Source organism: Cheilinus undulatus, linkage group 10 (assembly GCF_018320785.1).
Source record: "Cheilinus undulatus linkage group 10, ASM1832078v1, whole genome shotgun sequence".
Lineage (NCBI taxonomy): Eukaryota > Metazoa > Chordata > Actinopteri > Labriformes > Labridae > Cheilinus > Cheilinus undulatus.
Genome location: NC_054874.1, coordinates 21,836,678 through 21,976,622, shown reverse-complemented (window position 1 = coordinate 21,976,622; position 139,945 = coordinate 21,836,678). Strand labels below are relative to the sequence as shown.

At 39.2% G+C, this 139,945-nt stretch overlaps 3 protein-coding genes across 4 annotated transcripts; all 3 read left to right on the top strand.

Moving 5' to 3' along the window:
• Positions 1-6,104: 6,104 nt before the first annotated feature.
• On the top strand, positions 6,105-6,935 carry kctd16a (potassium channel tetramerization domain containing 16a). Its single transcript, XM_041798035.1, has one exon. The coding sequence runs from the start codon at positions 6,105-6,107 to the stop codon at positions 6,933-6,935; it is 831 nt and encodes a 276-aa protein (XP_041653969.1).
• A 50,024-nt stretch (positions 6,936-56,959) lies between these two features.
• sh3rf2 (SH3 domain containing ring finger 2) lies at positions 56,960-93,732 on the top strand. Its single transcript, XM_041797156.1, has 11 exons — positions 56,960-57,247; positions 57,565-57,997; positions 63,716-64,015; positions 67,089-67,184; positions 68,258-68,659; positions 89,542-89,663; positions 91,448-91,618; positions 91,805-92,079; positions 92,163-92,467; positions 92,550-92,854; positions 92,977-93,732. The coding sequence occupies exons 1-11, from the start codon at positions 57,210-57,212 to the stop codon at positions 93,155-93,157; spliced, it is 2,628 nt and encodes an 875-aa protein (XP_041653090.1). The 5' UTR covers positions 56,960-57,209; the 3' UTR covers positions 93,158-93,732.
• A 1,574-nt stretch (positions 93,733-95,306) lies between these two features.
• Positions 95,307-112,464, top strand: kif3a (kinesin family member 3A). Of its 2 annotated transcripts, XM_041797157.1 has the most exons (18): positions 95,307-95,456; positions 95,969-96,251; positions 96,527-96,671; positions 97,253-97,337; positions 97,510-97,615; positions 99,234-99,373; positions 99,500-99,697; positions 99,897-100,071; positions 100,483-100,581; positions 103,965-103,973; positions 104,580-104,736; positions 104,841-105,021; positions 105,964-106,074; positions 106,289-106,414; positions 107,790-107,843; positions 107,961-108,029; positions 108,133-108,263; positions 111,395-112,464. In XM_041797157.1, exons 1-18 carry the CDS (start codon positions 95,451-95,453, stop codon positions 111,441-111,443), a joined length of 2,124 nt encoding a protein of 707 aa, XP_041653091.1. In that variant the 5' UTR covers positions 95,307-95,450; the 3' UTR covers positions 111,444-112,464. The 2 variants fall into 2 exon arrangements, with proteins under 2 accessions (XP_041653091.1, XP_041653092.1); XM_041797158.1 differs by lacking the exon at positions 103,965-103,973.
• Positions 112,465-139,945: the final 27,481 nt, after the last annotated feature.

The following is a 139,945-nucleotide window of genomic DNA, read 5'->3' as shown; positions in this document are numbered from 1 at the left end:
GGGGGTCCCCACCCCCCACTTTGGGCACCACTGCTTTAGATCATTGCAGAGATGTTTCTGCTCCTTGATTGAAGTCCACCTTTGGTAAATTAAATTAATTGGAGATGATTTGGAAAGGCAGAAAGGCTTCAATTCTACATAGAAAGCCTCATAGCTGACAATGAATGTCAGAGCAAAAATCAAGCCATGAGGTCAAATGATTGTTACACGACACAGACTTACAAAAAATATTCTGCTGAGTTGAAGGTTCCTAAGAGCACAGTGGCCTCCATAATCCTCAAATGGAAGAAGTTAGGCACAACCAGGACTCTTCCAAGAGCTGGTCGCCTGGCCAAACCAAATAATCAAGGGAGAAAGACCTTAGTATGAGAGGTGGCCAAGAACCTCATGGTCACTTTGACTGAACTCCAGAGAACCTGTGCAGATGGGACAAAGTTTCAGAAGGACAAAAGGATAAGAAATAAGATTCCCTGGTCTGATGAAACCAAGATCAAACTGTTTGGCATCAATTCTAAACATTATGTCTAGAGGAAACCAGAAATCAACTGCCCAATACCAGCCCAGTAGTGAAGCTCAGTGGTGGCAGCATCATGCTGTGGGGGTGTTTTACAGCAGCAGGGACTGGGAGACTGGTCAGGGTTGAGGGAAAGCTGAATAAAGATAAGTACGGCGATATCCTCTATAAAAACCTGCTCTGCAGCACTCAGAACCTCAGACTGGGCTGAAGGTTCACCTAATAATATGGCACTGAGCTGAAACACACAGCTGAGACAACACAGGAGGGGCTCAGGGACAATGCTGTGAATGTTGGCCGTGGCCCAGCCTGAGTCTTGACTTGAACCCTATCAAACATCTCTGGAGATACCTGAAAATGACTGTCCACTGACAGTGTCCATCCAATCTGACTGAAATTGAGAGGATTTGCAAAGAAGAATGGCAGAAAATCCCTCAATCCATGTGTGCAAAGCTTGCCATGTCATATTCAAAAAGACTATAGGCTGTATTTGCTGCCAAAGTGCTTCAAGTAAGTCCTGAGAAAAGGGTCTGAATACTTAAATCATTTTGTTTTTTCATAAACTTGAAATCAGTTCTTAAGTTTTGTTTTCACTTTGTCATTATGGGGTACTGAGTGTAGAATAATGAGAGAAAAAATGAATGTAAATAATTGTAGCATCAGGCTGCACCATAAAAAAATGGAAATAAGTGAAGGGGCCTGAATGCGCTGTATTTAGGTCTAAAGTTGTTGCCTGAATTTGGGTAGGCCATGCATTTGTTAGTCTCTGTTGGCCCCTCAATGCGACTGGGTCCCAGAAACCAGGGTCTACCAGACAGCAGAGTATATAATGCAAGGGCAATCTGGTTCAAGTGTGAATAAGTAGCTAACAAATAGTGCTCATCAAGGCATCAGCAAATCAGCATTTGGCCCTTCTTACATGGATTTCCTTACAGCTGCCCAGTGTAGGGGCTCTTCTGTTTTGCAGCTGTTTATGGAGCCCTTGCCAGAGAGAGAGAGAGACTTCTGAGGCAGCGGAGGACGAACGGGAAAAATTATGTATCGACATTGTAATCATCGATAATGGAGTGCTAAATCTGGGGGCTTGTTTAGGAAGTGAGCTTCTTTCTTTAGCCACCTTGAAAAATGATAAAACAAACAAACAAATGGCCACAGGCGTGTAAATACATTAGACTACAATGCTCCAGAAAAATAAGACATTATGATAAAACTGGCATTTCAGCCACTGAATAAGGAGATTCAGTTTATAATTAGTTTGATGAAATGTCTACCACACAAATCAGTACATTCAAACATTTCTCTGTTGGTGTACTCACTGTTCTCCTTTGACAATTTGTTCTTTCCTTTTCAGTGTTGTCCTCCTGCAAATATACTCTCTCATTTTCATGCAGGCATCAGCTGTGTACATCACCTGGTTACATATATCTAGTGGCACTGCTCCACTCCCTCCTTGTTTGGCTTTTCCTTCCAATATTTCCTCAATCCCATTCTTCATTCTTTTGGCCTAAAACGACATCTTCATGTTATCAGCCTCACATGACATCATCAGCTATCACCACCACCACTGACTGGACTCCATGGGGGATAGATGCTGCTGCCGATGCCAGACACCCACACGGTTTCAATGTAAAGATCAAAAGCCAAAGATTAGTGATTATTCAGTATCACACCTGTGTAAAACAAATGTTTAGTTCAGTTCAAGATGCTTTATTGGCATGAATGGTAACAACCACACTTGACAATTAGAGGTCAGAAACAACTGAGAGTCAATTTATGAATAGTTAATCCAACACCCCTGCCTCTTTCATCTGTAAATATGAGAAGCTAAAAACAGAGAAGAAGCTTTTAGGCAGAAAAAAGCAGTTTTTACAAGCACAAGCGTTATAACTCAGCAGAAAAGTTTGTTTTTTTCTCTTTTGCTAAAAGGCTGAGGGGAATCTACTGGTGTTTTTTTTTAATCATAACTAAGAATAATGATAGACTGAAATCTAAATATATACGTTTTATAATAAAGGTTATATACAGTGCATTGAGAAAGTATTCAGACCCCCTTCACTTTTTAATGTTTTTCTTATGTTGCAGCCCGATGCCACAATCGTTTAAATTCAATTTTCTCTCATTATTCTACACTCTGTACCCACAAATGACAAAGTGAGAACAGAATTTTAGATTTTTATTTTATTATTTTTTGCTAATTTTACAAAAATAAAAAATAAACCCTAAAAGATCACACTGGCATAAGTATTCAGAAACTTTACCCAGGACTTACTTGAAGCACCTTTGGCAGCAATTACTGCCTCAAGCCTTCTCTGGATAATGCAGCAAGCTTTGTACACCTGGATTGAGGGATTTTCTGCCATTCTTCTTGGCAAATCTCTAGCTCAGTCAGATTGGATGGGTATTATCAGTGGATAGTGATTTTCAGGTCTCTCCAGAGATGTTTGATAGGGTTCAAGTCAAGGCTCAGGCTGGGCCACTCTAGGACATTCACAGAACTGTGTGCTTCAGTTCAGTGTCATATTGGAAGGTGATCCTTCAGACCAGTCTGAGGTCCTGAGCGCTGCAGAGCAGGTTTTCATTGAGGATATCGCTTTACTTTTCTCCATTAAGATTTCCCTCGACCCTGACAGGTCTCCCAGTCCATGCTACTGAAAAGCCCCCACAGCATGATGCTGCCGCCACCATGCTTCACTATTGGGATGGTACTGGGTAGGTGATGGGTGGTGCTTGGTTTCCTCCAGACATAATTTTAGAATTGAGGCCAAACAATTCTAGGTACTGAGGTACTGAGTTTAGATTAATTAGAATAAAAAATGATCTTTTGTAGAAACACAAAAAAATCCCAAAAGGTAAAGTTGGTCTGAATACTTTCTGAATGCATCGTGTTTAGGTTTAAAGTTGTAGCTTAGTCTTTTTAGGGCAAAAATTTAACATTTTAATGATTTATTTTATGTCACATTATACTAAATACAAGCTGATCTTCCTCAAGTGTCATAATTTCAGTTTTTTTTCTGCCCAGGTCCCTCTGCAAGCTGTAATACAAGACTCTACAAAACCTGAAAATAGTCAATTTAATGTCAGAACAAATCGAGATTTTCTTACTTCATGCTCAGCTGGGGCCCATATTGTTTTACATTATTCATGCTGCAGTTGCATGAAATTCAACCCCTTTTCTATAAGATAGAATCTAACCTGGGAGTAGCTTCAGCACACGAACAGGAAATAAAGAGAAGACAGGAGGCAGGGAAATTGTCTCTAATGGAATGATGAGTGAGATGAATAAGAAACAGGGTTTATAGCACATATGGGAAGAGACTCATCCCCAAGCAAGGTTCAGGGAAAGACTACTACTGTTATCCACCAGATAAAATCACATTTATCTATGAAACACATTTAAATAATCCAGATTGTCACCATTTTTAGAGTTGTGTGTGCCTCGATATAAAGGTCACACAATCCACAAAATAGCACAAAGTTTTGTATAATGTAAGCAGCATGAGAGGAAAGAGATCAGTGGGATGCTCAGTGTATTTCCAAATCCCCACTGTTTGAATCCCACTCATTCCCCCATGGCTGCTTAGCAACCCCTCTCCAGTACAATATACTCTGAATTAACAGGGTAAAAGCGTGACCGCTGCCTCCTCAAAACCACGAGTCAAGGGTGCTCTCCCATCATCAACGCCTTCTCTCTACACCGCAGCAATAAAGGCTTCTGATTTTTGTGCAGCACGGCTTCAAACAACACAGAAAACAAAGAAAAGCAAACAGGAGATAGAAAACAGTGTGAAACACAGATTAGCTGCTCGGGCTCCAAGTGATGTGGGCAGTGGAGATAAGGGACCTGACACCTCATATAAAAAACAAACAGGTTCATATAGTCTCTCAGATCCACCTTTAAATGCCTAATACCCACACATATTCTCTGGTACATACATCACTAGCTTCTGACCTACATACAACAGCATTTATTCAGAAGATGACATGCATTGTTAAGTCCAAATTTCTGCCTTACACCTCACATCATCCAAACTGGATTTTCCATCCTCCAGTTTTTGGCTCCTCTGTGGAGTGTACTGATGGCTCTATGACAAATTCACTGAGCAGGCCCTGAGCAATAACACACCAGTCCCAAACCTCTGTCCCCCTGCTGCTATAATCCAGAATGAAATGACTCAGTAATGAGTCCATAGGTTTTGATTGACCCCCTTACTTTTTTAAATTCACAAAACAGATCAAAATCATCCAGGTAAAACTCATTTTTATCATGGAACCTGAATAGTATGATCCCTCAGTATCAGAGTAAGTCAAATTAAAAGCATTCTTTTACCCTTTAAAGTCTACTTTTTCAGTTTTTTTCAAAAGGAGGGAAGTCAAGCAGCTGGGACTGAGATCTGTCCATGGTGCTGAATCGAGCCTTCACTCGGTCAAATCGATGAGGAAGGGATCAATTTTCATATTCAGTCACTGTGTTCCAGCTGAAAGATGTGATACATCTCTTGAGGCTTGATGAGTTTATTTCAGGTAGTGTTTGAGCCTTCGCTGGCATCTGGACGGACAGATAGTTAAACGCATTGAGTCGCCGTTCACGTGGAGTTGTCACTGCCGATGATTCTCTGAGCAAGTCTCTGCGTGGATGGGACCTAACCCCTCACCCTTCTCTCGGGATAAGCGCGTCAGCTAAAAGCGTTAAATGTAAATGCGAAAGCCTCTGTGAAGACTCAGAAGAAGGGATTAAAATCCGCAAACGCTGTGGTGTTTAAAAGCTGAATCCTCTCAGCCAGCTGCACAGCAGCGCCCGTGGCTAAATCAGAAATTCATGAAAAACTGCACAGATGCAGCCACATGAGCCCGCTTCATGACGATCGTCTGCAAATGTAATTTTCCTTTAAGATGATGTAAGACACTACTTCATGGGACCACTTTCTCCCCCCTCTCTCTCTTTCTCTCTCTCTCTCTCTTTCGCAGCCTGGAGCAACATTATCTTAAAGCTTCTGCCGGACCAAACGTTTCCGCACTCAGCAATTTGGAGAGATGGGTGCGCACCGGAGTCCCGCGTCCTTCCTCCTCTCTGAGAGCGACCTCGGAGCAGGTTTCAGCATCCCAGTTGTCACGGGGGACTCTCAGTAGCAGGACAACGGGATGCACGCACGTTTTTTGAAATTTATCTTAGAGATTTGAAGTTGCAGCCAGACGCAAGACGGCGAGTCTTTCCAAAGAGAACTGTTGTACTTTATTTAAAATGGAAAATGTCTGACTAAAGCGCGGATTACATCTCAGAAGTCACACTAATGACCCCTTGCTGTGGATGTGTGTAACATGATGCGCTCTCTGGTTATGATTGATTTTGCTCAAAAAGGATGCACACCGGGGAGGCACATTTACGCATGGGGTTAAAGGCTCTGTTGAAGGCGCACCTTGGAATAGTTTGTCATGAGACTCTGGATGCGAGAGCTGCAGCTTGAATCAGGACTATGCTTCGGGTCTGAGTGCATGAGCGCCATGCAGCTACAACCCACACCCTGAACTTCTGGGATTTTTTTTTTACGCTCCTAGACGAGAGTTAGATTTCGTGCACGATTTTGGGTGGAAAATGGCACTGAGTGAAAACTGCAAAACGCAACCTGCAAAAGAGCAAAGCTTAGTGCAAAGCCCTCCATCGGATGTGGTTGAGCTTAACGTGGGTGGACAGGTGTATTATACTCGTATTGCCACCTTGACAAGCTTTCCAAATTCCTTACTTGGGAAGCTTTTCTCAAACAAAAAGGGGTCTTCAAATGACCTGTCCCGGGACCTTAGAGGACGTTATTTTATTGACAGAGACGGCTTTCTGTTCCGGTATGTTTTGGATTACCTTAGAGACAAGCAAGTCGTCCTGCCTGATCACTTCCCCGAGAGAGGAAGGTTGAAACGAGAGGCGGAATACTTCCAGCTGCCAGATTTGGCCAAACTTTTGTCGTCCGAGGACTCTAAACTCCTCCCAGACGACTTATACTACAGTGATTATGATGATGTATCGCAGGGCAGCGACCAGAGGTTCTACCCCCCTTACTCTCTGGACAGGCGGTACGGCTACATCACGGTCGCCTTTAAAGGCGTTTGCGCCGGAGGAGGCAGAGAAAGTCAGATTGATGGCAAGACCAAAAAGTTGCCGAGGATCTTCATCAGCAGCAGGATCGGCTTGGCGAAAGAGGTGTTTGGAGACGCCCTGAATGAGAACAGGGACTTGGACAGACCGCCTGACCGTTACACCTGCAGGTTTTACCTCAAGTTCAGGCACCTGGAGAGGGCTTTTGACATGCTGTCTGAGAGCGGCTTTCACATTGTGGCCTGCAACTCGTCCCTGACTGCGTCCTCCATCGGCCATTACGCGGATGACAGGGTCTGGTCCAATTACGCACAGTACATCTTCTACCGTAAGTGAAGAACTAATCTGCGCTTTAAGGAAATATGTGAAGACAGGTGATGCCTTCAGCCTGTAGAGGCTATTAGAGTGCAAACAGCTGTTCATGTAAACTAAATAGTTGCCCCTCCCTCGCTAAATAGAGCCAAATCCAGGCTTTAAGCACATTTATTCGTGCGTAAATGCTTTTAAAAAGTTTATCCTCGTCTAGCTCTCTGAAAGAAACCCCCTTAATTGGCTCTAATAGTCCGGATACAGAGGCATTCGGCAGGAAGTGATGTGTGTTGGCTCACACCACCAGGAGGCACGGTCGGGTTACTTGAATCTCTGCATCCCTTGCAGTGGCTGACGTTAAACTTCTGTTTCGGATCCGAGATAAGAAGCAAACTTGCCCACAGGCCCCAGGCGAGTTGAGTCACAAATGCTGCTACACTTCAAGTACACATGCGTCACGTGGGCACACGGGCTACTGCTCAGATTGTGATGTCTTATGAATAATATAGCACCAGTGGGCAGCAAAAATTCACATGAATGCTGCTACATATTCTTGGACAAAGTTTGTTCAGCAGGAAATGCCTTAATTAGCAGCAAATATGGCTCACTCTAGTCTTTGCAGAAGGAGGAACAGGACCATATGGCCTATTAAAAAGCACTTTGTTCATTATTGTGAGTGGCCCCCTTTAGAGCAGGAGAAGAAAACCCAGTTGGAGGGTCAAGGTTGGAGGTGCAGAAAGAAGACATGACATATGGTTTGCTAATGATAACCAATATTGCTGTTAATTCAGGCTAATTATAACGGAGGGGGGGGGGGTCTGCTTCGACCCCCATGAACATCCAGCCAGGTAGGATTTTCCTGAGTCATTCAATCCAGCATATAGTAAAGGTGTTACCCCTTTTCCCCATAAACAGAGACCGCCTGAGGACAAAGACTTAGGACAGGAGAGGTAGGAGAGAAGAGACTGGGAAGTTTCTGCAATATGTAAAGCTAAAGAAAAAGATGCAGAGTAAGAAAAACAGAGAGGAGAGGAACAGGAAAGGGGAGGGGGGTTAAGGAAACAAGCTGAAGAAGAAAAAGAAAAGGGAGGCGAGCAGATGGAGGAGAGAGCGGTGGAGCAGGAGGGACGAGGGAGTAAAAGTTGCATGAGACCTGGCCATGGGGAGAAAGAAGTGAGGCAGAAAGAGGGAGGGAGCAAGAAGCAAAAAATAGATTAAAGTAAGTATCAGACAGAAAAGTTCACTGGGTCTGAGGGAGCGGAGAACAGAAGAAACATTTTGGGGGGTTTGTGTGGCGTGGAAGAAGAAAAGAGAAAACGTGGGGAAGGGTTGAAGGTAACAAAGATGCATAAACAAAAAAACTGTTAGGAGACGGAGGCTTAGTCGGGATGATGGATGGAAACATCAGTGGCAGACAGGCATGAGCGCCTTTGCATCCACTTTCTGAACTAGTACTCTAACCTGATTCTGAATGTGGGACACTGGCAGGCCCAGGGCAGGTTACCCTATGTTAGGAATGCATGTAGACAAGTGCACCTTTGGGGAGAGCACAAAACAGATGTGCTTTATTGTTGTTTTCACCAAAGCATCTCTGTTTTACCCTGCTCTCCTCCTATCCGCTCACAGGCTCATGTAGAGAGAAAACAGTGAGGCTGTTTTTGTTCTGACTGTATAATAAGTAATTCAGAGCAGTAAACAAATTGAGAGGTTTTCTTCCAGCCTGTCAGTTCCTGAGGCTCATCTATGTTGCTCTTCTTGTTAAATGCATGTCTTGTTTTCTACGAGCTCCGCTGACTCTCAGCATTAGTGTGGACTCTGTTTCAGTGTTTATTCATCATTTTACTGCCTGGAGTAATCTGTATAAACAGTAAGGGGAATCATAGCCTTATAAAGTTAAGACACTGTACTCTTTAGACTGTAACAAATGATTCATTGAGGAAAATGGACCCTGCTGTCTGAGCATTCAATCAAAAATAAGAGTCATGCACCTGATGGTCATGATGAAGAAGTTTGATTTGACAGGGTGGGCAGTCAACGGAGCAAAAAAAGAAATGTATCAAAACTGATCACCAGAGTTAAAGTTAAAGCAAACATGGTCGAGTGAAGAGGAAACATGTTGGTACAAAGTTTGGAGAAGATCCCTCAAGCATGAGGCACAGCAACCTTGACCTTTGACCTCCAAAATCTAATTAGTCTGGGTGGATTTTTGTGCAAATTTTGAAGGAAATCCCTCAAAGCGTTATTCAGGCATTGTGTTCACACGACTGTACATACAAACAGAGAACCCAAACACATGAAGCCTCCAGCCTCTGCCATAACCTATTTGGAGGCATAAAAAAGAGTTTGCTGCATGGCTATGTATTTACTTGGGGATGGATATGGAAGCCCTCAAAAACATTAGTTCAACATTGATCACTTTGTGATTAATGTCTATAATAAGTGCATTGATTTTTTTTAGTTGCATTACTCACATAATTTAATTGCCCCTCTAAAACACTCTTTGGTTAAACCACTGCAATGTCTTCCTGCAGTCACAGTGATGTGACCCCCAAAAGATCAGTGGACAAGTCTCAAAAGTCATCTGCACTCGGAGTAAATCGATTATCAGCCTGGTTAATCATTAAGGCCAATCATTTTCATTTGGTTGATTATAGGTTTTGGGAATTTATTTTAGAATGAAAATCAATTATCAATTCATCTATCCATCCATCTTCTTCAGCTTATCTGGGTCCAGGCCACAGGGGCAGCAGTCTCAGCAGGCAAGCCCAGACACTCCTCTCCCCGGTCACTTCCACCAGCTCCTCTGGGAGGATACCGAGGCGTTCCCAGGCCAGCCAAAGATGTAATCTCTTCATCGTGTCCTGGGTCTGCCCCGGGATCTCCTCCCAGATGGACATGCCCGAAACACCTCCCCAGGGAGACATCCAGGAGACATCCTTACAAGATGCCCAAACCACCTCATTTTGCTCCCCTCAATGCGAAGAAGCAGCGGCTCTACTTTGAGTCTCTACCTGATGTCTGAGCTCCTGACCCTATCTCTAAGGCTGAGCCCAGACACCCTGCAGAGAAAGCTAATTTCAGCCGCTTGTATTTGCAATCTTGTTCTTTCGGTCAGTATCCACAGCTCGTGACCATAGGTGAGGGTCGGAACGTAGATCGACCGGTAAATTGAGAGCTTTGCCTTCTGGCTTAGCTCTCTCTTCACAACCACAGACCTGTACAACGCCTTCATCACTGCAGACCCCAAACCGATCCATCAGTCTCCTGTTCCATCTCTCCCCCACTCGTGAACAAGACCCCGAGATACTTGAACTCCTCCACTTGGGGCAGAGACTCTCCTCCAACTCGGAGTGCGCAGTCCACCCTTTTCCGGCTGAGAACCATGGCCTCAGACTTAAAGGTGCTAATCCTCATCCTAACCACTTCACACTTGGATGCAAACTGTGCCAGAGTGAGCTGGAGGTCAGTGTTCGATGAGGCCAACAGGACCACATTGTCTGCAAAAAGCAGAGACGGAATCCTAAGGCTACCAAACCTGACACCCTCCACCACCTGACTGTGCCTACAAATTCTGTCCATAAAAGTTATGAACAGAACCGGTGACAAAGGGCAGCCTTGGTGGAGTCCAACCCTAACTGGGAATGCGTTCGACTTACTGCCGGTAATGCGAACCAGTGTCTCACTTCAACAATACAGAGATTGAATAGCCCGCCCCCACAACAGGCCATCAACCCCATATTCGTGGAGGAACCCCCACAAGATACCTTGGGGAATATGGTCATAAGCCTTTTCCAGATCCACAAAGCACATTTGAACTGGTTGGGCAAACTGCCATGCTCTCTCCAACACCCTCGCGAGGGTATAGAGTTGGTCCAGTGTTCCACGGCCAGGACAAAAACCGCATTGTTCCTCCTGAATCCGAGGTTCAACCAAAAGCTGGACTCTCCTCTCCAGCACCCTGGAGTAGACTTTACCAGGGAGGCTTTACCAGGAGTGTGATCCCCCTGTAGTTGCAGCACACCCTCTGGTCCCCCTTCCTGATCTGCCACTTCTGAGGCACTTCCCCCAATGTCCATGCAATGTTTCAGAGGCGTGTCAACCAGGACAGCCTTACAACATCCAGAGCCTTAAGGAACTCTGGGCAAATCTCATCCACCCCCGGGGCCCTGCTGCTGCGGAGCTGTTTAATTGCCTCAGTGACTTCAACCCCGGTGATAAGTGAGCCCACCCCTGAGTCCTCCGGCTCTGCTTCCTCCATGGCATGCATGGGATTGAGGAGATCCTCGAAGTATTCCTTCCACCGCCCAACTACACTCTCAGTCGAGGTCAGGAACTCCCAATCCCCACTGTAAACAGTGCAGACAGAGAGTTGCTTTCCCCTCCCGAGCCACCGGACAGTTTGCCAGAATTTCTTTGGGGCTGACTTAAAGTCTTGTTCCATGGCCTTACCAGACTTCTCCCACACCTGAGTTTTTGCCTCAGTGATTGCCGAAGCCGCATGGCGCTTTGTCTGCTGGTACTTGTCAGCTGCTCAGGAATCCCACAAGTCAACCATGCCCTGTAGGACTCCTTCAGCTTGACGGCACCCTTCACCCTTGGTGTCCACCAGCAGGTTCGAGGATTACTGCCACGACAAGCACCAGCAACCTTGCGCCTGCAACTTAAGACAGCCGCCTCAGCAATGGTGGCGCGAAACAGGGTCCCCTCAGACTCTGTCCCCCGCCACCCTCGGGATGTGGTCGAAGCTCTGCCAGAGATGAGAGTTGAAGACCATCCCGACAGGGTCCTCAGCCAGATGTTCCCAGCAAATCCTCACTGTTTGTTTAGGTCTACCAGGTCTGACTGGCATCTTCCCCTGTCACCTGATCCAACTCACCACCAGGTGGTGATCAGTTGACAGCTCTGCTCTTCTCTTCACCCGAGTGTCCAGAACATACAGCCGCAGATCAGCTAATACAACCACAAAGTCGATCATTGATCTGCAACCTAGGGTGTCCTGGTGCCAAGTGCTCTTATGAACACCCTTATGTTCAAACATTGTGTTAGTTATGGACAATCTGTGACTAGCACAGAAGTCCAATAACTGCACACTGCTCGGGTTCAGATCAGGCAGGCCATTCCTCCCAGTCACGCCCTTCCAGGTCATGCTGTGACTGCCCTCGTGAGTGTTGAAGTCCCTCAGCAGACCAATGGAGTCCCCAGTAGGGGTACCTTCCAGCACCCATCCCAAGGACTCCAAAAAGGGTAGGTACTCTGAACTACTGCACAAACAACAGTCAGGACCTGTTACTCGACCCAAAGGTGCAAGGAAGCAACCCTCTCTCAACCTCTTGCACCAGCTTAGGCTCCTTCCCCACCAGAGAGGTGACATTCCATGTTCCAAAAGCCATTTTCCATAACTGGGGATCGGACTGCCAAGGTCTCCCCCTTTGACCGCCGCCCAATCCACATTGCACTGGACTCCAGTGATTCCTCCTGCGGGTGGTGAGCCCACCGGAGGAATAATCAATTCAATCAAATTTAATCATTCAAAAAGAGTGCTAATTTGGTTCCACTGTGAGGTGTGTCCTCCCCTCTGGCTTTGCTTTCACTCTTCAAATTCTCAGCAAATGTCATGTCTACGACACTTATTGGCATGATGTCGCATAAGTACTAGCCAATCAACACATAAGCTAGGGTGCCACTGACACAGTCAGCATATTGCATCACTTACTGTTTACCTGTTTCTACTGCGCTGCTCTGGGCCATTTTTCATGCAGATACAGATAGATAGAAATTGTTTATTTACTTAATTTTTTTGATTTCGCAATTTTACTTTTCCCACATTCAGTATCTTTTTTATGCCATAACAAATGTAAATCACTTCTGAATATTGGTTATCAGTTTCATGAATTAGCTTACTACTCCTTATGTGCACTTTGTGTATTCAAACACAACAAATAGACTGTTTTATATGTCCATTGCATGTGATGTCACATCTATCTTGCAAACTTCCCTGAAGGGCAGAACCTTTAAAGAAATTTTTGGAGGGTGATTGGACAAACAGTCTATCGCTCATACAAATCCCATGTCTTGTGTGCATTTGCAGCCCTGGTAACTAAACTGCATAGCACGAGCTTAGGTAGGTGCTGTTGATGTTTACTATTGGTGGAGCCAGCTAATGAATCAAACTCATGCTGAAGTGGGTCTGGAGGAGAGAAAAACATTTTTTCTGCCTTGAAAAGCTTCCAGTGTTGTTTATTTTAGCTACTTCTAGCTTCACCAGCAGCTGCCATTGATTACCAGCTTGTATTACACCTAAACCCCACCAGCCTTGTTCACCTCAAATGATGTTGATTCGTTCAGTAATTTTTAGACCTGGCAAAAATGTTTCGGATTGTAGATTTGCTAGATGGATCTGTCTGATGACCGACTTGGAATCTGACCAATCCATCAGCTTTGCAAGGCTATTTCAGTCCATAACAAGTTCCCTTTTTTAAGGTGGAAGCTTTCACTATCAGAGAGCATTGGGCCCAGGTGCTTTTTTCTGTGATTAGGTAATGTCATAAGCTTTAAACTAGCCAAAGTTCCTTTATTTTTTTCAAAATAAAAGCAGGTTTAACAGGTTTTATTAAAAAAAAACAAAACAAAAAAAAACCCCAACAATTTCCCTAAATTCAAGACCACAAAAAAATCAAAAATGAAAAAGTTTTAAATGCGACAGTGGTGTTTCAAAATGAACCAAAATGAGATTTTTTACTATTGACTGGAAAATGTGGAGATTGACTGTGATTCAAGATTATAATAATTTGACGGCCCTTATTTAAATATTAACAAACAGTGATTAAAAAATACACACAAACTTCAAAACTTGAGGCTTAAAGTATGAGGAAGAATGGGACCTAAGTTAAAACTAAAGATGAATAATGTTTCTTCTCAGGTTATTGGATAGAGTCAAACTTATGCAAAAAATTATAATCTTTGGAAAGCTTTTAAAATTTATGGACAGTTGGTATATCTGAGGACTTAAATGTGACTTTCTGAATATTCATTTAGTAAAATTCTAACATTTTTTGATTCCCTCAAAGGTAATGGCAAAGGAATAAGACAGCAAAATTACACTTATTACATTGACTTATTTGTTATTCACAATCTGCAAAAGACATTACATGTGGAGAGTCAGTGATGTAAGTGAGGTTGTGTGTATTGCACATGTTTTAGGTGTAAAAGAAACTCCAAAGTATGCAAACATGGCACATGCAGGTTGTCTCAGAGCAGACAAAAACCTAGACATCAAGTTTCCTCAGTTGCTTCACCATGAGGCCTATGCCGTCATAAACACTGCATAATTGTGCTAGTGTCTGCAGAGCTCTACAATAGTATTTCCATGCAGGTTATCGCCTTTTCCTAGTTTTGCCACATTTTATGCTTGTCTGTGTACATAAAAATACGGCAACAAAAACCAAGCAGAGGGGGGCTGTGGCTTTTGTGCTTGTTTTCCCGCTGCAAGGCATGGATGAGGGAATGCACTTCTGATATTTTCAGATGTCCATATGTAGATTTGACAAATTGGTTTGTTGTCCACAGCAATTTATCTTACACTAGACTGCACACACAAAATATCTTTAGACGGGACTCAGATACTGGTGATGATACAGAATGGACCAATCACAGGGTTTGTTGTTTGTTGTTGTTAGAACAAGAGCAAAGAAGGTAAAAGCATCAAGTCCAACTCCCTCCAGGGTTGTTGCTCCCAGCTCTGTGTTCACAGAGATGAGACAGTGCTTCCTTTAGGTTATTTAGGGTCTAGTGCCATTGCAAGAATACTGAAGGTGGACCAACAAGCAGGTCAAACAAGAAAATATTTTCTTCAGTCTAAAAAAACAAAAAAGATGCACTCAAAATTGATGGCAGAATCTCATTTTTAAGCATCTTGTTTTCTCACCGGCACTTAATGGTGAAACAGGAAGGGAGGGGCAGGGGAGTAAAGGAGGCAGGAGGAGAGGAAAGGGTATGTCCAAAAAGAGCCTTGTTTTGTAAAAAAAAAAAAAAATCTCTGAAAGTCACATTTTAAGCCTTTGAATAAAGTGTAAAAATCAGGTAAAGTCTAAATGATAAAAAGTAACCTTCATTTGTTCAAGTCAAAACTGTCCAATTTAAACAAAAGGTCAGAACTACATCAAATCTGATTAAGTTAAACAGTGATTGGCTTTTCTCCCTTTCAGTTTCTGGCACAAGTATGCAGTCATATTTCCTGTCAGGTCATTCATCTTGCAGAAATGTAGGACATTAAACATGATAAGGACGTTCAGTTTATTAGATTGGCAGTGACAACAGTATTATTAACAACTCTAACCTCAGTTGCATGTGGGAGTGGTCTCCTCACAGCTAATTTCCTCTGGGGAGAGAGGCGACTGTTGGCTAATTAAAAAGCAATCTGTGCGCCCAAAATAATTCCTCATCTCCAGAAATTTGAAAGGGTGGAATGCAATTTATAAAGATGAACGCTTACCTAAAATCAAATGAAAGAATAATCCATATTCTAAAATAGGTACAGGTTATGTCAAAGCAAAAATGAAATACAGCCTTCCCTTTGGAAAAAATAACATGGTAACCTGCTTTGACATTAGCCTCACATCACGGCAGCAGAGCAAATCGGCACTGAACAGAAGGAGCGGCAACATCAGAGACAGTTTCATCTCTTCTGTTTGAAAAAGCTGTGCAGAAGTAACCCGTCAAAAAAAAAAAAAAGGCATGCCCGGAAGAGATGGGGAATGATTATTTTTGCCAGGTGTACTCTGTTAATATAACTGTGCACTCTTCATTAGGCCTGTGAATGAGATGACGTGTGGCCAGAATGGCTCCTGAACAATGGCGATGAGGCGGCAGGGAGACAGGAGCAGAGTAATCAATTGCTGGGGCGTAATGGAGGCAGAGATTGGGCCGTCCCTGAGCTCCATGAAAGGCCGGTCGTAGTCTGGATAGATTGGCATTGCCTGAAAGAGATGGATGTGGCTCCAGTGAACAACTCGTACACATCTTAAGAGCAAAGGGGCAGAGAAATGGTCAGAAGTGAGGCACAAGTGTGTGCAATACATCATTGCAAGTAGATAATCATGCTTGCCTTGGGAGTGAGTCTCAGATTACTAGAAAAACTACAGCAACGTTTAAGTTGCATGCATGTGATTTTAAGGAAAGTGTTGCAGGGTCCTCAAGTTATGATTGTTTACTAAACACTACTACAAGCTGATGGACCAAGTCTCAATGACATCACTCATTTGGTTACCAAAGAGGGATTTGAAGCCCATCAATGGCAGTTGCCATATCGGAAAGGATGTCTGGCCCTTCAGTCAAATAGGCAAAGAGCCAGAGCTACGTGAAAAAAGGACTATTTGTACAAAATTTGTTAATGAAACCAGGTTGTAAATATGTTTATTTCACCAGTAAAAACAAGTTTTTTTGAATGGATGTGTAGACTTCTAGGACTTCTGCAGCCGGCCTCAAGTGGGTTCGGGTTAGGAACTGCAGTGTCTTGCACTTCTGCATCGGCATCATCAATCAACACCAGAGGTTGTTACTCGCTTGCATTCACACAGTGTATGAGTTTTCTTATGGTAACAAGGATTTTCCAGTTCATCTCATCTTGGGATAACAAAGCTGTTTTCCTGTAATGATATTATTTTTGTGATCCAAAAAGAAACATTTTGTCTGTAATAGGTGACAACAAGATGCCATCCTGCTGTTACAAAGTATACTGAAGCATATATTTTGAGCTTGTCTAGTCCCAGTGTATAGACTAGGCTACCTCTCTAGTCTAGATATTTGTTGTGTGGAATCATTTTTTTGGTGCATTAATCTGCCTGTATTTTAATGTCCATCGTTTTTTTTTTTTTTTTTTTTAATCATGATTGGTATATTTTGGACTAAACCAGTCTATATCCAGTCTAATCCTCCCCTGCCCAGATTTAACCTTCTTGTTTTTTTTTTTTTTTTTATGAATAAGGTAACTGAGGGAATAAGATTCTGGATTTAGTATGGAGTAATAGCTAAAACAATAACAAATTTAGAATTTGGAGAAATATTAGGAAATTGTTGTCAGGAAGTCACCAGATTTGAAAAATTAAATATCCAAAATAGTAAACTTATGAAAAGTGATGACTGCGATAAGAAAGATTAGGAACTACATGGTGGTACAGGGGTTAGTGACAGGAAACATCCTGCCTCACAGCAAGGTGGTTCCTGGTTCAAATCCCTGTCAGACCGGGCCTCTGTTTGCATGTTCTCCCCGTGCATACATGGGCACTCTGGCTTCCTCCCGCTGACCAAAGACATGCTCATTAGGTTTATTGGCTTGTCTTGATGTGGTTAGTGTGCTTGTATATTTGTCTCTATATGTCAGCTCTGTTATTGACCAGTGAACAGTTCATGTTGTACCCTGCCACTTGCCTAGAGACAGCTGGGGTTGGCCCGCGACACTGAATGGGATAAACAGTGTAGATAATGGATGGATGATGTGATGAATAGTTTATCCAGACCACTGGGTTCAAAGCAGAGCTATAATCTGGCCTAGGGTGTATAAATAGCCTGTTTATACTATCCATCCATACATCAATCCATCCATCCATTCAGATTGGGTTCCAGTGGCAGCGGGCTTAGCAAGTCAACCCAGACATCTCTCTCCTCAGCAACATTTTCTAGCCCCTTCCTGGGGATTCCAAGGTGCGCCTTGGCCATATTGAATATACAGTATAATCCCTCCAGCAAGTTATCCCAGGATTTCCCCCAAAGTTGAACCTCCACAAGGAGGCACCAAGGTGGATCCAAATCAGACACCCTAACCAGCCTACCCAACTCCTTCCAATACAAAGGAGCAGCACCTCTACTCCAAGCTCCTCACCCAATTGCCAAGGTTGAGCCTAGCCACCCTCCTGAGGAATTTCACTTTGACCACATGTTTCCATGATGTCATTCTTTTTCCAAAGCTCATGATCACAGGTGAGGGTTAGACCGGTAAATTGAAAGCTTTGCCTCCCAGCTCAGCTCCTTTTTTTTTTTTTTAACCATGGTGATCCGATACATTGCCTGAAAAACTGCTGATGCTGCAACAATCTGAATCTCACGGTCCAGTCTACTTGGGAAGAAGACCTTGAGATACTTCCCTACTTAGGCAACTCACTTCCTGAAATCCTGGACTGGAGTATACCTGGAGTATAAAACAAGTCATCCCACTTGAACTCCAGGTATAGTCCTGGGAGGGTGTATGACACTGAACAAATGAGAAAAAGTTTGTTTTGTAGCAGCCATGGAGACACTATATGAATGAATTAAGATACAATGAATAAAAAGGAAAAGCCTGTTATCACAGGAAAACAGAGACATTAAAATGTATGGAGGCATGTCTGCGAGGAGTTCCCAGGATATTCGTTTGCAGCTTGTGAAGTATTTCAAATCAACCTGTGGAGGCATACAACATGCAAACTGCAGGCAACATTTTCAACGTTTCTGTTTGTTTTTTTTCTCAAGTTGTTGCCTAGAAACAGGGATTGGGAGGATTTTAAAACTCCCAGTTTGGGACTCACAGCACTCAATAATAATGTTTTTATACATGAAACTGGCTCCCTCAGACAAATTTCTCTCACACTATCTATTCATGCTTATTGATTATCAGATGGTTGGTTTTTCTTCTGTTCTGTGTCTGCTGACTCACAGATGTTGGGAGTGTCCTTGAGTGCACCAGCATAGAGTTTGCTACATAGACCTTGCTGTTAACTTCATTTCTAAGGTGAATGATAATGCAATTTTTACATAGACTTTGATGGATTACTCACCTGCCTCTTCAGATAGTTTTATTCTATACCATAATAGTTTTCAGACATAATAAGAAAATGTCTTTTATCGTCCCTTTCTCTTTTATTTTTGCACTCTGCTGTTGGAGATCTTTACTGTCTGACATCTTACACCTTAATGACCCCCCCAGAGACACTTAATGGATACTTGGATGGTGGATTTCAGTTTGTGGGCAGAGCAGAGAGTTTCCTGAAGACGGGGATCCCGTGTGTTGGTATGCAGGAGGTTACAGCTTTTTCTGAGGATGCAAGATAAGACTGTCTGCTTCAGAGGAAATGAAGACTTCAGGGTCTGCTATTTGTGGCCAAAAATGTTAGTGAAGTTAGCGTGATGGAGAAGTTCAGAGAGGATCCGGTGCTGGATCCTCGTGTCACACGCACTTTCTTCATATGTCACTCCCTGAAAATCACCTTCTTGACAGGGCGAGGGAGCAGAAATGCCCCTTGTGTTTCCTGCAGCCTCTTGAGGCATCATTTAGGTGATGACAGGAGCTCGGCGAATGCCCAGGACAGCTCCTCTCTTCCTCTGCGCCTCCTCTCAGCTTCATCGGTGCTTGTGCTGCACGTTGGAGAGGGGAGTGTGTCTCAGGGTCGGGGTGGGGAGGCCTACAGGGAGAGGCTGATATAGACGACTCAATCTGTCTGTGTTGTTTGTTCATCCTCCCCCTGCCAGGGAGACACTCAGCAGGCCGCCACCCTCTGACTCTGGGTGGAGGCGGCACCAGCTTGTCATTACCAATCAAGCAGTGAAGCTGTCACCTCCTCAGATAATTTGGACTGAGGCACTTATTGGTCTTTGTAAAAGTAAGCGTGTCCTTGAACATAAAGGTTGACAGGACTCCTTTGGCTTCCTTTTAGAGTTGTTCCAGCTTGGTGCAGATGATTAATAATGATAAATTTAATTGTGTGCAGATAAGAAAAGACATTATCATACCCCACTAAAGGTTAGCTGTAGCAATATGAGCCTGGATGCAAACTGCTGAAGTGATACTTTTGCAGCAGAGGGGCCTATCTCAGTGAAATGGATTTCCCTCACCCTGGAAGGACGGTCACTGCCATTGCAAGACAAGCCTTTTTTTTTTCTGCTGCAAGGACATGCTGGCCTCAATTGTGAGCTAACAAGCATGTAAACTACACTGTTCCTCAGGCGGAGGCTGAGTAAGAATATTATTTGTGTAGCTGGATATATGAGCTGAAGAAGAGTGTGCCAAGGATCAGAGCGTCTCTCCTCTTGTATGAGCTTAACTCCCAGACTCACTACATGAATATGCATACTCAGCCTGTCAGATGATATTAGCCCTACGACACGTAGCTTTTTTCATCAAGCTAATCAGGGCTGATTCTCATTTGTTCTCCCTATTTTATATCACGACAAAAATGTGGCCAGAGAGTGTAATTGTGTTGGAATTGAGCAGCAACTGAAGCATTTAAAGATGATTCACAGCCTTGCAGAGTTTGGGCAAAAAATGTTTACTTCATAAATTGAAGAAGTTAAGAGGGCTTTTTTTATATCCTGATAGCATGGATGTAAAGTGCTCTGTGTTGAAAACGTACTGTCATTTATTTAGATTGAGGGCACAGTTCACATCTCTGCAGAGATTCGAATTTGAAAAGCAGACAGCTTTGGGTCACTCGGGTATAAATCAGAAATAAATTGCATTAAGGCCTTCTGGTTAAGTGCAAAAACAACATAGAAATGCTGAGCGATAAGTCTTGTTCGCCTTTATTTATTTATTTCCCCTGCCTCTTGACTTTCAGGGTATGAAAGCGACTGTCAGATAAAATGACTGAAGCATGGGGCTGCTATGCCATTAAAGAAATAATCATCAGACACCCTTGATGAGTCAGTCTAAAGGCACAGATAAACACACACACACTTATGCACACACTGTCTGGCAAGAAACCCAATGACATTTGAGTTTGAGCTTGTCACAGCCCTCTGCCTTCAGTCCCCGTCATGGCCTACTTTCTGTCATTTAAAGCCTTTTAATGCGTAAAAATGTGTCGTTTTAATATAATATCCAGACAGTTGGATTTCCGTGAAGCTCTGATCTCTCTCTCTCTCTCAGGCATGAGGAAAAACATCGCTGCTTTCATTAGAGCTAGAGAGGAGTTTGAGGATACCCCGAGTGACACGCCTGCATCGCTCCGTGCAGAACTCCACTCCCTCTCATTGTGTTATTTATGAGAAGTGCACAGCCCGAGTCTGCTCTGAGGACCAGTCTTTTAATGCGGTTGGAACATGATCTCTTAGATGGGCTGAGAAAAACACATTGCAATCAATGGCTTCCCTGAAAAGATACCAAAGGGTATAATACACACCTACTTGTTAAAAATGATCAGAAATGGTCGTCTCCTTTGACCTGCTTGCTCTATTTTTGGCTCTGAATGATCACATCCTGATCCAGCTGATTTGTTTGTGATGCTCTTACACATAACATTTGTTTTTGTGTTAAGCTATTCGCCCACTTGAGACAAATTGTTGTCTAAAACAGCATGCAAAGCCAGGTGCTGCTCTATCTGTCAGTGGCTTTAATACAATTCATTCCTCCGCACTCTTTGAAAATTTTATGACGCTATTATTGGGTGTTGGCTAGTTTCCTAAACGAGTTGCCCCTCTGGACGACAGCATCCATCCATTTAGAAACAATGTTCAGCCTCCCCTCCTCTTCATCCTCCTCGCTAAAGCGCCTGCATCCATTTGCCGGGTGCTGCTTGTCTGCCGGATTCAGCTAGATTCATTTTCTGCGGGGGAAATTGGTGCGCTGATTGGCCTCTTTACTCATGGATTAGCCATTAAAAAGCTGTTAGTGACTCTCTCACTATCTGCTCAATGCAATCATCGCACCAGAGATAAGGTCATTATTACAGCCTGTGCAGAGAGGTTAAAATCCCCCTTGAACTCTGCTCGCTTTAAATTGGTGCATGCTCTGGAAGGAGGTAATGGACAAATTATTGCTCCCTCTGAGATATCATTGCTGTTGAGTCTGTATCATCACACTGGAAACAGCCATTAAGAGCTTTTTAAAGTCTGTGTACATTAGTTTGTTTCTCATACACTGTTGTTTATATTACAGCCATCACAGCAGTTTTCAGTCCATTTCTACCTCTTATTACTTCTAAACGAGACCATAGTTCAGGGATATTTGTCATCAAATACAGCTTTACTGTCTTTACTTGGACACATCTCAAGGTATTGTGCAGCAGAGCGCTGCATTTCTGGTTGATAATTAGCCGTGTAGGAGGAAGTGGGATGATGCAAGAAGCAGAGCCAGGAGGGAAAAGAAAGACTCTCAAAGTCCTCTGCTATTGGGCCGCCTCCTGGTTGCTTCCATCCAAACTTTCTGACAGGAGGTTAGGACACCTGCAGCTTCATTTATTCACTGCCCTGCTTCTGTGACAGCATAAGACGGATTATACTTTACCTGCTTTTTCTGGCTTGTCTCTCCCCTAAAGGAAGAACACACCTTGTTCTGACGGAGTGATCCAAAAAAAAAAAAACATAGCTATAATACACCACCTTTTTCATACAAGGCACTCAGGTATCCATTTTAATAAGAAACTGCCGCAGCAAAGCAGATTGCTTTGGTGCCCAGACAAGCTCTGCCTTGGGATATGGTTGAGGTCTTTTAGAGAGCAGCACTGGGCTCTAGGGTTCTCCTTATCAGAGGAAGCAATATGCACACCGCCCCTCAGCTCTTTGGGACTCAGCAATCATGTGTCAAAGCCAATAACGTGCACATTCTTACATCTGTAACCCCCCAAAATGCCCTCACGCACTCATGGGATGTTCGTTTAAAGGCGTTTGTGGGACATTGAAACTGCTGTGTAGGCATTTGTCAGCAAATGCTTGATCAGTGCAACTGTTTCTTTTGATTATGGCTTGAATCTGTCACGGCACACACAGCTGGGATGTTATTTTACAGTTTATTCTGCATGAAGGAGAGTCCTGCTGCAGAGGCAGTGTGTCCAAATAAAGGGGCAAACTTCAGGATTGGATAGAAAGGAAGTGAAAAAAAAAAATGCAGCCAACGAATTCCCATTAGGTCCTTTTTTGAAATTTATTAATCTGTTTCTAACACTATCCACTGTTCTTCTTTATAAATGATACACAAAAAGAAATAAACATGTTTGCTGCCTAGTTAAAAAATGGATCAACAGCCAATTTCTTTATTCATACATATTTATACTTTTATTTTATATCTGTCTCAATTTTATTGAGACTAAAACTTGATTTACAGTACTTAGGAATCTCTACTGTCTGCATAGCCTTGAACACTATGCAAAGGCCTATGCCTGTAACAGATGTGCACTTTCTCAGAAGGCATCAAAACGATGCTGATCACAAGCCCCGTGATTGGTCCTTTGGGTAGCCTCGGATGACTTCCACTTTTTGAGTAATATCTACAGGCATAAGTAACACAACTATTTAAATCAAATGGTCAATATAGAAAATATCAGATTTACATTTCCTCAACCATGTGCCTGTGGATAAAGGTCTCCTCTATTTTACGCCTTGCGGTAACTCAGTCTAATCAGTTGCAGCTCAATGTCTATCAGCTCCAGTTCCAACATTATCTGTTCAGTTTCAGTTCCCATTTTCACCTGTACACAAACAAGCAGGAGACATGGAGGCAGTACTGGGAACTGGCATAAAAGATTGCACTGCCAAGCATTGTTTGGACAGACAGGGCAACACAAAACTTTGTAGTTCTCATAATGGCATTGGAGGAGGCCAGAGTACCCATAATGAAATCTCCACCATGTTTCACTGTGGGTGCAATGCATCTGGTATCAAAACGTTCTCCAACTTTTCTGCAGACATAAACACGACAATGCTGACCTAAGAGTTCAGTCTTGCACTCGTCCGTCCAGAGTACCTTCTTCCAGTCATCAACAGTCCAGTGTTTGTGCTCCCTGGAAAATCTGAGGCGTTTCTGGATGTTTGAAGGCCTCAATAATGGCTTCTTAGCAGCTATTCCTCCCTTTAAGCCTTGTTCCGTCAGTCGTCTGCTTATGGTCATTCTGGAGACTTTCTCAGACTCTGATCTAGAAGCATTCATCTCTGCCTGAAGACCAGCAGTGGTCTTCCTTCTGTCTCTAGTACTTAAAATCTTGAGGTGTCTGACATCTGCTTCAGTTAACTTTGGCTTCCTGCCTCTTCTTTGGCGCTTTTTGTAAGTACCAGTCTTAGCAATTGACTCCAAAGCATACTTGACCACACTGTGAGAACACTTTATGTCTTTCCTTATTTGTCTCAGAGACCATCCAGCATCATGAAGTGCTTTAATGCGGACTCTTTCATTTTCAGGGAGCTCTCGACATTTTACCATTTTGAACAGGAATGAGGAATTTCAAACTAAATTCACCTTTTTATACCCAAATTTGAGCCGGCTCACTGGGCTTCTCTGAGAAGTCAGAAATGAATCAAGCAACCACTAAAACTCATTTTTTCTGTTCAGGAATGCAAGTAAATAACTATAATTTGACATATTAATCAAGAAATAGTAACGTGCTTTACTATTTTTTCAGTTTTTTGTAAATCAGTAAATTTGAAAATTCATGGATAACAATAATAATTATATTTTAGCATTAAAAATATCATTTAGGTTAAAGAGCTTCTACATATTGGTGTATTAACCATTGCAGAAATATAAAAAATGATTTTGGTAATCACCAATGCTGTTAATTTAGGGCAGCTGTGGCATAAACCTTACTTTGGGTGGTGGTCTGATAAATTTGTTAAGCACTATATATTTCAAGCAGATATACATATTAATTCTGCATGAATTAAAATTGACCTTAAATCCTGATAAAACCAAAATCTTGATGTTTTTCAAACTCAAAGAAAAAGGAGCTGAACCTGCCTTCTCTTACTATCTCCCAGGGTGATGTGATTGAGTCCGTATCGTATTATAAACAACTTGGATTATTGACTGATGAATCACTATCTTTTAAGCTTTATACTGGGCAACTTGTAAAGAAGTTAAAGTTTCTGCTGGGTTTTTATTTTAGGAAAAAGTCTTGTTTTTGTGTACTGCTAAGAAAAGACTTATTGATGCCACTTTTATGCCTCTGATTGATTATGATGTTGTATATATATGCATGCATCCAGACAAAATCATTGGCATTTCTTTTTTGATAAGCCTATGCTCAGCTTTCCTTATACTTCTGTGATTTTTTTGTGAAAAGTCCTGAGACCTACTGCAGGAAAATGTATGTCTGGGTGAGCTAGTCTCTTTTTTAAAAGTAGTAGTAAAAGACATTGGGGGAAGACGCATCAGGTTGTAGATGTTTGACTAATGAAATATTGCTCTGTGACCCCCATTTGATTGATCTGTGTTTGCAACTCTGTTGATTGTGCTGCAGCTGGTCTTAACCAAGATGCTCATGTAAATGTGACTCTTGATTTCAGTGAGGTTTTCCTGGTTAAATAAACATAAATGAATTAACTATCTGTTGCCAGCAAGCTCTGCTAAGTAGGGAAAGTGAAAGACAATAAAGGAAATATTCATGTCCAAAACTCCTGATGCCTTGTCACCTACCTCTTTCTTAATTGCCCATGTCAACTTGAGCGACAGAGGAAAATAGGAAAGATTTAATGTCTTAGTTATCTATACAGTTCTGTCAGAACACTACAATAGGAATCAATGTAATGAAGCAGATTTTGTTGTTGGCACTTACTTGGGTCATATGAAGTTAGGACATATTTTAGCTGCCAGGAAGCTAAAGGCCCACCTCAGCTCCCCCTCTTTGCCTGCTGCTTGATCGATCACACATTTCCAACATGACCATCAAAACACCTCTTCAGAAACAAATCATGGGCATCAATTAGAATATATTTCAGTCTTTGGTCCAATCAATCAGGAAATGTGTTTTTTGTGTGTTTTTTAGGTGGGCCCTCGAGGTGGATGTCCTCTCACTGTGACTGCTGCTGCAAGAGCCACAAAAGCGAACGTGAGGGAGAGAGCGGTACTTCCTTTAACGAGCTGTCTACTTCCTGTTCAGAGACCCAGTCTGAAGCCAGCTCTCCTCAAGGAACAGTAATCTGCGGCCCAGTGAGTCGCCAGTCCCGCATCCAGACGCTGGACCGTCCCATGCCAAAAGGCCCTGGTCACATGATGCAGCACGCAGAGATGCGGCGCAAGACAGACGTTCTCAGGGTGAGAACCTTCGGGGTCAGAGAACGAGAGGCCGCAAAGAGGAAAGCAAACAAGGAGAAGATGACTCCCCAACAGGAGCTGGAGAAATGCATCCAGGACTTTCAGCGCATTAGGATTCCTGATCACTTTCCAGAGAGGAAGTACATGTGGCAGTCAGAGCTCCTGAGAAAGTATCGCCTGTAAAAATGAGCGTGGAGAGAAAGAGAGATGGAAGCATCATGTCAGTAACAGTATTAACTGAAAGGCAATAGACTGCACCCTCTAAGACACACACTGTATCAAACAAATGGCCACTTTCCCGCCAGCATGAGTAGCTGAGCACACAAAGTACAAAGCAGTGTGAGTCCTTGATTTGTAGAGTATGCACAGTGTTGTGTGTGATATGCACATGTGTAAATCAGGTTACTCCTGTTGGGGCTTACATCACTAACGGTCTTCTTGCTCCAGAAAGCCGGGAGCCAGCCGCACTTAAGGCTACTATGTCACTAGTTAAAGCAACAAAGCAACCTCAGGGGCAACATCATGTCAATTCATCAGTCTCTCACTTACTGTTTGTGCTATTTCCCACAATAGCTGTTTTTAAAACATGGATGTACCCAGATGGTGCTGTGAGTTAGCGATTGAATATCACTTTACTCCACTAATAACACATAAACTTATAGTAGGCTTTGGTAAAGGCACTGCATGTCATTTCACCCTTAGCATAAATATGCAAAATCAAACAAACTTTCAATACACTCTTTTGTGTGATGGGTAAAAATGCTGTGTTATGACTGAGCGCTAATTAAATGAGGAAAGCACTGCCTAGATTTGTTTGCCATTGTAAAAAAAAATGTCCAATGTTGTTAATATGTGTTGGATAGATGATGTTGTGTAGGTAGAATATATAATGCCAATGGATATTTGACTAATCCTTGATTGTAAGTGTGCAAAAAAGCTAATAAATGGATTAGAATTGTATGTGTGTGTGTCGACATTCTTTTGACTATTAAGTTGCATTAAAATCTCTGTTTTTTACATGACTCTGAACACAAAAACACTCCTCTTAGAAGTGATTGCCTGATAGCGTAGCAGCCATGACTAAAACAGAGCAGCATGTAACGCTCCACATTTCTCCACATATTGAAGTGATTTGCACAGTGCTATAAAAAGAGCTACTTTGGAGGGTGGCGGTTTCTCAGTTTGTAGGATTTCCAAAGCCAAAAAGCAGAGGATCAAAGTAGCAAGAATTGGATTAAACATTGCGTTTATCCCAGTAAACATGAACTGCAATCACTGGCATGTCCGGCTAATGAGCTTCTTGTCAAACTTGCAAAGACTAGAGATGGCTTTCCTTATAACTAAGACATATTATCTCAAAGTTTTCATGTTAAATCAAAGAGTTCCTCAGCTGGAAACTTTAAAAAGCCAACCAGAGACAACAAATAAAAGGGAATATGTTGGCTTAATTAGCATGAGCTAATAAAATCAGCTGGTAACATCTGCTCATAAAATCAATGGTCTGGCTCTAAATGACTTCATGCACCTGCAGCAAAACAATGTGGGCAGGCAACATGAAACACTTGAAATACTTCCACATCAACTTAAGTTTGACCTAAGTCATTCTAAATGTTAACTTGACACACATGACAGACTTTCATATATCCATTGCATGGATATAGTACACATTTATCTGGGAAACCTCTCATACAAAGTGTTTGGGAAGGGCAGGACTTTTCAAAAAAATTCTCAGAAGGTGATAGGTCAAATCTTCAGTCACATTCATTATTGGCCACTCAGAGTGACAAGACAAAATGCAAAAAGGCAAAAACAACTTCCCAGCAAAGAAAAGCTTTCAGTGTGGCTCTTTGCTATTGCTTTAATAAAGAAAAATGGACTGGTTCTGATAAAACTGTTGCTGCTAATCTAAACAACAACTTGAAACAAGTTTGCATAAACCAAAATATTTACAAATGACAAAACAAATGTAGATTTTACAGTACAAATATACAACAAGTCTAATACAAAATAGTCTGAAACACAAAACTTGAAACTTTGGTCACTTCTGACTTTTCAAATATTCCCTTACCATAAAACACCTTTGTTTGTAAATTTATTTTAGATGTTATAAAAGTGTTCTTCAACTGGTTATTGTCTCAGTGAAAGCAAGTGTCTCATATTTTAGATTTTTTTATGTTAATTTTAAATTGTGCAATTTTACATTTATTTAACTAAATTTTTAAAAATGTTATGAAGTGTTTCACACTTTGTAATTTTGTATTGTTTTATTTTCGTAATTTTGTTGGGTTATTTTAAGTGTTTTGCTAATGTGAATTTGTTTTATGAAGTGTAAAATGTTTTGGTAACAGTAAATGTGTTTCAAGCTTTGTAAAAATGTTTTAGACTTTGTAGTTTTGTATTGCACTTCCAGGCCACCATATGCTCTTACCAAAAGACCTTTGTATCAAGTAACGCAATACTTCGTAAGTGCTTTATTGTGATTTAAGTTGATGTTGATTGTTGCAAATGTAATTTTGACTCCCTCAGAGTAGACAACCCCCCCAACAAGTTCTTTGCCGTCCCCTTTAGGGGCTCCTTGGACCAATGGGTTACAGAAAGGGCCTTTGAAGCCAGTCTGGGGTTGCTGCCATATTAAAAACTTTAACTAAAACTAACTTTTTGATGGCCTAAACAAGGTCAAACTGGCAGAGCTGCTACAGGCCTTAAGTTTTCAGACACAAAGCTAAAATGCGCTGTTTTACAGCCATTTTAGTCATGCCCCTAATTATCCAACCATCCATTGGCCTTACTGCTTATCCCCATTGGGGTTGCTGGGGGCTGGAGCCTATCCTAGCTACCATTGGCTGAGAGGCAGGGTACACCCTGGACTGGTCACCAGACAATCACAGGGCTGACATATGGAGACAAACAACCAGGCACGATCATGCTCACACCTACAGGCAATTCAGAGTTACCAATTAACCTAACAAGCTTGTTTTCTGTCTGTGCGAGGCAACAGTTCTAACCCCTGGGCCATCGTGCAGCACACCACCAATCACGCGTAACCTATATCAATCTTAAAACCAAAACAGGCGAGAATATATATATGTATAAAAAACATCCCTCTCTGGACAGCGTTTGCCTCTTAAGACTATTCATACCAAACGCATTTTTGTTCATGATTATTTTACACTAAGAATCATCATTTTAAAAAGTGTGACTCTGGAGCTTCTCAAATGGACATTCAAAGCACCCCTTACAACTGGTAAGATGTGCACTCATTGGGGAATTTTTCAATACACCTTAATCACAGTAATTTATGGTAACTGGTACAACCCGAGCTTCTGTAATGCATTTCTAGCTGGTGGACTACTAAAAGTGCTTCTTACACCAGGTCATATTTACCCACTCCCAACCATTCACACCTTGTGCTAGAGTGGGCAACAGTATCAACTAATCCCATTCATACACATCCATACACATTTACATTCATTGATGTATTAGGGAGTACTATGGGTTTAAGTGTCTTGTCCAAATGGGGCTGCAGTAGCTGGGGATCAAACCCCTGACTTTCTAATTGAGAGACAAGTGACTCTACTGTGAAAGCCACAGTGGTCCTGATGTCTGATTATTGTGTCAGACAGAGCAGAAAATAAGGTTTCAAAGATATGAAGTTTTCTTCAAGCCCCTGTATTATGCTTTAATGCACTCTTAATCTATGGTCTTAGCTGAGCGCATTTTCACAAAATATTTAAATAAAACAAATGAATATACAGTGGAACAATTTTAACAATGACAGAACATTGTGCCACAACTCATTCATTTATACATGCAGACGATAGTCTTGTGTCTGCCATTGCTGAAAAAAGAAAAAAAAAATTTCTATTGTCTAGATTTAGACAAGAATACCACCAAATAGGTGACAAATTTAATCCCTTTCCCACAGTCCCCTGTGGTTTAGGTCTGTGCTCTGCTTAGGTCAAAATTTAACATGGATTAGTTCCAGAGGAGGTTTTTGACCCTGTATAAACCTGATCTAAACAGCCTTTCTAGGAAATGTCTATTTTGCTGTGTACCTCTTTGAGTGCAAATGAAGCCCTCACGCCGCCCCTCTCTTCCATGGGATGCGCCGAACAAGTACAGCTTGGTGCCTAAGAGTAGAAGTCCAAGGTGAGATGCAGGTACAGTACCATTATTATTACAATGACTCAATTTTGATGTCACAGTGATCACAGATTCTGCACAGACCATGAGATTTCATGTTTTCAGACACAGGCAGACCGGGAACATGGAACTGGCTTGGCTTATTTCACATTTTGTAAACTAAGCACAAAAAGTAAGGAAATTTGTGTTTTGTAGAGCAAATAAAGCCTCTTTGAAGGCCTGTCTATTACCCTTTTAAATGGTGCCATATTTGTATAACACATGCATTTGTGGGATGAGCAGCAGAACCGAGTATCTGGGTTGCACCCATGAAATATTTGGCATATCTTCTCTGCCAATGCCAAACAGCTTATTTCGCTGTTGCAATTGACTCTTGTTTTCAGCTTCTGGTACCCGCCCCAGGTGCTGACAATCAGGTGCCTCATATGCCCTGTTATTTTCAGTGATGAGTCCAGATTCTGCCTATGGTAGTTGGATCATAGGGTCAAGGTGTGGAGAAGACACAGAAAACACTCTTCTGATTGCTGCACTGATGGTGTAACATCTTTTGGTGGAGGCAATGTAATGGTGTGGGGCGGTATTTCCATCACTGGAAAAACGAGGCTTGTCATCATTGGAGGTCATGTCAATGCAGAGAGATATCGAGATGAGATTCTGCAACCAGTGGCAATCCCAATATCTCCACAGTCTGGGACTGAACTCTATCCTCCAAGATGACAACACTCGCCCCCACAGAGCGGGGTTTATCAGAGACTACCTCCACAATTTGGAAGTGGAGAGGATGGAATGACCTGCTAGCAGTCCTGACCTCAAAACCCTATACTTGTGGGATCAGCTTGGGCATGCTGTTTGTGCCAGAGTGACCAACACAACCACACTGGCTGAGTTGCGCTAAATGCTGGTTGAAGAAGAATGGGATGTCATTCCACAGCAGTGTGTGACCAGGCTGGTGACCAGCTTGAGAAGGAGATGCCAGGCTGTAGTGGCCATGTATGGTATTTCTACACACATTGCCAATATGTCTTGTTTATGCAGACTTCAATTATCCAATCCAACAAACACCCCCAAACAAGAATCAATGGCAGTGCAACCCACGCACTCAGCTCTGCTGCTCATCCCACAAATGCATGTTAAAAATGTGGCAAGGGGAAATAAACAGGATTTCCAACAGTATAAGATTTATTGCGAAGAAACACACAAAGAAATAATTTATGAACCACAAATGTCCTTACTTTAGTGCTGGTTTATTGATTATATACATAATGTAGTTGTGTGTTTAAATGGCATTTATTTTTAATAATCCCTTCAAAATAATGAGTTAAGTATTTACGTAATTACTAATACAAACCAATGCTATACTATTGCTTAATATTGTATTGTGAGATCAGTCAAATGTCACAGTCATCTTGCTAAAGCTTTGCACTGCACTGCATGATTTTATATATTGTGTGGGAACCAGTTGCACAGATCTTTTTTACAATTCAATCCATCCACTGTGGGAAACTATGACTGCACTATCAAGGGTATAATGGTTGCTCAGTATTAGGACAACACTACAGAACTACTACTATAGTAATTTGTTGGTGATTTCAGACACATTCTGAATTTAAGAAACTAAGGGAATAACAATGAATCCAAAAATTTCTATAATGTGAGTGTTAATGTAAATCTGACAAGCTCTCACCATCAGTAACCAGCAAATCGATGAACATGTCACAAATCTGCAGTCATTTAAGACGTGTAACAGATCCCCTCGTGTGGCATTAATGTGTGCCTAATCCTCTTGAGAGGATCTCCAGGAAATGTGGAGAATCATAGCGGTGCATCACAAGCACCATTAAAGGAGAGCACTATTTATAGCTAACAGATTTCTGCAGTTTCGCCACATTGCATCCGTAAGGAGCCAGGCTTGGGGACCTTATTGCTGCGACCCAAAAAACAACCCGAGTGATGATAGATGAAGAACCATTCCCCCCTTTGGGACAGTGAGTGTCCTCCAACATGAGTTCAGAGGGAAAAAAAAGCTTTGTTAGGGCTTAGAGATACATTTTCTTCATATCCTGCAATAGTCTGAAAATAATCAGTTAGTATTTTGCTATATGACAAATAACTTTTTGCCTTTCCATTTAATTCAGCTCAGAAACTATTTCCATGGAAACCTTTAAGTCTAGTCTCAGGAAGGACTTCAGCCTTTCACCATATGTTTTTTTTTTTTTTTAACATAATCAAGAGGTTTTTTTTTTTGAGTCTTTATTAACCTCTTTTAGGCTGAGAAGAGATATGGTTCAGGATGTGAATGGATTTTCAGAAACTCATAAGAAAGAGCATTTGATTCTTAATACCCCAGCAGAGAATAAAATGGCTAAAACCTGAAGGGGGATTGTAACATAATGAATTTGTAAGGGATATATTGGCCAGCCCTTCTCTCCTTCACTCAGCTCCAGGACACATATCTCTTCCTCTCAGCCCCCTTTCAATATGAACACAGCGTGAAATCTCTCAGTTTGAAATCCAATGCCCCTTTCCCCATCTGTGAAAAACAGATCCGCTTTGGATTGCATTTCCTTTTGCACCTAACACAATCTGAATCCTAATAGGCCGATGAAAAATCAATGAATCTGTTTTTGCATATCAAATGAACACAGCTTCACAGGGGTTTCAAGGCCTGGCCTGCCCTGGCCCAGGTGACCTTGTTGGCCTATCCCACCAAAACCACCTGAGCATGGCCCCTGTTTCCTTTGCGGATCAATATCCTGAGATCCTGGCCTCTGCCTTACAGTCGGTCGATAATCAACATCCTCCTCTAGGATGCAAAGTAACATTAAATCTTCAGAAAAACACGCAACTGTTACCGCTAACCACCCTCATTTATCCAGCAGGGTTGCCTACAGGCCTTACATTTCCCACAACAGCTTTCTTTAGCACGAGACAGGTCTGATGGTGTAATTACAGCCCTTCTATTAGAAAATGACTGAAAAGTCTGGATACAAGAGTGGGAGACTAACCCTACTTATCAGATATTAAAGGAGCACAAATGACTGTTATTCACACAGAGAATAATGGAGATATGACGTTAAACCAGGCAAACAAGATTTTATGTTTTTGTACAATAAATATACACCAACCCTGCTTGTGTGTGCAATATCTCAAACATATTTTGAGGGGTGTCTGACTCAAGAATACCTTGATGGGATTTCCGGTAATGGTAATGGTCAACATCACCAGGCCCCACAATAATCCCTTGTATGTGAAAACAATACTACCAAGATACCAAGAATGCTTTGAGAGTAGTTTTCTCAAATTTTGCATGTGTCCATGTGGAATAAGAGGCAAACTCATGGTGTTGTAGAGCCCATCAATGGACTTTTATTTATAAGTGCACCCAGTAAATACAGAAAAATAATAAAAACTATTTAAATGATATGCACGACTACAATTTTTGCTAGATGCCAGAGCTCTGCACATCAAATCAACACAGAGCAGATCGAACAGGGCAGTAAGTTTCGCTGAAACCAAATTAAAATATCCAGTTAAATTTCAGAATAAATCACTCCGTGATAATGCCAAACAAATGTCAAATCATAACTTACTTTAATTAACAACAAAATGTCAAATTGGGTGTAGCCAAGCCTAGAGTTAACAGGTCAGGGGGACAAGAGGAAACGCATGTATTTACAAATAGGTTACTATCCAACGGCAGTAGGGATGCACGATATTATTGGCAGTATATCAGTATTGGCTGATAATAGCTTAAAAAGTTAATTATTGGTATCTGCCGATAATAAAATTTACGCCAATCTGTATGGCCAATAATGTGACGTCATAATTAAATGCACGCGATGACGCCGGAAGTGCGCCAACAACAAACTCAACACGTCAGCTGTGAGGGAGAAGTTTGAGGTGACAGCAAAGTAGCTGTGTGCATCGCTTGTAAAGTACATGTGATGTGAGGAGGACTCAACAACATGCCTTTATCACCACTATTTTAATTTTGCATCCAAAAAACCATCACCCTGATGACCACAAGGACTTACTTAAGACAAAGAATGACAAAACTTTGTGCCGGGGAAAACTGGTCAACAGCCACTACTTAAGTCAAAGCTAAAAAAATACAGCAGTGACCACTCAAAGGTTAGGAGCTGAACAGGAAAATCATTACATTTATAGCTCTTGATAATCAGCCTTTCAGCGTGGTAGAATATATGGGCTTCCACGGGATGATGATGCATTTAAAGCCCCGTTATGTTATACCTAGCAGGCGTTTATTGCCATACCTGAACTGCAAAACTTCATTTCCAGTCACATAGAGAAGCTCCACATTAAAGCTAAACATATTAGCTTCATCACGGATAAATGGACATCAAGTGTCCATCCTGTTAGCACGTTGAGCCTCACTGCCTCAATGGATAGATGAGATGCAATTGGTGTTTTTACAGTGGAAAAAATGTAATTAAATATCAGTATCGGCCAAAATGAGTTTTAAAATATTGGCATATCTGCAAAAATCTAATATCATGCATCCCTATATGGCAGGAGCAATAAAATCCACATGAAAGGACTAAAAGAGACAAATCCAAGCAAATCCACCTTTCTCCAACTCCTGCAGCTCAGGACACTGCTTTGTGTGTTTGTTATGTTTTTAAAGTGCTTCAGTCTTTCTTGCACGGCCTGGCATGATTCTGCAATTACCGCTGGATCTCCTCAGTCCTGTGGGTTGAGCAGAAAGAAAAGAAAAGAAATACATGCTTATACCCCGCACCTGCATTCAAAAAAGCTGAAATTATCAACTAAATATAACAATAATCACAATCAGTCCTAGAATAGTATTGTGTTTTGTGCTGTTGTTAGAACTTAATAGTTGAAAAAAGTATTTGGCCTGATACTGATTTCAGGTGTTTCAATCAGACTTGTTGCCACAGATGTATAAAATCAAACACCTAGCCTTGCAGTTTACATTTGCAAACATCTGTGATACAAAATGGGTCATTCTGAAGAGCTCAGTGACTTCAAGCGCGTTACCGTGACGGATGCCACCTTTGCATTAAGATGGTTTCTGAAATTTCATCCCTGCTGGATATTCCTTAGTTAACTGTTAGTGATATTATTAAAAAAATTTAAGCGTTTAGGAACAGCAACTCAGCCATAAGGCGCAGGACAACATAAAAACCACAGTGAGGTCAACATCTGCTAAAGCATGTGGTGTATGAATGTCGCCAACACTCTGTTGATCCCATAGCTGAAGCAGGGCTGTACAGTGAGACATATATGTCTCATGGGCTACCAGAAAATTGTGCTGTAGTATGAAGTTAATTTCATCTCCTACCGTTCAGAGTCAACTTGTATTCAAGGTTTAAGATTCATTCCCCTTCTTCATATTTTGTATTTGTGGCACATTATAAATTCAAGCTGAATGTCAATGTGAGTGCGAGCTGACAAGATGGCGAGGATGTCACCTGCTGCAGGGGGCTCAAAGCATACACTGTACAGGTAGGCATCCCATTTAGGAATCATGCAGTAACGTCACTCTGCCTGAAAGAAAAACCCCAAGTATTTAGGTATTACAGTGTCTGTTTGTTTGGTCAGATGGACAAGTCTTGGTTTGGCAGATTACCTGCCTGATGCCATTGTTCCACCTGTGAGGTTTGGTGGAGGAGGGATAATGGTATGGGGCAGTTTTTCAGGGTTTGGGCAAGCCCCCAAGTCTTAAAGGTCAATAAAGGTCAAGGAAATTTGGCCTCATGTGTATCCCTTGCTTGTGAATGCCGTATTTCAAGAATACTTTAAGGTATTTTCTTCAAACTTTACACTAGCATCCACCGCAACTCAGGGATGTCCTGATAGGATTTGTGAGGATAAGGGTTAACATCACTGAATCTTATGTTCATCCCTTGTTTGTGAATGGGATATCCTAAGAACATTTTCAGGGATTTTTTCTTAACTTTGCACAAATGTCCACTGCGAACTGAATAAACTATATCTTGCAGTGGCTTATAACATTCAGGCAGTCATTCTAGTTCCAAACGTTGCATATCTGAATTTAGCACAGCAGGCAAAGGATAATGTCTGCTAAGGTTTGCATCTGAAATAGAAACATTAAATATGCAATTTAAATCGTCCCTCTGGAAAGAGAGCCAAACACTTATGGAGAGATGAGTTGTTGCCTGCAGCCCGTCTCTTTAAATATCCAGCACCAACATGTTTTTCTGCTCACTCATCTAATTTTAGAAGACTGACGTCTCTGAGTTTCGTAGACGGTGGGGAAATGAATGGAAATGTGGCTGTGAGACTTAAGATCTTTCTGCCGTGGCCCACATCTTTGATTTTGAATATTAATTCATAGCGATTGAGAAAAAGGGTTTTCCCAGGGCTGGGCTGAGAAATACCGATAATGATCATGTGTACAGGCTCACCAGAAACTTTTTGCAGTGACTTAAATGGGATTGCCTGGTAGATTCTTTTGTACCTTTAAAAGGTAGCTGCACGAGCATCAAAGTTTTAGTGCCCATATTGCTTTATTTATTTATCTATCAGAAGCTATCTGATAGGAATACATGACAGGGTTGATTTCTTTATTTAGAGCCACATTTTGCTCTGAACTGAGTTTATATATTAAACTTACAAACTGTTGGCTCTTTCATGAGGAGCCTGCAGGGACCTAGTTAGAGAAACAGGAGCCAATTTGCAGCCTTGGAGCACATTTGGGGTCTCACTCTGGCCTGATTCTGCCAAGACCAACACAGTGAAGCACTCATGAAACAGAGCACAAATTAATCCAGGGGAGGAAGTGATAAAATCACAGGAAATGTCATTTTTAGGAGGTATTTTCAGCATAGCGGGACTCCTCTAAGCGCATATATAAAGTCTTTGATGATTCCTAACCTGTTTCCTTCTGTTTTCATCTGACCCAAACTTTACTTTTCAGCTCCCATTAAAATACTCAACTTTAGAAACTTGGAATAAGTATGCAAAGATGGAATAAAAAAAAAATCTTCTTAATCACTTAAAGAAATACACTACCTCTGGTTTTATAAAGACATGCTTGTGCTACATACATTGAAATGCACACCCAGTCACACTCACACACACACCCATGCACACACACACACACACACATACGCTGTAATGACAGGTGTCAGTCAATAGTGCTGAGTTCAGCAGGCATTGAGTCCACACTACGTCTACTTTCTCTCTCCTGTGGCGCCCTATCTGTGCTCTCAGCTCACCGCTCTGGCGCCAGCGCTAAGGTACAACACTGAAACACACGATCATTCCTCCCCATACACAGCCACTGCTGCATTACAGTTAGCTATCTGTATTATGTCTGCAGCTTTCCACAATCTCGGATATATTTCCAACCCCCTGTGGGATCCATTGAGCCTGCTGCTCTGCACAAAAACAATGTTCTGAATCCAGGTGCAAAGTCCTAATTGGGCAAAATATCCAGCAATCCTGAGCATGCAGAGGAGAGAGCGGGCTACCTGCACGCTCACCTGTGCTCCTCCTGGGACTGAGATCACTCATGGGTGCAGAAAGGTAGAAAAATGAGGGTGCAATAGAGAAGCAGCTTCCCTCCCTTGTTATGAGGTCAGTGAAGTGAACTTGAAGCTCTGCAGCATTTGTGCAGGTGTCCATAATGTTTTTTTTTTCTTAAGCGTTTTCACTCTGCAGCAAATTTACAGCCGAAGTGTCTTCTACTTGTCATTTTCCCCCTCATTACCTTATCCCTTTCTCAAGGACTACTCTGGAGAATATACAGGCTCAATTAAGCCGTTCTGACCGGAAATCCCATTGCTCATAAATCAGCACCGTGGACTACTGATCAGGACTGCTACACCGAGGTGTAAAAGTGGTGCGTGCTGCTCAGCAGGGCAGAGGCTGTTATAAATCAAAGGAAGAGTGCAGGGTACACTGCAGAGGATAAAATAATGTAGGACGGTGTATCATAAATCTGAAAATAATCACTGATTGTGTGATATTGGACAATGAATAGAGCAGGACAGGTAAACAGTTATGATGTTATGGATGGACAAGGACTTACTCGCCTTCCTTGATACAGCTAGGACACTAAAGTTATGGCAAAGACCTTTAATACCCCAAATCTCATAAAGGAGTTTGTCAGGATGTGATGCTGCCCAAGGAAACAAAGATTTCACTCCTCTAATAGAGCCTGTTTTTTTTCCCCAGTTAAAATGTGCTGCACTCAGCTAATGCGTCGGCCTGTTAAATAATCAGTAGGGGAACACTGTCTTAATTCCTCCCAACATTTTCCCAGCACTGTGCAATTAGAACTGCATCCCTGAAACTATACCTTGAGGTGCAGTTGCTTTATAAAACATCCTCAAATAGCTTCAGAGTACTCTTCTTTATGTGTAGCCCCTTTTTAGCATATGAGCAAGATAAAGACTTTGCTCACTGTTAATTTCTTCCATGCCTTTTAACAAGGGCCTTGGGAGACAGCCTGCTCTGAATGCATTACAGAGCTTTCCCTGTATAGGGAAATAATCGCTGTATTAAACTTGAGCATTCAATTTGACTCCACAGCACAGAGGGGGTTTAATGAAAACAAATCTTTTGCACGACTTTTGTGATGTAAGCTTAAAACTCCCTGATAGAAAAGAAAATGATTGTAGGGGGGTTGGACTTGACGGAGAAATCTGCTGAATTTTCTGTAAATTAAAATCGCTCTCATATTGGAGCAGATGACTGCTGAGAGGTGACTATCATGTGGCACACAAACGCAGCTTGAGGAATACTCTCTCTCCCTGTCTGTCTCAATTCTTTGAATGTAATCCAATCTATTTTCAGTGGTAATCTGTTGTTTTAAGAGAATGGGGGGTACAGAACCACAAAGAAGCTGCATATTAATGCCAAATTCATTTATTTCACAGCTACACTCATTAAACTGCATTCATTCCTCTGGAGAAATAATTACATCAGTATTTTCATTATCTTTCCACAACAGGACAGCTGGATGTATTTTATAAGGGCAGACATCAAGTGTTATGACAAATCCATGTGTATTATGCATGTAAGAAACCCCTTATATTTCCCATGTAGTTCTAGATTAATCCTTGCAGAGATTAAACGCTGGACCCAGATGGTGGGCATGTTGTATCCACATCAGCTGACCCGCTAACGTTGCTGTGATTATCAACACTGCACTAAACATATCGGCACAGATCACTTTAAAGCGTATCAAAAGAGGGAAAATGAAACTCTGGCAATAAACTATGCACATTTACATCCAAAGGGTGTTTTGTGATGACTTGAAATAGGAGCTATATACCTTATCAGGCCAGTCAGTTAGTAAAACAAGGGTAAGTGAGGGGAAAAAATGCTGATTCGTATTAATTTCTTTACTAGAAGAAAATAATCTTAAATTTTCATCAACATTACTCTGTGATTCCTGGAAGTGAAATACATCCAAGGTTTACTTAGGGTGAAATAAAGTGAACAATTGTGTTATTTTTTAAAAGGTGGAACAAAGCTTTCTCACAACTACATCTTGCAGTAACATGCTACCTCTTTATCCAGATGTGAAATCATGTGTACATTTTGGTTTGGAGCAGCAAAGCTAACACATTAGGTGTCAAGCTCAATCACAGCAGGGGCCAGATTCTTAATGCAGGTCTAACCTGAGAGTGAATAGGGTCAACATTTAACCATAAACTGTCAACCAGTAACAAATCATGGGGGAAAAAACTTAGCACTGATGATAAATGATGTTGAGATGAGAAGTTCAAAATGAAAAGTTAAAAGGCTCCAAAACTTTTAGTTCTAAAAGTCAGAACACAAAATTTGAAAAGGCAAATATATGCGATACAAAGGCAAAATCATGATTTTTAAAGGTCATAATTTGAGATAAAATTAGAAATCGTGACCTCAAAAGGTCAAATATGAGAGAATAGCCAAAATCATAAGTTTAAGGTTCAAGTTCAAAAGGTAAAAATATGAGATAAAATTATAATTTGAGTGTTAAATGTCAAAATATTGGATTTGAAGACAAAGTTACAAGTTTAAAATGTCAAAACATGAGAAAAAAAAGTAAAAGTAATGAGTTTAAGCCATAATTGTGTGATGCAAAATTGAAAATATGATATTTTAACACTTTTTCCACATTCCTGGCTTTTTATCCAGTTGATTTTACTCTTCATTTTTCCAACTTTCATGATTTAACAAGGATATTTAAAATTATCAAGGTAAAGTTTACATTTTTATACTAGGAAATCTGCTGACCTCAGTGGTTGGCCAGTTATAATAAAAACATCTTATTATATTGCGGGCCATGTGTAACTGTACCGTGGTTCAGATTAAAAGTCAGTTTTTTAATTAGATATTTGGTAAATACATTTCTTACCCAAATAAAATGTTTTCCAGTGTGTCTGATAAACACAAATAAAAGGTTTACATTCAACAGTTGTGGTATCAAGAACCTAAGTGGTGAAAACTGAAAATGATTACTTTTTACAATAGAAAGCTTGTTGGATTCTGAACTGATTCAAAGCATTTGTTTTCCACCTAAAGCACCACTTGGTGGGTAAACGGCCATGCCCACAATTCACCTATTTTTGGTGAAAATAAATTCTGGTGGTTGCATGTTTAAGTAGCTTTTAAGGTTTAGTTGAAAAAGTCCCTGTAAAGTGAAATCCAAACTTTGTGTCTTAACACACTAGAGATGTTGGAATAAGTTTGCTGTAAACATGTGAAAACAATGAGAACTATGTGTGACAGAATTTTTTATTTAGAATGTATGAAATTTGTTCACCTCTTTCCTGGCTTGGTTTTATTTGAGCAGGGCAAAAACTGGAGCCCATGACATCATCAGCCTTGATGGGGAGTTACCCCGGCTCTGTAATACTACAATGATATAAAATCACCGATTAGTTCATCTTAACACAGTCTGTGGTTAGGCGATGTTGCTACCTTCATTAAAAGTCAACAGCCAGCTACATGCCATGTTTTTGTTCACTGAGAGGTAATTTCCCCAAATCTATCAGCCACAGCAGCCCATTGGTCATTAAAAGTACCATAATAGAGAGATTTGTACCAGAAAACAGTAAATGTAATCCCCAACTAGGGCTGAGCAACTAATTAGAAAATGAGATTAAATCGCAATATGGCCTGCTGCAATTTTGAAATCGCAAAAGGTACAATATTTCTTCAATCTGAAATTTGTGACAAAATACCAGTTTAATAGTTTTTTTTTTCAGCAGAGATGTTATGCATCCTGTATCATACAATCATTTTAGTAGTATGTTTTTAGAATAGTGTACAAAAAATCCTATTTTCTTTATTTTTGTATGTTTTTCTTGTTAAATATGGGAATTATATTAAAATTATCACTCCCTTTAGATAGATAGATAGATAGATAGATAGATAGATAGATAGATAGATAGAATGGTATATTGGCAGGTGGAATTTAAAGAATCACATGAACGCCATGATTCCTTTAAGTCTTTGTCGGTGCCTGCCCCCAAAAAGCTTTAAACCTAGGGGAAACACTGCAACAGTTCATATTCTATTTGCAAAATTTTGTCGTGTTTGTTTTAGTTGCTCATGCTTTGTCTGTAATTGTGTGCTGTATGTCAAATCAACCAAATTGTGTGTCAGACTCTTATCATAAATGAATGCATACAACAAATTTGACAAAAGTTACTCTCAATAAATCTTGGGACATTGGGCCGAGAAGGATGCACCAGCTGGATTTTTTGTTGGACAGGGAAAAGAGGATGCATTTGTTGGCCCCATTTGAAGGAGTCTCCAAAATGGGACAGCCTTCAGTGTGCTCAGTGATGTAAACAGACTTCAAATGTGCAATGCAAAGGCTGCACTGATTGGTTACATGAAGTTTAAGCCTCATTCTCATGACACTATTTTGGTTAGTTCTGACAGGTTTTTTTTAAGATGAACCTAACATTTCTGTGGTGCAACCAAAAAAAAAAAGATACAATTTTTGGTTTTCTGTGGACTTTACAACAATAGACCAAAAATATATATAGCTGTTTATGTCTTGCCATTGTCATCATTAAATTTAGATTTGTGTTTGATAGCATACCAATAAATATCATTTGGTAAGAGAAAATGGGGATTTTTTTTTCTTTCATTAACAGATTACTTTTACAGAAAAGGTAACTAATAACTAATAACTAACAATTAAAGTGATACTTTAATTGTAAGACTAACGTGTTACATTATCCCTTATATCAACACATTAGCCCCAGCACTGCTAACAGGCTACATATTCCTCTGCCTCAGTGCAGATCAGCTGTTTGGATCTGTGTGCTTTTAAAGAGACAACTAGGAACAAACAGCGATTTTGACTTGGGTGATAATGACATAGATTTTACTGTGGATACAAGAGGATAGCTTTATGACCTGGAGTGAACAGAGTAAGAGCTTGTGCAGATGGAGACTAGTTGTTTTTCATACTTTACATATAATTTTCTGCTTTTACTTAACCACAAGCCCACTTTAATTTGTTAGATTGACATCTTACTTTATTTCTGAATGAAACAGCACTGCTATTTTTTGTAATGAACAGACTGAGGGAAACTGAGTTGACAGTGTCATTCAGTGCTGGTTGGAATCCAGTGTTGATTTCAGCGACAAAAACTATGACCAAAAATGTTCATCAACAGACCTTTTTTCCATGACAAAAACTAGACTAAGACTAACCCAAAACATATCTTTGATAACTAAAACTGACACAAAGTAAGTTTAGTTGTCATCAAGATGACTAAAACCAGACTAAAATGTAATATAAAAACTTGGCACAAAAAGTAAGGAAATATATGTTTGGTAGATTATTTCTTTGTTGTAAAAATGCTTCTTGGCAATGAATCTCATACCGTTGGAAAGCCTGTTTATCACCTTTTTAAATGGTGCCACATTTGTAAGGAACATGCATTTGTAGGATGAGCAGCAGAGCTGAGTATGTGGGTTACGCCCATGAAAACTTTGCCAAATCACCTCTGCCAATGCCAAACAGCTTTTTCTGCCATTGACTCTTTTTTGGTGTTTAGTGGATTGGATGATTGAAGTTTAAAGAAACAAGACATATTGTAAGTGTTTAATGGGGTTGATTTGTGTTTGTTTGCGTTTCTTGAGTTTTTGGTCTCAGTTCTGACACAAATGTCATGTGTGGGTGGGCTTTTCTGGGGCGTATCCCTATTGGCCAATGAGTTTTTGAGTGATGGCTCAGTCACTCCAGATGCTCCAGAAGTTGTTGTTCAGCTCAGAAACGCAAACAAAGGATCAGGCAGTGCTGTTAGCAATAAAATTCAATAATCAGCAGAAAAACAACTTTAGGGTCACAGAGATGCTGTACATTATGATTCTATTTGATGAGCCATGTTCTGAGTCAAATATGGGTCTGTAGTTATTTGCTAATCTGCACAGATTTTCCAGAAAGTTCTCACTTGTATCACCTTGTATCAGATCAGTACTCGGTATCAGCCAATACTCAACACCTTGGTATCATAATTGTATCAGGAAGGAAAATATGGTGTCGGAACATCCCTACTAAAAAGGGTAGAAATGACTAAAATATGACTAAAACTAAAAGACATATAATCAAAAGACTAAGACTAAAGTTAAAAATAGCTGCCCAGATTAACACTGTTGGAATCACGATGATCAGCCTAGTTGCTAATAAGCCTGGTTTCGTGTGTCGATGAAGACTGGTGTTACTGAAGTGCTTTACCTTCTCATAGCGTGCATGACTTTTGTCCAGCTCCTGACTTTTTTAAAGAAACCCAAAATAATCCATCATGTTTGCTTAGCGAGCTGGCTGAAGATAAACATTTTGACCCATGTTCCCGGTCAGAGAACCAGCTTGTTTTGTTCTGAGTGAGAGTGCGCAGATCTTCAACTGTTGCTGCCTACTGTCTTTTTTGTTCGTTGCATTTGTTAACTGGATGTATGTGGTAAAACTGCTGTCACAGCATTTATGGCCATAGTGATTCTGTAAAATCTGTATCGATACATTTATTGCAAAGTGCATGTGACATTATATTGCCATATCAATTTCTAAGCACTGGCCTAGTCCGAAGTACTGTAATACCTAGCTTCCTTGCCGGTTCCTTCAGTATGCTCTCTTTAAAAAGGCAACATAGACAGAAATCTTGTAGTTAATATGGTATTACCCAGTGCCCAGTTAAAAAAATCTCTTCTAGTAGATCTCCAAAGTTTTTAATCCTTGGGGAAAAAAACTAAACTTGTTGTTGGAAGAACAAGAGGCATTAATGCTCTGGAGACTATGTCTGTGTGAAATTTCCACCAAACTTCCAAACTCTGGACTCAGGCAACTTGAAGGGCTGAAAGAATTTTTTTTAATTCTGTAAATTAAGAAAAGGAGATGAGCATGTTTTAAAATCCTGGGTGCAGTGTCATGGGTGCTCTATTTATTCATGAAGACTTGTGTTGATGCTTATATGAAGCCAGTAAATAGTTGTTTGGGGGTGTAAAAGTGTAAACAGCACAGAGTCGAGCAGATGCTGTTTCTCCTGTAGCGCGGAAAGTGTTAAGACCCCTGCTCTCTCATTAATCTCTATTGGCCTGTGTCACCGCTCAGAAAGAAAGGCCAGATTGCTCCCATCCCTGGCCTCAGACTCTCATTTAGCCGCGTTCTTCCAGCCATTATTCAGCCATCATAGCAACGCCACAAAACAAATGGTATTTACCTCAAAGGCCATATTACCTCAGGCTGGAGGAAAAGGGAATGAGGAAGCCGAGAGTCGGGGGCAGAAACAAGAGTTTGAAACTCATCACGGAGCTGCCGTACTCTCACTTCCTTTGCTAGTGTGAGGCTGTCATCTGTCATCTGAGAACATGACAAATGGCTGAAATGAGCTGGAGAAGGATTTGACACAGATGTCTGACATCACCATCTAATCCTTCACTACACTCTTGAAACGCCGCCATGGGATGGACTGGATTGCCATGGCAACAAACTCAAAAATAATCCTGCAGACCCTGGAAGCCTGTGTGATTGGGTTTGATTATGATTGTGGTATAAAATGACGGCCTGCTTCTGCACCAAAGAATGACTGATTCTCCAAATTAGGGCGCTGATAATTAGTCACCCTCATGAGAGCCGATCAGAGGCCACAATCAGAGAGCTCTAACCTACAAGCTTCTTATGCAGCTAAACCAAAGCTTAGCCTTAAAAGTGACACTGATTAAATCTGCCACAGCCTGGTTTATCTTTTGTTTTAAGTCTTATTTTGCTGGGTGAAATATCAGCATCTGGACCTCACAGTTCTTTCAAAAGAGGTCATGTTGATGCAAGAGAAGTCAAGGTCAAAGAGGAAGATAAGAGGAGTGGGGATACCGAGCTGCCATGTTGAGAGTGTATGTGATAAATCCAGAGTTTGGGTAGCAGCCACAAGTCAGGGTGTGATTAACTTTAGATAAAGGAGACTACAGAGCCGGCCAAGCAGGATCAGAGCTCCTTGAGGAAATGGAGACGAGACTTTCATGCAGGATGAAGAACGCCTTGCTCTCCATGGGATCCTAATCTGTTACTCTTCAGGAAAACAACTCACATAGAGTGTTTGAAAAAAAAAAAAATCCACGTTTCTGTTTTTAAAGAAATACCAGAACTCTCTCAAACTATGACAGAAAGTGAGTATGACAAGACAGTATCTAGTTACTGCTGCTGTAAGTGTGTGTGTGTGAGAGAGAGAAGCAGAGAGCCTTGAGCAAAAGCAGAAACCCCTCCGAGGAACTGGTGACATTTCCCGGTTTGGTGAAGCATACAGATTATATCCACGGTTTAACAGGAGTCATGATCCGGCCTCTAGATGGCATTAAGTGTCACCTTAATCACTCCTGACACACTTTTAATCACTGCCATGACTCCCTCCACCATTTGCCACAGAAGGCCACGAGATAATGAAGAACTTTACCAGTATTTCAATATTTTTAACATGAAGTCAACCTTTCATTTATATTTACTTCCATCTTCTTGCATTCCTGGCCTCATATCTTGTAGGTACAACAGGTGATTTTACTGAACAATAACCTAATTAGAGTGCTGCATCATAGAATTGTGTGACTAGTGATGGGGCGGACAGAGAAAAGAAGAGGTTGCATAACCTAGTTTTGATGCTCAGTGTCTTTCTCCTAAATGGATACGGAGCAAACAGTGTGACACATGTATCTGCCAGCTGAACGGGAATTAGACGCACACAAAAGCACATCAAAGGGTGTGAGTGAGGGGGTTTGTTCCACCGGAGATGAGCGAAAGAAACTTGGCCAGTCGTTTCAGATGCGAATTACTTTCATCATCCGCACACATAAGGCAGCCCATAATAATCACGTTACCGGGTTTACTTTGGGAAAGAGAATTTCCTGCTCAGAGTGGTGAGGGAGGAAAACGAGGCAGCTTCTTTTCCTTTTCACAGGCCATGCGTAGTGTACGTGTGTTCAGGCCCGCGTAATTTTCGTCCTTCATGGAAAGTCTTTATCTGTAACACAGCCTCACCTTTGAATTGATGCTCTGCAGAATTACAGGCACAAAAGCCTTTTGGCACGCTGCTCTACCTAGAAGATTTCGCTGGCATTTACCTACATTTTTCTTACTGACAGCACACACTAAAAGATGACAAAAACCAACAATGTGTTAGTCCATCTCTCCTTTCTTTCTCTATATGTGGCTCCCAGCCCAAAAGGTATTTGTTCCTCCAAACAAAAGACTACAAATTAGGTCTCTAATGTGTAATTCAGTTTTTAGAAAAGGCCAAGCAGTTTCCTCAATCAGCTGGTTAAAGACGGCAATGTGTAACTTTTTTTTTTTTTACCTTTGGATAGCACTTTAAATGTCATTCTAACAATACAATCACTCTAACAAGGAGAATGGCATTCATTGCATTTCAACAGAGCACCCTCATCACCTGCTTTTAGCACTGTGTTACTTTAGCAGCTTGAAGTGGTTCACGCACCAGAGGTTAATTCAGCTTTACAGCACTGTATATCACACATCAGCCTTCGTCCCACCATGAGACAGAAGAGGATGGTGATGAATGAAAATAAGAGGAGAAAAAGAGAATGATGGAGAAAGTAGCTGGACAAAAAACAAAAACAACTGGACAACGTATATCCCTGATTGATTGATTGGTTGAACTTAAGAAAAATATCTAAAGAAGGGATAAAGGGCAGAGCCCTCTGGGGCCCATGGAGGCCAGGAAAACCATGGTCCACCATTAAGTTAATCTATACTAACCATATTCTTTATTTGACTGGATAATAATTGCTCTTACCAAACAAAAAAAAAAATCTTTTTGTTTATGCTGCAGCACAATATAGCTTTTTCTTTTAGAAAAAAATGGGGTATAACCTACATACCAGTATACCTGCACATCTGTACAGTCCCCTTTTGTACCTTTGTACATACCTTTTGATTACATTTGCCACTATATATTTTCTATAATAATCTGTTAAAGTCTAGCCCTTCAGTATTCTCACAAGCCTCATTATATTTCTATTCTTCTCTCTGTTATTTTTTTTGCACCAAACATCGTCAAATTTCTTGTATGTGAAAATGTACTTGTCAATAAACTTAATTCTGATTCAAAATGTAAACCTGTTTTCTTAAAACAGAATCATTTTTTGTTGGTAATCTAAATGTGGATGGGCACACTGACTTAACCATTTAGAAAGTACTGTCAGACTTCATAGCCATGCCATTATGTGCACAAATGTGAGGATACCAGAGAATAGACGAGAAGGAATTTAGATAATTTTTAGGGGAAAAAATTGATTGCAATATAAAAGCAAAAATGGGTTAAAGAATGGCAAAAATGGGCTAAAAGTAGCAAATAATAGGTTAAAAGAGGCAAAAATGGATAAAAGCTGCAAATGTGGGTTAAACAAGGTTAAAAATTGGGGCAAACATGGTTGGAGAATGGTGAAAAATGGTTAAAATGTGCCAAGATGGTTTAAAGATGGAAAAGTGGGTTTAAGGTTTAAAATAGGCAGAAACAGTGATGGAAGGGGTTAAAAAGTGGCACGAATATATAATTTGAACACCAGATCTCCATAATAGCATTTCAGCTTTCAGCTCCAAAATAAAGTAACTCTTAGATCGGACACAAGCACCAATTCTGATACACATGCAATAATATAATCAACAAATCACAACAGTTGAGTGGTCCATTCTCTGGGTTTTTCAGGGTCCCAACCAACTCTGTTGACAGGCCTAAGTGGGGATGTGCACTATTGGATTTTTGCTGATATTAGTTATTCTAATATTTACAAATTAATAAGCCAATACTGATATTGATATTTAAATGTAGTTCAGACCTAAAACTTCCGTCTTTAAAACTCACAGCTTAAAGTTTGATGATGAACGAATTAAATTCCTTAAAACACCCCTTAAAGTGTAATAAATGATGATAAATAAAGAAAAGGACTTGACGTAGGTCTGCTGGTCCGCCCCTCAGTGGGCACCAAAGTAAACCACACTCTTACATTTTACTGCTTTAAATCACATTGACTGCAATAGGTGACAATAGTGTATATGACGGGCACTCTTCTTCTGGAGATAATTTCACTTTTTTGCCAGGGCAGCCAATGATGGAAAGGCTTGGAGTACAACAGTAAATTCTCTTCACATTTTACAATGTTTTGAGGCAGCCTTTTGCTCTGACCTCATACCAAGGGAAGGGAGGTGGAGACACCTGGCCAGGGTGACTTTAGCTTTATTTATACCACCTTTGTTTGTGTATTCCAACAAGTGACATCCTCTAGGGATGATTCTGCACCTCAAGATTTACATCCAGAGCCAACATTCATATCTAAATTAGGAGGCATTATGACCTTGTATTGGGGGGTCAAAGAAAGGGGCCTGGATGTCAAGAGCCTGGATTAATTAGTATTGAGTTCAAACCCTTTTCTATCCTGTCACAGAACTGCAGCCAAGCCACATTTACTGTGTATACTTTCCCAAACTATCATCTTATTTAATTCAACCAAAGTATTTTAGTTGCAAACAATCACCACATTCTTGCCCCATATCCCTACTTATTATGCAGACTGTATTTTCTATGATAGAATCGTGAATTTAAAGAGCTGTTTTTGAATTAAGTCCAAAGGTTTATGGAGTCTTCCTCTGGTAATGACTGTATAGTAGGGACACCAAACCCTTAGAGCATCAATGCTTAATAGTTTGTGGAAAACAAAACACTGAGGCTGAAATGAATCAATAAAAGTAGTTGCATTAATTAGAGCTTGAGCCTGGAAGGTTGCATGGACCCCTTTGTAACTGCTGAAGGAATTCTCTCTCTGACCTTAAGGTGCCTAGATTTGGGGGCTTTAGCATGGCCTGAAACTCATGAATCTTGTGAGGCTGGAGGAAAGGCCTGACGCTATGTTCACAGTTCTTTGTAAAAAAAAAAAAAAAAAAAATTGAGCATAGTGTTCAGGGAAAAAACAGGGAGGAAATGGGGAATTACTTACTATTAGTAAATCTGAGACCAGCTAGAGACCAGTGAGATGAGAGAGAGACCTTGGGAGTGGAAGCTGGCTTACTGAGCTGAGATCTTATTAACTCACGTACGTACGGGTTACTAATGTCCTAACTAAATCTGCCTGCTGAGCAAGGAAGCTAAACCAACCAACACAAGGCAGGCAGAGAGGGAAGAATACACACCATTAAACGACGGGCAACGACATGACATGGCCTGACTTGTAGTTATCCATTAGTTAATGTTAAAAAAGGTATTGTTTCTATTAAACAAATGAGGAATAAATGAAAACTTAGTTAATTAGTCAAAATGGGAAAAATGTGATAGTAATTGGGAAGCAATCGAGGAACAAATGGGAACATAACTGCAAGTTTACCATTAATTAATGGGATACAGAAAACTCAGTTGAAATAAACACAAGAAACGTCTTTCCTACTGAGAGGATAAACACTCAGTGAAGAAAACCTTAATCCCAATCAAACCCCCATCATGCCAGACTGGTAGACTACTTAATCTACTATGAGGTCTACAGATGCCACTGCAACCAAAACAGCTTTAGCACCTTCACGAGACCAAGGCTCCATTTGTACAAGCTAGCCTGGCAGGCAGTTACCAGTAATACCCACCCTAACGTATGTCCCCTGCGTTTCCAATCCTTGCAGGCATTGTTGCAAAATAAGTCCGAGTATGAATATACAGACAACTTACTAGCCCTAAAAGTGAGTGTATAAGAGAAAAGAGAGGAAATGTTTTCATGACACCAGCTTGTTAAACTCACCTATACAGCGGTCAATTGGGCTGCCGGCCTCTGGCATTGCTGTGGGCAGTGAGTCCAGGCTTTGATGGACTTTAGTTTGTGTTTAGTTGGGTTTTAACAAAAGAATATTGACTACTTTTATTCAAGTTTGTGGGTTTGGGTTAGCTATCAGGTAGGGTAATGCGAGTTGGAGTCTTCTTTTTTTGAGTATGCCTCTTCTCCGCTCCTCACAGCCAGCTATGTGAGTATTGTAAAGCCATTTAAAGGTGACATACGGTGACCTTCACCTTGCAAAGCACATGGATATGCCTGTTTCTGTGTTTCTCACTGGTGAATCCATCTTGCAAAGCTCTCGTCTGAACAGTTTGGGCCTGGTTAGAAAGTGACAGGACCAATCAGCGACGAGAGGCAGTACCTACTGGCGCAGCGGAGTCTTGGCGTAAGCAAGCTGCAACAAGAAGCCGGTGCCGTTATGGTGGAAGAAATTAGCATGGATGCTGCTAAAGTGCCAGTTTTATCAGAACTTGACATTTCTTTGCTTAAAGAAGAAAGAACAGCAGTGGGTTGTTTTCTTTTCAAAAACGACCAAAGTCGTGTACTGACATGTTTATAGTTGCTATGGTTCGCATTATGCAGCTCTATATGGAGTTTATTCCTCGGTAGCTGCACACACGCAACTGTTTTGTTGCTCTGATTGGCCCCTAAAGATGTGACAAACAGAACGTTCATCCAATCACCCTCCGAGTTTTTTTCAAAGGCTCTGCCCTTTCCTAAATGCTGTCCATGGAAGGTTTTCCAGATGGATGTGTGGCATGCTGCATGCATTTTTAAGGTCTGATTTTGTCAGACCAACAAATTGATTAGGCTTTTTGCATGTAAATTAATAATGCTGTATGGCGTGTAAGGTATTGCAATGTGGCTTCGTAATGCCCCTGACAAAATTATTAAAACGTGCCCCTTGGTACAGTCTACCTAAAATTCTGACTTTTGATATATACCAAAAAGCCTCTTGGACACATGTCATAATTTCAGGGGTTGAACTTCAAAAAGCTTAGCCTGGGGCATTTTCTGATGCACTTGAGACTTGGTCAGTAAAGACCTAAAGGGAGAAAAGTTTTCAAAATCCTGTATAAAACTCAAAGAGCATGGCCATGATGGCTCTTCAAGCTTGATGTTTTACTCTGAATCAGTAAACTGCTTTAATTCAAAGGTACAGACTGTAAAAGTCTCCCACTGAGAACATACTGATATTGCAGTTTTTCTGTACCAATTGGTAACATACAAGCCTTGTGAAACAAACAAATGACACTTAATAAACCTTTTGACTGCTCTGTGCCTGATAAAGACAGTGGCTGGAGCTCACTCATGCACATGGTTGTGTGGGCCCATTTAGTGCTGCTTGCAGCCCTATTTTAATGCTGGTTTAGGAATATTTCCACTTCTAAAAAAACATTATAAAGTTTACAATACACAAGATTGCCACAATCTGATTCCTGGTGAGGCATTTGTCATTTTGAAATATAAAGAAGACTTTTTATAAATAAGCAGCAAAACAGTACAAAGACATGGCTCCAGCTCCACCAGTCATGCTTTATGTCCAGCCAGCCTTGGACTCCAGCAATGTTTGGCATTTTGCAGATACTTTTCAAACACAAATATCCTTTTCCCTTCATGATCTTCTATATTTGGGATGGGTATAAATTTCTGTTAAGTGTTCAAATGATTGGACGAGGACTCATTGGATAGAGATTTCACATGGTCAGTACTGTGCACAGTGTTCTACTTTCCTATCAGGGTGGATAATGGAGCATAGTGAGGGGGAGCGGTGTCCTGTTTCAGGTCTTTCATGCCAACACAGGACTGGCCGGAGACAAAAGGCTTGATTCAGGGACCAAGAAATGTAGGAAAACAGAGAAAGATTGGTACCACCAAGCACTTTCAGAGATGGAGAAGAGGAGGAGGACTGATAAACTAGAAAGGGGAGACGCGAAGGCGTTCCCAAAGGCAACAAAGAGGCAGCTGGCTCCGAGGTGTGTGCGCCCTATTTTTAGTTTTCCTCATGCACAGCTTCATCTCAGACAGCTGCTGGAGAATTTGCACACCAAAAGACTTTTGCAGTGATTTTTCTTATACGGACAAAAAAAAAAAAAAAAAAACATGCAACAGAAACTTTCTGTCTCAGGTGTTGCAGCAGTAATTGGCTCTGAGCTGAAGTCCCACCCTCAGCTCTACTTCACTTATTTTATTTAGGTTGAGCTACTTTTGGACACAAAGGTGAGGTGTAGCATGAAATCACATGACCCAGTGTGCTGCTGTGCTCACTGCCAGCAGTCTGACAAGCTGTAAACATTAAACATCTCATGGGACTAATGTATGGAGGGTTCCTAGCAGCTAAGAGGGATGTGCCATTTAAAAGGTTCACTGACACTGTGGTGTCTTCTGGAAATTAATGTGCATCCTTAGAAAAGAGTATTTCTACTTTTTCTTGAAGCAACACTGAGACACTATGACATGGCTAAGGCTAAAAAAATATCATGAAATGCTTCAGAAATGAAAAACAGGACACCTAATATTGAAAAAACACTTGCAGCCGAATAAATGCATCTTTTAAAAATAGACAAAACTCATTTAGGCAATGACAGATAGAGAGTCAGAGCAGCGATAATAAGCTCCTGCATGCGTAGGCAGGGGAGCAACTTAGGGCGCTACCCAGAAGTAAGAAAAGAGGTTGTTTCATTTATTTATCAAATATGAAATATTTATAGGATTCAATCTGCTGGCAGGGGAGGACTGGGCAGAGCAAACTGTGGGTGGAGGAACCTTAAAGTTGCTCCATGGATGGATGGATGTTAATGAAAGCATCTGGTGAAGGGCTGCATGCATATACTTTTTCTGGTCCTGTACATTCCCAGGCTCTTAGGCAGTCATGATGAACTCTGTTATTCCTGGATTGACAACACACTGCAGGCCATTAACAAAACACCCTGCTGTCAGCTTGACTTTACACGTCATATGATAGGAGTAGACAGCTCACCTGCACAAAGAGTGAGGTGTTTGCATATTCGTTGTCAAAAAACCACTGCAGCCGTTCTAGTTAAACCAGTTTGTCTGGGGCAGCATGTTTTTCCTCCAAACACTGACTTCAACCTCACCTCACATGTTAATCATGTGAAAGACAGCTGGCTCTAACTCAAGCTAGACAATGCATCTTAAAGAGAAGAAAAACAACAGCAAAAATGAGCCACATAACCTGCTTTGACACAGAGACTAAGTTTAGGGTGGAGGATTAGTTCCCTCTGAAAGGGAGAAGTCTGGCTTTGATGCACCTAAAGGGCTCTTCGATTTGTAGTTAATCCCCATCAAACTGCTGCACATGGATTAAACATTTTGACTGTCACCTTGTTCAAATTAAACCGCTGAAACACATCCTCATACAGGGTGAGGCACATCTGCACATACACCACAGTCAAATATCAAACAGAGCTGCAGAGACCCAAAAAAGTGGCAGTGCTGAGACAGATCACATTCAATGAGTTTGCAGCTCTCTCAGAGTAAGACAGCATTTTAAATAAAACATGAAAGCTGGAGAAGAAGGCCCTCCTCCTTATACAGAAACTTGTGACAAGCTATGATATTCTGAGAGACAGCACACCCAGCTCAGAGCCATCCCTGGGGAGACCCTTCCCTCTCTATCACATAGACTATATATCAGAACCATCAAACATTGTCTCTCATCCTACAGCATCCTCAGCAGAGGCCAGACTGACCATCAGGGCTGTAAGCAGCTAAGAAGCACTTATGCTCAGACTTCCTTCCTCCTATGTCTCTTTGAATGGATGACAGAGGATCCATCACTCACACAAGGCAGTGCTACACTCATCAGAAAGTTAATCCAGAAATAAAAATATCCAGACATGAACTCAAATCAGGTCTTGTTTTGGCTTCACTTTACTTTGAGCCATTAAACAGTGCAAGGACTAAGAGGAAAGGACTGTATCAACTGTGATATGAGCATGTAAATAAGTCATAAGTAATCTCGCTCTCTTTTCTGTTGCCCTCTCCCTCTCTCTCTGTAAAAGCCATATGCACATTTTTAGAATTCCCTGAGTCTTGCTGACGTGAAAAAAGAGATGAAAGATTCATGCTTGTTTAAAAAATTCAAACAGATGTCCTGAACTTTCGCTACACAGCCATGCAGATAAATTATTTAGTCCATGGATGCAAGGATGGGAATTTGGGAGCTTGGACAGTGCAAATAAATCCAAACAATAAAAACAAACGGATGAAAGAAAAAGTTATGATGCATTGGAGTACCATCATCTTCTTCAGTATTCAACAGACTGCTATAACTGTCTGCTCTGCATACAAAAAGGCAATATTTCAATAATGTATATTACGAGAGCAGGGGCAGAGCCAGATGTGTTAAATAACTGGGGCTAAGCCCAAACAAGGGACTGTTTGGGGGGTCTGCATCCCAAGAATACTTTTGGTTATCAGACAGTTGGATTCACTATTTTCCAGAAAAATTAGCTTTCAATTGCCAACAAATCTTTACTTCATATGGGCAGACATGATGCTAAAAATACTTCAGTACTTTAACTGCGCTAAAAGTTCAATTATCATTCTAAAATCATGATACGCCATGTTGTTTGAAGTTTGTTTTTTACGTTTATTTGCATAGGTAGGGCCGGAATTAGGTTAAAGGGGTTTACAATTGAAACTATGCATTTTCAAACAAAGAACATGAAGGCAACAGATGGGATTACAGGTATTTATTTATACACAAAATGCTTAAAGTGTTATTTTTAGAATCATGTTTCAAGTACTTTTTATACTGAAATGAGGGTATAAGTTCTTAAAGGAAAAAGATTTTTTTTTTTTTGAAGTTTTTCCACATTGTGATCAGCAAGCTCCAACTGTGTCTGTAATAACACTACGCAACATTCTTTTAACCAAGGTTATCATTGTTAACAAAAACTAACTAAATAAATAAAATGTAAAAATAATTTTAGCTGACTGAAATGGAATAAAAATTCAGCTTTACAGAAGAAAAATGAAAGCTAACTAAATCTGTATTGTGTGCTTGTATTGTGTGAGACCAAATTGCCTTAATTTAGTCTTTAACAGCAGCAGGCTGATAACATGTCTGCCCAGGCCCAGAGAGTTTAAAATGTCCTGATTTGATTGAGAAAGCCTTCACATAATAGTGATTTTGGTTCTGGAGTTGTAGTCAAACATCAAATTAGAATAAATAAGATAAAAGGGAACTGACAGCAATCCAATATAGCTGACTAAAACTAAAACTAATCTTAAAACGTATAAAACTAAACTTAAAAACCATTTTTTTTTCTTACACTTAAGTACGTTTTAACCAGAGTGAGTGTACTTTTACTAGAGTACCATACTCTTGCACTTTTTCCACCTCTGTTGACCACACTGCTTTTCAAATTTGAGAGGATATGTGGACAGAGTTCCCCATCATGCCCTAGCATAGTGTTTAAATGTGTTTTAGTTGTGTTTGCCTGTTATACAGTGATCCATGCTGGGGTTCTTTTGCTCATGTTTCTGGTGAATTGTTATTTTTTCTGTACGACACATTTGTACCATGGGTGAAGTTAGCCACTAAATAAGACGTCTCTCCTATGACTTCAGGTGCTCCTAAAGGACGCATGGTGCATATTCTTCATTGTGCATTGCCTTGCAATGAGGTTGACGATGCTTTGTTCAACCTTGCCACAGATTTGTAAAGAGTTCCTGCAGCTCTTTTGTATTGTAAAATATTTGGCACTTTCAAAATAGTCTAACGATATCTAGTGTGGACTGATATAGACACTTTTGAAGTGTTAAATGCTACTATATATAAGTTAAATTAACACGGTAAGTGTTATTTTAATTCATTATAGATATTTACCTGGACAACACAGTTGTTCTCTTGTTGTTCTTGCCAGGATCAGATTTTATTGTACAATTCCTCAGTATTTACCCAGTACTTAAGGTAAACTTTAAATCAAATATTCTTTACTGTTACTTTAGTAGACTCATAGACCAGCACTTTTACTTTTAATTAAGTAAATTTTAACCAGAGAAATTGGACTTTTAATTGAGTACAGTAGTCATGTTCTTCCATCTGTGGAAAAACGTGGAACTATTGTTTTTAACCAACCTGAACAGTTCTAAGCTTTAAAGATAACATCCAGGTCTTAGGACCCAACAGCCCCCCCCATTGTTTTAAATAAGATTTTCATTGTAGTCTGCTTTGACGCTTGGATGAAGCTGCAGCGTCGCTACCTGAATTCACCAGCAGAGGAAGACATTGACACACGACAGAGCTGTAACCTCTCTCTGCATTTACTTATCCTTTATTCAGGCTGCACGTTTAACTCAAATAAAATGGGGCTATCACATTTGGTAAAATAACAAGGATTTGAAATATTCCTTTAATGTCACACACCCGAAGTAATAAGCAGATTTTGCCATTTAAGGTGATAGATATGTGTAAAATAGCCTCTGCAACATTTTATAATAATGTATTTTCTAAACGACTGCACAACAGGTGCTCAACCGCTGCTTCGAAATAAACGCCTCTAGTTTTTTGGAATTATTTCAGCTATGTGCAACATTTCGATCATGATTTTCTGTCAATAAAGTAAAGGATGGCGTAATGTAAACGCTGATCAGCTGTTAAGGGTTAATCTGTACCGGACATGACACTGAAATCCGATACAGCTCCTGATGAATTAGCCTAGCTGCGCTTCGGACCTTGTCGTCGGCTTGTTTTCACTCTCATATCCACAGGTGGGTAACATGCCTTCACGAGTGTTAGCGCGAGCAGCTCGCTGACTGAAATGTGCGCTCACGCGCCTGTCCTGCGTCGTACTGTCCCGTTCTCAACGCACTGCGTCATGGCGACAGCGAGGAGAAAGTTACGCATTTCCTAGTCGGAGTTTATGGGAGATATTACTCCCGACAGACAGCAGACACATGTGTAAGTACTTGTTGTTTATGTAAACTACGTTACTGATATAATTATGGGGAGACTTCGTCGATAGATAATTCCTGTATGTTTGTTTGTTACCTGTTCAGCCAGGTGAGCTGGCATGACACCTGTTAGCAAGAAGCGTGTAGCGTTATCTTATCTTAGGTAATCCCTCTGATCAAACTATTCAAGTTGTGATTGTGTCTTTGGTTTTTGTTGGACCAGAGGCGGACTTCAGTCTGAAATGCTGTAATCACTTAGGCTAATTGTTGTGTTTCTGGCTCTCACTCCTCACCAGAGCAACTCTTCTTCTTCTCTTCTCTCAGTATGGTGGATTTCAGTGTTTCACATGTACCTGAAGCCCTAGTTTCAAAGAGAGGCGGCCCAGTTAAAATGGAGGAGCTGGCTTTGATGGCCCTGCTGGAGTGTCCTCTGTGCTACCAGCAGCTGGACGTGTCAGCTAAGGTCCTGCCCTGCCAACACACATTTTGTAAGTCCTGCCTGCAGAGACAAGAGGCAACCAACTCCCAGCTGCTCTGTCCAGAGTGTCGCACTCCTGTTCCAGCCAGGAATGTGGAGGAGCTTCCCACAAACCTCCTGCTGGTGCGGCTCCTGGAGGGTCTTCAGGGCTCTCAGGGGCCTGGCACGGATGGACAGACCGCCCGCTATGCTGTGCCCTTATCCAGGGCCGGCTTGACCGTGAGGGAGGGTAAGCAGCAGCAGGAGAGCCAACACAGGGAGAAGCAAGGGCAGAATGAGGTCAGTGCACGACCCCAGCCTTACCCCAGGCACACAGGCAACTTTATCCTCTATGAATGATTTAATTTTTGGCTTCTGCAACAGTAATTTAGGAAATATTACACAATCCTTTCCAGCTATAACCCATTATTTTTAGCTATAACACACTACACTATGCACCAACCTTTGTAAAACTAACCTGATCCCACAGTGGTAATCAAAATACCAACATGGGTCAGTCTGGCCTTGATCACAGCATATGTTCAGTTATTTTGCATCACTTCATCAGTATATTTTGTTTAGTTATTTCAAGTTTCTAGAAAAATCAGCTGAGAAACACTGAAAAGATGAAATAACGTGTCATGGTTATCTTCTTTCAGGTTTTTAAAGCACAACAACTCTATGCACTTTATCATACTGATGCAGAAATCTTAAAAAAACATCATAAAGAAATCCTGTTTATTGATTTTTATCATTGCCCACAATGTCCTAACACACCCACACATGTTAAAGGGAGAGTTACCTCTGTATAAACAGTAATCTCTGACAGATGAGCAGTTTATTATGCCTTATGGTCTTGTCTTCTCCCCCTATGATGATGTTGTTTATTGATTTGATCATGCTCTTTGTGAACTAGGCCTGTGTGTCTCACCCCTGACCTGCTGCATTACTTACTCATCACTAAGTCTTCTTCCAGAAAAGTTTTCTCAGAGCTCAGTCTGACTGAGGAAACAGTTTAGTCTTCAAATGATAAAGAAATTGATAAACAGGCACAGCACCAGAACTTCAGCATTGGATGGGCACACCTGTTAACATCAGAAATTAAATAAAAGAATATGATATAGTATAATATGATCAATATATTTTTGCTCATGTACTTGGATCAACATGTTCCTCTTATTGTGAAAGTCTGTATGCTTTTGAAAGACAGAAAACAACGATTGAATTGACTCATTATCATTGCTGGATTAATAAAATACTGAAAGCATTTTCCCTGCATTACATGCACATAGTATGTAAGTTGTATTTTTACCAGTAAAAAGCAAGCTTTATTTGCCTTTAAGAGAGCTTCAAACAGCACTCTAACAACCTGCTCACAGACAGTGAGAGACGTCTCTAAAGAAAAGCGTGCCCCTTATATGGAGCTTATACTTTCCAATTGAAAATATTTCTCCCAACTAAACATCAGGTTTGCAGGCTGAGACAATCCAACAAAAAAAAAACATTCACATCAAATTATTCTCTGAACTGTGCAGTTATTCAATCAGCTGGTCGATATCCAGTCTCTTATCACTCTGCATGAATGGAAGGGATGAGGAAGCCCTGACTTCACTCTTTTATCTCCCTACAGGCGATATCAAATACCTTGGAATTACTATTTTCCCTCAAGCTGTCAGAGCTATTTAACCTAAATTTGACACCATTAACAAGTCAGTATATAACAATATATAATGTCAACTGTTTAAATGCCAATCCCCCGAAGAATTATTTGTTTCTCGTGATACCCACAGCTTGGCTCAAACCTTTAAATTCAGCTATTTCAAAATTTTATTGGAAAAAAAGAAAACACCCCATATAAAAATGTCAACACTACGGAAACCAAAATCCCAGGGAGAGTTAGAGACACCAAATTTTGAAGTATATCATACAGGCTAATCAACTGAAATAATATAAACTATTGGTCCCCAACCAGAGGTCCGGCACCCTCTTGGGGGGGGCAAGGCTTTGTCTGTTTTGAGGCTGCCAAAATTACATGTGCAAATATTGATTACAACCATGATAAAGCAGATATCAGGTTGTTGATACAAAGGTCTTTTGATAAGAAGAGCATGCATAGGCCTTTTTAGGGTTTTATCAGTGAAACAGTTAAAATCTATGTTGATTTTTGATGGTATGTGTCACTTTTATTTGTCCCTTGGGTCATGGGGGGGGCTCCGCTTTTCTGAGGTGTTCATGTGATTCTTTAAATTCCAGCTGTCAATCAATCTATCTATCTATCTATCTATCTATCTATCTATCTATCTATCTATCTATCTATCTATCTATCTATCTAAATTATTTATTTATGCATATATGAATAACAGGGTTGTCTCTATTCCTGTGTGATCTTTTGTCCATACTCCTACGTTTATAAAGGTTGAAGAGGTTCTGTCGTAATCTGCATGTGGATGAGGTTTATTTAAGAGCATATATAATGATCATAAATACTGCCAATAGTGTCAGGTGCTATGAGAAACACACACATGAAGAATAAAAAGACAAAAGGGGTTGTCCACCAATTTATTGGTCCCTGATGATTGAATGTTAAATTGATCTTCAGGTGACTGCTCAGTCTGAATAGGAACTGTGCCCCCCTAATAGAATGGTAGGGGAAACACTGATAGCTCTGACAGCTTGGTGAAAGCTACATCAAATCACTGGCTCCATAGTCGTACTACCTACCAATTTGAAATAACCGGGACTGTCATATCAATAATAAAACATTAAATTTCTCGTCCTGGAAAGTCAAGTGTATGTCACATCTCCACCACATTATCCAAAACTCCAAATTAACAGTTTTCAATGTCTAGTTCAGAAGTGTAGAATTGGGAATATCCAGTATTTCAAGTACATACAACTGAAATCATCCATTCTCTCAAAACTCAATGATACCTTCAGCACTCATGGCCAGTCTACCCTGATAGAAAAAAATCTTAAAATATCTAGTCCTAAAGAATTGCTCTCAAAAATATTGAGTTCTCAACTGCACAAACTACACACGTGAAAATTTACATGGAATAGGTTTTAACGAATGGGGTAGATGCACACACTGTTCAACTCAATGGATACCTACATTAACGCTTGCTGACACATGCAGGAAATTTGGGTCAAAGTCACAGATCACATATTTCACCTGCTGGGCTGCTACATCCCTTTATCCCACCATCGACTTCACAGAGACAGGTAAACTCCTCACAGCCCTTACTGTCACCAAGGAAACAACACTCCTACACTGGAAATCAAAATAATAACTCAACATTACTTTCTGGAAGCATCTCAGAATATTTAATTATCTTTATTTGCCAAATTTGACCAAATCAAATCATGAAATCAAACAATTCTTTATTATATCAGGTTATTCCAAACAAGACTCAGCATTAGCAGTGTCCCTCACTGTGGATGAGATTGATCAGCGAATGGTGGGATTCAGTTCTTGAGGAGTTGTCTGACTTTTATCTGATAAATTATAATCTGGTTTTATCTGGTTAAGTCCCTCTAAGTAGTCCTCTTATGGATCCATCTACTGCTCAACATAATTGGTCTGTCCACAAGCACACATCAGCGCTAGTCTTCAAGCCTGTGTACAATAAAAAGGCCCAATTTGACTGGTCATGGCTATACACATGAGACCAGAACCATAGTTAAAATGACTTCAGATTTTAACCCTTTAAATGCCAGCTTGACTACAAGAAGTCACAGTTTTTCTATAAACAAATTAACAAGAAATTAGTTACTTACTATAAAATGAATATCAGGAGGCAGGAGGATTTTCTCAGGCATTGCTCTGGATATAAAAAAGAATAGTAAAAATAAATTTTTTATTATCTGTTTTTGTGTAGAGTTAAATTCAAACATTTTAATCCTAATAATCTCTGTACAAAATTTGTACAGAGTAAAAGATCAAAAAATGGACATTCAAAATGTATTAAGAAAACAACCTTCTTACTAAAAATCAGGCCATTTGAAGTGACACAGATAAAATGACAAAAGTGAAAAACTTGCCCTATTGGACTAAAATTTCCAGCATTATATTTGGAGGGTTAAAACTATAAAAAACTATCTCCACACATGTGTTTGTAGGCATGATCAGTTATAGTGTGTTTAGGCCCACCCATAATGCTGCCCCCAATGAAACAAAGATCAAAGATAACCAGAAGAAGAATAACCTTAAAAACAGCATTCAAAATGTTGGATTGTTAGAGATTAAGGCTGGGCAATTAGTCAAAATTTACTTTAAATCACAATATGTCCTTCTGCAGTGTTCAAATTGCAGAAGGCTCAATATTTCTTTAATCTGAATTTTAAAAATCTGTTATCTTTGTCTGTTTTTCTTAATTGAAATAAGCATGACATAAAAATAATCATTCCCTTCAATATAATAATTTACTTTAAGTTTCCAATATGAGTCAAAATAATTGCAGTCATTCATTATTTCTAAATAATTCAGCCCAAGTTTAATCTATCTAATGTTGTTTTTGTTTTATAATATAGAAAGATTTATTGTTTGTGTTTGTTGAAAAATATATAACATAAGAAACTTAAGAAATAAACACAATACTGTGGAAAAAAATTGCAATTAGACTATTTTCCCAAATTATTTAGCCCTTTTAGAGATGAACCAAAAATTAAACAAGTGAGGACATAAAAGTAGGATTGGATCTGATACCTTTGATGATTGATGGCAGGATGACAGCTCAAATCCAGTGAATTTAACTTTTTTGTCTTCAGAATAATGAAGTCCATATGATACCTTAAGATACTTCTTATTGTTCAGCTTCACTGATTCACAGCTAGAAAATACAGTCAAAGGCTAAAAACCAGGGCAATCTTTAATACTACACATGTATATTATAGTGCTTTTGTTCAGGCTGGTTGAATTCTTGAGATGGTAAGGAGTTCTACAAAAACATCAAAATAAAAAGACTTCAGACAGAGATGTTAAGCATCATGTTCAAAAAACATTGCTCTGTATGAAGCAGCTCTGTTCAAAAAATCTGCCACCCACTTGAAACCCATCAGAGATTTGAGGATCACAAAGTTTCTCCACAGTCTGTAAGCCATGACATAGTTTTTTTATTTAACGCTGATGTTTTATTCTCTGAGGTCATGAGAGAAACTGCACAGAGCTCTAAGTGTTCATTTTGAAGCTGCATTTTGAGTTCAGTCAGATTTCAAACAGTTCATTCAAGTTCATGAGGGGAGGATTGTTCTCAGACTGCTGTTTTAACACTGACAGATTCCTCCACTGTACATCCATCTAATACTCCTGCATGTCTTTGACTTCAGCTGAAATGATAAAAATCTACTATTTTTCCAGTCCTGAGTCAAATCTTAAATCTTTAGTGGGGCAAGTGAGTCATCATACTACATGAATCTGCACACCTAGATAAAAAAACACTTGAACAGAGTCTGGGTATGCAGATGATTGTCATTCAGACAAGCATTAACACTCATTATGAAAACTGAAAACAGATAGCGTTGAACTAACGAGACACACTGGCTGTCACTTTTTCTGTGTCTAGACTGGGGAACTTCCACTGTTATTACTCTAAGGTGCCATATCAACAAAGATTTAATACTCTGTTAAGGGAAAATGTTTGCATTCTTATGTGCAATAAACAATTTTATATATCTTTACAAAACCATTGTAGTTTAAAGGACCTTCTGCTCCAACATCCTCAAAGGAACCCTGCTTATTGAGATGTATTGATCACTATAGATTAATGCTAGATTTGATATCACCACCCAGTGTTTATTGCAAACAGTGGCAACCTACAGTACATGCATTTTTTTTCTCAAAATGTATAAATCTAGTTCTTCTTTGTATGACATTCATGTAAAAGACACTAATGTCAATATAATTAAGCCAGCTTGTCTGAATATGCAGGGTTGCTATTATTAACGCATATATTTGTAAAGTATAACTTCAATTTAACTCTTAATGTGAAGATTTTAATTGTTTTTTTATGTTTTCCCCAGCTTGCTCTAAGAGATCTGATGCGAAACCAGCGAGCTGATTTCTCTGGAGAACTGATCCTTTCACTTGGTAATGGTAACACCCTGAAACACAAAGCGGATGAGAACTGGCAGCACCTTGGAAACTTCACAGACAGTAGCAGCGTGTCTGTCAGTGCTGGCGCGCTTCAGGCCATCAGCCAGATCCCACAGCTGCAGCCCCTCCAGCAGTCCCCAGCTCCGGCTCTCTGCAGGGCGCTGTTTGACTTTAACCCCGAAGAGATGAATCTGGAAGACAGTCAATATTGTCTCAGCTTCCTCAAGGTCTGTCTCTCACACTACTGACTTATCACAGCTGGAAAAGCTTATTTTAATGGGCTTAGTCTTGTATGTATACACTTGATCTTTTGAAATACTTCTATGCTTTAATTAGAGAACAAAGGGAATTATTATAGGATAAGAGTGACCTTCAGGGAATAATAAAAACTTCAACTCTTAGAGGAAAATGGCAAAGGTTCATTTGAGGGGTATTGAATTTAATGAGTGTTTTGTGTGTCGTCTTTGTTGAGGCCATCGTATTCTAACTAAAATAGAGCAGAGAAGAATTTTAACTGCATGTAAAAAGGACTGAAATGAATAAAAATGCCTCTGTATTGCCTACAAATTCAAATTTGATTCAAATATTCATTAGTGTTAGTCTCTTCTGTTTGAACCAATTCAGTTAGCTTATTTGTAAAGCTAAAATGAAAGTAAACCACTAATATTAACACACTATAAAGACTTTTCATGAATTTATATGATTAAATAATCTAAAAGTTCTCTCACCTAATCTCTACTTGTGTTTTGACAAACTATATGCACAGTGGAGAAAATGTATGCATTTTGAAGCTCAGATTTCCCAGCACAAGTTTTTAGTATCCCTTTAATCTCCTTGATGAAAACTAAAATAACTTTTTATCAGATCTTAATCACCAGTGATCTACCTTGAGCTTGTTAATCTCCAGTTTTCCACATGGCAACCTGTTGTTGACCTTTTTAGTCAACAAAATTAACACTGTGGACCGCTCTCATGTTTTTGGTGATTTTGATTTGTACTGCATGTGGTATTTAAAAAAAATGCACCCTGCCATCTTTTAACAGCCAATTATATATCACTGATCAAGCATGTTTGCCATGAAAGATATAAACAAAGTCTGTTATGGCAACATGCAGTCAATCACTATGTCTAGCACCTACCCTGCAGCAGCATTTAGAGGCACCAATAATAACAATGTAGAAATATTCATATATGGATTGTCTCATCTGGGTCATAAAAGGCATCAGAGTTTATGTAAATCTGTTATATAAAAACTCCTCACAGGAGCTTACATTTTTCTCTTTTTGAAGTTAGAAAGTTGGTGAGAAAGATTCTATTCTCAAATTCCTGGAGTCGAAGGTGAAAACTTCAAAAACGAGAGAAAAAAATTAAAGCTTTTAAATCTTTTCCCATGGTTAAGTAAGAAAAAAGCAGAGATTATTTAAGCTAGAAATAAGAAAAGTATTATAATTTTTGCTTTAAATGTTACTTTCAAATGTGCATGATTCTCAGTTTTTTTTAGCTTTTCAATTAGATGATAGATAGATAGATAGATAGATAGATGATTTTAAAATGTCTGATTTTACAAGTAAGATATGTTAAAGTCCCTGTAAAGTGAAATACAAACTTTGTGTCTTAACCATCTGGATATATTGGAATAAGTTTGCTTTAAACCTGTAAAAATACAGATCTGTGTGTGACTGAATTGTGTAGTTCATAACAGTATCATAACAGAGAGATTTGTACCAGAAAATGGTCAATTTAATCCCCAACTTCTATCTCTCTGCTCTGGCACAGAGCCAAGCAGCTGCGCTCTGATCAGAAGTATTTTTGAAAATCTGACAGGATTGTATTTATTGTATTTCTTATGAGTGGGTGTGGCTTCACTCAACTGACACACCCAAACTTTCCTAGAGCAGATTTTACTGCCTCCTTTTTCAAACTTAGAGATGTTTTTCATGACTGAAATTTGGCCTGCCGGTTCATCACACAGTGGCCTGTCATGAAACAAACATACAATAAAGATTTTTTCACTTCACTTTTTTTCACTTTATGTGGCCTTAAAATTTTCACAGGCACTTTGATTAAGACAAGTCCTTATCCAGTCTTTGTTTTCTGCCCAATGTTACATGATTTTAATCATCTTCCTCCACAAATAGTTGCATAAATATTCTCTATAATTCAGGGAATTCAGTGTTGGATGTTTTGAATTTCCTAAAGGATCAGACCCCTCTCTGATTTTGTCTGACTGTGATTTGATAAACTTGTTACTATTGGTAACATCTGGGCTACTACTTTATAAAGCCCACTCATAAATTCCTTGCGGCCCACACTTATTTTAACAGGTCTTCTCAGACAAAAACTATTATTCTGGTTATTAATCAACTGTGTATTGTCAGCTTACCTCCAAAAATCTGCTATTATAATAAAACATTGATATCAATATCCTGTATATTGCTAAAATAAAGGCATACAATGAGCCAGAAATCATCAAATTTGGGTGTTTGTGACCCCAAAAATCCCTTACCATTTGACATTTTGTAAACAGTTCATTAAATCAGAAAATTCAGTCCTGGTCTGGTGTACAGAAGAATCTGATGACTTTAATTGTGCAAAAACTAGTGTTAATTTTTCTCAGATCAGATAACGTATTTACTTTCTGGCTGCTTTTCAAACCAGTTGTAGATGTTAAAAAGACAGTGATCTGTGGTTAGCATCTATGGTCTTCATGATGTATCAATTCACAAAAATGCATCCCGGATAGATCTGTGAAATCTGAAACCAATTTAAGATTCTGCTTTTCTTAGATATTTACCTGATTGTTTATTATTATATGTGACAGAGGATGTTTCCATGAATGTTTAAAGATAATGCTTCTGTGCTATGAGAAACTTGTAGAGCTGGATGTTCAATCCTTTACTGCTGTAGTCTTTACATCCCCTGAAGGATTTCACATGCAGTTATATAAGAGCCTCTGTACTTGTGTGCTTTCCATTAAAGCGCACTTATGCTCGACTCCTTTTTCTTGCCGCCCTTTTAATGCAGATGGTCAAATGGTTTTTAGAGCACGGCCCTCCACCGAATGGACTGGGCCTGCAGTTACAAAGCGAGTGCATGTCACATGCTACAGGAGAAAAACAGAGTGCACTGAGAGTTTTCAGAGCTGAGTGCTCAGTCTCCAGGATGACCACACTCTGTTAGACACACCTGACATCCTGTTTGTTGTTTTATGGGTTTCTCTGCCTCTCGGCTTTTCTGTACTTTGTCTAAGTTGAGCTCTCTCTCTCTCTCTGTGTTTTTGCTTATATTCCTGGGCTACAGGGGGACATCCTAACTGTCATCGGGCGGGTGGATGAACACTGGATTGAAGCCAAGCTAGGGGACAAAGTTGGAATTTGCCCTTTGCAGTTTACAGAGGTGAGTCTTTCTTTATTTTTCCCTTATTTGTTTGAATGTGAGCTGTGGCCTTTTCAGCATGATCAAGCTTGACACCTGCTGTTTGACACTTTGGTCTGACGGTGCAGCTCTTGTAACGAATTAGACCGTGGACGTTGTTGCTGGATGCCATTAATTCCAGGTCACTGCTGGGGCGCTACCTTGATTTCCATTAAAATCTTTGATTCATCCGTAAATGTCACTCCTGCTCCACAAAGTGCTGAGGCAGAGAGCTAATCTGTGAAGCCCTGCTGTGTCTGCAGCTGCTCATTAGCGTGTGACTGTGTGGCTTACTCAGGTTTGCCGTGCTTGCTTAGCTAGCTGACTGTCATTTGTTTTTCTGCCTCCAGGATTAACTTCATCCCTGCCGGGGAAATTTACTTGCTCCTACAGTGGGGTTAATGTGCTGCCTCATTCAGTTTTCTTCCCTCACTTGTCATCTCTTCTGCTGTAGTTTTTTCTAATTTCTCTTACTCATCCTCTCCTGTCCACCCATATCTTCTCCTAAAGCCCCGCCTCAGTGATGCTCTTCATCTTTATCCAACTCTGTTCTCTATTCTTTCATCCTCCTCTCCTCTCCCCTCCTCCTCCTCTCCGAGCCTGCCTCTCTTCTTCTCTCCTTGTGTCGTGCAGCCAGCCGTAAAGACACAGTAATGCTTTCTCTGCTTGGGTGGCATAACAGCACATCACTGTGGGGAGTGAAAGCATCAACCCTGCCATGTCTGTCTGTCTGCCTGCCTGGCTGTCTGTGCAGCTCCTCTCTTAACACCAGTCAACCCTCCCTGGCATACTGGCTGGTACTTACGCTTCTGGCTGTCTGCTTCCCTGCCTGCCTGTCCAACAAGTTGTAGGGGTGAGTTAAGTGGTGATAAGTGGGTGTGTTTAGGCAGCCGTTTCTGCTGATCGGCAGGCGTAGGAGCTACAGGGTTTACAGGAGTTAGTAGCAGGTAGCTGCGAGTTTTAGAGGATTTCTGCTCTGAGGATTGACTGTTCTCATTGTGAGGATTTTCCTCAATTTTTATGGTCGTCTCAATTTATGTTTTCATCTCTTTTAGCCAATCTCTGTTGCTGCCAAACTGCTGGAAGGAAAGAACCGGAGAGTGAGTGAGTCAGCAGAATTTCACCATCGGACTGGGAGCGGGGTTAAAGAAAAGGCCACTGACGTACCTAACAGGACCACCCTTTTTGGAGTCCCTCAAGTCCCAGCAAAGACACCTAACATCAATGCTTTGCCACTCTCCAACCAGCGGAAACAGCCTGCAGGAAGCAGCGGCAACTTTTATCAGTCTAGCAAAGGAGAGGCAACAAAAATCAGCAACTTCAACAACTTCAACCATCAGGGTCAGTCGCAGCGTCTCTCTGTGCATGCTGCCAACCGCGGCCTCTCTCACCCCTCCAGAGGGATTTCTCAGCGAATAAGACGCCACTCTGAAACTACACACCGACACCTGTTACAGGTGAGTCATGTGCAAACACATCTACCTTGTTGCATGTTAGACTTTCTCTTGTTCCCTTTACGTCATTGCCCAGCTAAACTGTGTGCAGCTTTCTTTTGTTTGTTTAACAGAAAACATATGGCTTACAAAAAACAGTGTTTTTATGTGGGATAATTGATGTTTTTACTGGAGGGATCAAGTTGTCCTCGGGGGTTGCAGGGAGGGAAGCATGACATTAAGCTTTAGGAATGACTTTAACAAAGGCATCCCCTTCGCGTTGGGCGCTACATGATGAAGTGTCTCTCATTAAAACAACCCAGATGTGGAAAAGGGTTTGATATGGAAGGAGGTGCAGGGGCTGAACTATGAAAGGTCTTTAATCAGGAGTCTTGGAGCACAAGCCAGTTTTTTCTTCAGAAATGAGCAGGGCTTCAACAATGTGTGTCTTGCTTTGTTCAGCTCAGAAGAGATACAGGGCTTGAGACAAGTAATTCTTGATATGTTGTAAAATACATACAGGTCCAGTTTAAGTCCCTTTTATGCACGACTGTAAACACAATGGTGCTGAAAAGCTGAGAGTAACTCCACTGGTTTAATGCCACATATTAAAACCACCAAAGGAGAAAATTATTTTCACTCTTGACTCCAACAACAGACCCTCAGAATAAGGGCTGTCTTTTGCATTCTTCCTGAACATAGCACCAGAACATTTGCTGCCAAAGTTAATAGGATATATTCTTACAAACATGATACCTGCTGCATATTTTATGTATCAGGTAACATGATGATGATTAGCATGTTTTTCTGCCTTGTCTTATTATGTCATTCATATTCAAAAACCATACATTGTTAAAATCAGGCTTTGGAAATCTTTTAAGATTACTTTCTAGTTTTGAAACACTTCTTATCATCAATTTTGCGTACATAGCTTGACGTGTTGCCAGTTATTTGCACAAAGAACAATGGTAAAAAACACTGTGAATACTGCACAAAGTCATCGCCAGCCAATGCAAACATTAAAGCCTTTGCAAGGTTTAATAATATCATTTGCTGCCAACTGCCCTGCCCGCTTAGATAATGATTTCCTTTGATTCAAATATCACTGCTCTGCCGTGCAGTAATACATGTCAGAAAATGAAAAATGCTAATCCTTGAGTAGGTTTAGAGAAAAATCAGGACAAAGAGGAAGTGGGGGTGCATTGAGACTTGAGAACAAGATTTTTAAAAAATAACAGGAAAAGGAAGAGATAAAGACTGGAAGAGGTAAAGGCTAAAGGGAAATACCAGGGAATAGAGATGGCGCTGAGCCGGCAAGAGAAAAATAAAAAACAAAATGTTTGAGCAGCAAAAAGGCAAAACACAAAACATAGGAAGAAGGCGGAAGAAAAATGAGAGATAGATGTAGAGAGTGGGAGGCTTGGAGAGTCCCTCAGTGTGTCTGCTTATCTCTCTCATGCTGATGATGATGAGTCACTGGTGAAGTTGGTTACATAAGAGACCCTCCTCCTCTCTCTCTCTCTCTCTCTCTCTCTCCCCCTCTCTCTCCCCCTTCCTCTTCACTAAGCAGGTAACACTCACTTTTACATCAGTGGGCCAGTAATAGCAGACAGGCCATGCACTTTCCTTTTTAAAGGAGCCAAGGGTTCTGTCCCTGAAGCCGAGGCTGAGCTCCCCTCTGACCGAGCCGGCATGTGTGCTATTCTTAGCGCTGCATCCCATCAGCTCTCACCTCTGGCTCTGCTGTTTCACACAGAGCTGCAGCTTCCCACCAACTGTGGATGAAATAATGTGTTTTTCGTGTGAATATTAGTGGGATTATGTAAGAGCAACATCTAGGGTGGGAATGATTCAAAAGTGTGAACATCACATGCAAAACAGAAATGTTCAATCTCACATCATCCACTTTAATACTTTATTAAATCCTCAGTTTGTGTTTTTAAACATGTTACACACACATATAAGCTGAAATTCAAGGACAAACACCTCGGCTGTTCTCAGGACTGGCACCTCTCCAGCTACTGACTTAAATCCTTGACTCTCTGGTTCCCAACTTGAATCCCTAACCTGACAATGTCTGACAATGTTTCCTTATCATCTAATACACTTAAATTTGTAAATTTCTTCAATTTAGCTCAAGTTGTGAGTTTTTCCACAGGTAGTTAGGATATTTATCCACTCTTTCTTTGTTTTTGTTTTTTTCATTCTGCAGTATTCAAAAACAGACAATCCCATGGCACAGCATTAAAGCAATAACAGTAATAAATGGCTTAAGACTTGTAAAAAATACATTTCAAGCAGTGGCTCTCAGCTGGTCTGGAGACAGGACCCACCATCAACATCTCATATCGTGAATTGTGAGCCAGATTATTTACATTTTTCAATCATAACCAAGTGTTTGTCATAACAATGGGGCAATTTGGACTTGAAATAAAAACAAAATATATGATGAAACTTATCCTTCAAAATAAAAGCACATCATAGACCTTTTGCCACACATTTTTTGTCCAGGCACACAATCGTGACCCAGTAACAATGGCTTTATGACCCATTTTAGGTCCCGATCCACCAGTTGAGAACCAAGGCTTTAAAGCACGTGTAAAGAGAAAGCTCTCCATCTTTTCAAATGTGTCCCACATCTTAAAGCAGAGCTTTTAAAACTACAGTCACTTTTAGATGTAAGTCTGTATCCATCAAGCTCTGATTGGAGGACCTGCTGGTTTGGGCTAGAATATCTGCAGCTATGTGGCTGACCACAGCTCAGAAAATCATATTCATCACAGTCTTGTTCCGAGCTTGATTTGACGGCACCTCATTGTGATGAAAACGAGTTAAGTGACACATCAGATATTTTTAGTTTGAATCACTAGTAGGGATCCAGTAATGTTTTGCATCAGCAAGGTGACGACAGAATTATTAAAGTCATCAAAGGATGTAATAAATGACATAAATGATGGTTAAATGTTTCCATATATAATTTCACTTCAGTCTTATTTTGTTATTGCTTTTTGCAGATTCTGGTTTGCAGATTTCTGTTCAGATATCTGTGTAAACATAAATATCTGTTTACACCTTTTTTGGCTAGAAAAAGGCCAAAAGACATTTTTTTTTCTCTAACTTTGTTTTATTAAAACATTTTGACATTAAGCAGACCGAACAGTAACTTCTTCTTTAAGGAATGACAAGCAAGAGATTAATTTAATCCAGCCCAAACTTATTTGACACCATTTAAAATGTAAGTTGTTATTCATTCGTCATTGTCCACCTACACAGGTTTTGTCGCCTATTTTGACTAATAAAACCTCTTAAAGCTTGTGTGGGCATGAGCTGAAGATTCTTACTTATCATCACTCTCCTGTAAGCTTTGTTCTACTGCCACCTAAATCAGTGATTCTCAACTGGGATAGCTTCAGGACCCACAATAGTCTCGTAATTACAAATTGTGATCAACATATTCCGAGGTTTTCCATCATTTTTATTTATTCCATTTAAGATGTTCTTGTTTGAACCATAGATGAAACTAAACGTGTGACTGAACAAAGAGACAGGACTAAAGAAAAGGTTTTATACTGATTTCCTGTGATAACACATTTTTGCCAGTTTTCTTGAGATTTTGAGGAATTACCTAATTATCATGGGGATAGCAGCTTTGTTATCCTCAAAAAGGAGACAACTGAGTTGAAATACTGAGAAAACATTGAAATGTATCCATACTCATTGTAAAACAGAGTAATATAAATTAGTGGTTCTCAATTGGTTGGGTGTCAGGACCAATCACCATCTCATTATGGGAAATTACGGCCTAAATATAAAAAAGTCAGCCACATGAATGTAGAGTTGCACCTTTGACAGAACAACCCATGGTTAAATAAAGAAAAAGGATGAAACAACTATGTCTGAAATGCATTTAGTGGCAGAAGGACATGATTACACTTTATCTTTACTTCATTTTCCCAAGATTATATGGAAACTTTTGCAATTTCCCAAGGAATTACCTCCTATTCTTAGAAAAAAAAAATATTTTATTCCCAGAAATGACAGTGAAATCTTGTGTAAATGAATGAAATGTACTTGCAAGTTCTACCCACTTTTCCAAAAGCTGCCAACTGGCCTAAAATTTTACAGAAATATAAGAGAAAGACTCCAACATTCCCATCCATTATTGCCTTTAAAGCTGATGCCATTAAAGTTTCAGTGTCCAGTGAGGGGTCCTAAACATCACAGACTTTCCACCCCCCTTTTATTCCAGGCACTCTTTTAAGACCCCCTGGAAACAGCTCCGTGACCCACTTTTGGGTCCTGACCCACCAGTTTAGAACCACCGATGATGATCTAAATAGTTTGGATTAAATTTGACCCTGCCTGCAAAGTTAGCAAAAGTTTTCAGCTGCAGCCTTGGGGAATTCAAAAATTAGATGCAATTTTATCAGAAAATGCCCAGAATGTCAAAGACTACATTCCAGTGAGTGTATACATCACATAAATGTGCAGGATCATTAGGCATTAGATCTAAAGACAAAATTAAAATGATCAAATCACCAGTCTGTTCAACTCTTTCTGTTTTTTTTCCTTTTGTTGTTTTGCAATAAGCATTGCATGATTTTTTTTTTTTTTTTGTTGCCAACATAACTGCACTGGTTTTTTTTTTTACATTTATTTTTGGCCTTTTTGCCTTTATTGGATAGAACAGTGGATAGAGTCGGAAACAGGGAAGAGAGCGGGGAGAGACATGCAGAAAATGGTGCCATTGGCCACCCAGGTCACCTGCGTATATGGCGCGCACCTTAACCACTCGACTACCGGCGCGCCCCCTGCACTGATATTTTAACCCCACTAAAAGAAATACTTAAAAAAAAAAAAAAAAACTCAGAGCATACTGTGCAAAGGCTCTTTCCATCTCAAAAAACATGAACCACTCAAGATCAGTTCATTAAAAACCCAGATAATGTTCACAGCTAGTCTTAATTTTGATAACTATTTTTAATTTTAGTCTTAGTCTTTTGATTACATGTCTTTTAGTTTTTGTCACATTTTAGTCATTTCTACTCTTTTTAGGTTTAGTCAAGTTTTAGTTGACGAAAACTCAAAAACATTTTAGTCAAGTTTTTGTCAAAAAAAAAGTCCTCACATTTTAGTCTTTAATTAAGTCAGAGCATTTAGTTTCTTGCCTATATCTGGTACCAATTTATGGTAGTGTTTTCTCTGCACTCTGCCAAATCTGGGGTCCCTGCTTTCAACAGCTGAAAGGCTGAGAGATTTACCCACAGTGGAGAAATATCATGGATTTTGAATGTCTGACAAAATCTAAATTACATTTTAGTCTAGTTTTAGTCATCTTGATGACAACTAAACTTATTTTTGTCAGTTTTAGTCATCACAGATCTATCTTTGGCTAGTCTTAGTCTAACTTTTATCATGGAAACCAAGGCTGTCGATGAACATATTTAGTCATAGTCTTAGTTGACGAAATTAACACTGGTCACAGCTGCAAACAAGATTAAAAAAACAAAAAACTTATTTATATTTATATTGTCAGGTTTGATATAAGCCAAATGCTAGTGTGTGATGTCACAGAAGTTTTAATGTAATTTACTCAACTTCTCTCTGATGTTTTAAGTTTTTGTCAATGGTGGATATATTTGATAGAGAAATATTTTGACAAAAATCTAATTATATTTTAGAAAAGAGTAAAGGCTTAAGAAATGATGACTCTCCTCACAATATTATGTTTCTGCTTAACCATTTCGTTTTTTGACTTGAGACATTCCGGAAATATTATCCAATTTCTTGTTTACATTAAAGGCACTTTAATCTTGTGAGTTTCTCAAGATTAGGCAGCGTGATGCATGCAGACACCATGCTCTGTGTGGCTCATTTACAACAAGCATTATGTAACTAATTAAGAGTGATGACATCTTAGCTCCACCCGATTTCAACCTCATTTAAGACCACATTAGTCACATTAACTGAAACACTTGAGGGTGTGCAGAGCATTTACATGTGTGATTAATTCATACATACACACACACACACACACCCACACCCACACACACACACACATTGTATTTCCATCCTTTTTCTTGCCTTTTCGCTGATTTTAAAGTACACTGGTTAATCTATGATTAATGAAAGGCAATATTTAGTTAGAGATATAGCAAAAGCAAAACTTTATTAGTTTTAGGAATCAATAATATTAGAATACTTAACATATCCATGACATAACTACAAACAACCATTTCAGTACTTTGTCACTGCACTGCAAAAAAATGAAACATTGCCTTTAATAAAATTTTAATGGCAACTTTTTCCATCTAAATGTGTTTGATCAACACAGTTCAAAAGATTAAGTTAGTCTAATTCTAATGCAAGGATGTGGGCAGATTTATATGAAGTAGATACAATAATTTAAGATAGTGAGGCATTTTATCAAAGAGAGCCTTCCTGCATTATTTCAGCTACAGTGAAGAGATTAATTACATACAACATTTGAGTATGGTAAATAAATTAAGTTAGTAATTAGCACAGTAAATACATGAATAAGTGCATGTGCTTATAGGTGAGGTGTTTTACCACAGTGAGGTTCTTATAGTATTTGAGATACAGTAAAGCGGTAAGAGACAGTACAGGATTTTTTTTACATTAAACAGGGCAAAGGTTCCTGTTAAATGAAAGTTCCATTTTCTGGTTCTCTGTGACTGTTGCGTTGTCATCAGAGTGAATTTATGACAGTTGAGTGGCCATTAGAGTAACTCTGTGACTGTTAAGCGTTTATTAGAGTGACAGGCTGGGGGAAGAAACTGTTTCTGTGCCTGGATTGTTTTGGTGTCCAGTGCTGTGTAATGCCTGCTAGAATGTAGGAGTTTAAACAGTTTGTGTCTGGGGTGCGTGGTGTCTGCAGCGATGTTTCCAGCCCATTTTCTGGTAGCCGTACAAGATGCAGCTGGAAACACTTTATCTAGGAATGGAAAATGATCATTGTGTGCTACGGCTTCCCTGCCTTGACAGGGAGGTGTTGTACAACCGGATGGTCAGGGGAACAAAAGACTTCCTGAATCTGTTGGTGGAGCAGGAATGTGGCAGGAATTTGTCACTTGACAACTAAATCAACTAAACATACATACTTCAGATTGATATTTAAATTTCAAGCGTACCTCAATTAATTCAGTTATGTTTAATCCACTTAACAAATATAATACAAGATGATTTGCTTTATTTTTATATAATAAAATGTGACTTTCACCCAGAGCCGGCCCGAGGCATAGGCAACATAAGCAGCTGCTTAGGGCCCCCTCGCAACCAGGGGGCCCCCAAGAGTGAAGAAGGGAATGTTCACAAGCAGTTCAGAAGCAAACTATAGTGAGATCAGCCAGGCTGTGAAGAGGAATGAGGTTCTGAGAGTAAAAGTCAGGAAGAAACAGAGCCCCACCTCAGATTCAATGGTTTAAGTTGATGTTTTGCATCGGGGGATTCGTTCAACGCTGTTTTAAGCTGTTTCTCAAGTCTGTCCATTAAAACGAATATTTACGTAATGTTCTTGAATGCACCACACAACAGTCAAACAGCGTCTCTGCACCGGAGAGGTGTTACAGACATGCTAAACATTAACTGGAGTCCCGTTAAACTGTGGTTTTCTTAAGTTTCTGTTACCAAATGACAGTTTATAAATGTTACTAAATGACAGTTTAATCTCTTCTTAGCGGGAAGCTGAGCTAATTGTTTTAGTACAGACCGGGAGAAAGGACATAAAGAGGATAAAAGTTAGCAGGCTTGTCGTCATGCCTTCCTCCACACAGACAGCAGACCACAGGGATAGATTATACAATCGCAGGTAAGACACGGTTTAATGAATTTATCCAGATTACGATTAATAAAGAAAACGAAGCTTGCATCAAGTCATAATATCTGACTATAGGAGGGGATTTCATGTTAATACTGATCATTAAAGAGCTGTAAAGTAAATGCTGATTATATAAAACTAGCTGACTATGTTACTGTAATAGGGTTTATGGTTGAGGTTAAAAGCATGTAAAATAAATGAACTACTAGCCTTCTGTATTGTGTTTTATTGCTCTAAATCCTTCTAAAATGTGATGTTATTTCAGAAAGAGGAAGATTTGTTTTAAAAGAGAGGGTGTAGGACATCAGCAGGTTTATTTCTGACAGAGGTGGAGTACTAGATTATTGCACTGAAGTAAAAGTAAAGTTACTTTGGATAAAATATACTTAAGTAGAAGTAAAAGTAGTAATCTGTAAATCTACTCAAGAAAAAGTAAAAAGTAAGTCATTTAAAATTTACTCAAAGTACTGAGTAGCTATTTGTGATACCTGGGGAGATTTTACAGTAAAATACGATTTTTTCTTAATGTGAAACACCTACAAAAGAAAATGGATCTTTAACCAGGTTGTTGTTATAAGGTGAGACTTAACCTAAAGTCAAATGCAACAGCTGTTTTAGGATGAAATCTGAAATCATTCTCTCTCTGCTGACCATCGTGCTGTGAAAGTCAAACTTCAGGCCATTTTCTTGTTGGCTGAAAGCTAAAATCGCCTTATTTTGGCTTTTAGTGTTTTTTTTTACTCAGTACTTAATACTTTTTAAAATGTAGTGAGGTACAATACTTCCCTCAAAATGTAGCCTGTGTAAGTAAAAGTAGTGATTTTGAAAAGTATTCAAAAAAGTATAAGTACACAAAAATGCTACTCAATTACAATAACCTGAGTAAATGTAGTTAGTTAATTTCCACCCCTGATTTCTGTGTTTTTTACATAAAAGTAAGTTGTTACCATAAACACATAAAAAAGATTGATTTTATTTTTTGGGTTGGATGCATGCTCATGAGGCGGGTCTCCTAAAGAATGACTGACAGATAAGATAAAGAGGAAGAAGTCCATCTCCTTCACAAGTGTCCACTCCCACAGACTTCAGGACCTTAAGGGGCTCCGGCCATCTCCTAACAGTCTAGAAAAAATTCAGAAAAAAGGTAAAACCCAGAGCATCCTAGCAGAGACAGAGGAGTGGAGGACTTCCTGATCTCCTAGAGACAATCACAGTCCTTTCCAGATCCACAACAGTCCAGCTCACAGCACAGTTTACTGCATGCATGCCAGTGGGCCCAGAGTGTGATTTAATAGTCATTACCATTATGTACAGGGATGATCATCAGTGGACTAAATAGACAGTTCATACACACTGGTCAAATACATGAGTCTAGTTTAACTCATTTAAAGAATCAACTGAGACAAATCACTTCAGGTTTAACTAAAGTAAGTTACATGACATTGTATGTTGAATTTCTCTCAATATCTATAATGTGGTTTGAAATAAAATGAACAACACCTCAAGTTCTCTTACCTCATTTTTTTTCTCTACTGGGGTCTAGATTAGTTGTATATGTACAGATTATCCAGCATTGACAGTAACAGTTATCAGTGGTTGGGGGACCCCCAGTCAAACTTTGCTTAGGGCCCCAAGTAAGCTTGGGCCAGCCCTACTTTCACCTAACACGTTTTACTCATTGACTTTTACATCTTCCTGCCCAGAGCTACACATGTAAATTAGTTTGATTGTATACTCTGGCTCAACAGTTTTGTTGTGACCCTTGTCAAATAAATGAATCAACTAAATGTCTCACTATACTACTTCATGTTGTCCACCCAGATGAGGTACAATGAGAGTTTTGTGAAAAGCCTAAGTGTCTCAATGTAAGGAAGCAAAACAGAGGGGAACTCTTAACCAGGAAATGCTTTTCCATTGAAGTTCTCTTTATAAACACATCTATACCCAAAGATGATAGGTAACAAACTGAGTGGAACACTTCACTCATGGTGCAAAAGTATCCAACCACAAAAGTGACCCTTATACCAGGAGCATGTGCAAAAGAATCTTAACAGTGATTACTGAATAGCAGGAAATATCAGAACATTTAAACACAATTTCCTGTGTATGCTGGGAATTTTTTGCCCACATACCCCACCCACAAATGTATTTCATCCAATGCATATTTTATTCATTAGCTTAACACAGTGATGTTATGTACACTTTTTCCTCAAAAGTAAAGTGCAGCCAATATATTTATATTATATTTATACCCATATAAGCAGCAGCATCAGAGCTTTTGTTAGAAAATTCTGGTTCCTAAAAATAAAACCTACGTAATAAATATAAAGAATCCAAGTATACAAAGAAATCAATCAACTTAAGAAGCAAAATATAAAATTAGAAACTTGTGAAATGAAATGTTAACTAACCTTTAACTTTACTGCCAAATAATTTGAAGGAGGTCTTGTGCTTAACTTACTAAAGACATTCCTTCCATCCATCCATCCATCCATCCATTTTCTTTCGCTTATCTGGAGCTGTGAGATAAGCTTGAGGATTCCGAAGCGTTCCCATGCCAGATGAGATATATAATCCTTCCAGCGAGTTCCGGGTCCACCCCAGGGTCTCCTTCTAGGTCATGGGTCAGGAACGTTTTTGGTTTTGCCTGAACCCCCTTCCAGACAATCTTTGAAGAGCCGCAAGACTCATTTGAACCTTCCAGTGAAGGTGACACAGTCAGTTAGCCTAAGTCTTTGTCTATCAACATAACTGACTGAGCAAAGGTGTGTGGCCATCCATTGATATGTTGATATGCATTTTCATTTTGATGCATTTATGGATTTAGAACTACAATAGAGTGTACACATTTTTATCTATAAGTGCTATTATCAGCAAGGGATTATTTATTTTTATCCTTAATGATACTGATATAATCATTATCATTACTTCTTTATTCATCAAAACACACTCCTTACACCTGCTGTCAGACAGAGTTAATGCAGGATATTGTAGTAGCCTACTGTTCACCTATGGATGAAACCATCTCCACTTTATCTCCTCTCTCTATGCTGCTGTCTGTCTGTCTACGTCACATACAGGTGTGCAGTAGGAAAGATGCGTTTTGGTCTGATCAATAAACAATAGCATCCATAATCACTGGGTCACAGACTGCATTAAACAATACAGTCAGAAGGACAAACCAGAGCAAACACGAATCACAATAATCACTCCAAATATCCATGAGAGTAAAATCAGCTGTTCACAGCCTTTCTCCCTCTCTGTGAGTGACACATGCCAGTACCGTGGACAGCGCCAAATTAACGTATGTGACATTTCCAGCTCAAACATCAACAATCTGATCTTTTACAACACAAATGCACACTCATACACAACCTTGCATTCATTAAACAGTAAAGACATTTATATTTTCATCAAATGAATCAATCTTCTGAATGATAATATCGACTTCGCAGCAGCAGAGTAAAAAAATAACAATAAAACGTGAACTTACCTGTTTATTTTTCTCAGACACTTTCAGACATATTTTTTCTCTATTGATCCCTTGGCCTCCTCTCTCTCTTTCTTTAGCTGACTGATGCTGTTAAATGTGTACTTGTATCAGTTTTTCACACTGTTAGTAATGTTATCAACATTCACATCTCCGCTGACACAACTTTTAGTCCTCTAAGGGTCTGACAGTACACCGGCTTAATGAAACTTATCAAAGTTGATAATTACATAAAGTTACAGTTCAGTAGTTTTATTAAGCGTAGTCTGTTGTTTGTTTGTTTGTTAAAGACAGTGGTAGCTGTTTGCACAAAAAAAATGATACCACTAAAAGTTGATATTGGCCGTTGTATTAAAAAAAAAGCTGTTGTTTTAAGAGCATACCGATTATGCTCAAGGATTGAACAAACCAGATGGTTAGATATTTTTAACTCATATAAGACCAAATGCTTGTTTATTTAATTGTCCAATCAAGGCACATGGATTACACAATGGTTTCAACATCAAGTCCCTTATTGTTGTGGAGAATGGCACAGCATGCAGTACTTATTGTAAACTATTAAACTACAACAATCCTTCTAGCCAAGGCTGGTTGAATTTAGTTATAACTGAGAAATAATCAGGGTTCATTCCTCTGTCCTCCTCCAGTAAGTTCTCTCAAACAAAAATGTTCCATTTTCCTCAGCAGCAGCTGTGTTGAACTCTCCTTGAACTTTAAGCACAGCCAAAAATCTGGAGACTAGCCAGCTGTCGTTTTTATTTTTGTTGGGTAATTGCAATTCAATCTACCATTTTAAAGAAGAGTGTCAAAAGATCATCATCATTATCCACATAAGTTCAACTCTTTCTCCTATTAAGACCATTTTATCACTCAGTCAGCACTGTTTCAAAGTAGTACATTCCTAAATAAATTCAAATTAATGTGACCTGCATTGAACTTACTTTGTGGAAAAAGTGTCTACATAGAATTAAACTTAATTATTATGACAGTCAGCAAAATTGTATTTTGTTTTTCAAAATAAATGTATTCATGATATTATTATGATATGTTTATAGCGAATATAATTTTGAACACTTAAAGCCTCTGTACATAAAGCAATAACTTTCCATTATTTATACCACTTGTCTTGTTTTGGGTTGTGGGGTGCTGGAGCCAATCCCAGCTGTCACTGGGCGATAGATGGGTAGGTAGACCCTGGAACGGTTGCCTGTCAATCACAGTGCTGACATACAGACAAGCAAGCACTCATGCTAACACCAAATAATGACTTTGTTAAAAAAAAAAAAAGGCCTCTGTTTGACCCTGACTGATTGAAGGAGGGCAAAAAAGCCAGACATGAATATTATCTTAATTGCCGTATTTCTTTACGGATTATGTCTGCACGATTTTGTCAACCATTTACAACTAATCAGACTTTATTTACTGCATGACTGCAGTATCCTCACCATGTAAATATAGCCACTGCCACTGCCGGGTCACTGCACCTGGCCTTTGCGTGACTTCTGCATAACTGAAGCACTCTCTGTGATTCTGATAAAACACAAACCAAGAATAGAAAAAGGACACTGAGTAATGAAAAGAACTAAATAATTCAACACATGAAATCAAGAAGCACTGGCCCCTTTTCTCGTTGCATTACACAACATTGGAAAATAAGTGTTCATCGCTGCTTTTAGCATGAATATAAAAATAAACAAGTAGGTAAAAGCCATAGATGCTTGAGCATCCTCTTTCCTATATCTTAAGGACGCTATATTGTAACTTTTTTCTTGCTTTACTTCTGCCTCAGAGCACTGCCTTTGACAAGTGTGACTTTGCTTAGAGCAGTGGCTGCCTCTTATTTATGTCTTCTTTTGTGCTCCTCTCTTGTACAGTGTGAATTCATTGCAGCTTATTATCGGTAGAGCTCTGGGATCACATGTTGTACTATATATTCACCAGCAGTGATGCTTTGAGGAGTGGTTGAGTGGAAGAAAAAGAAAATCTCTGCAGGGATAAAAAAAGCTAAAGCAATTTCCTCTCTTTATTCTTTTGTATTCGATCTTAATTTAGCCAAGTTAGTCCCAGAGATCTCGTTTTTAATGTGGACCTAGCTAAGAAGGGCAGCAACACACAGTTTCAGCAATGGGAACACTCTAAAGCAGGGGTGTCAAACTCAAGGCCCGGGGGCCAGATCCAGCCCATGGAACAGTTAAATCCGGCCTGCAAGATGATTTCATATTTCTGTTATAACTAGCCCATCAGCATGAGGTCTGCAAATTTCCTCAGATATAAAAATGTAAACGTATCCTTGATAATTTAAGATATCCTTGTTAAGTCACAAAATCTAAAAAAAGGGGGAAAAATATTTAGATAGGAAGTCAGGAATGTGGGGAAAGAAATTAATTAGTGTTTTAATTTCACATTTTCAATTTTGTTTCTCACAATCAGGACTCAAACTTAGGATTTTGACTTTTTATTTCATACTTTGAGCATTTACTTTGAGCTTTAAGATTCCTAATTCAGATTTTTTATTCATATTTTGACCTGTTTAGCCAATTATTCTGTATTTTATCTCATATTTCAACTCCAAACTTTGTCTTCATAATCCCATAGTTTGATCTTTTAGACTCAGAATTTAAAATTTTGAATCATATTTTGATTTTTAATTTCATGATTCTAAATTTTATTTAATATTTTGACCTGTTAAACTCGTGATTTTGACTTCTTTCTAATATATTTGCTTTTAAAAATTAGTATTTTTCATTTTAATGTTTTGACCTTTTTGAACTAATAAATGTACTTTTCTCAGATTGTGAGCCTTTAAACGTATCTTTTTAACTTTTTAAATGTCAAAATCATTTATCATCAGTGCTAACTTTTTAGTCCTTATTCTTGCTCAGAATGGCTTTATTAACAAGGCAGAGAATTATTGTAAGGTAAAGCTATGAGGAAGAAATCCACTGTTAGATTCAATTTCAGTACGCTGTAATATACATAGTCCAGAATTTAAAGACTGAGCAGAGATAATTCATGTCCAGTAAATTGCTATAGTCAAGAACATGTAAATACAAGAACATGTAAAAACATAGACACTGTTAACTTCTGTTTTACATTAAAGTAGAGACAAGATGTGTCAGGGTGCAAGATACTATCAGCCTGACATTGGTATGGGCAGATATAAAAATTTTTGCCGATATTTAAAACTGATATCTTGGCTGTGAATATCAGCATATATAGACAGTAAATCTTTGCTTTTTGTACTAATAAGTTTTTTAAAGTTTGGGCTGGACCAACAGACCTTTGCCAGTGGAGGTCTTCTTCTTTGTTCATTCTCAATCTTTTTAGCCTAAAGGGTTTTAAGTACTCAGCTTAGTTTCTGTGTTCATCCTTATACAGTAAAATGTGTTAAAAAGGCTGAAGTTTTTGAACTGAAATACGTATTTGGATATTGGTATTGGTATCAGTATCAGCTTAGATTAATCTGTACATATTGACATACTGGATATCAGCTAAAAGAACAAGGCACATCCCTAAAGACTTATTCATGTTGGAAAAATCAAGTGGAATCATCATCTTTTTAACATCCTACTGAATATGCTCCATAAAGACGAGTTGCCATCAAACCCTGAAACTAAAAAAAAGGAAAAGATGCTAACTCAGTGTCTCAACCGTCTTGTGTAATTATTCCTTTGGTAATGCTCTTTATTTTTACTGTTCCTGTCAATACAAAGAACATACGTTTAGTTTTGTCTGAATTTAGAACAAGTTGATGCTTGACAGAGCTGGTTTTGTTACACTTGTGTAAGCATATGTTTACAGCAGTAAATGACTGTGTCATCAGCATAAAAATGAAAAGAATGTTTTGTGGAAGGCAGTTCATAAAGATACTAAATAAAAGTGGGCCCAGAGTAGATCCTCTTAGTGAATTTGTGGAAAGTCAGGGGTCACATCCTTTAACCAAGTGGTTCCCAAATTGGGGGTCATTAGACAGTGAAGGGGGGGTTGCGGGATGTAATATTATTTATTAGGGATGCACTGAAAATTCGGCCACCAAAAATTTTTGGTGGAAAATGGCCCAAAAGTGCATTTTTTGGTTTTTGGCTAAAAGACTTTTATCACCGAAACGACAAGGCAGAAACACGACGTTGTGATGACGCAAGCAAAAACCGCAGCCAGCATGCGCTTGGATCAGTGGTTCACAAATAGCGGTACGCGTACGTGAAGGCACTCCAGATTTTAAAATATATGCCGGCTATATAGGACAAATAGCGCCTTTCTTTGCGCGTCCGGAGCAACTGTGAGAGGAGTTAACTTACCTACAGCGCACATATTGGCTCACCTGTTTGTGTTCCAGACTGGTCAGAGGAGTCATTTAGCTGGTAGATCCGGAGCATTTATAAGCCCTGTGACTGAGGTCAGAGAAGACTGTGTTGGTAAATATTTCACTAATGTCCCGTTAATTTAGAAACAGCTCCAGCTGTGTGAGTAGTGCATTTGCGTTGACATAGACATGTCGTGCTACCTGCTGCCTGTCTCCCTCTCTACCAGGCTTAAAAAGAGGCAAAAACACAAGCACTGACTACAGACAGATATGAAAGAGGACAAATATCAGGTGGTGTTAGAGAGGAGGACGTTTTTGTTCCTCTGTCTGCCTCAAAAATCGGCACCTCCACCATGTGCGCTCATTGGAGCGGAACTTTGAAAAAATACCCGCAGCAATGTCGCGCTGCGAAATGATGTTGCAGGTGTGGAAACTTGCATTGATTCGCTACAGGTTCGAAATGTAAATATTTTGTGAATAATTTGCACAAAAAAATTGTGCCTGGAGTGTGAGGACCTTAACTTTATGAAGTGGAGTTAATATTTTGTATGTTATTAAATTTAATCACCCTTAAACCTCCTGAGTCTCCCCCATGGCAGAATGGTTTGGCCCACACTGGCACATGCCTGGTAATCACTGTATTCACAATCACTCCATTCATAAAACGGTTAATTATTTTTTTTTTTGTGAAGAAATGCTGATCTACAACTAAGTTCCTGATTTTTGAGAAGAGATCTTTATTATGATCCCAAAAAGGGGCACTAAACTGTCTTTTTTATAATTTGTTAAATATTTACAGGTTTTTAGTTCTTTCTAGTTCTCTGTTTTTATTTCCAAATTGTTCCAGAGAGACCGCTGCAGCTGAGCAGTGTTGTGCACACCTCTGGGTTTAAATGGTTTTAACCCTTTCCACTCACTGTTTTCAATACAATCATATGAATTCCTACGTTTAGTGATGAGAAGATCTGCCATAAATTTAGTCATGCATTTTTAACATTTAAAATGTTGAGTGTATTAAAAAAATCTTGTAATTTGAAAGTATTTATCAGTTACAAAGTTTGATAAATCAGATGGCTGTCACAGCACTCTTGTCTTCCTTTTGTCCAAAAAGTTTTGCGCTGTTTAGGGGGTACTTGGCTGATAAAATACTTCACAGAGAGTACACAACTAAAAAAAAAGGTTGAGAACCACTTTGAATTTTATTTTATTTTATATTGTGCATTGTTGGAATATCAGTGCTTGATAAATATTTACATAATTTTGTAATTGATTTATTCTTTGAAGCATTAATATTAATTCATGCAACTGCAATTGATTTTAGTGAGGTTAGTACACAGTCATAGCCATAATTGCAGTGGTACTAAGAATTGGCATAATAATTTATTTCAGTGTATCGGTTTTCGGTTTTCGGCCTTGGTTTCCTTATTTTCAGTTTTCGGTTTCGGCCAAGAATTTTCGTTTCTGTGCATCCCTATTATTTATATTATTTATGGCATATTATATAATATTTATTTATACTTTATTAATGTAAATTAATATTATTTAAAATCATAATTTTATTATTTATTGTTAAAAATATTGTTAAAATAAGATCAATTTCAGATAAAAACATAGTTATCAAGTGACATTTGTGGTTAAATGTAAGTAAAAGTTATAAAAACTACCTAAAATGCAAATTTTGTACATGATGCTTTGTGCAACATCGTGCTCTTTGTCCCCCTCAAGGGGAGGTGGGGGTCCCGGATCTTGGATGCAGTTTTTTCTTTGTGGGTCAGGCTTCAAATTTTGGGAACCCCTGCTCTAACTGAATGGCCTGGGTTCTACTGGTACAATAGTTACCACCCAACAATTTGTAATCTGGAAACCCAATAGCATGCCGCTGAGACATCTACTGTAGTAATATGCTGTCATCAATAGTATCAAAGGCAATGGACACATTTTTAAAGGGAAAGACAACAATGTTTACTACCGAAGGCATAGTTTCCCCATTAGTGTACCCTAAGGGCCAAATTGTGTCAAAATGATCAAGATGGCTGAACCATCTGTGAGTTTTCTGCCTCCCCCACTGCACAGCAAGGTTATTGTAAATGTTTTTGCTTCAGTTACAAATGTTTTATATTAATACAATACATAGCAGAGATAGTATACCAATCCGAAAATCTCAAATCCTCTACAAAGGATTACTGTGTTACAAGACAGAACCAAAGCAAAAGCATAAACAAAATGCTGAGGATGGTCAAAATACTCTAAGTAAAGCAGGCAAACTTCATCACCACCACACTGTTTTACTCTTTATATAAGATAAAGATAAAATTATTTTTGTGTTAAATTATGAGAAGGGTCCATGCACTGGCAGGCCAGACCTCACTGATTTATGGTTTGAAGAATATCATTTAGTATCAATGGCAGCAGTGGTAGTACTATGTATTTTTTAATCCTGTCTGAAAAGCAGAAAAATAGAATTGGAGGCATAGTGGTCTTTTACTTGTCAGCTGTTTGAAAGTTTGTGGTTTGGGACCCAAAAGTTGACCACAGAGCTGTTTACAGTGGGCCATGACTATGTGGCCTGAAAAGAATGTGGCAAAAAGTCAATGGTGTAGCCCTGAGCCTACGTGCATCCATGTATTTCATTTTAATTCATTTTGCTATGGTAATGAGTACATTTTGGTTGTTTTCTCGACATCTTATTTATGTCATTATCTTGGGATAACAATGCTTTTTTCTTGTGATAATGTATTAATTTCTCTAGATCTCCAGAAAGCAAAAAAATGTACATGCTATCATGACAAAGAGAGCATAATCGAATGTTTCTGTTTGTTTTGTTCCATCTAAACTTTAAGAAATTTAAGAAATTTGGGTCATAATTCTGTATTAAAGAGGTGGTGGTGGATTCTGACAGTAGACCAGATGAGAACCACTGCTCAAGACAAAACACATAATATTGAAAAAAATCTTGGTGCATTGGTTTGGTAGGGAAAGATGAAGTCCATGATAAAGATTTCACCAAAAGACACAGCTCAGTTTGGTAATGACATAATTAAGGATTAATCATCACACTGTTGTTAACGGCTGTGAGCCACACCTCTGTGTCACTCCCTGCTAGTCACCGGCTGTGTCAGGCCTGACTCACTGCCTCCTGACTTCAAGTCTGTCAGACTTTGTCTGTGCTCAGATTTAAAAAGAAAGACAGATAAAAGACAAAAGATGAAGGAAACCTGCCAGGGTGTTTAAAAACTTTTGTTGTGACTGTTTTAGGCATTGCAGAAAATGTATACACCTTCATCTCTTTAGACATCAGCTAAAAATATAGCCATCAAATCACATCTAACATTCAGTAGACAAATTAAAGGAACTTCCTGAATAAAGGAGCAGGGAAATATAACCAATGCATATTTTATCATGCAGAACATGAGGGTTCACTGAATAATTGATGGGTAAGAAAATAAAGTAAATCATATGTTATGGCCTCAGCAGTCTCTACATGCCAACTCTAATAAACATCCAAGAGAGTGTGGAGTGACATGCTAAAGACAGCACTCCTCATAAACCTCATTTCAACACAAGCTACAAGATTGCTGTCATTGATTTAGTTCAGCTTATTTGACATTATAAGGAAAGGGATAGAAGGGATATTATATCTTTGTGTATACACATTCTGTTTGAAACAAAATCCATATCATGCTCCACCCCTTGGGTTTTCAGTAGCTGTCTATTCTGGGACAATGCTTTTTTTTTCAATCATTTTGAAAACTCAGTTGGTGACCCCAGAAAAATACATATCCCATGACCCAATGGTGGGGCCCAACCCAGACTTTGGGAATGAGTTCTCTAAAGGGGCCTTGAGATGTGATCTCTACACAGCTTGGTAATTTATCAATTTTTTAAGAAATATGAATATTTTTTCAAAATAGATATTGGGCAGTGTTTAATTTTGAATGCCAAAAAATGCAAGCAAACTTCTAAACCCTGTCTAAAGATTTGGACGCCCTTGCTTCCCCACCAAGTCCACCTACTTTTCAAAATGTTGTCAGCATATTTGCTCTGTTCATTTCCAGCTCTATCCATTTTTCCAAAATTGCCAACTTATTTTTGCAATTTAGACAGCTGTCTCTCTTGTTTCGTTCCAAAATAGAACTGAAGATTACGAAGTTTCTCTACTTTTTGACATCTGATTACTAAAATAATGAACTTTTGATTGTTCTGAAAGACATCCTCAAAATGTGGAAATATTGCCAATGTTTTCGTACAGTTTAGACAGTGCCTAAATTTTTTTCTGATGATCAAAAACAAATCAGTGCAAATTATTCTGTGTATCAGACTTGTGGCTGTATCAATCAGGTGTCAATACTACTGGAAATTTACTTTGCAATCTTTGCCTTCAGCCTAGGTGAGGGGTCTTTTCCTGGGCCTCCAAATGACTAAAACCAGTCATTCCTGCGGGGGATGCCAAAGTTGCCATCAAATGTCCTGTTAAGCAAAAAAAGTGCAACAAACTGGCATTAAATGTATCAAGAGGAGACACTTTCTCTTAAATTACACCGAATATTAACGTAAATTTTTTGGGGGGTTGTACCAGCATGTTTAAAAACTAATAAATACTAATACTAATACCATACTAATAAATACCAAAAACACATGAACACAAAGCAAGTTCATTTTGTTTTATTATTAGAGTGGGCTGTGTATTTAATGTGACATCAGATTTACCCCGGACTCTACTCTGCTGTCTAACTGTCCCTGCCTCTCTGTGCTCAGCTTTGCTCTTTCTTGTTGCCTTTGCCTGATGACAACATTATGAAACATTTTCAAATGCACTTCATGTCCTTCTCTTCTTCTTCCTCTCAAATGTGACTCACTCCGTGCAGCGTTTGGGTCCAGTGATTCAAAATGATAAGCCTCAATTGCACTTTTTGGTTCTGTGATGGTCAGAAATGATAACACAAAAATGTAAGACGGAGAATGTTTGAGAAAATAAACCCATGAAAGATCTGTGTTTTAGCATTTTTCAATCAGTAATCAATAACGTCAGAGCTGGTATTTACTGAGCATTCAGTTGGTTACTGTCCTGAAAAGAGCATGTAAACTATGAGATACACTTGGTAGTTAATTGACTTCCAAGTACTTGTCTGGATGATAAATGGCAACATTAATGACATGAATTATTACTAAGAACTAACATGTCTGTAGAGTCTTGTTTTTACTTTGTGTTCTTTAAGGATGAGCCATGAATCATGGATTGCTTTCCATATAATGACGTTTTTGAATTCTTATTACAGAGTGATAAGAAGATGACAAGTGAGACCCCGCCCACCATCTCCATGGCTCTAGTGAACCCCCAAATGTCCTCTGCCTCTGCAGACAGCAAAAACTCCTCCACACAGCAGCTCTCCATCAGTGTGTGAGTCACTGTTTTAAGCAGTATATTAATGATTTGATGCTTTCAGATTCCTGATGTAAGAAATGACAATAAAAAATGCAAAAGAAACGAAACCTGTGTTTGTGCATATACACTCACTGGCCACTTTATCAGGTACACTTTGCTTGTACCCGTTTGGACCCCTATTGTCTTCAGACCTGCCTTAATTCTTCGTGGCACAATTTCAACAAGGTGTTGGAAACATTCCTCAGAGATTTTGGTCCATACTGAAGTGATAGCATCATGCAGTTGCTGCAGATTTGTCGGTTGCAGATCCATGATGCAAATCTCCAGTACCATCACATCCCAAAGGTTCTCTATTGGATTGAGATCTGGCAACTATGGAGGCCACTGGAATACAGTGAACTCATTTTCATGTTCAAGAAATCAGTTTGAGATGATTTGAGCTTTGTGACATGGTGCATTATCCTGCTGGAAGTAGCAATCAGAAGATGGGTTCACTATGATCATAAAGAGATGGACATGGTCTACTACAATACTCAAGTAGACTGTGGCATTTAAACCATGCTCAATTGGTACTGTAGAGGCCCAAAGTTTTCAAAGAAAATAATCCCCAGACCATGACACCACCACCCTGAACTGTTGTCACAAGGAATGTTGTTCACGCCAAATTCTGACCCTACAATCTGACCATCTGAATGCCGCAGCTGTAGCCTAATTGAGACTTATCAGACCAGGCAACGTTTTACCAGTCTTCTGTTGTCCAATTTTGGTAGACTCTGTTTCCTGTTCTTAGCTGACAGGAGTGGCATCTGGAGTGGTCTTTTTGAAAGTGTAGTGATCTTACTCAATGTATGTGGATATTTTCTTATGTGAATTGCAGCGTAGTGGTCCATTTAGAGCTGTAGAGTACTATTTTTCCACCCTTCCCATTCATTCATAATGGCTGTGCCCCACTTACCAAATCCCAATGGACATTTTGGATCAGGTGATTGTAGGCAACCTGTAACTGAAAACTCCATATATGGAAATGATGAGTGTGAAAGCACATTAACATATATATAACACACATGCACTCTTTGCCACTCTCCCATAAATCTTTGACTTGTGAAGAACCCAGGCAACAGCTTGTAACTCCTTTAGTAGTCATAGGTGTCTTGGTGGCCTCTCTTACAAGTCTCCTTCGTGAACAGTCTCTCAGTTTGTGAGGACGGCAGATTTACACATGTGCCATAAGCCCTCCATTTCTTGGAGATGGATTTAACTGAACTTCAAGGGATGTTCAATGCCTTGGATTTTTTTTTGTATCCATCCTGTGACTTGTACTTTTCAAAAACTTTTTCTCTGAGTTGCTTGGAGTGTTCTTTTGTCTTCATAGTGTAATGGTAGGTAGGAATGCTGATTTACCAGTGACTAAACCTTCCAGATATAGGTGACTTTATACTGCAATCACTTGAGACAAATTCATTGCACCCCATTTCGCTAATTGTGAGATGCGTAGAGCCAATTGGCAGGACTTCTGTTTAATTAGATCAGTGAATTTAAAAGGGGTGGATATTTATGCAGTCACTTATTTTGCATGACATATTTTTATTTAATTGACATCACTTTGTAGAAGCCTGTTTTCCCTTTGACATTAAAGAGTTTTTTTTGTCTTTTTGTCATAAACCTAAATTATATTGACCATGATTAATTTATAAAATAAATAATAGGGTAAAAAATCCAAGGGGTGAATACTTTTAATAAGCACTGTATATTTGAAATAGAAGTTTGAAAATAACTAAGACTTACCCTTTGTGACTCAGGTGTGCTGTCCTGTACTCCTACAAACCACGGCGGCCTGAAGAGCTGGAGCTGAGGAAAGGAGAGATGGTGGGAGTGTACGGAAAGTTCAAAGAAGGCTGGCTGCGTGGGCTATCGCTCAGAACGGGCAAAGTGGGCATCCTGCCCAGCAACTACATCTCGCCTGTGCTCAGGTGAGAGGCTGTGATCCCTGACTGTAAAGAGTGGGAGCTAATGACAATGTGATTCAATGTGGGCAGGACAGCATGGCATGCATCATGCACAATTTTAAATGTTTTTGATCTAAGATGCAAACTATCAAAAGCTTTATAGGGAAGGAACTTCAGTTTGTGCTAAAGAGTGTCATTGCCTTACTGCAGAACTTCGGCCAGACTCCTGGAGAACAAAGCAGCTAATTCGTCCTCGCAGTACAACACAGCAGCTGGAAAGAAACCAACAGCTGCCAAGAATCCTGCTGTGGTCCTTGCTCTTGATAGGGTAAACGGTGATGGAATGATACACTCAACAGGGCAGGTCCCATCTGTGCCAAATGGAGCACAGCATGCAATGTCATCTACAGGGGCTGGAAAACCATTTCTGTATGGGGGCTCACAAGGCTGGGAGACAGTGAGACGCATCTTTAACCCCCACAGAGGTGAGAGTTAAACATCTATAATCAAACAGTTTGATTAAATTAGATTTGCATCATTCAAGAATATGATTTAAATGTCTTTTCAGGATCAAACTATTTCTCCCAAGTGTCCAATATGAACGTCCCGTCCAACTCGCAACACTTTGCACAAGTTCAGGCATCCGGCTACTCACCTGCCCTACAGAGGAAGAAAAACAGTGGGATCCTATCCAAATCCAGCAGACCATTGGGCTGGATGACTGAGCCAGCAGCGCCCTCTGCTGCTGCAGGCTTTAAGGACAGAGACTTCACTGCTTCACATGAGGCAACATTTCAGCATGACAGACAGCCGTCCAGTAGGCCTCAATCGATACTAGTCAGACCTGACTCACACAAGAACAATTCAGACAAGGTAAGGTTACAAGGAACAGCAGCATCAGCTTGCATTTGTTTGATTTTGCCTGTGTCTAACTGTTAATGTTTTATTTCCCAAGCCTGCAAAGTCAGTGCGGTTCCTCACAGATGAAGACTCCCCTCCCACAAGACCTCGGACTTCTTCCTGGTCGTCAGGAAGTCAAGTTCCCTCCAACATCCGTCCTGGCCCCCCTCCATTAGAAGTGTGGGCCCCCTCACTCACCCTGGGAAGAGATGGACCAGGGATCATTCTCAAAGAAGGAAAAATCCCTATTCTTAGGAAAGGCCTTGAAGCAACTATGTCAGATTTAAACTCTAACCCACAGAAATCAACACTGTCCCAGCCATCTCTTCCTGCTGTGTCAGCTCAGTTCAGTCCTAGCAGGTAAATTTTAATATTTTTGTTTCAAAATAAAGATAGCATTGATTACAATTTTACTTTAACAGTTTTATTTATTTTAGAGGCTGGATAGAAAACCTCTGGTATTTTCTCCTTCTTTATTTCAGACACAGAGTGGCCACAACACATTTAGCCCAGACAGACTCAGAGCTCAGTCTGCTTCAAGGGGAGCTGGTCCTTGTCCACAGACCTCGGCCCGATGGACGGGTTTTGGTGACTCAGGAGAGCAGTGGGCAGACGGGCTTATTCCACTGCAGTGTTCTTCAAGCCCTGGAGAGGCTCAGCTGATTTAAAACTGCTTTAGTACTGTATATTTCTATATTCCATGTCTTCAAACTGCCAAAATGACTTGACTGACCTGCTGAACAACAAGACATGTGTAGAGGTCCAAAGGTTAATACTGCCCAATGACAATCTTATGAAGGATATGCTTATTTTTTTCCTGATTACATACAGTATGAGAGCGTGATAACATTCTACAGAGATATATTGTGTACTTCCAACATATGTGCATGTTTGTTACACATGTACGATAATAAGATTTTGCACAAAAACCCACCTAATGACTGTTCCTTCTTGAATACCCATGTTACACGCAATGGTTAGTGCCTTTGTCAAAACCCACAAAGAAGACCAACTATATTTAAATATATTTAGAGAAATTATGAATTTAAATATCTGTACTGCTTATGTGGTAATAAACTATACTTCCAGAACATTGGTCCTTTGGTGTTTTACTTCAGACGTGACCAGTAATCCTTGAATGATAAAAATAGTAGCTTACTTTTATGCTACGTCACTGGAGATTTTTTCTTAAAAACAGAAGCTTAGTGATTTTAAACTTCAACTTCAAACAAAACTATAAAAGTAAATAAAGAAAATGTATGTATTTTACCATCTTTTAGCATTATCTTTTTGGGTTACTGTGCAATCCACATGTAAAATTTTACTCTGCATCATGTGGCTAAAGCATGGCTGGATTACCTAAAGGTTTGATTGTCCACAGTGTATAAAACTGGGAAAATGAACCAGGAAACGCTTTTAAAAAACAGTGTTAGTTAATAAAATGAGCTTAAGTTGGACTCTCTTTTTTTGTGTCTTGAAATAACTCACTAATGGAGAATTTAAATAAGCTGAACAGTGTTTTGCAATGCTTCATTATTGTTTGGCACCAACAGAGACATTTTTGATATGAATGGTTTAATTTGGTAATTAAATAGTTAAATAGTATAGTAAATCAATAAATAGAAAAATAGTTTGATGCTGTGAGCAAGCCCATTAACTATTGAGTCAGTTCTGTCTGATTGTGTGTAGCCATGGTACAACTTGAATAAAAATCAGGATGCTGGATATGAGTTGTGACCTTTTCCTCAGTCAGCTCCAGTAGCTGATCTGAGCTTAGTCAAGGTGATGAATGTTTGCCTGGAGATTAGCACTAGTGTCACTGACCCGACATGCTTGTGATGATATCTTGATAAAGTTCACTCACAGGACTGTTTCTGTGGGTTGGCCTGAATGTTAGTAAATTAAGGTGAAGGCAGGGGTGTAGCTGGGGATTTAGGGCCCCTAGAAAGAAGATTACACAGGGCGCCCCTTGACCAGCTAGCCGAGCCACAAATGTTGCCTCATTTTTACAGATATCACTGCATTTTAATGTATTTTGAACCATTATTTCCCCATTTATGAGCAATATTTTTTACTATATTTACTTGTATTTTTTTGCAGTGCTAGACCACACCATTTGGACATTTTAAGGGAGGAGCAAGGGCCCCAAGTATTGTATTTTACTCTATTTGATACACATTTCAGTCTGTTGACCAATTCATTTAGTCACTTTTGATTCAATAATGACACTAAATGCTAAGAAAAGTAAATAAAATCACTTTTTATTTAGGGCTTCTCAAGGGCCCCTTCCTACTGTGGGCCTGGCTAGTCAGTACTCTTTTTTTCCCCCCTGCTACACCCCTGGATGAAGCCACTCCTTTGAAATAACTTCAGATAGTCCTTCATAATGTTTTTAATTGCCTATCATCCCCAGACTCATGTGAAACTCTTTCTTGTTGTAAAAAGCTATCAGTGCTTTATGTAGCTATAATAGCTTTTGTAAACTTGGCCAGGCTTTAGTCTGGCAGAGGAATGTTGTAATGAGTACAGAGCAAAGACTGGGGAGTGGGCCCAAGGCCCATCAGCAGGTTAACCCGACAATGGCCAACAAGTGCATTTACTTTTTTACCCACACTGCAATGATTCAGATTAACTTATTTGCACAATAAACATCAGCCATATACTACCCTCTGCCTATAAGAATGATAAAGACAATGGTGTTATAAAGAAAATTGCCACACTACTTGCAGACAAACGAAGATATAAGAAGACGCAAATAAAGATCCCACCACCACGTTCCTGTATAACGCATGCGCAGTCAGGCCGACCTGACAGCAAGCTTTCGGATGTGAGCCTTTGATGTTATGGGCACATCGCTGGCATTTAAATTCTTCGGCTAACCTAGACCCAAATGCGCAAAACCCCACATTTTACTGTCATTGTACTTCTACTTTAGTGGCCGTTCTGCGTCGACACTATGCCGGTAAGTCGCCACGCCTGTTTGCATTTTTTTGTTTTGTTTGCAAAGGGGTTCCTCCCTTCCTCCGACCTCACTGATGTGATGCTAACCGACTAGCACCGTTAGCTTAACAGTTTCCGTTTGTGTACGTTAAGAGGAAATAATTTTCTCTTCCAAAATTGGGTTGCATAAAGTAATTACAAATCCACAGTCATGGCAGTAACACTGTGGCATTTTAGCAAAATATATTTACCAAAGTTAGCTGTTGCTCATTTTATGTGCTAGTATGTAGGCCAACGTAATCGTTAACGGTAATAACGTTAGCGTATGCCTGCAACCAGGGGCAGTGCAGATACCTTAATGTTATAAGCTTTTGGAATTTTGACGAGTCATTTAACTAGCTAGGTGCTCGCTGAATGCCAGGTAATATTTCCGTCGCCAGTGTAAATGTCGCTATTCTCCCGTTGGTTGACTGAGATTGTAGATTTGACCACGAACTAACCCTGTGTAACAGCTTATTATGGTCATTTTTACAGAGTAATAAGCTTGAGAAACCAGACAAGCAGGAGGCCAATGATAATGTTAAGGTTGTGGTGAGATGTCGGCCCCTCAACCAGAAAGAGAAGGTGATGGGGCACAAACAGGCCGTGATTGTGGATGAGATCCGTGGAACCATTACAGTGAACAAGTTGGAGACCCCCCAAGAACCCCCAAAGACGTTCACATTTGACACCGTGTTTGGACCAGACAGCAAACAGCTGGATGTCTACAACCTCACAGCCCGCCCAATCATTGACTCAGTATTAGAGGGATACAATGGTAAATGATTGACCTACTCACGATTACTATTAAACATTAGAATTCCAGTAAAATGCTGCATCATTAGTGTGGTGACTTCTCCACCTGCATCTAACATTTTTTCATACCAACAGTTAAAGATGCATTTTCCAAGCTCTTTTCAATTACTTTGCTTTTTTTTTTTTTTTTTTTTTGCAAAACTTAAATATAATAGATAATTGTGCTTATTCCTGCGTAACCTTATACACATACTGGCATTGATGGATGGTGGGTTTATGCTCTTCTGTCCATTTTAGGAACCATTTTTGCATATGGGCAAACTGGCACAGGAAAAACCTTCACCATGGAGGGTATGAGGGCAGTGCCAGAGCTTAGGGGGATAATCCCAAACTCTTTTGCTCATATTTTTGGTCACATTGCCAAAGCAGAGGGTGACACAAGGTAAGAAAGCCATTAGTTAGAAAAAAATATAACAAAAAGTGATTGTTTTCCTTCTTTACACATGAACCTTGTCCCTCTTTTATGAACTGAAAAAATATTTAGGCTCTTTGATAATTCAGGAGTATTCACACCTGACCTTAAGCAGCCCTTTTGGACAAAATAGAGATTTAGAAATTTATCACTGAGCTATTTTGGTCGCAATAGGGAAACATAAGTTTGATCTTAATATAATACCTGGAGTCATTTCGAATTATGCCCATATGACCCTGTATGACTTGATCATTACCCTGCAATTAAATACACTGCTAATATAAAGGGTCTCATGAAGATTGTCAAACTTGTAAATAACAAGAAATTGTAGGAATGGTCATGCATTTCTGCTTTAACTGAGTTGATTAAGCTTGTACTCATTTTTGAAAATGTTAATATTCCCATAAGTTTACTTACATGTGGCGATTTGTTTGTTATTGGGGTTTTATTAACAGGTTTAATGACTAATTTATGCAGATAGACAAATGTTATAACTGATTTTCAGTTTTACATTGATTTTAATATGTGAATACACTTGTTAACTTTTACAGATTTTTAGTTCGTGTTTCATACCTTGAGATTTACAATGAGGAAGTTCGAGACTTACTGGGAAAGGACCAGATGCAGCGACTGGAGGTAAAGAAGTATTTAAGTTTGATATTCAAGCTTGATATTTAAGTACGTTCAAACTTGGATTTCTATGATTAATACAGGGCACTAGAGAAATGATTTTAGAGGAGAACATGTGGAAAATGGCTCAACAGATTTTTTTTTCCCTCATTGATTAAGTTTTATATTTCTATTTTAGGTGAAAGAAAGGCCAGATGTTGGTGTTTATATCAAAGACCTCTCTGGTTATGTTGTGAACAATGCTGACGACATGGACAGAATTATGACATTGGGGCACAAGAACCGTAAGTAAAATCACCAGCAGCATTGAAAAGGAAGTAGACACTCAGTATTGAGCCTTTCACTTTATTTTTCACTGATACCAGTCTATCTATTTGGTCTGTGTGTGGTGACACCACTTATATCAGATTAAAGAAGTGATTTCCTTGCATAAAACGGAAATAGATGAGCATGAGAGAGGCTTAAGCAATATTGCAGCCTTGTGTTATACACAATGTTATGTGTGTTCAACATATTGATGTGCGCAAAATTCTGTTAATTCTTTATTTCAATGAAATGCCTACAAATATTAAGCAAACCCCATTTTAAATAATAATAATAATAATAATATACAGAAAGTCCAATAGAAATTTACAAGCTACTAAAAATGTATGATTAAAAATCAAAGTTTTTTCTTCTTTTTTGTGTCAAAATGCATGCATTATAATTATAGTCATTCAGTCGGTTCTGATCAGTGTTAATTTTGACAACTATTTCGAATTTTAGTCTAGTTTTAGTATTTAGATTAAATGCCTTTTAGTTTTAGTCAATTTTGAGTCATTTCTAACTTTTATAGCTCTAATCTAGTTTTAGTCAACGAAAACTCTGAACATTTAAGTCGAGTTTTAGTCCTTAAAAAGTCCTCCAATTTTAGTCTTTATTTGTAGTCCAAGCATTTTTTCTCTTGCCTAAATCTGGTACCAAATCATGGTGGTGTGTTCTATGCACCCTGCCAAACCTGGGGTCAGTGCTTTCTACAGCTTAGTGGCAGAATAGCTACAGATGCATTGTATTGTTGACAAATTCAACCACAGTTGAGAAATATCATGAATTCTGAATGCCTGACAAAAACTAAATTACCAACAACTAAATTACATTTTAATGTAGTGTTTGTCATCTAGACAAAAACTAAACTTACTTTTAGTCAGTGTTAGTCATCAAATATCTATTTTTGGCTAGTCTTAGTCTAGTCTTTCTCCTGGAAAAAGGCTGTCCACAAACATTTTGAGTCATAGTTTTAGTCGACAATATTAACACTGTTTCTTAGGGCTGGATATTGTTGAGAACCTCACGATTCAATTCGATTTCAAGTCTTTAGGTTGCGATTCGATATCGATTCGATTTGATATTGATTTAAATGCTTCAGTGTCGATTCAGTAAGAAGTAGAAACACATAAATGACCTGTTGACAATTTTTAAATAATTATTTTCATGCCCATGTGAACATATTTGGTAAGTGACCTCACATTTTTGAGCAATAAAACATCTGAAAATCAAAATTTTGCACAATAATAACTTATTTGTGCATATGGAGTACAAAAGTAAAGAACATGACAGTTCTGTATAAACACTGAAAAGTAAAGTGCATGTAAACTTAAATAATATTTCTTTCCTCTTGGACATTGTGATACACCTCACATAACATGTTTATGGTCGGTTGTTGTTTGGTCGAGTGCGGCCTCCGTCCATACAACGCGAATGACACGCACAGCGACTCCCACTGGCCAGGAGGTGAATCGATTCAGAGGATTTGCTGAATTGATATTGAACTTGGGGGGGGGGGTTGCGATGCATTGATTAATCAATATTTTTACCCACTCCTACTGTTTCTGATGTTATTTCTTGCGTCTGTTTCCTCTTCAGGTTCTGTTGGTGCCACAAACATGAATGAGCACAGCTCCCGTTCTCACGCTATCTTCACCATCACAATTGAGTGCAGTGAGAAAGGTGTTGATGGAAACCAGCATGTGCGAATGGGAAAACTTCACTTGGTGGATCTTGCCGTAAGTATTAGAGTTCAGAAGTTCTGGGCCAAAAATAAAATATTTCCAGGAAAGTTCGATCCCACAGATAAAAATTCTGCATGTGCCTTATCACCTATAATGATCACTTGTAATCTGTTTCTGCAGGGTTCAGAGAGACAGGGTAAGACTGGAGCAACAGGTCAGCGTCTAAAGGAGGCAACAAAAATCAACCTCTCTCTCTCCACACTGGGTAATGTCATTTCTGCTCTGGTGGATGGTAAGAGCACTCATGTGCCCTACAGGAACTCTAAACTGACTCGTCTGCTGCAGGATTCACTCGGGGGAAACTCCAAGACCATGATGGTAGAGTTGAAGTCTGTTAATAGGTTACATATTAAACTCTCTTTATTAAATAAAACCCTCTCTTAGGCAACAAATGCTTTGTTTCTGAGGGCAATAAATGTGCAAACACCCTTTTTCCTGTAAATTCCATGCAGATGCCATATTCACCATTGACATGTAGTCATTGCCTTACCTTTTTGACAACATGTCTCTCCAACAGTGTGCAAATATAGGCCCTGCAGACTATAACTATGATGAGACCATCAGTACCCTGCGCTACGCTAATAGGGCCAAAAACATCAAGAACAAAGCCAGGATCAATGAGGATCCCAAGGATGCTCTGTTGCGGCAGTTTCAGAAGGAGATTGAGGAGCTTAAGAAGAAGCTGGTGGAAGGTAGGGTGCCAGGCAGTATTCTTTAATTAATCCAATATTTAGATCTCAAGGAATCAGTGAGAGCATGCCCTCATTTTCAATGATGTCAAGATTACAACTAATGAGATAAAAAGCACAATAGGATAAAAACAAAGCACAAGATTAAAAAATGGTAATAACATGATTAAACATAGTCTCCTACAAAGGCAGAGTAATATAAGGTCATAATTTTGAATTGACTGGTGGGAACAAATGTGTGTTGTAAAGTGTTTCATGAGAATGCAACAGGAAAGCTGAGAAGAATTTTTTTTCCAAATAAAGTGTAAGTCCATGGAACAGTATGAAATGGATTTGTATTATAATGATGTAAACTCATAAGACCAGGTCTTGTCTTTTTAAAATGTTTTTTTTTCTCTCTCTCGTGATTATTAGGTGAAGAAATCTCTGGCTCAGAGGGCAGCGGATCAGATGAGATGGATGAAGGAGAAGATGAGGGAGGCGAGGCAGGAGAAGGTCGTAGGAGAAGAAGAGGTAAGGATTGTGTATCGCATGGTGCATTTTAGCATATTGCAGCTTTTGCAAGGTTTTTTTCAAGCAGTCTTTTAAAATGCTGGTTCAGTAAATAGATGAATATACATCCGTTTGATTTGCATGTTGGTTTGATCTGTTATCAGTATGTAAATTGTATTGAGTCAGCATTCAATTCCACGAGTTGGGTTTGCTTTGAAGAGGACATTTGAAAGTGTCAACTCTGTGCTAGCAAGTTAGTATAATTATTACAGTCGTTAGGTAGGAGTTCCCCTTGTATTCTCACCTTTTTTTCCTCTGCTCCTTTGGGGAAATAACTATTCAATACCACTGAAGAAGTGTCACTAGTTCAAACTTTGTTGCATAATTACATGTTCATGGGGGGTTTCCACTGGCGTCTCTTGGTATGTTTTCTTAACATCCGTGTTGTATTTCCAAGTTCTTCATTACGAGGTCACTCTGAATCAGTAACAAACAAAATATCAACTCTAATATGAGTATGCAGCTGTATTGGGAATTTGCATGCTGGGTCCACAGCTCTCTGATTTTTTTAGAAAGAAACTATTTTAGGTCTTGAGCAAGCTTGTAGAGGTCTCCATTTCTTCCTTAACTTGTCTTCCACAGCGGGCTTTAGCTGGAGTGTTGCTTCCTCTTTTTCTTCTCCAGACAGTTGCAGTAGCAGCAGCAATAATTCAGAGTTTGCCTGCTCCTCCTCAGTGTCACCTTTCACTGAGGACAAACCTCAGAATAGTGAGTCAGAGCAGCAGTCTGCTCCACCAACCCACCTGCCTGCAAACTGAAGCCCTTTTCACACATTGAACCAGTCACTTGGTATTTTAAGACTTCATTGAATGGCAGGATGTGAGTTGTTTATACTTAGCTCCTCTATACAAAAACAGTTATGTTACACTAATCCCTTGCAATCAATCTACAGGTTTATCTCTTTGAGGGAGTTATTAAAAATGATAGATGACTACTCATACAGCCTGTGTAAATTATATAAGCCTAGTTTCTGTTCATTGGCTATTTAGCTTCATCACATTTTATTCCACTAGGTTTGACAACCTTGCCCCACTGCACATAAGTATCTCCAGCAGCTATCAGAGTTATGTTCCATCAAATATGACACTGAATTCTGCAGTTTACTTAACTTCCAGTTACTTCACACAGTGTATCATTTGACAGATTGGTATAGTTACAGGCTGAAAAAATATTCCTCAGTCCCAGATGTTTTTTGTGCATGCTTTTCGTTGGTGTTAGATTTCTTTGGCATGAGTGAAAGCTGAAAATCTTCTTAGGGGGATTTCCTGATGACATAATGTCTCAACTGTAGCTTATAGTATTTCCATTTTGAAGTGTAAACTTTTTGATCACAAGTTTTTTTTTCATATTTGTGCTCATGACAAAAGTTTGTTAAACAGACTCCACACAAAGAACCCGGTGAAAAAAATGTATCGTTCTTTTTTTTTGAAACACCAAATATTAACATTTTCATTTATTATATTTTGGGATTTTAGTTAGTCTTTCTCAAACTTGAGTATGCCGCGGCCCAGTTTGAGATCTGAAAGTCTTAACAACCATAACATGAGACTCAAATAATTACCTTTTTATTATCAGTTTTTTGTGACATAAACAGCGAGATTCAATACATATGTTTGGCTTTCAGATATTTTTACATTTCTAGAAAAAGTGTGGGGACATGATAAACAATTAACGGTCCACCGCCATATATTTTGTTTTTAACCAGGCATCTGCAAAGACACTTAAATTTCCTTTTCAAATATTTATCTCTGTAAATGTACCTCGTGGCCCAGGAAACTCTTCCCTAGTGGCATTGATGTCGCTGAAGACACAGACAAATTCTTAACACTGGGAAGGGAGTTGCTTAGTAGAGAGGTCATGAGAGTGTCACCAGTTAATCCAACACCAATTAAACTGAGACACTGGTTGAATACATCTGACAAAAAAAAAAGACAAGAAAGGTGACATGAGCTAAAAGTTCTGGCTTTGATTTGTTACTTCATTTAAAATTCGATTCAATAATAATTATTACTATTTTAATTTCTATGATTTTTAGTAAATGTAAATTTAGGAAGCACTGTTTTAGTTAAACAAAGACAAAATGTGATTACAGGAAATTGCACAGGCAAAAAAATGGGTGTTCAAAGTAGTGGTGGAAAGGATCACAAACCCCACAGTTAGCTTTGAGCACAGTTCTGCTAGGGATCAGATTGGATTTTTGGATTGGCCTGAAATGACTCCCTGTGATCTCCATTGTGCCTTTTTCACTGAGACCCTTCACAGGGGTTTATCAGCAGTACATTTATTTTACACATTCTAAATTCTCCATTGATTAGTGCTTCACATGTGGCACAAACAATAGGACGTAGATCTGGATGATCAGCTTTGATCTTTTTCACCAAGAGCAGAAGGACTTGGTAATGTTACATGGTCAGATGTTAACAGGTGTCGTGGCATTTCAACCATTAAACGGCAAGAAAAAAAATGAAGGAATGTGCATTTTAGATAGATCTACTTTACCATTCTAGTAGTTAAAGTTAAAATACACAAGCTCTCAGAAGATTTTCTTGTATTTAAAAAGAAATGTCATAGTAATGCTATATTAATTTTTTTTCAAATATGAGTTTCTGACTGAATGGAGAACAGTGGATGTGTGAAAGGGGCTTTAGACTTCCCCTGGTCTCTGCGATCTTGTAAGCTCACAGTCACAGAAACCCCCAGCCACTGCCACTTACCACTAATTTTCATGTTTTCACAAATACTGTATGGACTGACATGAAAATAACAGCATAGATTCCTGGTTTATAAGGAATGATGAGGATGTTTCTAGACATCCCTGAATTTAAATGAGACTGCTGCACTTTGAAGTGATCCTTTGAAAGGATTGACACTATTTGCATTAATCAATCTGAATTTTCCCTTCTCTTTCCATGCACGGCCTAAATTACTGATCTGATGAAATAGATTGTTTCTGCATGACAAAATTTTATATCCTTGGTTTCAGATTACACTTTGGCCAGGCTTTATTTATAATCTTTAACTCCTTCCTATCCCTCAAGAGGTGCAATCTGCCCACATCATGTGCCATATCATGCTTTATTTTTGTGAATAGACATTATTTGTTTACTTTTTTCACCTCTTGTCTGTTCACTGCCTCTGTATCTATGGCATTTTGTTATCATTACTGCTAACACTGTTGTTTGATCTGTCTTTCTCCCACTCCCTGTCCTGAATGTGTCGTTCCACTCTGTAGAGTCATAAGACTTTCCAGATCACTCTGTAACGTGTTGCTCTTTGTCTCTCTTTCCTTCTCCTCGTGGTGCAAATACTGCCTGTCTGGCTTGCAATACATCTTTTAAATCAAGAAGAAAGAGGTTGGTGTTAGAGTATAAAAAGTTCTACTGTCCCGTAGCAATAGCATCTCTACAAAAATTACACAGACGGCTGCCGTGTTTTTCAGTAGCTGTTTCACCAAATGACTAATCTAGTAACTTGTTGATTGTTGTTAAGCATTTTCTGTCTTTACTCGTGTGTTTGTCATTCATCGCTCTTATGTGTCTGATTTCATATCCACCATGTTATTAAAGATATTATTAAAGATATGTATCAGATATTATATAGTTATATTATTTATATATTATTATGTAGTTATATTAGATATTATATAGTTTATTTTCAGATTTGCTCATGCTAACTTATTTAGTACTCTGCTTTAGCAAGCCATAACTTTTTGTACTGCAGAATTTCACTTGCTTTGGCATCAGGACTAAGTTCTACAAAAATAACTAAATATGATTCTTGTACACAGATTGTGGACACAAACAGCACAAAGTAAATAAATATGCTGATTACAGTATAGATATACTAATAATTAGTGCATCCTAATCTATAGAATGGCGCTTATTGGAATAGAAAGAAATATCTGTAACATCTTAATCAACCTGTCAGTTAAATAGATGGTTCCCTGTGTTTCTTTGAAGGGAGGAAGAAGGTTTCTCCAGACAAGATGGTGGAGATGCAGGCAAAGATTGAAGAGGAAAGAAAGGCCTTGGAAGCCAAGCTGGACATGGAAGAGGAGGAGAGGAACAAGGCAAGAGCAGAGCTGGAGAAAAGAGAGAAGGACCTTCTGAAAGCCCAGTAAGTGCACTGAATAAAAATATCACTACTGTTTAAATGCTAAAAACCTGTCTTAGTGAATTGTACAGGGATGTGGTAATGCTTATCTTTCTCTAAACTTGTAGGCAAGAGCATCAACTTCTGCTAGAGAAGTTATCAGCTTTGGAGAAGAAGGTGATTGTAGGTGGTGTGGACCTCCTGGCCAAGGCTGAGGAGCAGGAGAAGCTTTTGCAGGAGTCCAACAACGAACTGGAAGAGCGCCGCAGGAGGGCAGAGCAGTTGCGGAAGGAGTTGGAGGAAAAGGAGGTTAGGATAGATGACAGCAAACATGGTATCCCTTTAATAACATCACTCCTAAATCAGTCCACCTTCCAAATACTTTACTAAGAGGTTTAGATGATGTGAAGTCATGCTTGTCAATAAAAACAGGGTGATCACAGTGCACCTATGTAAATATCTGAGGAACATAGAAGGTTTTTTGTTGTTGTAAAAGCTGTAATTCCCTCCTCAGCCATGTGAACTCCTAGCATTACGAAAAAATCTGTTCACTGGAATTTTAACTCATTTATCTATACATTTTGCCATGATAAAGAAGATAAAAATGTTGGGAAATATTTACCCCCAGAGCTGATTTATCTGTTAGTCATGTTGAAATTAAATTTTTGTGTTTGCTAAATGACTCTTCTAAAACACTTGATTGATTTGTACTTAAATCAATAAATGTGACAGTTTGTTGTTGATTTAGCCTTGAGGGAACTTTTTTTTGGTGGGGGGTAATTATGGACAATGGACTTGAAAATGTTTTTTTTTTAATGGTCTCTTAAAAATCATTTTTTGTTTTCTTGAACTTAGTGATAATTCCTCTAAAACTGGATGTACTAAGAATGGGAACTGATACCAATAGCATATCTACTGTATAAGCAGCTTATCGTGATCAAAATCTATGCTACATGAGATGTCTCTCTGAACTTTCCTCTTATACTCATTGTAGTTGGAAATTTTAAACTCTCATTTTGTGTTGAAAAACCAAGCTTACCCACATCCTTTTATTTTGTAGTGATTCACATAAAACATCACAGTTAGACAACAGTTTTCCTTTGCATGAAAAAAAATATATCTTGAACACCTCAACCTGACATTTGACCCAAATACGTTTTTTTCTAGTAATGACCACAGACCACAGCTTTCCTGTTTTCAAAAGAAGCTTACTCTTCATAGTTACTTGACCCTCTCTCTCTTCTAAAACAGCAAGAACGTCTAGACATAGAGGAGAAGTATACTAGCCTGCAGGAGGAAGCTCAAGGAAAGACTAAGAAGCTGAAGAAAGTATGGACCATGCTGATGGCTGCCAAATCAGAAGTGAGCAAAACATTAAAGAGTAACAATGAGTGATCAGATATAAGACTGCCCCTCTCATGGGGGTGCAAAGAAAATCATACAACATTAAAGATAATGTACCTCAAGACTGTTACGATCTAACTTTTAAAATGGTATTAAGTGACAAGTGAATGTCCATGGTTGAAACCTTTTGATTGAACGAATAAATGTGATTCTCTGTTGTTCTGTCTGTCAGATGGCAGATCTGCAGCAAGAGCATCACCGGGAGATTGAAGGACTCCTGGAGAACATCCGCCAGCTAAGCCGAGAGCTGCGACTCCAGATGCTCATCATAGACAATTTTATTCCTCAGGAATACCAGGTGAGTGTGGAAACTGGCATAACTATGTTGATGTGTCCAACCTGTATTGTTCCCTGAAATCAGTTCACACAAAGGAGTAGGGTTGCACGACTTTTGATTCTTAAATGTTTTTTTTTTTTTTAAACAAAAGTTGAGAACAATAACATCTCTGATTATTTATCCATAGCCAATAGCTATGAAACTTAAGAAACTCCACATACTTGACCAAAGTGCTTCTTCAGACAGAGGAGAAAGCCCAGCAACCTAAAAGAGTAAATAGACTGATTTGCATAGTCAGAAAGGAGATGTCAGATGAGGCAGTTAAAACCAGTAGAGATTTGGATTTGGATGAAGAAAAATAATGCCAGTTTGAGGACAAACAAAGACAGATGAAAACAACTCATCTCCTCTGTTCTTTTCTTTTCTCTCCTTTTATCATGAAAATTAGGGATTTGGATAAGGAAGAGTGCTAGCATCAGTCAAGGCACCTCATGGGCACTGCATCCCCTGTCCTCTTGTGAGGCTCTCCCTTTAGACTTTTCTCTGAGCATTAGGCTCGCATAGGTAGTATCAGCACTGTGACTACCTGCAGCTTGAATGTAGGTATGAGGTCTGTTGAAGGTGGTGAAGCTGTTTGGGCTTCTATGGCCATGTTTTGGGAATGTAAGATAAAGGACAGCATATTGGCACGGTGGGTGGTTTATTGGCATGGAGGGGCTATCTTTGCAACGCCAAAACTCACTGTTCATCCCTCTAGAGATGTCTTGGGACTAGCTGAAAGAAACACTGGCAAAGCCCATTGATCTGCAGGTTGACTTATGGGGGACAATACCAAAGGCGCTCAGTAGATTTCTCCACTGAGTGCATGGTATCTTGTGTTTTCTTTACATTATGAAAATCCAGCTCGGTATGCCTGAAAGTGCTCTTAACAGTATTTCAATGTGATGGTAAGTGTTGAGTGACCTCTCCAGTTGGAGCACTGTGTAAGTTGGCAATGGAGAAAAGCAAAGATACCCCATTTTGTGTGCCTTTTCAAACTAGTGCCATAATGAAGATTAAAGAATCCTTACAACCTTACAAAGAAGAAGCAAAAATGAAATGAGATCTGACTGACTTTTAACTTTTTCAACTTCTTTGTTGTAAAAGCTTAATTTTTATTTATATATTTTTTTCATTTATAAAATAATCCAATAAAAGCCTCTGGCAGAGTAACAGCAAATAAAGTGATTATTTGACAGTCAGCAGTATTGAACTAAAAGCATTCAACAAGATCACAGACCAACATGCTTATGATTGTAATACAAAGAACCCCAAGGAGCTGTCTTGTACAGTGCTCACAACCTCTGTTTATTATCCTTGTTTCTTGTTTTGAAGTTTCTCATATTTTCTTGTGCAGGAGATGATAGAAAACTACGTACACTGGAATGAAGACATCGGGGAATGGCAGCTGGTGCGCTTACCTTGTCATGTGCACTCTATAGTTTGTGAATTAATTACTTTGACGAAGGGATGACTCTTTGATGATGGCGTCTTCTCAGTGTTTTCTTATCCTTTGTTTTTTCTCCAGAAATGTGTGGCATACACTGGGAACAACATGAGAAAACAGACTCCAGCCCCTGATAAAAAAGAAAAAGATGTGAGTTCTGTAGTAACATCCACTGTTTTTGAGTCTTATGCTTCGAATATTCCTACACAGTGTATCATTGACTTTACTCTTCTCTTTTGCTTGCCTCCTTTAGCCATTTGAGGTAGATCTGTCACATGTGTATCTGGCCTACACAGAGGAGAGCATGCGGCAGTCTCTAATGAAACTAGAGAGACCCAGAACCTCTAAAAGTGGCAAGAGTGGAAGGCCCAAGACTGGCCGCAGGTAATCTACTTTCTTCACAGGTTACTGTCTCTCCAAAATTCACATCCCTCTGAGCAATATCCACCATGCAGTTTCTCAGAGCTGGTTCTTTTATTTATAGTAACAATTTCAGAAACTTGATTCTGATTGATAACAGATTTATTCTCACACATATTTTAAAGGGTTGTCATCTAGGGTTGCCAACAATTTTCACAACTTTAAACACTTTTCAGTACCACTTGTTTTAAACAACACAATATCTGTTACTTTTGAGCAATAAAAGTACCAACGTTATGAAAGAAAAACACAATATATAGTCATATTTTAAACCCATGGGGTTGATCAGTAGGCAATCTACATTAAAAATAAGTATGAAATGACATGCTATTTTTTAAATTGTTTCCAACATCTCAACACAAACGCAAGGGAGTTGTAGCATTTTCTGTGATTTCTTCCTGACCTCTGCATGCATCTCTGTACTGCTCTCTATCACAAACATGACATCAAGAAGTGTTTTATACACTTCCAGAGTCCATTCAGCTTCTTATAAAGATGCACATGCAAACACGATTGTCTGTTGCAGAGTGTTTAGGAGAAAGATAGCCCCACCCCTGATCGTTTGTCCAAATGCTCTCCCACAATGTGGTGTCAGTATGACTATTCTACCGCTCTCGAATAAGCAAGAGCCTCCTACAAATCAGAACCTCCTTGACCCAGAATCAGGAATATTAGGGCCGTCCACACTGAGAATTCAGGAGTATATGCAAAAGTTTTTGTCATATCAGCGTTTCATCCATATGGAAACGGTGTTTTGGGAAGCCATAAACACAACTTTTTGAAACCGGGTCCCAGAGTGAACAAATCTGAATAGGCTTACCATTTTGTCTCTGTGTGGACAGCCAACCACATCTTTATTGAAAGGATGACTGCATACATAGCATAGCCCCTTTAAGCTGCATGCACGAGTCAAGCCAAAACAACAATGGCAGATTACAAGGTTATGTTCATGTTTTATACGCATGCTCTGTAATCTTCTTCTCTCTTTTGGGGCATATCTGTGGCAGTGTTACAGTGCCACAGGCTTGGCATATATACAACAGCATTTTCAGTGGTTTCAGCAGACATTTCCTTAAATGATCCTGTGCCCACAGGAAACTTTTTCAAAACAAACTGGAAATTTATCGTTTTCGTCTTGTGTACACAAGGCCTAAATCATGTTCGTCTGCCTCCCATGGAACACCTAGATACTACACCGGTTGCATCACCAACTGAAGTGGTATACTTTTACAGCACACAAATATGAACACAACTGCACCAGCGTCTTGTCAGCCAGGTCTTCACTGCAAACAGAGCGTACACCAGGATATGCTGGATGTTAATTGTCTTCCAAATTGTATTTTTCTTCAGAGCTAATGTGAGTTTCTGTCATATCTTGTGTCTGTGGAATCACCGATGTTAAGTTGTGACTACAACCAACAAGTGTGTGGTCTTGCAGTCTGGCCATCATCTATTGTTCATTCAGAGGATTATAATGTAAAATTTGATTTGGACTTCCCTTATGCCTGTGGCCTGTTATGTTTTTAAGACTGGTTAGAGGCTAAATATCAGCTAGTGTGTATCCAGCTTTGAAGTTTTCCACTAAGTTCCACCTGATAGATTAATGACATCTTCACACCCCTGCGAAAACACTGTTACCTTAGAAAGTTAAGAGAAATACAGACTGATAGCAAGATCCCTGCAAACATTGATCCGTGATAATTTATCATCCGTGATAATTTGTGTTTTTCTTTATTATTAACAGAAATTCTAATTTTAGACTGTGTGTAATGACCCTTTCAATAAGCAGGTTCAAAACAACAAATTAAAGTAGTTTTTGGTGTTGGTGTGGAGGTCATTTTTATTTACTTTAATCACATAAAAGTTAAACATTCTGGTGTGATGATGACTCCACAGGAATGACTGAACACACATATCAAACTCCACTAAGTTTGAACAGATATATTCAGAATGTCTTAAAATGTTCACATTTATCTGCATGCAAACTCATATTGATTATTCAGTGGTTTTACTGATATGAAATCAGATAAATGCCACAGTGCCACTCTTGCTACTCTGTGTGATGGTACTGATTAAAACTGCTGGCTGTTTTTAAGGTATCATCAGTGGCAATTTTAACAGTCCACAAAATGTTTTCAGATTGCCCCTCCATTTGACTGTCAGTCCCATTCTTGATAACACCCCTTCTCTGCAGTGCTTTCTAAGTATATAAACGAACAGATAAATGACATGATTGCAAAAAAAGAAAGAAAAGAAAAGAAATAATTAAAATAATGCTCAATTTAGCAGTGACACTAAAAAATGAAGTCTCCTAATGTTTTCCTTCCTCAAAACTTAGCTGAAAGCAGAGAGGGAATGAACTTGAACTTTTTTATACAGGAAATCAAGAATGATCTGATAGAATTTTGATTGTCAAAGAGCAAATATAGCCTCCCCTCTATCTGTTAAATAGTATATCATTGCCACTGATGAGGGAATTTTATTGCATATGTTTTTGTTTTAAATCCAACCAATAGAACAATCCCATCAGGTAAACCTTAGTTGACCATCAAGACCCTGTTATCTGTGCAGTTAGGATAAGTGTTTCCTATCATTCATATGCTCTTCTAAAGAAAACGGAAAGAGTAAGGAGGCGCTCTACGGTATTATGTCCTTTCTGTTAAGTGATTGAGATGCAAGCTTTGTAGGTCTTTTTGTGTCAAGTATTTATTTTAATAAGTGCAAATACCTATGTATCTTAATCCACAGTTGCAACACCCTAGTTGGTTTTCTTAGCTCGCCATACGACTGTTTTAGTACATTTTATTTCTCTAATTTTCAGTGTCACATCAGCTGTCATTGTCCCAGATGACGGTCATGTTCACAACCGTCTCTGCAGACTGTTAGCCCCCATAGTAAATCAGTTAAGCCTCGTCAATTCCTGCTACGAGCAAACAGAAGAGTAATTGGTGGTGCATTTAAGTCTGTTTATAGTAGGGTGATATGCTGTGTTAGCATAATGGTTTTTGCTCTTATCATGCTATATGGTTATTCTGAGAAACACTGAGAGCTCCCTGTAAGTGCTGATAACTTATCACTTACCCATCTCCACACAGGAAAAGATCTGCAAAGCCTGACGCTGTGATCGAATCCCTCCTGCAGTGAAGACGGCAAAGACAAGAGCTTGGTTTCTCTGCATATTTCATGTTACTTTAGGGAAAAAGAAATAAGTCATTAGTCGAGTCTTTAAAATTTGATGTTGAACATTACTTAGAAGATTATCAGAACACACTGTATCCCCGCTGAGGTTTTAAATGTGAAGCAGCTGCACCTACAACATGATACAGAACTCATGGCAAAGATGAACTTTTATTTGTTTTATATTTTTTGGTTTCTTTGAGGTTGTCCAACATTTCTGTGAATCTGGAGCTAGATTGTCACTGGAGCACCTCTAGCATTAAGGAGAAACTTACCTTAAATATATTTCACTTGAAACATCTTTGTCTTTTTTTTAATTTGACCAATGTAACACAGAACGAAGACATGAGCTGGAAATGCATTCATATATCCTTAGATTTGTCAAATGTTTCTAACACACAAAGTATTTCCCAGATAAGGTATTGGCCTTGCTACACGGGAAACTTATTTAATTAAATGGCTGGGCTTACATTAATAAACTATAACTTAAATTTGTTTATGGAAACATTTTCACTTTTTTTTTTCATCAGATAAATCTACTCTGAGCCTAAGCTTCAGCCACCATGATTGTTCTATTAACTACAACATCTCCTTAATGCTGAGGAAAACAAACACTACAATGTAGAGGGAAATATGGAAGGAGACTATTAAGTATCAAGTATGTTATCAAATGTGATTTATGATTATTCCCTGATGCATTGGGGCATGCATGCTTACCCTGATCTTCTGATTGTGTTCAAGTATTTGCTAATAAAATCTTTATTTATTTTCGAATACTGGAACACATTATGTTACTTTAAAATGCACCATACATACTGTATCCCTCAGTAAAATGCACTAGTAGGAGGTTTCTGTGGAGAAAATGTTCTTTTATTTTGTTCTGTAGTGGAGCCTACTGACTTTGATTCTGTATTACATGTTAAATGTTTACATCCACCAGACCCCTGGATATGTTATTTATTAAATTATTTTTTACGTTTAATCTTAACATTCTTTTTGCACTGTTTCATTGACAAAAGATATTTCTAATTGGTGATGGGGATCTTGAAAAGAAGAGTTATGATGCCATACAGTAATAAACAGTTGATTTTAATTGCCTTTCCCGCAGCTGCAGTCGCATAGTAAACTAAGAAAGTGTCTTAAAACTGGGGTTCCTAGGCGTTTTACCCTGGAGCCCCCCAAGACCTACACAAATGAAGAAGTGGTCAATTGCTGTCAAAAACCATCAAGAATTTTAATTGTTTCATTAACAAATTCTTTAGAAAATACGTCTACATGTGTTTATTTTACCAAAAAATGTTTGTATAAACTATTTCAGTAAAGTTTTGCCCTAATCTGAGTTAATAAATGCTTATCTAATTTTGACAACCTGAGAGCACACAAAAGGGTCTGGGCTCCAGAAAACAATGTCTTGAAAGAAACCGAGTGCTCAGAAGTCTTCGGCTTTAAAAAGCTGATATTACTTACATAATAAAACCCTGAATTAATTTAAAAAGAAATAAAAATCTGGTACAGTAAAAACATCAAACATTATAAAAAAGAGAGATTTTAGGCAAAATCCAGTCACATTTATATTTATTAATGTTTAGATACAAAGTTTATAAAATACATTACTTTAGAAAATAAATTACTGCTTTTTAACAATAAATAGAAATAACTTATGTATGTTACATTCATCGCCTGTATCACTGATTTGATGACTTGGTATGTTTCATGTGATGGCTCCTTTCTTTGTTTGTGATATTGATGGATGCACAGTCCTCAATTTTCTTCAGGAATAATTTGATGGTGATGTTGCTGTTAAAACTCGGTCGACATGTTATCTGAAAAAAGATCACATAAAATATATGTAAGAACATAATCAGTTATTTTTATAACATTATGTTTGGAGTAAGTATATGCCAATCTAAATGTAGTATCGCTTTTGAATTCCTCTTTACCTTTTTTATTTTGTTGTAGTGTTCCAACAAGTGTGTGAGATGACAGTGCTGCAATTTTGTATCTTTCAGAGCTTTCTCAGCCACACAGGTGAAATTTTCCTGTGAAGACAACAAAATTAGTTAAAAGAAATTACCTGCAAAACGTATGAAGTAAAATTTTTCGTGCAAAGTCATTAATTACATCTAAGTCAAACAAAGTATCAAACATGAGTACAAAAATTGGACATACCGGACATGTATGCCCATTTGTTTCTTGCCATGATATATGCTTCACCTTTAATAAGAAGAAGAACATGTCAAATTACCATTCAGCAAACCAAACCAAGCCACGTTTTATTGTAGTTTTCTTACCCCATGTGTATAGTTGTGGTCGGACATATTCTTTGCTTCTTCCCTTATTTGATCAAGAGGGTCACTGTTGTGATGCTGTTTGTGACGTGGTGCCGCTGATGATACGTAGACCGTCACCAGGATCATTGCTGAAAGAATCTGAATATTGAAGTTCATCATGTCTTTAAGAGAGATGTTGTTCCAGCACTGTCAGGTTGAGTCTAAAAGTTGAACACTACTCTGCCTTATTGGAGGACTCTTCTTATATATCATCATCATCACACCAAAACCCTCTGTGACCACAATGTTGACACGTAAGAGAACTCCATATAAGGACTTCAGGATGCTTGTCAAAATTACTATAGAGTGTTCCACTAAACGTACACACTTGTGGTTATCTGTTGCAAAGGAATTACCTATTAATCCCTTAACAGCAGAGATCTCACCGCAATTTGCTGGTCATCATCACCACGTGAAAATGCAACGAGATATCGCAGTGTGTAGGTTTTGGAAAGGAAAAAGCAGAAAATAGATAATGACATGACCAAATACTATAATTAAATGGTGAAAACTGAAATATAAAAATTGAACAAGTGTCTCAATCCAAACCAGCTGCAGTGATGTTCATGGAGTTTTTCCACACCATCTCTTAAATCATTAAATGAATGATGATCTGCTCTGTAAAGTGCACAGCAGTGGCCAGCATTCAGTAGTTACTGATTTGGTGTAACAAGTGATTTCCCTGTCATGACATGTCAAAAATAACACTGAGTAGGCAGATGAAAGTAATTTGAGTCAGTCTTTCAGCTGAAAGAAATTGGGCAGTGGAAAATTTGACAGACAAAAAAATCCTACCAGCCTAATTTAATTTTTTACTCTGTTGTGAAGACCCTAAAACAACATGAAAATAAATGACATGTTCAACTGTCAGCCTTAAAACCAAGAAGAGACTTGATTAAAAGAGTACTCACCACTTGAAAACTTAAAGATTGTTTAAATAATATTTAACATAATTGTTTTTATTTTGTTTCTTTGGATGGCTATGTCATACAACAACAGATAAAGGCTCACTATGGTCGTGAACTCAGGTCAGAAAAGCCCAATTTTGCCTCATTATTATTATTATTATTATTATTTTTAAGATTTCTTGCAAGGAAGACAGGAAATATGAGGTGAGAGAGCAGGGGAAGACATGCATCGAAAAGGCTGGGAGCAGGAATCAAACCTGCAACCAGCGCTTTGAGGACTCCAGCTTCTGTCAGTGGGTGCCTGCTTTACCAGCTGAGCCTAACTGGTGTCCACTCACACCCTTACCTACACCATCAGAAACAAACTATCACATATTACACTGCTCATATCTGTTGGAATTATTGCACCACTACACTGCAAAGACATTTTTTAAAGAACAGCCCCCTCTTCAGGTAATGTGTTATAATAAACATAGTCACAATATTTCCACGCCAAAGCATGTTCAAAGAGGAAGACGCCACAGTACAGTACAAGAATTAAATCCATGACTGTTTCTTTGCCTGAGTCCTCCACACATCGTGTTGTTCATGTCTTTCAGTGCAGCATAGGCTGTAGAACAGTGGTTTTCAAATGGTGGTTCAGGAGCCAAAGTGGGGTAGCAGAGCTGTTTTCTGTAGGTCACTGGTGTCTAGAAAGAAGGCTATGATGTAATGAAGCCCATTTATTTAATTTTGCTGTGGTCACAAGTACATTTTGGTTCTTTTATTGTGATCTCAACTTATTCACCTCATTATCTTGAGATACCACAGATAGTTCTGAGGATGTGTAGTTATTTCTTGAAATGTCTAGCAAATAACCAAAGTTTCACTTGATATATTTATATCATCATGAAGGTGATGGTTGGTCCTGAGGCTGGACTATCTGAGGTACACACACACACACACACACTGGTGTCAATAGCCCCCCAAGGTGCCCCTTTGGAGGCCCCTAGAGTAAAAACAAAATCAAAATGATAAAATGCAACTCACTGGCCAGAAGCTGATAAGATGGAAAATGTTCAATAGTGAAGAATACGCATTAAAATGCCATAAGCTCCTCCATGTAATGTTTAAATAGTTTATCAGTCCACTAATGATTTATTACAGAGGTATATAATTGCATAATAAAAACATTTGATCTTAACTGGGGTTTCTGACTATATCGGTATTAATTTATAACATATTTTTGTACACTGATGCCTCACCACCTTTAACAGTTGATCTTTTTTATCATTTCTCCCCCTGCCTCTCAAATTCCCTGAGTCTGCAACAGTTTATTATATTTATATTTCAAGCATCAACCTGTATATACATATATATATATATATATATATATATATATATATATATATATATATATACAGATACATCTCAAAAAACTAGAATATCATGAAGAAGTTCAATATTTTTTGTGACACATTTCAGAAGGTGAAACCCAGCTTTTGGTACCTTTGGCAGTGTGGGCAGGTGCCAAGTCCTGCTGGAAAATGAAATCAGCATCTCCATAAAGCTTGTCAGCAGAGAGAAGCATGAAGTGCTCTAAAATTTCCTGGTAGATGGCTGCGTTGACTGTGGACTTCAGAAAACACAGTGGACCAACACCAGCAGATGCCATGGCAGCCCAAATCATCACTGACTGTGGAAACTTCACACTGGACTTCAAGCAACATGGATTCTGTGCCTCTCCACTCTTCCTCCAGACTCTGGGACCTTGATTTCCAAATGATATGCAAAATATACTTTCATCTGAAAAGAGGACTTTGGGCCACTGAGCAACAGTCCAGTTGTTTTTCTTCATAGCCCAGGTAAGACACTTCTGACGTTGTCTCTGGTTCAGGAGTGGCTTGACATGAGGAATGCCACATTTGTAGCCCATGTCTAGGATTGGTCTGTACGTAGTGGCTCTTGATGCACTGACACAAGCCTCTGTCCACTCCTTGTGAAGCTCCCCCAAATTCTCAAATAGATTTTGCTTGACAATCCTCTCAAGGCTGAGGTTATCTCTTATGCTGGTACACTTTCTCCAACCACACTTTATCCTTCCACTCAACTTTCTGTGAATATGCTTGGATACAGGACTCTGTGAACAACCAGCTTCTTTAGCAATGACCTTTTGTGGCTTACCCTCCTTGTGGAGGGTGTCAGTGTCTGTCTTCTGGACATCTGTCAAGTCTGCAGTCTCCCCCATGATTGTGTAGCCTACTGATCCAGACTGAGAGACCATTTAATGGCCCAGGAAACCTTTGCAGGTGTTTTGCAGGTGATTAGAGTGTGACACCATGACTTTCCAATATTGAACTTTTCAATAATATTCTAATTTTTAACTTTCCTTGCAGCTGCAGTGGCATAGTAAACTAAGAAGGTGTCTTATAACTGTGGTTCCTAGCCGTTATACCCTGAAGCCCCCAATTTGTAGTTATGAAAAACTGAGCGCCCCAAGACCCACACAAATGAAGAAGTGGTCAATTGCTGTCAAAACCATCAAGAAATTTGTTTCATGGACAAATTCTTAGGAAAATACATCTACATATGTTTATTGTACCAAAAATGTTTGTATAAACTATTTCAGTAAAGTTTTGCCCTAATCTGAGTTAATAAATGCTTATCTAATTTTGACAACCTGAGAGCACACAAAAGGGTCTGGGCTCCAGAAAACAATGTCTTGAAAGAAACCGAGTGCTCAGAAGTCTTCGGCTTTAAAAAGCTGATATTACTTAAATGATAAATCAATGAATTAATTTAAAAAGAAATAAAAATCTGGTACAGTAAAAACATCAAACATTATAAAAAAGAGAGATTTTAGGCAAAATCCAGTCACATTTATATTTATTAATGTTTAAATACAAAGTTTACAAAATACATTACTTTAGAAAATAAATTTTTGCTTTTTACAATAAATAGAAATAACTTATGTATGTTACATTCATCGCCTGTATCGCTGATTTGATCACTTCATGTGAAGGCTTCGTCTTCTGACTCGGTTAGGGATGGATACACGTCTCGAACTTTTCCAGGAAGTAGTTGATGGGGATTTTGCTGTCAAAACTCGGTTGACATGTTATCTGAAAAAAAATCACAGAAAATATATGTAAGAATATATTTAGTTATTTTTATAACATTATGTTTGGAGTAAGTATATGCCAATCTAAATGTAGTTTCTCTTTTGAATTCCTCTTTACATTTTTTATTTTGTTGTATTGTTCCAGGAAGTGTGTGAGCTTTGAGCGTCTCAAGGCTGTTTCTTTCAGAGCTTTCTCAGCCACACAGGTGAAATTGTTCTGTGAAGACAACACAATTAGTTAAAGAAAATAACCTGTAAAATGTTTTATATAGTATTTTCGTGCAAAGTCATTAATTACATATAAGTCAAAGAAAGTATCAAACATGAGTACAAAAATTGTAAAATGGGACTAACATACCGGACATGAATACCCATTTGTTTCTTGCCATGATATACGCTCCACCTTTAATAAGAAGAAGAACATGTCAAAATACTATTGAGCAAACCAAACCAAACCAAGTTTGTTGTAGTTTTCTTACCCCATTTGTATTGTTGTGTTCGTACATATTCTTTGCTTCTTCCCTTATTTGATGAAGAGGGTCACTGTAGTGATGCTGTTTGTGACGTGGTGCCGCTGATGATACGTAGACCATCACCAGGATCATTGCTGAAAGAATCTGAATATTGAAGTTCATCATGTCTTTAAGAGAGATGTTCCAGCACTGTCAGGTTGAGTCTAAAAGTTGAACACTACTCTGCCTTATCGGAGGACTCTTCTTATATATCGTCATCATCACACCAAAACCCTCTGTGACCACGATGTTGCCACGAAAGAGAACTCCATATAAGGACTTCAGGATGCTTGTCAAAGTTACTATCTTGTGTTCCACTTAACGTACACACTTGTGGTTATCTGTTGCAAAGGAATTACCTATTAATCCCTTAACAGCAGAGATCTCACCGCAATTTGCCAGTCATCATCCCCACGTGAAAATGCAACGAGATATCACAGTGTGTAGGCTTTGGAAAGGAAAAAGCAGAAAATAGATAACGACATGACCAAATACTATAATTAAATGGTGAAGACTGAAATATAAAAATTGAACAAGTTTCTCAATCCAAACCAGCTGCAGTGATGTTCATGGAGTTTTTTAACCTGACATGCCAGATTGATTTGTTTCACACATCCATCTGGGAAAGCTTCAATAAGCAATGTTTGAGAAAAGGCAGAGGCTTTGAAAAAAACTTGGAGTGTGATTGGGTGAACGTTCTGTCTGTCTCATCTCTACGGGCCAATCATAGCAACAAAACACGTGACGTAGCTGCTATCGAGCTGCATGTGCTCAGCTACTGAGGAATAATGCGAAACATGGCGACAATAGAAATGAAAGTACTCGACTTTTGTTGTTTTTGAAAAGAAAACAACTCACTGCTGTTCTTTGTTCTTCTTTTAACAAAGAAATGTTGTCAAGTTCTGATAAAACTGGCGCTTTAGCAGCATCCACACTAATCTCTTCCTCCATAACTGCACCAGCTCTTGTTGCTGCTTGTTTACGTCACGACTCTGCTGCGCCTGAAAGTACTGCCCCTTGTTGCTGATTGGTCCTGTCACTTTCTAACTGAGCCCAAATGGTTCAGATGGGAGCTTTGCAAGATGGATTCACCAGTGAAAAACAAGGAAACAGGCGTATCCATCTGCTTTGCAAGGTTAGGAGTTTTTAACACCATCTCTGAAATCATTAAATGAATGATGATCTGCTCTGTAAAGTGCACAGCAGTGGCCAGCATTCAGTAGTTACTGATTTGGTGTAACAAGTGATTTCCCTGTCATGACATGTCAAAAATAACACTGAGTAGGCAGATGAAAGTAATTTGAGTCAGTCTTTCAGCTGAAAGAAATTGGGCAGTGGAAAATTTGACAGACAAAAAAATCCTACCAGCCTAATTTAATTTTTTACTCTGTTGTGAAGACCCTAAAACAACATGAAAATAAATGACATGTTCAACTGTCAGCCTTAAAACCAAGAAGAGACTTGATTAAAAGAGTACTCACCACTTGAAAACTTAAAGATTGTTTAAATAATATTTAACATAATTGTTTTTATTTTGTTTCTTTGGATGGCTATGTCATACAACAACAGATAAAGGCTCACTATGGTCATGAACTCAGGTCAGAAAAGCCCAATTTTGCCTCATTATTATTATTATTATTATTTTTAAGATTTCTTGCCAGGAAGACAGGAAATATGAGGTGAGAGAGCAGGGGAAGACATGCATCGAAAAGGCTGGGAGCAGGAATCAAACCTGCAACCAGCGCTTTGAGGACTCCAGCTTCTGTCAGTGGGTGCCTGCTTTACCAGCTGAGCCCAACTGGTGTCCACTCACACCCTTACCTACACCATCAGAAACAAACTATCACATATTACACTGCTCATATCTGTTGGAATTATTGCACCACTACACTGCAAAGACATTTTTTAAAGAACAGCCCCCTCTTCAGGTAATGTGTTATAATAAACATAGTCACAATATTTCCACGCCAAAGCATGTTCAAAGAGAAAGACGCCACAGTACAGTACAAGAATTAAATCCATGACTGTTTCTTTGCCTGAGTCCTCCACACATCGTGTTGTTCATGTCTTTCAGTGCAGCATAGGCTGTAGAACAGTGGTTTTCAAATGGTGGGTCAGGAGCCAAAGTGGGGTAGCAGAGCTGTTTTCTGTAGGTCACTGGTGTCTAGAAAAAAGGCTATGATGTAATGAAGCTCATTTATTTAATTTTGCTGTGGTCACAAGTACATTTTGGTTCTTTTATTGGGATCTCAACTTATTCACCTCATTATCTTGAGATACCACAGATAGTTCTGAGGATGTGTGGTTATTTCTTGAAATGTCTAGCAAATAACCAAAGTTTCACTTGATATATTTATATCATCATGAAGGTGATGGTTGGTCCTGAGGCTGGACTATCTGAGGTACACACACACACACACCCACACACACACACACACACCCCCACACACACTGGTGTCAATAGCCCCCCAAGGTGCCCCTTTGGAGGCCCCTAGAGTAAAAACAAAATCAAAATGATAAAATGCAACTCACTGGCCAGAAGCTGATAAGATGGAAAATGTTCAATAGTGAAGAATACGCATTCAAATGCCATAAGCTCCTCCATGTAATGTTTAAATAGTTTATCAGTCCACTAATGATTTACTACAGAGGTATATAATTGCATAATAAAAACATTTGATCTTAACTGGGGTTTCTGACTATATCGGTATTAATGTATAACATATTTTTGTACACTGATGCCTCACCACCTTTAACAGTTGATCTTTTTTATCATTTCTCCCCCTGCCTCTCAAATTCCCTCAGTCTGCAACAGTTTATTATATTTATATTTCAAGCATCAACCTGTATTTTATATATATATATATATATATATATATATATATATATATATATATATATATATGTATGTATATATATGTACAGATACATCTAAAAAAATTAGAATATCATGAAGAAGTTCAATATTTTTTGTGACTCATTTCAGAAGGTGAAACCCATATTTTATATAGACTCATTACACACAGACTGAAACATTCCAAGCCTTCATTTCCTGAAATGTTGAAGAATATTTCCTACAGATATTGAAAACCCAAAATTCAGTGTCTCAGAAAATTAGAATATTACATAAGATCAATAAAAAAGGATATTTTAACAAAAAAATGTCAGACTTCTGAAAAGTATGTTTATTTCTGTGCCTTCAATACTTGGATGGGCCTCCTTTTGCATGAATTACTGCATCAATGCAGTGTGGCATGGAGGCGATCAGCCTGTGGCACTGCTCGGGTGTAATGGAAGCCCAGGTTGCTGTGATAGCGGCTTTCAGGTCATCTGCATTGTTGGGTCTGGTGTCTCTCATCTTTCTCTTGACAATACCCCATAGATTCTCTATGGGGTTCAGGTCAGGCCAGTTTGCTGGCCAATCAAGCACAGTAACACCATGGTCATTGAACCAGCTTTTGGTACCTTTGGCAGTGTGGGCAGGTGCCAAGTCCTGCTGGAAAATGAAATCAGCATCTCCATAAAGCTTGTCAGCAGAGAGAAGCATGAAGTGCTCTAAAATTTCCTGGTAGATGGCTGCGTTGACTGTGGACTTCAGAAAACACAGTGGACCAACACCAGCAGATGCCATGGCAGCCCAAATCATCACTGACTGTGGAAACTTCACACTGGACTTCAAGCAACGTGGATTCTGTGCCTCTCCACTCTTCCTCCAGACTCTGGGACCTTGATTTCCAAATGATATGCAAAATATACTTTCATCTGAAAAGAGGACTTTGGGCCACTGAGCAACAGTCCAGTTGTTTTTCTTCATAGCCCAGGTAAGACACTTCTGACGTTGTCTCTGGTTCAGGAGTGGCTTGACATGAGGAATGCCACATTTGTAGCCCATGTCTAGGATTGGTCCGTACGTAGTGGCTCTTGATGCACTGACACAAGCCTCTGTCCACTCCTTGTGAAGCTCCCCCAAATTCTCAAATAGATTTTGCTTGACAATCCTCTCAAGGCTGAGGTTATCTCTTATGCTGGTACACTTTTTCCAACCACACTTTATCCCTCCACTCAACTTTCTATGAATATGCTTGGATACAGGACTCTGTAAACAACCAGCTTCTTTAGCAATGACCTTTTGTGGCTCACCCTCCTTGTGGAGGGTGTCAGTGTCTGTCTTCTGGACATCTGTCAAGTCTGCAGTCTCCCCCATGATTGTGTAGCCTACTGATCCAGACTGAGAGACCATTTAAAGGCCCAGGAAACCTTTGCAGGTGTTTTGCAGGTGATTAGAGTGTGACACCATGACTTTCCAATATTGAACTTTTCAATAATATTCTAATTTTTAACTTTCCTTGCAGCTGCAGTGGCATAGTAAACTAAGAGGGTGTCTTATAACTGTGGTTCCTGGCCGTTTTACCCCGAAGCCCCCGATTTGTAGTTATGAAAAGCTGAGCGCCCCAAGACCCACACAAATGAAGAAGTGGTCAATTGCTGTCAAAACCATCAAGAAATTTGTTTCATGGACAAATTCTTAAGAAAATACATCTACATATGTTTATTGTACCAAAAATGTTTGTATAAACTATTTCAGTAAAGTTTTGCCCTAATCTGAGTTAATAAATGCTTATCTAATTTTGACAACCTGAGAGCACACAAAAGGGTCTGGGCTCTAGAAAACAATGTCTTGAAAGAAACCGAGTGCTCAGAAGTCTTCGGCTTTAAAAAGCTGATATTACTTAAATGATAAATCAATGAATTAATTTGAAAAGAAATAAAAATCTGGTACAGTAAAAACATCAAACATTATAAAAAAGAGAGATTTTAGGCAAAATCCAGTCACATTTATATTTATTAATGTTTAAATACAAAGTTTACAAAATACATTACTTTAGAAAATAAATTATTGCTTTTTACAATAAATAGAAATAACTTATGTATGTTACATTCATCGCCTGTATCACTGATTTGATCACTTGGTATGATTCATGTGATGGCTCCTTTCTTTGTTTGTGATATTGATGGATGCACAGTCCTCAATTTTCTTCAGGAATAATTTGATGGTGATGTTGCTGTTAAAACTCGGTCGACATGTTATCTGAAAAAAGATCACATAAAATATATGTAAGAACATAATCAGTTATTTTTATAACATTATGTTTGGAGTAAGTATATGCCATCTAAATGTAGTTTCTCTTTTGAATTCCTCTTTACATTTATGATGTTGTTGCATATTTCCAGGAAGTGTGTGAGCTTTGAGCGTCTCAAGGCTGTTTCTTTCAGAGCTTTCTCAGCCACACAGATGAAATTGTCCTGTGAAGAAAACACAATTAGTTAAAAAAAATAACCTATAAAACGTTTTATATAATATTTTTCGTGCAAAGTCATTAATTACGTATAAGTCAAAGAAAGTATCTACGCGAGTATAAAAATTGTAAAATGGGACTAACATACCGGACATGAATACCCAGGTATGTCTGGCCATGATATACGCTCCACCTTTAATAAGAAGAAGAACATTTCAAAATACTATTGAGCAAACCAAACCAAACCAAGTTTGTTGTAGTTTTCTTACCCCATTTGTATTGTTGTGTTCGTACATATTCTTTGCTTCTTTCCTTATTTGAAGCAGAGTGACACTGCAGTTATGCTGTGTTTGACCTGGCGCCACTGATGATACGTAGACCGTCACCAGGATCATTGCTGAAAGAATCTGAATATTGAAGTTCATCATGTCTTTAAGAGAGATGTTGTTCCAGCACTGTCAGGTTGAGTCTAAAAGTTGAACACTACTCTGCCTTATCGGAGGACTCTTCTTATATATCGTCATCATCACACCAAAACCCTCTGTGACCACGATGTTGCCACGTAAGAGAACTCCATATAAGGACTTCAGGATGCTTGTCAAAGTTACTATCTAGTGTTCCACTTAACGTACACACTTGTGGTTATCTGTTGCAAAGGAATTACCTATTAATCCCTTAACAGCAGAGATCTCACCGCAATTTGCCAGTCATCATCACCACGTGAAAATGCAACGAGATATCACAGTGTGTTGGTTTTGGAAAGGAAAAAGCAGAAAATAGATAACAACATGACTAAATACTATAATTAAATGGTGAAAACTGAAATATAAAAATTGAACAAGTTTCTCAATCCAAACCAGCTGCAGTGATGTTCATGGAGTTTTTTAACCTGACATGCCAGATTGATTTGTTTCACACATCCATCTGGGAAAGCTTCAACAGGCAATGTTTGAGAAAAGGCAGAGACTTTGAAAAAAACTTGGAGTGTGATTGGGTGAACGTTCTGTCTGTCTCATCTCTACGGGCCAATCAGAGCAACAAAACACGTGACGTAGCTGCTATCGAGCTGCGTGTGCCTAGCTACTGAGGAATAATGCGAAACATGGCGACAATAGAAATGAAAGTACTCGACTTTTGTTGTTTTTGAAAAGAAAACAACTCACTGCTGTTTTTTGTTCTTCTTTTAACAAAGAAATGTTGTCAAGTTCTGATAAAACTGGCACTTTAGCAGCATCCACGCTAATCTCTTCCTCCATAACTGCACCAGCTCTTGTTGCTGCTTGTTTACGTCATGACTCTGCTGCACCTGAAAGTACTGCCCCTTGTTGCTGATTGGTCCTGTCACTTTCTAACCGAGCCCAAATGGTTCAGATGGGAGCTTTGCAAGATGGATTCACCAGTGAAAAACAAGGAAACGGGTGTATCCATCTGCTTTGCAAGGTTAGGAGTTTTTAACACCATCTCTGAAATCATTAAATGAATGATGATCTGCTCTGTAAAGTGCACAGCAGTGGCCAGCATTCAGTAGTTATTGATTTGGTGTAACAAGTGATTTCCCTGTCATGACATGTCAAAAATAACACTGAGTATGCAGATGGAAAGTAATTTGAGTCAGTCTTTCAGCTGAAAGAAATTGGGCAGTGGAAAATTTGACAGACAAAAAAATCCTACCAGCCTAATTTAATTTTTTACTCTGTTGTGAAGACCCTAAAACAACATGAAAATAAATGACATGTTCAACTGTCAGCCTTAAAACCAAGAAGAGACTTGATTAAAAGAGTACTCACCACTTGAAAACTTAAAGATTGTTTAAATAATATTTAACATAATTGTTTTAATTTTGTTTCTTTGGATGGCTATGTCTTACAACAACAGATAAAGGCTCACTATGGTCATGAACTCAGGTCAGAAAAGCCCAATTTTTGCCTCTTTTTTTTTTTTTTTAAGATTTCTTGCCAGGAAGACAGGAAATATGAGGTGAGAGAGCAGGGGAAAACATGCATCCAAAAAGGCTGGGAGCAGGAATCAAACCTGCAACCAGCGCTCTGAGGACTCCAGCTTCTGTCAGTGGGTGCCTGCTTTACCAGCTGAGCCTAACTGGTGTCCACTCACACCCTTACCTACACCATCAGAAACAAACTATCACATATTACACTGCTCATATCTGTTGGAATTATTGCACCGCTACACTGCAAAGACATTTTTTAAAGAACAGCCCCCTCTTCAGGTAATGTGTTATAATAAACATAGTCACAATATTTCCACGCCAAAGCATGTTCAAAGAGGAAGACGCCACAGTACAGTACAAGAATTAAATCCATGACTGTTTCTTTGCCTGAGTCCTCCACACATCGTGTTGTTCATGTCTTTCAGTGCAGCATAGGCTGTAGAACAGTGGTTTTCAAATGGTGGGTCAGGAGCCAAAGTGGGGTAGCAGAGCTGTTTTCTGTAGGTCACTGGTGTCTAGAAAAAAGGCTATGATGTAATGAAGCTCATTTATTTAATTTTGCTGTGGTCACAAGTACATTTTGGTTCTTTTATTGCGATCTCAACTTATTCACCTCATTATCTTGAGATACCACAGATAGTTCTGAGGATGTGTGGTTATTTCTTGAAATGTCTAACAAATAACCATAGTTTCACTTGATATATTTATATCATCATGAAGGTGATGGTTGGTCCTGAGGCTGGACTATCTGAGGTACACACACACACACACACACACCCCCCCACACACACACACACACTGGTGTCAATAGCCCCCCAAGGTGCCCCTTTGGAGGCCCCTAGAGTAAAAACAAAATAAAAATGATAAAATGCAACTCACTGGCCAGAAGCTGATAAGATGGAAAATGTTCAATAGTGAAGAATACGCATTAAAATGCCATAAGCTCCTCCATGTAATGTTTAAATAGTTTATCAGTCCACTAATGATTTATTACAGAGGTATATAATTGCATAATAAAAACATTTGATCTTAACTGGGGTTTCTGACTATATCGGTATTAATGTATAACATATTTTTGTACACTGATGCCTCACCACCTTTAACAGTTGATCTTTTTTTATCATTTCTCCCCTGCCTCTCAAATTCCCTCAGTCTGCAACAGTTTATTATATTTATATTTCAAGCATCAACCTGTATTTTATATATATATGTACAGATACATCTAAAAAAATTAGAATATCATGAAGAAGTTCAATATTTTTTGTGACTCATTTCAGAAGGTGAAACCCAGCTTTTATATAGACTCATTACACACAGACTGAAACATTCCAAGCCTTCATTTCCTGAAATGTTGAAGAATATTTCCTACAGATAATGAAAACCCAAAATTCAGTGTCTCAGAAAATTAGAATATTACATAAGATCAATAAAAAAGGATATTTTAAACAAAAAATGTCAGACTTCTGAAAAGTATGTTTATTTCTGTGCCTTCAATACTTGGATGGGCCTCCTTTTGCATGAATTACTGCATCAATGCAGTGTGGCATGGAGGCGATCAGCCTGTGGCACTGCTCGGGTGTAATGGAAGCCCAGGTTGCTGTGATAGCGGCTTTCAGGTCATCTGCATTGTTGGGTCTGGTGTCTCTCATCTTTCTCTTGACAATACCCCATAGATTCTCTATGGGGTTCAGGTCAGGCCAGTTTGCTGGCCAATCAAGCACAGTAACACCATGGTCATTGAACCAGCTTTTGGTACCTTTGGCAGTGTGGGCAGGTGCCAAGTCCTGCTGGATAATGAAATCAGCATCTCCATAAAGCTTGTCAGCAGAGGGAAGCATGGAGTGCTCTAAAATTTCCTGGTAGATGGCTGCGTTGACTGTGGACTTCAGAAAACACAGTGGACCAACACCAGCAGATGCCATGGCAGCCCAAATCATCACTGACTGTGGAAACTTCACACTGGACTTCAAGCAACATGGATTCTGTGCCTCTCCACTCTTCCTCCAGACTCTGGGACCTTGATTTCCAAATGATATGCAAAATATACTTTCATCTGAAAAGAGGACTTTGGGCCACTGAGCAACAGTCCAGTTGTTTTTCTTCATAGCCCAGGTAAGACACTTCTGACGTTGTCTCTGGTTCAGGAGTGGCTTGACATGAGGAATGCCACATTTGTAGCCCATGTCTAGGATTGGTCTGTATGTAGTTGCTCTTGATGCACTGACACAAGCCTCTGTCCACTCCTTGTGAAGCTCCCCCAAATTCTCTAATGGATTTTGCTTGACAATCCTCTCAAGGCTGAGGTTATCTCTTATGCTGGTACACTTTCTCCAACCACACTTTATCCCTCCACTCAACTTCCTATGAATATGCTTGGATACAGGACTCTGTGAACAACCAGCTTCTTTAGCAATGACCTTTTGTGGCTCACCCTCCTTGTGGAGGGTGTCAGTGTCTGTCTTCTGGACATCTGTCAAGTCTGCAGTCTCCCCCATGATTGTGTAGCCTACTGATCCAGACTGAGAGACCATTTAAAGGCCCAGGAAACCTTTGCAGGTGTTTTGCAGGTGATTAGAGTGTGACACCATGACTTTCCAATATTGAACTTTTCAATAATATTCTAATTTTTAACTTTCCTTGCAGCTGCAGTGGCATAGTAAACTAAGAGGGTGTCTTATAACTGTGGTTCCTGGCCGTTTTACCCCGAAGCCCCCAATTTGTAGTTATGAAAAGCTGAGCGCCCCAAGACCCACACAAATGAAGAAGTGGTCAATTGCTGTCAAAACCATCAAGAAATTTGTTTCATGGACAAATTCTTAAGAAAATACATCTACATATGTTTATTGTACCAAAAATGTTTGTATAAACTATTTCAGTAAAGTTTTGCCCTAATCTGAGTTAATAAATGCTTGTCTAATTTTGACAACCTGAGAGCACACAAAAGGGTCTGGGCTCCAGAAAACAATGTCTTGAAAGAAACCGAGTGCTCAGAAGTCTTCGGCTTTAAAAAGCTGATATTACTTAAATGATAAATCAATGAATTAATTTGAAAAGAAATAAAAATCTGGTACAGTAAAAACATCAAACATTATAAAAAAGAGAGATTTTAGGCAAAATCCAGTCACATTTATATTTATTAATGTTTAAATACAAAGTTTACAAAATACATTACTTTAGAAAATAAATTATTGCTTTTTACAATAAATAGAAATAACTTATGTATGTTACATTCATCGCCTGTATCACTGATTTGATCACTTGGTATGATTCATGTGATGGCTCCTTTCTTTGTTTGTGATATTGATGGATGCACAGTCCTCAATTTTCTTCAGGAATAATTTGATGGTGATGTTGCTGTTAAAACTCGGTCGACATGTTATCTGAAAAAAGATCACATAAAATATATGTAAGAACATAATCAGTTATTTTTATAACATTATGTTTGGAGTAAGTATATGCCAATCTAAATGTAGTTTCTCTTTTGAATTCCTCTTTACATTTATGATGTTGTTGCATATTTCCAGGAAGTGTGTGAGCTTTGAGCGTCTCAAGGCTGTTTCTTTCAGAGCTTTCTCAGCCACACAGGTGAAATTGTTCTGTGAAGAAAACACAATTAGTTAAAGAAAATAACCTGTAAAATGTTTTATATAATATTTTTCGTGCAAAGTCATTAATTTCGTATAAGTCAAAGAAAGTATCTACATGAGTACAAAAATTGTAAAATGGGACTAACATACCGGACATGAATCCCCATTTGTTCCTTGCCATGATATACGCTCCACCTTTAATAAGAAGAAGAACATGTCAAAATACTATTGAGCAAACCAAACCAAACCAAGGTTGTTGTAGTTTTCTTACCCCTTTTGTAGCTTTATGTTCGTACATATTCTTTGCTTCTTTCCTTATTTGAAGCAGAGTGACACTGCAGTTATGCTGTGTTTGACCTGGCGCCACTGATGATACGTAGACCGTCACCAGGATCATTGCTGAAAGAATCTGAATATTGAAGTTCATCATGTCTTTAAGAGAGATGTTGTTCCAGCACTGTCAGGTTGAGTCTAAAAGTTGAACACTACTCTGCCTTATCGGAGGACTCTTCTTATATATCGTCATCATCACACCAAAACCCTCTTCGACCACAATGTTGCCACGTAAGAGAACTCCATATAAGGACTTCAGGACGCTTGTCAAAGTTACTATCTAGTGTTCCACTAAACGTACACACTTGTGGTTATCTGTTGTAACGGAATTACCTATTAATCCCTTAACAGCAGAGATCTCACTGCACTTTGCCGGTCATTATCACCACGTGAAAATGCAACGAGATATCACAGTGTGTAGGCTTTGGAAAGGAAAAAGCAGAAAATAGATAACAACATGACCAAATACTATAATTAAATGGTGAAAACTGAAATATAAAAATTGAACAAGTGTCTCAATCCAAACCAGCTGCAGTGATGTTCATGGAGTTTTTTAACCTGACATGCCAGATGGATTTGTTTCACACATCCATCTGGGAAAGCTTCAACAGGCAATGTTTGAGAAAAGGCAGAGGCTTTGAAAAAAACTTGGAGTGTGATTGGGTGAACGTTCTGTCTGTCTCATCTCTACGGGCCAATCAGAGCAACAAAACACGTGACGTAGCTGCTATCGAGCTGCATGTGCTCAGCTACTGAGGAATAATGCGAAACATGGCGACTATAGACATGAAAGTACTCGACTTTTGTTGTTTTTGAAAAGAAAACAACTCACTGCTGTTCTTTGTTCTTTTTTTAACAAAGAAATGTTGTCAAGTTCTGATAAAACTGGCGCTTTAGCAGCATCCACGCTAATCTCTTCCTCCATAACTGCACCAGCTCTTGTTGCTGCTTGTTTACGTCATGACTCTGCTGCGCCTGAAAGTACTGCCCCTTGTTGCTGATTGGTCCTGTCACTTTCTAACCGAGCCCAAATGGTTCAGATGGGAGCTTTGCAAGATGGATTCACCAGTGAAAAACAAGGAAATGGGTGTATCCATCTGCTTTGCAAGGTTAGGAGTTTTTCCACACCATCTCTTAAATCATTAAATGAATGATGATCTGCTCTGTAAAGTGCACAGCAGTGGCCAGCATTCAGTAGTTATTGATTTGGTGTAACAAGTGATTTCCCTGTCATGACATGTCAAAAATAATACTGAGTAGGCAGATGGAAAGTAATTTGAGTCAGTCTTTCAGCTGAAAGAAATTGGGCAGTGGAAAATTTGACAGACAAAAAAATCCTACCAGCCTAATTTAATTTTTTAGTCTGTTGTGAAGACCCTAAGACAACATGAAAATAAATGACATGTTCAACTGTCAGCCTTAAAACCAAGAAGAGACTTGATTAAAAGAGTACTCACCACTTGAAAACTTAAAGATTGTTTAAATAATATTTAACATAATTGTTTTAATTTTGTTTCTTTGGATGGCTATGCCATACAACAACAGATAAAGGCTCACTATGGTCGTGAACTCAGGTCAGAAAAGCCCAATTTTTGCCTCTTTTTTTTTTTTTTTTTTTTTTTTAAGATTTCTTGCCAGGACGACAGGAAATATGAGGTGAGAGAGCAGGGGAAAACATGCATCCAAAAAGGCTGGGAGCAGGAATCAAACCTGCAACCAGCGCTCTGAGGACTCCAGCTTCTGTCAGTGGGTGCCTGCTTTACCAGCTGAGCCTAACTGGTGTCCACTCACACCCTTACCTACACCATCAGAAACAAACTATCACATATTACACTGCTCATATCTGTTGGAATTATTGCACCACTACACTACAAAGACATTTTTTAAAGAACAGCCCCCTCTTCAGGTAATGTGTTATAATAAACATAGTCACAATATTTCCACGCCAAAGCATGTTCAAAGAGGAAGACGCCACAGTACAGTACAAGAATTAAATCCATGACTGTTTCTTTGCCTGAGTCCTCCACACATCGTGTTGTTCATGTCTTTCAGTGCAGCATAGGCTGTAGAACAGTGGTTTTCAAATGGTGGGTCAGGAGCCAAAGTGGGGTAGCAGAGCTGTTTTCTGTAGGTCACTGGCGTCTAGAAAGAAGGCTATGATGTAATGAAGCCCATTTATTTAATTTTGCTGTGGTCACAAGTACATTTTGGTTCTTTTATTGCGATCTCAACTTATTCACCTCATTATCTTGAGATACCACAGATAGTTCTGAGGATGTGTGGTTATTTCTTGAAATGTCTAACAAATAACCATAGTTTCACTTGATATATTTATATCATTATGAAGGTGATGGTTGGTCCTGAGGCTGGACTATCTGAGGTACACACACACACACACAGGTGTCAATAGCCCCCCAAGGTGCCCCTTGGAGGCCCTTAGAGTAAAAACAAAATAAAAAATATAGCCGAAAGCGGCTATTGGCGGGTTCAAACCCTTTCCACCCTTTCCAACGGCCAAGACCAGCCCTATATTCAATCAGCCCGTGGGCTCCACGCCGCCCAGAAGCAATGCGTGAGCGGTCAAGCACACGGATTAGCCAAAAAGAAGCTGAGAAAAACACGTCTTGAGAACGATCTCCAAGATCCTACAGTGCTTCAGAAAGTGAATGCAACAAAGTAGCAGTCCATGGTGTCAGCATGTTTGGATCAACATATACATGTAGGTCAAGCTTCTCACACATGAACACAATCAAAAATGGCTGTCGTTGCTCCCTCTTTGACAGCACTCTTCACCAGTGCCGTTGTAGTGACATTTTATGAGCCAAATTTCAGAAAGACAATGTCACTTCTCCCATTACGTGCTCCTAACTGTGACATACACATCTCACTTTATGTTGACATGTATCAAAGAAATACCTAATGAACACATGTGGTGATTTAACCCTATAGATCCCAGCGTAGGGTTGGCTAAGATACCAAAGTAAGCATATCCATTTTTGATTGTGGATAGATTTGAAACTGCATAAGATAGATCAATCATTCCTTTTGCATGTAAAACCTGGGGAGTTACACTAACATTTCACACATTCACCATGTTTCAGAGCAGAAGGGGTCATCACAGGCTCAAAGGGGGTCACTGCAGACTCAGAAGGGCACATCACAGGCTCAGAGGGGGTCATTGCAGACTCAGAAGGGCACATCACAGGCTAAGAAGGTCAAATCAAAGGCTCAGAGGGCAACATCACAGGCTCAGAGGGCAACATCACAGGCTCAGAGGGGGTCATCACAGGCTCAAAGGGGGTCACTGCAGACTCAGAAGGTCAAATCACAAGCTCAGAGGGCCTCATCACAGGCTCAGAGGGGGTCATTGCAGACTCAGAAGGGCACATCACAGGCTCAGAAGGTCAAATCAAAGGCTCAGAGGGCAACATCACAGGCTAAGAGGGCAACATCACAGGCTCAGAGGGGGTCATTGCAGGCTCAGAGGGCCTCATCACAGGCTCAGAGGGCAACATAACAGGCTCAAAGGGGGTTATTGCAGGCTCAGGTCACATCACAGGCTAAGAGGGGGTCATTGCAGGCTCAGAGGGCCTCATCACAGGTTCAGGAAATTGCTTCTTGAAGTGTCATACCAAATGAGCAAAACAAAGTAAAACAAAAAAAAGGTGATGATGGACAGTTATGTGGATGTTAAAGTCATTCTTATGTTGACTTTTTGGTATTTTCTTTGGGAATACTGATTGCCATCAAGATTTGGTTTCTATTTTTTTTTTTCCAAAAAAATGTTTTCAGTATTCTAAGTACCTTACAAAGATTGGGGGATTTACAAAACATATGAATGGACAACATTTTTTTTTCCTGGTAGTCAGGAGGATATGGCTCGGTTTTTGTTAAAGGTTACAAAATTGACTATATCTCAAAAAGCAAGTTATGTACAGACTCCAAATAAATTTCCTGTGGTTCCAAAGGATATTGTGCAACTTTTTGACATTGACAAATTTGAGGGATACAGCTGTGCAATTTCTGTATTTTGAAATATATGTGAAAAAAACAAAAATGATTTTCATTTTTTTTAGGTTTATTGCACTTTTAAGCAATTTATTGTAGTAGTTAAGACTTAAGTCAATACATATTATTAAAATTTGGGATATAAGGTTTTTTTTATGTTAAGCAAACAAAAATATTCCCAAAAATGCCACTACAGTATGTAAAAATCTAAGAATATGTCCTGGCGGACTCGCATAATGATGGGTTTTAAAGGGTTAATTCATCCTGTGTATTTATGGTTGGGTTTTATGGTAGAGGGGAGTTAACCATGTAACAAGATATTTTCAAAATAAATATTAGCCCACTTTTACACAAAATACACCATATTATGGCATGGTGACTCAAATGGCACTCAATACTCGGATTGACCTGGCTACGTTTTTCAACCGATTGTGCTCATTTATAATAGAAATGAGCGTCTTGGCCCCCGATGCCACATACCAACATTGGTGTGGATAGCATTAATTTTTCAAAAGTTCTATTCATTTGACTTTTTTTAGCATTATGCATATTAGCCAAAAATCCGTAATAACGGCGTTGGTGGTGCAAGAGGCTTTTTTGTAGAGACCTATTAGGTGAAGCTGTGTGAGAAATTTCAAGTCAACAGCATTTGCTGTGTGTGGGGGCGGGGCTTTTGAAGTTTTGCACTCTACGTTATAGCGCCCCCATTTGGCCGATTCGGCTCAAATTTTAGGAGCAGCATTTAGACATCATTTATACTTGACGTACAAAGATTGGTGTCTCTAGGTCATTGCAGCTCACCACAAATGAAGAAAAGGTACTTAATGATGAATAGGCCACGCCCACTTTCACCGATAAATATGCTGCTCAAGATATTAGTTAATACTCGCCCCTAGAACATGCACACCAAATTTGGTGAAATTCCAACCAATGGTCTTTGAGATATAGACATGTGGTGTTTATGGCGCCCCCCTATGGGTTGAGCTCAAAACACTTACACAAGCAGCTTCCCAGTCCTGTTGTGAACCTACAGACCCAATTTGGTGATGATCAGGCAAAAGGTGTGGGAGTTCTGACCAATCATTTGTTGGCTCCGCCCAGTAGCAAAGATATTTTGGGGTCTAGCGGCCATGTTTTTGAACGGATCAGGCTCATCTATAATAGAAATTTGACTTTTTGTCAAGGTTTTTAAGTCCACTACTGATTTATTACAGAGGTATATAATTGCATAATAAAAAAACATTTGATCTTAACTGGGGTTTCTGACTATATCGGTATTAATGTATAACATATTTTTGTACACTGATGCCTCACCACCTTTAACAGTTGATATTTTTTTATCATTTCTCCCCCTGCCTCTCAAATTCCCTGAGTCTGCAACAGTGTATCATATCTATATTTCAAGCATCAACCTGTATTTTTTATATATATATATACAGATACATCTCAAAAAATTAGAGTAATATGAAAAAGTTCGATATTTATTGTCACTCATTTCAGAAGGTGAAACCCATATTTTATATAGACTCATTACACACAGACTGAAACATTCCAAGCCTTTATTTCCTGAAATGTTGAAGAATATTTCTTACAGATAATGAAAACCCAAAATTCAGTGTCTCGGAAAATTAGAATATTACATAAGATCAATAAAAAAGGATATTTTAAACAGAAATGTCAGACTTCTGAAAAGTATGTTTATTTCTGTGCCTTCAATACTTGGTTGGGCCTCCTTTTGCATGAATTACTGCATCAGTGCAGTGTGGCATGGAGGTGATCAGCCTGTGGCACTGCTCAGGTGTAATGGAAGCCCAGGTTGCTGTGATAGCAGCTTTCAGGTCATCTGCATTGTTGGGTCTGGTGTCTCTCATCTTTCTCTTGACAATACCCCATAGATTCTCTGTGGGGTTCAGGTCAGGCCAGTTTGCTGGCCAATCAAGCACAGTAACACCATGGTCATTGAACCAGCTTTTGGTACCTTTGGCAGTGTGGGCAAATGATATGCAAAATTTACTTTCATCTGAAAAGAGGACTTTGGGCCACTGAGCAACAGACCAGTTGTTTTTCTTCATAGCCCAGGTAAGACACTTCTGACGTTGTCTCTGGTTCAGGAGTGGCTTGACATGAGGAATGCCACATTTGTAGCCCATGTCTAGGATTGGTCTGTACGTAGTGGCTCTTGATGCACTGACACAAGCCTCTGTCCACTCCTTGTGAAGCTCCCCCAAATTCTCAAATAGATTTTGCTTGACAATCCTCTCAAGGCTGAGGTTATCTCTTATGCTGGTACACTTTCTCCAACCACACTTTATCCTTCCACTCAACTTTCTATGAATATGCTTGGATACAGGACTCTGTGAACAACCAGCTTCTTTAGCAATGACCTTTTGTGGCTCACCCTCCTTGTGGAGGGTGTCAGTGTCTGTCTTCTGGACATCTGTCAAGTCTGCAGTCTCCCCCATGATTGTGTAGCCTACTGATCCAGACTGAGAGACCATTTAAAGGCTCAGGAAACCTTTGCAGGTGTTTTGCAGGTGATTAGAGTGTGACACCATGACTTTCCAATATTGAACTTTTCAATAATATTCTAATTTTTAACTTTCCTTGCAGCTGCAGTGGCATAGTAAACTAAGAAGGTGTCTTATTACTGTGGTTCCTAGCTGTTATACCCTGAAGCCCCCAATTTGTAGTTATGAAAAGCTGAGCGCCCCAAGACCCACACAAATGAAGAAGTGGTCAATTGCTGTCAAAACCATCAAGAAATTTGTTTCATGGACAAATTCTTAGGAAAATACATCTACATATGTTTATTGTACCAAAAATGTTTGTATAAACTATTTCAGTAAAGTTTTGCCCTAATCTGAGTTAATAAATGCTTATCTAATTTTGACAACCTGAGAGCACACAAAAGGGTCTGGGCTCCAGAAAACAATGTCTTGAAAGAAACCGAGTGCTCAGAAGTCTTCGGCTTTAAAAAGCTGATATTACTTAAATGATAAATCAATGAATTAATTTAAAAAGAAATAAAAATCTGGTACAGTAAAAACATCAAACATTATAAAAAAGAGAGATTTTAGGCAAAATCCAGTCACATTTATATTTATTAATGTTTAAATACAAAGTTTACAAAATACATTACTTTAGAAAATAAATTATTGCTTTTTACAATAAATAGAAATAACTTATGTATGTTACATTCATCGCCTGTATCACTGATTTGATCACTTCATGTGAAGGCTTCGTCTTCTGACTCGGTTAGGGATGGATACACGTCTCGAACTTTTCCAGGAATGATTTGATGGTGATGTTGCTGTTAAAACTCGGTTGACATGTTATCTGAAAAAAAATCACAGAAAATATATGTAAGAATATATTCAGTTATTTTTATAACATTATGTTTGGAGTAAGTATATGCCAATCTAAATGTAGTTTCTCTTTTGAATTCCTCTTTACATTTATGATGTTGTTGCATATTTCCAGGAAGTGTGTGAGCTTTGAGCGTCTCAAGGCTGTTTCTTTCAGAGCTTTCTCAGCCACACAGGTGAAATTGTCCTGTGAAGACAACACAATTAGTTAAAGAAAATAACCTGTAAAATGTTTTATATAATATTTTTCGTGCAAAGTCATTAATTACGTATAAGTCAAAGAAAGTATCAAACATGAGTACAGAAATTGTAAAATGGGACTAACATACCGGACATGAATACCCATTTGTTCCTTGCCATGATATACGCTCCACCTTTAATAAGAAGAAGAACATGTCAAAATACTATTGAGCAAACCAAACCAAACCAAGTTTGTTGTAGTTTTCTTACCCCTTTTGTAGCTTTATGTTCGGACATATTCTTTGCTTCTTTCATTATTTGAAGCAGAGTGACACTGCAGTTATGCTGTGTTTGACCTGGCGCCACTGATGATACGTAGACCGTCACCAGGATCATTGCTGAAAGAATCTGAATATTGAAGTTCATCATGTCTTTAAGAGAGATATTGTTCATGCACTGTCAGGTTGAGTCTAAAAGTTGAACACTACTCTGCCTTATCGGAGGACTCTTCTTATAAATCGTCATCATCACACCAAAACCCTCTGTGACCACGATGTTGCCACGAAAGAGAACTCCATATAAGGACTTCAGGATGCTTGTCAAAGTTACTATCTAGTGTTCCACTTAACGTACACACTTGTGGTTATCTGTTGTAACGGAATTATCTATTGATCCCTTAACAGCAGAGATCTCACCGCAATTTGCCAGTCATCATCACCACGTGAAAATGCAACGAGATATCACAGTGTGTAGGCTTTGGAAAGGAAAAAGCAGAAAATAGATAACAACATGACCAAATACTATAATTAAATGGTGAAGACTGAAATATAAAAATTGAACAAGTGTCTCAATCCAAACCAGTTGCAGTGATGTTCATGGAGTTTTTTAACCTGACATGCCTGATGGATTTGTTTCACACATCCATCTGGGAAAGCTTCAATAGGCAATGTTTGAGAAAAGGCAGAGGCTTTGAAAAAACTCAGAGTGTGATTGGGTGAATGTTCTGTCACATCTCTACGGGCCAATCAGAGCAACAAAACACGTGACGTAGCTGCTATCGAGCTGCGCGTGCACAGCTACTGAGGAATAATGCGAAACATGGCGACTATAGACATGAAAGTACTTGACTTTTGTTGTTTTTGAAAAGAAAACAACTCACTGCTGTTCTTTGTTCTTCTTTTAACAAAGAAATGTTGTCAAGTTCTGATTAAACTGGCACTTTAGCAGCATCCACGCTAATCTCTTCCTCCATAACTGCACCAGCTCTTGTTGCTGCTTGTTTACGTCACGACTCTGCTGCGCCTGAAAGTACTGCCCCTTGTTGCTGATTGGTCCTGTCACTTTCTAACCGAGCTCAAATGGTTCAGATGGGAGCTTTGCAAGATGGATTCACCAGTGAAAAACAAGGAAACAGGCGTATCCATCTGCTTTGCAAGGTTAGGAGTTTTTAACACCATCTCTTAAATCATTAAATGAATGATTTAATGATTTAAGAGATGGTGTTAAATCATTCATTAAATGAATGATGATCTGCTCTGTAAAGTGCACAGCAGTGGCCAGCATTCAGTAGTTATTGGTAATTTATCAGGTCCAAGATGGCCGCTCACACATCTTAGAGTCTGTCACTCCCAGTCACTGGTTTGTTATATTATATGTATTTCTATTTTTCATATTATTCTTTTTAACCACCATCGCCAACACTCATTGATCTACAAGGTAGTGTCAGTAAAATGCACTGATACTTCCCTCATAAACTTCGTTTGAGACATAACTTGCTGTGGGACTTTACTGCCATGGTACTGGAGTCGTGTATTGGCCCCTAAAGCCTCTGCCCTTGCTGATGTGTAAGTCGCTGGCTGCTGGAACATCCAACCGTGGCGAGCTGCAACGTGCCAAAGGATAGATCCCCGTTTTGGTGTCCGAAAGCCGAGCTGCTGCTAATGACAGGCTCGTTAGCTGTTAGCCGCTAGCTGTTGGCTGATAGCTCTTAGCCGACTGTCGCCGGCGGTGGGTAGCAACAAAGCATTGGGCTGCTCCTTTGCTGCTGCTGCAACTTGGTGGTCATCGCTGCTGGATTATCCTGCCGTGGCAAGGTGTCGTATGCTGTGGCATAGCTGAACTGTGCTACCATCGGACAATCGTGCCAGGGATCTCCAGGCTGGACTATTGCCCCGGGGATCACTTGACTGTTAGCCGCTAGCTCTCGGCTGTGGCTGTTGGCTGCTGGACATCGGCTGCTGGCAGCATCGCTGGGCTGTGCTGCTGCCGGATTGTTGCCGGGTGTCCAGAGGTTCCTGCTGGATCTTTCTGCTGTGGAGAGGCGCAGATTGCCAGCGGTTAGAAGGTTGCGCTGGCTGCTGCTAGCTGCTAGCGCTGGAGGCCTCCATCTAGCGGCTAGTCTTCTAGCGGCTAATTACTAGCCGCCTCAACCTGTGGCTACATTGGGCTGCCGCCTGTAGAGGCGCTGGACTTGCTAGAAGATTAACTGGCTCCGTTTAAGCCCCCCTTTCCTCATCAACTTCACCACCTTCAATCTGATAAACATTCTCTTTGGACAGTTACAATGAAATATCTACTCGCGCTGCTCGTGGTCTTCTCCTGCTGGGATCCTGGACATGTGCGGGAAGTCTCTGGTGGGGTACACAGTAATGTGCCCCGCCCCCTTTGGGGTCTTTCCACTGTGCATGAAACAATTGTTCAAGACAGAAATACACATAATCCTAAGCAAAATAAAATCATTTAAAACAGGCTGATAATGGGATGGCCACGTTTTGACTGACAGGTCAATGCTGGTTCGAAGTCTGTTACCCAAGATTGATTTAATTAAAATCTGGATTCAATCAACTGATACAGACATCTTGGTAGTATCCGAAACCTGGTTGAACAAATCAGTCTCCGATA

Excerpts from the sequence above, each read along its gene's own strand:
- sh3rf2 (XM_041797156.1), top strand. The coding sequence starts at position 57,210 with ATGGGAGATATTACTCCCGACAGACAGCAGACACATGT. Across the intron at positions 89,664-91,447 it reads CAGCAGCTCTCCATCAGTGT|GTGTGCTGTCCTGTACTCCT; the intron begins GTGAGTCACTGT and ends TTTGTGACTCAG. Across the intron at positions 92,468-92,549 it reads ACAAGAACAATTCAGACAAG|CCTGCAAAGTCAGTGCGGTT; the intron begins GTAAGGTTACAA and ends TTATTTCCCAAG.
- kif3a (XM_041797157.1), top strand. Across the intron at positions 99,698-99,896 it reads GAAACTCCAAGACCATGATG|TGTGCAAATATAGGCCCTGC; the intron begins GTAGAGTTGAAG and ends TCTCTCCAACAG. Across the intron at positions 106,415-107,789 it reads TTATTCCTCAGGAATACCAG|GAGATGATAGAAAACTACGT; the intron begins GTGAGTGTGGAA and ends TTTCTTGTGCAG.
- kctd16a (XM_041798035.1), top strand. The coding sequence starts at position 6,105 with ATGGCACTGAGTGAAAACTGCAAAACGCAACCTGCAAAAGAGCAAAGC.